The sequence below is a fragment of the Labrus bergylta genome, chromosome 7 (assembly GCF_963930695.1).
Source record: "Labrus bergylta chromosome 7, fLabBer1.1, whole genome shotgun sequence".
Classification (NCBI taxonomy): Eukaryota; Metazoa; Chordata; class Actinopteri; order Labriformes; family Labridae; genus Labrus; species Labrus bergylta.
The window spans coordinates 3,383,406-3,488,228 of NC_089201.1; the positions used below are offsets into that span (position 1 = coordinate 3,383,406).

At 40.2% G+C, this 104,823-nt stretch overlaps 5 protein-coding genes and 1 non-coding gene across 15 annotated transcripts in view; all 6 read right to left on the reverse strand.

Annotated features, from left to right (window-relative positions):
• Positions 1-3,070, reverse strand: part of pllp (plasmolipin) — an 11,298-nt gene extending 8,228 nt beyond the window's left edge. The window contains exon 1 of the mRNA XM_020639109.3: positions 2,532-3,070. Within this exon, the coding sequence (XP_020494765.1) occupies positions 2,532-2,696 (165 nt within the window). The 5' untranslated portion in view covers positions 2,697-3,070. The remainder of the gene's footprint in view (positions 1-2,531) is intronic.
• A 726-nt stretch (positions 3,071-3,796) lies between these two features.
• trnal-cag (transfer RNA leucine (anticodon CAG)) lies at positions 3,797-3,879 on the reverse strand. The gene has a single exon. It is a non-coding gene; the product is annotated as a tRNA-Leu (tRNA).
• Positions 3,880-6,165: 2,286 nt separating this feature from the next.
• Positions 6,166-15,815, reverse strand: LOC109987864 (probable polypeptide N-acetylgalactosaminyltransferase 8). 2 transcript variants are annotated; one of them, XM_020639113.3, is made up of 11 exons: positions 15,334-15,811; positions 13,483-13,732; positions 11,797-11,963; positions 11,428-11,611; positions 10,484-10,681; positions 10,057-10,171; positions 9,777-9,962; positions 9,091-9,228; positions 8,193-8,288; positions 7,934-8,101; positions 6,166-7,740 (listed from the first exon to the last, which is right to left on the reverse strand). In XM_020639113.3, exons 1-11 carry the CDS (start codon positions 15,509-15,511, stop codon positions 7,606-7,608), a joined length of 1,815 nt encoding a protein of 604 aa, XP_020494769.3. In that variant the 5' UTR covers positions 15,512-15,811; the 3' UTR covers positions 6,166-7,605. The 2 variants fall into 2 exon arrangements, 1 of the variants encoding a protein (XP_020494769.3); XR_010666673.1 differs by having other exon boundaries at positions 7,602-7,740; positions 7,934-8,082; positions 15,334-15,815.
• A 1,452-nt stretch (positions 15,816-17,267) lies between these two features.
• Positions 17,268-25,833, reverse strand: ndufa9a (NADH:ubiquinone oxidoreductase subunit A9a). The gene is made up of 11 exons (XM_020639110.3): positions 25,698-25,833; positions 24,017-24,190; positions 22,196-22,293; positions 21,963-22,054; positions 21,667-21,808; positions 21,035-21,137; positions 20,869-20,939; positions 19,965-20,041; positions 19,448-19,543; positions 17,648-17,714; positions 17,268-17,537 (listed from the first exon to the last, which is right to left on the reverse strand). Exons 1-11 carry the CDS (start codon positions 25,750-25,752, stop codon positions 17,367-17,369), a joined length of 1,146 nt encoding a protein of 381 aa, XP_020494766.1. The 5' UTR covers positions 25,753-25,833; the 3' UTR covers positions 17,268-17,366.
• Positions 25,834-33,755: 7,922 nt separating this feature from the next.
• dyrk4 (dual-specificity tyrosine-(Y)-phosphorylation regulated kinase 4) lies at positions 33,756-74,930 on the reverse strand. Of its 8 annotated transcripts, XM_020639144.3 has the most exons (15): positions 74,793-74,926; positions 74,165-74,234; positions 45,161-45,244; positions 43,088-43,240; positions 42,681-42,831; positions 42,291-42,454; positions 41,016-41,152; positions 39,817-39,957; positions 38,280-38,418; positions 38,045-38,126; positions 37,198-37,370; positions 36,636-36,696; positions 36,333-36,462; positions 35,981-36,162; positions 33,756-35,590 (listed from the first exon to the last, which is right to left on the reverse strand). In XM_020639144.3, the coding sequence occupies exons 1-15, from the start codon at positions 74,822-74,824 to the stop codon at positions 35,310-35,312; spliced, it is 1,980 nt and encodes a 659-aa protein (XP_020494800.1). In that variant the 5' UTR covers positions 74,825-74,926; the 3' UTR covers positions 33,756-35,309. The 8 variants fall into 8 exon arrangements, with proteins under 8 accessions (XP_020494800.1, XP_020494803.1, XP_065812912.1 ...); XM_020639147.3 differs by lacking the exon at positions 43,088-43,240 and having other exon boundaries at positions 74,793-74,930; XM_065956840.1 differs by lacking the exons at positions 74,165-74,234; positions 74,793-74,926 and adding an exon at positions 64,144-64,299.
• A 3,135-nt stretch (positions 74,931-78,065) lies between these two features.
• On the reverse strand, positions 78,066-94,850 carry wfdc1 (WAP four-disulfide core domain 1). Of its 2 annotated transcripts, none has more exons than XR_002278130.3 (7): positions 94,341-94,850; positions 82,400-82,595; positions 82,150-82,233; positions 80,962-81,102; positions 80,429-80,488; positions 80,274-80,336; positions 78,066-80,188 (listed from the first exon to the last, which is right to left on the reverse strand). XR_002278130.3 is itself a non-coding variant. In XM_020639112.3 (7 exons), exons 1-6 carry the CDS (start codon positions 94,434-94,436, stop codon positions 80,275-80,277), a joined length of 630 nt encoding a protein of 209 aa, XP_020494768.1. In that variant the 5' UTR covers positions 94,437-94,850; the 3' UTR covers positions 78,066-80,188; position 80,274. The 2 variants fall into 2 exon arrangements, 1 of the variants encoding a protein (XP_020494768.1); XM_020639112.3 differs by having other exon boundaries at positions 80,438-80,488.
• Positions 94,851-104,823: the final 9,973 nt, after the last annotated feature.

Here is a 104,823-nt window from a genome sequence, read left to right on the forward strand (position 1 = left end):
ACATTTTGGGCAGCTGCTGTGGTTTAAGGTTATGTGAGCCCTCAGTTGCCTGCCTTACCTGTTGACAAGCAGCGCCTCTGACTATTACTTTGTACTTTTACTAAAGTATTTTTCTTACACCTCTTTTGCCAAATGGAGTATGAATAAAGTTTGTCCTTTCTTAATTATAAAGTTGAGAGTCTTATTTCACAACAAAGAGGAAATACTTATAATCGCAAGAAAACTAAGTTTGAAAACTAAGATTAAAAACGCCTCATTCTGCTGTTTAAACCATTTTGTATTTGGGGCGTAGCCAAACACATTTTGATTGGCATCTGTCTTTGTCCGCTAACGACTGCAAGAAACAACAAGCGTGGTTCAGCTCGAGGGTTGAGTCGGCTTATTCGTTACCATGACAGGGGAGGAAAAACAAGCTCTGCTCTCTGATAATATTTGTTTCACACACTCATTGAAGGGTGAGTCAAGAGGGTGTGTGCATCATAATTAGTTATTAGCACATGCAAAACAATTCAGGTTTTATTGTGGGGTTATTGCTTTTATTTTGTGCGTAATTAAACTATTAAGTTTCAACAGCCGATCGACCTACCTATTTGCGTAGGCCTTTTGCATGAGTAATTGCCTCACCTCACCTGTGACTGTAAAATGTAACGGTAGCTTACATCAGCCAACAACACCATCAGTCTGTAACAAAAGGGCTCGTTGGATCTAAGATCGTAAGGTAAGGTATACTAGGACTGATGTGAGAAAGGACTGTTTAACTGTAAGCAAACAAACACTGCAAGATAATCTTATCACAGAACAAGAAGAGAACAATTGTTGGTTTTCTTGAATACATGGGCTGAAAAGGTACCATCTTGAGGCTTTGCAAGGGAAATGTTGAACTAAGCTAAACAAAGAAGTTAATTATTACAGAGTTAGAAATAGGTGGGTCTAGCTTGAAGCTTTAAGTCATGGGTTACCTGGCACACCTCACAAACCAACTCTACTTCTGTCCACTGCCATACATGGGCTTATTACTACAATACTGTCAAATGGTAGTAAGGCAACTCGTAAAGTGTGCAAATGTTTGACAAAAATCATTTCCAGAAAGAATGTTAACAGAGGTCGGCTGTCCTTGAAAACTGAGCTAAAGGTGGAGTAGTGGGACAGTGAGAGGAGTGTGATAGGAGGGGTGAGTCTTCAGGGGACAAAGGTCGCCTGTCAGTCATTCAGCCCCTCACATGACTTTTGTGTGGACAGAGCTCAGTGCAAATAAATCAGTGGAAGGGGGAAACTCCATTTAATCTTACAATCAAAAATCAAAACAAACCAGACCGGTCTTGTTGGCTCTAAACCAACATTTTTATCAACACAAGTATATAAAAAAAACTTCTTCCTGATTGCATTTTCAGATCTCAACACTGAGCCAGTTTGTCGTTGACTGGACTTGAGAGTGTAACTAACCCGGAGCACACTGCCAGATGAAGTGTGCTGGTCATGGGCAGTGGTGACATACTGTAAAATGGTGCCAAAGAAGGAAACTTCTTTAAATGCATGCAAATTCATGAGTGGCCTACACACAAATAACTTTATCAGAATCTGCTGCAGTGTTGACTGCACAGTTATTGTGGTTTGGATTACCCATACTTGGGCGCTGGTATAGCCTAGTGATTAGTGGGCGCACCCCATGTACGAGGGTTATATTCCTCCAAGCAGTCAAGCCTGTGTTTAAAACTGACATGTGTCTATGACATTCCTTGCGGTCTCTCTCTCACCTCAACTTCTGACTCTATCCACTTTCCTATCTCTAAATAAAGGCATAAATAGCCCCAATTTAAAAAAAAAAAAAACTATTACCCAGACTCTATCCACACATAGTTTTTTCAACTCTTATGAGAGTTAAACATGACAGGCAGATTTTAGATTTTTGTTCAGTCTTTTAAAACAACCAAATGATGTGTAAAAACATTAGATTGTCTAGGGTTTAAAGTCCTGTAATGGTGATATTTCACATTATTTTACGGTCAATAAAGACTTAAAAAGACAAAGACAGCATTGTGTGTATGCAAAAAAGGTTGATACATCCAATTCCTCTGCACAAAATCTCAAAACTTGCCTTTAAACTTTATATATTGCAAACATATTAATGAGCCACACAGGTGCACTGAGCGATATGTGGCTTTAAGATGAACATGGATTCAACATTTTTGATCCTGCATACATTCAGTTGTTGTTAATATGCATATTAATCCACATTAACTACACCCAAGCAAGCAAACATTATTTTTGGGTAAGAATTGCTAAAAGCTAAACAGTGCTTTAAGAAAGTTATTTAGCCTTTAAGCAGAACTTGAAATTTTGTATGTGTGAACATTTTAAAGTAAGACTTATGTGAGGAGCCGTGGATGAGGGTGAGAGAGTCAGACAGTAGCCTCATGGTGGACGGAGGTTGTTGACTAAGAAAACTAAAGAATTATTAAGAATCACTTGAATAACTTATAATTTCAGTCAGAAAAAGAAGAGAATTAAACAAAACAGAAGAGTTTACATACTATTTCCACCATCATGAGGATGGATGGGATGCTTTGGATGAAGGTCATGTCCATCCTTACGGTGACGTTAGAGGCCAGTCCTCGGAGGCTGTTGCCCCCCTGCTGAGAGGTCTGGGCATTGGAAGAGCCGGTCTCTGTGTTAACCTTGGATGGGAATTCTGCCATGACTACGCAGCTTACACTAAATGATGGTATTCAGTCAACTGGTTAAACAGCTGAAAAGTCCCTCCAACAGTTTTTATATTCCTCAAAATATTCCTCAGTGTTGAGATTTAAACACCATTGACTACGTCCACTGGTGGTGTAAAAATAAAAGGTAAACTAGTACAAAGTACAAAACACAAAAAAATAATTTAAAACAAATGTAAAAGGTCCAGAAAGTAAAAAAAAAAACGAAAAACAGTTAAAGAGGAGTCCTCCAGGGAAACCTGCAAGTTCAGATATCCAATGTTCACTGTCTCCACCTGTACAGTCAGGCGACAGGTGTCTAATGTGTTTGTGTGTCTCTTCACCTTCTCTCCCTCCCTCTCTCTCTCTCTTTCTCTCTCTCACACACACACACACACACACACACACACACACACACACACACACACACACTCGTCATCACCTCCCTAGTGACTCTGGTCTCTCCCTCTTTTTACCATCTCTATTTCTCCAAAGCATCTCCGTAGAGGCCTCTCACCTGAGTGACTTATTAACATGTTTTAATCCAGGGAGGAGGTGGAGGGAGAACAAATAGGCTGACCCAGTGACGTCCTGCTGGTATGTGTGTGTATCCATGTTAATGAATGTGTGTATATGCACTGAGCTTCAGCAAAAACACATACTAGACTGATATGAAGCTGTGAAACATTAACTAAAGCTGGACTAAATGAGGGAGGATTGTGTGTGTTTATAAACTCAGCAGAAACCTGTTTAAACCCTGTGTAAACTGAGCAGTAAATGCCTCTTGGCTGTTTTCTGTGGCTGGAAACTTTTCATTTTTAATCTAATTTTAAGAATTCAATGTCCAAAATATCTAGAAGAAAAGGGTAAAATTGATCAATTCAAGCAACTACCATTAACCACAACGCTTCAAACATGAAAAATAAGTCATAAATATTGTCACTAAACATATGCCAATAGCCTGCAGTGGTCAAAATATTAACATCAAAACAAAACAGGCCTATAGATTCAACCCATGAGGTAAATGTCAAGCAACTGAGAATTAACAAAAATACCGCATACGGAAATAAGCATTTCATCGGCACGAAAAAATATATTGTCAGAAGTGGGATTCGAACCCACGCCTCCAGGGGAGACTGCGACCTGAACGCAGCGCCTTAGACCGCTCGGCCATCCTGACATAGAAATCATGAGGAGCAGATTATATAAAATGAATCTAATATACACTATTTGTTTTGTTTTTCACATCGTTGCATGTCAATCCCGCTTTATTGGGGTCAAACTGAACGCATTGTTTGGTAAGGAACACAAATAACAGGTTAAACTATACACGACTCTCCTGCTCCCTCTGCTGGTGTTTTGGTAGCATCAAACATCAAACCTGATATAGCCTTGTTCCGAAGCCATAAACGCCTTCTTACATTATTATTATTTTTAGCTAAAGTTATATACCTTTTTTTCTATCTAAGTTTATGTTGTTAAAAGAGACCTGTAGAAATGACTAAAAAAAAGTCCCTGCCCGGAACCGAACCACGACGTTTGGGTTGTGTTGAGACTCTCGAAGATCTTTTGCGCCATCTACTGGTGGTTAAAACAAAAATGACTGCGTAGAGCTGAAATCAGATGAGGAGATAATACACTCTTGGCTTTATGAGCAATGAAATATAGAGAGGCCTATGGCTTCATTAGGTAAGACTTAATAGTCTATATTGTTATCTCTGTTATATTTGTTTGAATATAAACATAGTTTCTTTGTGCAATACCAGTTCTCAGGAGTTTTGCAGAGACTCTATAGCCTACATGTTGACCCTATCTACACTTATAACTGATAAAACTGAATGTAGGCCCAAAGTTTCCCCTTGGAAATATCCTATTTTTTATGTCATAAAGACAATGCAAAGACCAAATATGAAGTCATTATTTTTCTGTTTTCTCTGACTGTTTTTTTTTAAATAAATTTGAGCAAAAGCCTTACTACAGCATTTACAGTCTGTGGTTTAGACTCTAGACTTAAATAATGAGAACTAAGAAGATCAACTCTGGTTCTAGTTATTGTGAAACTGGACATTTTGCGTTATTCCCAGTGAGGTGCTGTTCCTGAATGTAATTCTTCCTGCAGGTTCCCATTAAGTATGAGGCTACTTACATCATCAGGAAACAGGAAAGTGTTGAAACTGAAAACTTGATTTGTAAACCAAATTTGAAACCAAAGTCTGTGCCAAGAAAAGCAAGCAAACAATTTAAAGTTATTTAATTTTTTTGAAAGCCCTATTACAGCTATGTTTGGTTAACGCTCCATGAGGATTGTAGCTTATTATTGAGTGAAATTACATGTTTTTACCAGGTTAACTGATTTGAATAAGAAGCGGACATACACCAATCAGCCATATAATTGAGACCACCTGCCTAATATAAGAGGCCCAGCTCATCAGGTCCATGCCAAATAGCAGCTGTCCTGACGAGACATGGACTCCATAAGACCTCTGAAAATTTTATGTGGTATCTATCTAGCTGTTAGAAGCAGACCCTTAAGTCCTGTAAGTTGCAAGGTTTAATTCAATTGATGATGTTGGTTTCTTTAACTGATAGTGTAAAACCTTCCTTTAAAAAAAAACCTACCAATATTTGCAAAATAAATATAGAAATGATATCAAGGGTTAGAAATGAGGTTGGAATAATGAGGAATATGCTCCATGATTCTTTTAGCCTATAAGATGTTTCCTCTTGGCTGCCATATCATAAACTCAGCAGGTAAAGTCTGGGTATATACGGGGAAAATGTGGTGTTAAAGGTAATCCATTATTGAAATATTAAGTTATTCAATGTGATGAGATAAATGAATCAACTCTCCTCATAATGTCCTCACTTTGAAAGTAAGAGAGTATAGCCATGCTGAGTAATTATGTGTAAATGTTTAAAACACGAATGCTAATGTCCTGATGTTCAACATTTAGTTATTCATTTTATTAAGTAAACCTTTTTGATATTAAAAATCTCATTTTTAAAAGTGTCCTGGTCAAGACAGGCAGTAACACAGATAACAAAGTGTCAGACCAACAATGAGCAGCCATTCAAACATAATACAAGAGACATGATTAGAATATATTTAAAGACACAATAACAAATGAAAATGGAAAAAGTATGTCCACAACCATAAATATATCAGACGGGACATCAGCAGCCAGATCTTCCTGCCTCCATGTAACTTCCTCTGAAATGCATCCAATGAGACCAACTCGTTAAGTTTCAGGTCTTTTTGTGATTCGTTCCAAGGAAACATATAAACACCCCTTTTCTCCAGTTCAGTTCTGACCTTTGCAACAGACAGTGAAATAAGACCCTGGGATCAAATTGTAAGTTCCTGTAGCATACTCTTCTGACTTACATGAGAGCAGTGTCAATGTTGGATCAATTGAAACTCTATTAATCAAATCTTTAAAAAGCTTTAATCAAAAAGAAGGCAAAATTACCGGTAATGTAGTTTTTTATTTTTTGAGAGAATAATGTAGATAAAAACATAAAATGCAGTGCTGGTTGTTTTAATGTTGTAAAGATTTCAGGACAAACCGGAGCATCCCGGAGTAAACCCTGTGAACATGTCGGGGGATGAGGTGGAGAGAAGGGGTGAAAGGTGAGGTCTTACAGATGATGGCCCTGAGGTGTTTTAATTCAGGACAGCCGTTTGAGGAGTTCTCCTGCTCAGCTTTCTCTTTTGCAAAAAACATCTCTTTAAACTCTCGGCACTTCTTCTCGAGCGCAGTATTTTGCTGACTAAAGGTTTTGTTCTCATTTCTTGTCGTCTCATATTCCTCTTCCAGTTGTTTGCTGTCCTTCAGTTTACTCTGCATTTCTGTAATTTCTTGATGCAAAGCAGTATTATTATTCTTAAGGAGTTCCTTTTCTTTCCAAGCAGCCCTGCATTTTTCCTCCAAGTCGTTTTGAGCCTGGAGTTGACGGCTCAGGCTCTTTACTCTGCTTTCGAGGAACTTGTTCAAATTGAGGGCTGCTTTTCTATCGGCGTGGAGTATACTATAATATACTCTATATTAAAACTGATTTAATAATTTTAACTCAACTTGATTGTAATTAATTATAATATATTAGTAGTATCAAATAAACCCACAACTAATATATGAAACTGAATAATTACAGACGAACCTGCAGTGTATATGATGACCCTTCCTCATCAACATGATTTATTTATATTCCTTTGTGAACTGGATGACATTCCTTCTTTGCTTCAGATCTTCACTCAGTTTGTTCCACAGTTTCACACCACATCTTGACAAACTCAAACTTTTCAGTGTCGGGCAGAGACTAAATTTGAATGCCCCCTTAACTTGAATCCCTTTTCTCTTTCACATGGGAGTGACTGTGAAGATTGCAGCTCGTCTGTGAACTCAGTGCAGCCTGCCTGAACTCCCAGGTGTCCCTCCATTAACCAGAAGCCTAGCAGTTCACACTTTGACTGTCTGTTAGCCAGCACCAAAAGTTTATTTCCATTCATCCATCCATCCATAATCTTCACCGCTTTTCCCGTTTGAAACACCGGGGGCTGGAGCCGATCCCAGATGTCATTGGGTGAGAGGTGGGGTACACCCTGGACTATTCACCAGTCAATCTGAAGTATAGAGACAGACAACCAGCCACACTCACATTCACACCTATACGGGCAATTTAGAGTCACCAATTACGAGCATGTCTTTGGACTGTGGGAGGAAGCCGGAGTATCTGAAGAGAACCCACGCCTGCACGGGGAGAACATGCAAACTCCACACAGAGAGGCTCCTGTCAGATGGGAATTCAAACCAGGAACCTCCTCGTTGTGAGGCAACAGAACTGATCACTGTTCCACCAAAAGTTTCTATTTCATCATGTTGTCAATACCTTGTTCAGTTTACTTGAGCTAAAAACTTGTGAAGAGATGCTGGATCCTCCAGCTCTGTCCGCTGCACTGCTGAATTATGAGAGCATAAAAAAGGTTTTCTCCCTGAGCGACCTCAAGACATCTCTGGGTCACTTTGTTTCTGATGGCTTCACCCTGCAAATGTTTCATCAAGAGAGAGCAGCTTTCAGATGGATACAGAAGAGGGTCTATAACACTTGAGCCTGTGTATGGGTTTAACTTTCATTTTCTTCTTTTTTTAACTTATAAGCACTTGTACCTGCAAAGATGCAGCAAAAAAAACCCAAAACTTAAATAACAACTTAATTGGTGCCAGCTGACATCTTACCTGTTTGAAGTCCCAATGCATGTGAAGCTGGTTTTGTTTGGCCACCTGGCAGTCCTGCAGGGTGGGATAGCTTCCTGAGCCTGGATCCACCAGGCAACGGTTGTTGTTATATTTGTGAGATTTCAGTCCACCGATGATGATTTCACTTTCTGTGTTGTAGTAACAGAACTGGTGAGAATCAAAAGTTAGAATTCAATCATCTGATTTACTGTTATCATAATTTGAAGGCTCACTTATTCTGCTCATCTTCATGAGTTACCTGTGGCTGTATGAAGTTGCATTCAAACAGGATGGGGATGTTTCCTGGAACAGCTCCCTGGTCCACACAATACTTCTTAAGAAGGTTGTTCTGCAGCTGTACAGATCAGGACGGTGTTAAGACAGGGATTGAATGATGCACCTGATCTTTATTGAGGACTCAGGACGTTGTTGTCACAGTTCTGGCTGTGATCCTGTTTCTGTGTATCCTTTGTGTCCCCTCCTCCTCTGTCTGTCTGTGTGTGTGTGTCCCTAGAGGGCGGGGCTTCAATCAACACCGGGTGACTACTCACACCTGCAACTCATCTGCTCATCTGCCTCAAGCTAAAACCCTTGGGTTCAGCTCGACTCATTGCCAGATTATTGAGTCTACTGAAGTGGTAGCTATGATCGGCTGCTCTTGACATTTTGTTAGAGTTTGTTCCTAGTGTTTTACAAGTGGATCCTAACAGATTTTCTCTCCTGTTGTCCAGATTCTCACTGGTGTCATCTCCTCCAGTCTGCTCTCCTCTCAGACAACTCAACCAATCACCTGCCTGCCAACAGAACCAGCTAACTCCATAAGTCTCCTCCACGCTCCATGCCGTCACTACCAGCCAGCCAGTCAGCCATCCACCTTTCGCAAACCCTGCAATAAAACCTCAAACCCTTCAACTTTGCTGCTGTGTCTGCTTTTGGGTCAAGATACAAACTGTAACACGTTGTATTGCTATATGTATTATACTCATGAAACATAGAACTCATTTATTATTGTAGGTCTTTGAAACTTGATTCCTGAAATTACTGCACAAATAAGTCAGGTTCACTTATCTAATACTTTAAAATACATACATATTCAAAGTTTTTTTATTTATTCAAGTATTGCATCAGCAAATTAGTGATGTGAAAATGGCCCTTACCATACCATACCCTAAGATGTTATCCCATTTTTCCAGACTTGGATAAACATTGTCCCGGTACCACTGGAAGGGTTTACATTTCATCTTCTTGTTGAGCTCCTTCCTCTCCGACACGTCTCCGATGTCAATGCCATGATTCTGCGTGTCATAAACCAGAAGGTGGAATGAACAGTACAACATTTGAGTTAATACGTTTGGTAATGCTCGCTCTCTAATGGCAGCTTTTCATGTTAAACTTGCTGATGTTTCATTTGCTGATTTGCCACACATCGGATTGAGAGGAGTGAACTGCAGGGCTGAATATAAATATCAATAGTGTATTTGTGGGTTGTTATTTGTACATTTTATTTAAGTGTGCTGTTTAATCATGTTTCTGCTGTCTGGCTTTTGCATCTGAACAAATCTTTCAATTACTTTATTTAGCTGTATTTATTTTTGCCACAAAAAAACATTCAAAAAAACGATTAGGTGGGGCCCCAGATAGGCTAGCCGATTTGTAGTGCTCCACATGTACAGAGGCTTAAGTCTTCATCACAGAGGCCGTGCGTTGGAATCCAACCACGGCCCTTTGCTGCATTACGTCCCCCACTCTGTGCACCTGACGCTCTTCAGCTGTCCTATCCAAGGGAGGCAAAAAGGCCCAAAAGAAAATTAAATTCATTCAGGAAATAAATCATTATGCCAACCTTGAGAGGAAGGTTCCAGGCAATGACCACATTCTTCTTGTAATCATCCATCCAGATTTCTGCAGCCCTTAAGGCATTTCTCCTCATTGCGGAGTCCAGATCAGGTGCGTACGGTTTATATGCCCTCTCAACGTGAGCGACCCTGGAGCAAGGCACGACCTCGACACTTCCTCCACACAGCCACACCTGTGCAGTCAAAGCAGAGGTCAGGGGATTGTTAGTGAAGAAGCAGATCTTTAACCTTTTACATCCTCAAAATGTGTTTTTAACAACTACTCACACGAATCCCAAGTTCAACATTTTCTCCCCCGTAAACTGTCATCCCTCCATCAAGCCCGCCAATTTCTCCAAGGAAGACTCTGTCTGCGGCAAAAATGCCCATAACAGAGGGGCTCCTGAGAAAGAAGGTTTTAGTTTGGGATAAGATCAGGTGACGGTCTTTTTTTAAATATTATGAAGCAACTAAATGATTTAGTGCCATGAAACTACCAAAATACAATAAAATCAAGATTAAGATAAATCTCAATAGTAAAGTTAAACCAAATTGATGAACATAACATCACTGCAAAAACTCAAATCTTAACAACTATATTTGTCTAATTTTCAGAACAAAACAATGCTTTCTTCCTCCCTCACAAATCTAAAATACCTTTTGTCAAAGTTTATTTTTTTAGGACCAAATTCTTATGAGAATATATTCGACATACTTCCCAGGCTGAGATTCGTCGTCCATTTTATACCACTCTTTGCCAAAGCTCTCATACATGCACCACAAAGCCCAGTCAAAGCCATGAGACGCTGGGATGTATCTTTCCACATGAAGGTCATCAAAATGGACCTTGTCAAACACAGGGGACACCACCACTGTCCTGTCCGCTTTGATCCTGGCCAGCAAAGGTTCTGCCCTGGAGAGGACGCCAGAGAGTAAACAAGAGTTATAACCTTCGGGGGACGTGCTGAAATTAATCTGTTAGAGAATTGTTTTAGTATTTAACCCATGTAAGAAGTACACAACATTTTCAGTAGCAGTAACCAGGGAATATAATGAGGAAAGAGCTACTTGTAAACCATTAGTTAACAGCTAGATCATGAGTGTGATAGTCTGTGAATAATGAGCTCACCAGTACTTGACAGTCACTATTAATATTTTTTTTTACTTGCCCACTTTCTAGTCTTGTTTGTCCTTAAATAAAGTGATGCATCATACTCGTACTACTTATTTGCAACCTATTTGGTGCAACTTCTCCAGACGACTTAAAAAAAAACAAACATCCATGCATTTTTTTCTTCCTGACTCGACTATTCTAATGCAATAAGTTCAGGCATCGAAAGGCTTACAGGAGCAAAGGTAAATGGACTTGAGCTTATATAGTGCTTTTCTAGTCTTCTGACTACTCAAAGTGCTTTTACACCACATGTCACACCTACACATTCACACACTGATGGTAGAGGTTGTTATGTAGTATCATCCATCAGAAGTAACTAATCCCATTCATACACCACCACCGAAGCAGTGGGAACAATTTGGGCACATTGGACATGTTGCCCAGCTGGGGATCAAACCCTCAACTTTCCAGTTGAGAGGTGACAACTCTACCAACTGAGCCACAGCCGCCCCCATTATAAAGTCATTGTATTATTTGACCCATACCATCCCTCTGCGACTTCAATATGGGCATCCAAGATAGCAACAACATCCCCTGAAGCGTGCTCACAACCCGTGAGCCTGGACTGGGACAGGCCCATTTGACGGTTATGTCGGACTTTCTTAATGAGGCCAGGCTGCTCCTTGTGAATCTCGCCTATGTAGTTTTCTAATCGTTCTCCAAGGTCATCTGAAAGAATAGATCACAGTCAAATCTGTAAATTAAGGTCTACAGATGACTTCTTAGATAACATTTACAAACATCTACAAATGCAAAGCAGCAGAGTGATTAACTGAACAGAAGTGATCGGTGCTGATCAAAATTATTCTGACATTTTAAATCATGCTTAATTAAAAGTTCTTTATCATACTTACTGTAAGTGCTGTAGTCATCCACCAGGATGATTTCCTTCAGCAGGTGATTTGGAGTGCGGTTGATAATACTTCTTATAGCTCTTTGAATGACAGAGAGAGCCTCGTTTACGTAGATCAGCACCACGCTGACATTCGGCAGGTTCTTCGGGTATTTCTTTGTCCAACATCTAAAATGGTGTGAAACGTTTAAAAAAGAATCACTCTTCTACGGTGATGGACAAGCACAAACACGTTGCAACGGTCCAAAAGTTTTGCATTTGAAGAGATGGGGTGCAAATTCAGAAGTTATGCAAATTCAAAAACACATAAATTACAGGTTTGAAGATGCTCTGAGAGCTTTCTTTCCTCTGTTTTGTCACATGTTCTAGTCTTTAGCCTCCTTTTGAAGCAAGCTTTAAACAATTGCTTGAAAACAGCCTCCATACATGCGCACGCACCAACCACCGCGCCACCAGCGCCCCCTACACCATACTTTTAATCAATAACACCCCAGAAGTTTTCTGTTTGAGAGTTGGTCTGTGGTCGACACCTGCAAACACACTGGAACTATCCAAAAGATGTGAGTGAGGAGAAATGGGCTGCACATTCATAAACATTGCCAAATTAAAAGCATGATCATTAGTCCAACACTTAGGCAATCATGCTGCAACTGAAACAAATCCAGATAACACATGCAACAGCAAAACGCTGCATATCCCGTCATCACAATGGAAAAGCTGACGGCCTGCAGAGATTCTACTTGGAACTGTATTTTAAACATAAATTACTGAGAAAATAATGGATCACAGGGGACGTAGTATTGAGGTGATTAACTTGCTAGGTTTGGCTCCAGAGATCCAAGGGATCTTGAACTCCCACTCAAGGAGAACATCTATTCTAATTCTACCGTCACTGTAATCCCAGGTACGCCCACCTTTGCCCTGATCGGGAAAACATGGAACTCCCTTCCGTCTAAACAGAACGTCTAGTTAGAGGAGTAAACACACCACTATTTGGGTTACCTGAGTTCCCACACAGGCAGAAACAGTTTTTAGTTTTGCTAGTTGTGCAGCTAACTGAGTAACAGCATCCACACTGAGCATGGGTGTTTAATTTCCATCAGAAAACAGTTCTCCATAAAATATGAGCTGGTTTTAACAAAGTCAGGAACATAAGTTGTGTATCTTTTTGTGCATGTTGTGTTTTTGCACAGCAGTCAGAGAAATTCTGCTCTGGTGGTGTTTCTGACCTTAATGTCTGATAATCAATAACCACTTAGTGATCCCATCAGGCCCTGAGTTCTTGTGTGGTCATGCAGTTTTGCTGTTGCACACACTGTTTGCTTATTTACAGTGTTTGCTGGTAATGCATTTGTTTGGGCTTTTTTTTTGCTGCAGGTTTTAAAAATTTGCAGCCCGATTCTAACGATACACTTGTTTTGGATGGAGGTGGCACTTCTGCATGTGCAACATTTCTTAATATGCAACTTGTTTCTCTTGAAGAATATATTTTTTACAGTTTGGTGAGTTTGCAGCCATCGTACAATTCTTAAGCAGCGAACAACCAGGGTTGTATAAAGTGGTTAAAAGTAGGAATCTTGAGCAAATTGTAATGTTTGTTTAAAGAGGGTTTTAAAGAGACCTAAAATGTGCCAAAAAGCAAATGAAGCCACGAAGAGCATTTTTTAACCCATGTGAAAAAACTTACCTGCTATCCCTTGTCTCTGGAAGCTTCCTGTCGAGTGGCAGCTGATTACTCAGGAAGACGTTGTATCCATAGAGATGAAACAGAGCTTCAGCCTCTTTCTGCTCCTGCTCTGACAGGCCGTCACCCCACTTTTCAAACAGGATGGAGTCAGGATATAACTTCGGAATCACAATCTTCTGTTTTTCTTGGCCCACACTTTTAACAAGTTCTTTGGTGGAGCTCTTTTTATCAGATTCTTCTATCAGCTTTGCTTTGGTGGCAATGTTCATAAAAAGAGAGAGAAATGAAATGATTTAATGGATGTATGGATGAATGGATGTGCTCGCTCTCTCTATCCATGACAGATTATAAATGTTGTTCGCTTTATGTTTTTCTATTTAAATCACTGAATTGTTTCATTCTACAAATGCTGGACTCAATACACCAAATATTTAGGACATCGATATCGGCTCGATATGCCAGATATCCAACTAACAAAATAACTCAACAAACGTATTTGACAGTTTGACCAGGCAGTTTGTGGAAATTAAAATAGATTACTCAGAGATACTTTTAGTGTACCTCCTTTCACTAAAGGTGCATAAATTGTAGCTGCGCTGAACTTGTTTGCCAACAACATGACAGAATATGTCAGCTATAGTATTGTTAGAAGTATGTAGAGTTGGAGGAAAACTGTGATTACACAGAGTTCTGGTTCAAAGGAAACATTTTTTAAAGCTGAATTAATGAAATAAAGCACTGCAGCGATGTCCGGTTTAATCCCTTTATCGGTTAAATGAGGACAGTCAATCTGACAGTTGTAAATGGACTTTTCTAGAGTCTTTTCTAGTCTTCAGTCTACTCAAAGCGCTTTTACTCCGCATGTCACACCTACCCTTTCATATCCATTCACACACTGATGGTTGCTATGTTGTGAGACCATCAGAAGTAACTAATCCCATTCATACGTCGCAGACGAAGCAGCAAGAGCAATTCAGGGTTAAAGAGGTCATATTATGCCCTTTTTGGGGTTCATATATTTAATCTACGACCTTCCGGTTGAGAGACGGCGACTCTACCAACTAAGCCACAGCCGCCCCTTGTTGTTAAATGTTCTTTGAGATAAAAATGTTCCTTGTGAATGTATCATTTATTTAAATTTTCCAGCTTTGTATACAGTATGTATGCAACTGAACTTACAATGTGGAGCTCATTTATTTCAACTTGGATATTTTAGGACAAAAGAGGTCCGACACCTGTATCTATTTCGCTAGGATGTGCGCACACTCTTTTAGCCAAGTGACTCTTGCTTGTAGACGTAGCCCCAAACTGCAGGGGCCCCATAAAATGCCCTAAAAAATTCAAGTTTAATAATTGTTAATCTTTTATTATTTAACTTTGTGGTAAGTTATTATGTTTTCTGAAAAAAACACTTAAGCAAAAAATATAATCATAAGAAAGGCTAATTCATCTATAACTCATGTCTCGGGGCCCCCTCCCCCCTCCGGCTGCACTACATGAGCTATTCCATGATGCACAGCGTGTTTAAGGAAATGATTGACACGACATCAAAGGTGACAGAGAGAAAAGAGACGAGAGCGAGAGAGGAAGATAGTGACTTAAAAACAACAGTATACATTCAGTACCCACTGAAAAAGGCTCCCCGACCCACTTTTGGGTCCTGACCCATCAGTTGAGAACCACTACATCAGTCCAACAAATGCAGGAGGGCCACCAAATGACTGAATGTGAGTGTTCAGTACTTTCTGTTTAAGGTTCAATCAATCAAATTCATGTTGAAAACATCACTGAGTCAGAACTTTGAAGAACACCCTCGACTCTTACTGAGGTTACTTCTGAACATGTACTCACCCAGCTTCTTCAGGGTGCGTTCAACCCTGTCCAGTTTCCTCTCCAAAACGTCATGACGGCTGGAGTCCGCTTCTGGAGAGGAGCTGCCTGATTTCAAACTTGAAGTGGTGAAGATGATGATGTATACAACAATTAGAAGGGATCCAACAATTCCACCTTTTAGCAAATACGTCTTCATCGTGAATCACTTCACTGTCATTCTGTCTTTTATGGCGACAACTTTACCTTTCCACACTTTACAACTCAAGCTGCATGAGAGGGTTCGTCGTCTTATCTGAAAGATAACACTTTCTACGTCTACCTAATGCTGCTTTAGTAATTATTTCAGTTTTCATCTGCTTAATGCCTGAGCACAGTTCAATGAGGCTTAAATAGAACCAGCATCAATACCTCTTTTTTCTTTAAATTGCACTACATTACTGAGATATAACCAGTTACTGTACCTCACTGACTTAAGGGTAAAGAGGTGGACTACACAGACACCAGGTTTCAAAGTACACATCTGTATTTGCAGTGCCTCCAAACCACCCTTTGAGCATGTTTTATTGTTTTATGACCTTTGATATTATTAGCCCATTTATCTTCAATGGCAGGTATTTTTAAAAAGTATCTGTACCATTACTGCCACTGCCCTTGGACACGTTTAATGCAGGTTAAAGTCAAGACTCTTACCTCTGTTTATCTACACATAGTCATAGTTATTTACTTCTTACTTCAATCGTAAAAGGGCTTTATGTTTATCAGCTGCAGTTTTCTGTTGGGAATACCCGAGGAGCTTTTCACAACTGGAAACCGAGTTTTGCTCATTTTTCCATGCAACACTTATCCATGCTCTTTCAGCCTTTTGTTTTATTTCTACATCTTTTTTTTAAGTTTGGAATAGTTTTAATGGAGAATAAATATTCCCAAGCAGCAGCATGACACACCAACTCCACACTTCTTGATGGGTTTCTTTTTCCTACTTAAAACTCTGATTTAAAACTTTAACTTTAAGAAAGTGACAATGCACGCGGTAAAGGAAGTGTGAAGGTAACATTTTATCTAAAGGAGTGCAGCGTGAGTCCACGCAGGGAAAATGTTTCATACTCCTCCATTCATGTCACTCCCTCCCTCTGTCTCTCGCTCAGGTGTTGAGCAGGAGCGTTTCGTCTTTAAGAACTTAAAGGTTTTATGTGTGATTTTTTGATCCAGCAGATGTCGCCCTTGAGCACCAGCATGAAACCAAAACAACTTGCGCTGCATTGTTGTGTTAGCATGCTAATGCTAGCGATCTTTATTATGCTCGTATCTTCACACTGCATGTAAATTTACCTGAAATGAGCGTGATCTAGAAACACAGTTAAGCAGTGAGTACAGTATGTTATTCTTCTTTTCTCTAGTCCCTCAATTAAACAACTTTTATACACGAGGGGAGGAGTCAGCCGGCCGTCCCGCCGATGTAAACAAAGTGAAGATAGGACTCTGAAAACTCTGAAAGCATCACAGACAGTGGGACTCGGGTGTTACACCCATTGTAGACAGTCATGACTCACAGAGTTATTTTCAGAGGATATACTTGATTTATATTATATTTAAGAGTGAAAAATCACATATTAAACATTTACCCAACCAGATTCTGCCACGACCGACCTCTATCGACTAATCATCCTGCTACTGACATAAAAATCTGTTCTCCTTTCGCTGTCAGTTTGATCGCTGTGAACCTCCATTCCATCTCTGCAATGCTGTGGTCCAGCTCCTCAGAAACCCACTCCTCATTGCATCCTGCATACTTCCATCACACCCACCACTAGTGTCTAGACTACATCAGGGGGGTCCCCTATCCTGCAGTGAAGACATATTGATGGAGTCTAATCGACAAAGACATTTCTTTTTTATTGTTTTTTAATTGTTCTCTCATAATTAGGTCTCTCATAAAAAGAAAACTCTTAGAGGATATTTTTTTCATTTATTTACAGAATATAGTTTAAGAGGAGTTGGACATACTGACATCCTCTGGCTGCCAATGTGATTTTGGGAGGTTGTTACAGGGTTTAATAACTGACGGTCTTGGCTGGCTTTGTCTCGTCCAGGTCAGCCTCCAGGTAACGGAATCTGCGGTGGCGGCGCAGAATCTCAATGGCTCTTTGTTCTACAGTGGTGGGAGTGATGCCAAGATCCTCCAGACCAGGAAGTCCAGGGTACTTCATGTCTGTAAGGTGAAACTGGAAAACAAAAACACAATACAGAACAATGATCTACTGGTATTTTGGGAAAAAGGTTAGATCACGTGATCGTGTTTTTTATTGTTGTACTAAAGTCTTGTTTTTATTACCCTTTCGATTTTGTCGGGGGTCGTCCACGGCTCAAACGGGTTCATTGCGAAAAATTGAGCGGCAATGCTGGGGAAGAAAAACCAGATCACATTAATTCATAAATTATTGTAATGGACCAATTTTGTATTTTATTTTTTGGATCAATGCTGATGTTGATCACTCTCTGTCCTTATTTGTGTCAGGTTCAAGTACCGTATTTTCCGCACTATAAGGCGCACCGGATTATAAGGCGCATAGAATAGAACGTGTTTACAACTGAACAAGGCTGGGAGATATTGTGAATATATAAATACGTATAAAACGTAACGTATAAAACTACAAAAAAAAAAGTGCATAAGACGATTTCCCCAAATAATAAATTATTTCTTTGACGTTTCTCTTAACTCTCAAAACGTAGTTTTATACGTAATGCATTCACAATAACTCAACGTTGTTCAAATGTTAATGTGCATATTCACAATATCTCCCAGCCTTGTTCAGTTGTAAACACGTAAAAGAAACACAGTCTGATACCGCTAATTCAAACGTTAGTGCAGGGGTGCCCAAACAGTCGATCGCGATCGACAGGTAGATCGCTGACTGATTCTCAGTTGATCGCGAGATGTTTTGTCAATATAAAATACAATTGTAAAATAGAAAAGTGATTTCAATTTCATCTCATTGCACTGTTTCCCACACACGATACCTGTGTTGGGAGCCCAAGTATACTTCCGACCTGTGTGCATTTAATTTTTCATTTATTCATGAAATTGCTGCGTGCATGAGAGAGCGAGCGGCGGAGATAGAGAGAGAGAGAGAGAGAGAGAGAGCGAGAGAGAGCGCGCAAGAGAGAGAGTGCAGGCATGCGCAATGACGTGCAGGTAAAACCGGGGGGGTAAATGTTTTACCAAAAAGTCATATATAGAAACTATGCTACGAGTATTAAGCGCATTTGATGAAGCTGCAGCTACTTTTCTCTGCTCCTCTCTGCTGTCATGACTGTGAGCATAGCGGGGGACGAGACACACCAACATACAGCGCAAACGCACACACACACACACACACACACACTTGCACTGGAGCGCCAGCCACCACGCAAACCTTTTTACTTTTTACTTTTGGTGCTACAGCACACAGTTGATCCGTGATCCGTACGGACCGAGGTGGGAACACACGTGTACAACCAGTATGGATCAACCAATTAACCAATTGATCCATATATAAGGCGCTCCGGATTATAAGGCGCAACGTCGTTTTTTGAGAAAATTAAAGTGCGCCTTATAGTGCGGAAAATACGGTACATCCCTGAATTCTGTGTTTTATATGTTCCATCAGCACATAAACAACAAACATGAGGTGACAAGATAAACATTTCTGCAGAACATGAAAAAGTATCAACTAAGCAGACCCTGCGTGTTTCTCTTAAAGGAACAATCCATAAAATGTCTAATGGATTAAATCAGAAAATGACCTACTATATCATCAGACATTAAGGAAACATGCTGGCTTCTCTGACAACAATGCAGCAGCCATTATGTCCTCCTTCTAAGTTTAGATTCTGGTCTGGATTTGTTTTGACCAGAGAAGGTAGGTGGTTTAAGGCACCCTCACAAGGCCGATTTGGAGGAGAAGGGACGGGGGGAGACAGCTCTCTCCAATATTTGAAATGTGGACTGCAGTACCCATTTCAAACACTAGTTGTCAGAGTTAGCTATTGCTCCTTTAGCCATTTTTGTAGTTCAGAGCTTGAGAGAGTGATCAATTCAAGTCAGTTTAACTAAAAGCTGTAACTAAAATAACAAACATGTAAATGCACTTACTGATAGAGTGGGCGGGGCAGGGGGTAGGGCAGAAAAGACCTGTGTGCCACAGCATAGATGTACTCTACCAGGTCATAGAGGAGGTAACGGTTGGGACTAGAAAACAAGAGGAAAAGTTAGAACTTACCATAATGAATGCATCTAATGGAAAATACAAGTTTTATTCAATTGACATTTTATCACAGATAAACATACAGTGCCCATTAACCTAAGACATAACAGTAGTTATTCATGTAACTTAGAGAGTAAAGGACCCTGATGCCTGATTCTACTGCATTTTTGTAAATACAGTCATTTAAATAAAAGTTAAATTTAAATTTACTTTTAGTGTGGATGGTTTTCTAACTGATAAACCTGTAAAAGCAAAACTATTTAAATCACATCATCTTTATCCTGAGGGTCATCCCGACCTCGACAATATTTGCTCTAACTCTGAATAACTTAGTTATCTATGCTTTTGCAATGTCAATGTTTACTGAACTTTATGGCATACATTAATGATATGCTAACCACCTACCCAACTAATGCGTATGTCTTTCCATTAGCATCAGGATCTCTGACGGCGTTGATAATGGCCTTGGCCACATCCACCACCTGTGGGAGAAAAGAGACAGCTCAGTTGATTTCATGTTGTTCTCTAGAAACGTGTTGTTTTCTTGAGATAAAATGGGACTGGTGTAAACACAGATTATTTCAAAGAACACTGTGGCCACTTTAAAAGTTTTAAAACTTACAATGGAACTCTAAACTTTGAATCGGACACAAGTAAACATGTTTGAGGCTTGTTATCTTGCAACACTACAACTACTGAGAGTAGTAGTTTTTTTGTCTTTGCAATCAGTTTCTCTTCTGCAGGCAAGGATGGCTTCATTATAGAATCAAAACAAATAACCTCTGTGATTTTACAACCAGCAAACCTCTAATTGTGTTGAGTTATTTCTAGAAGTTTACACTTCTTTAAAGGAGATTTATCATGCTCACTTTCACCATCAATCATGTCAGAATGGGACATAATTGGTTGAGTAGTGTTGGGAGATGTGCAGCCCAAAAATCTCTTCAGTTATCTGATACTGGCATCGGTAAAATCCCTAAATTCATCCTCCGCCTGAAGCGGTTCATTTCAGCTGCCGTCTCTTTAAGGCCCCCCTCTCCAACTCCCCACTTCCCTCCAATATGCCAGCTCTGTTTGCAGTTGCAGGGAAATTTGAGTGAGCTTCCAGGTGAGTGTGTCCAATAACTTTGCTCTATGCTTTGCTCTGATACGTCGGCAGAACCTGACGTCAGTTTCTGGCCAAGTCTCGCAAAGTTCATAACATCTCGCTCAGAGCAGCAGGAGACCACAGCAAGGGATTTCGCCAACAACTGTGGCCGGGGTTTAGTTTGGACATGCAACATCATCATCTTCCTCCCAGAAAACTTACATAAACAGGCTGCTTCACAGTCTTCTTCCCCATGCCCATGAGTGGAACAGCATTCCCAAACCAGCGCATGTCTGAAAAAGATTTGAAGTTAAATATTAGCATTAGTGTACCAGGCATGTGATTGCCAAAGGATGACAAAAAAACAAACACACACAAACTGTCTTACTTGCGTAATAGTTGAAGAATCGGTCCTCCCTCCCAAAGACCTCAGAGGGCTTCATGATGATGGCATCAGGAAACTCATCCCGCACTGCTTGCTCTCCTACAGCCTACGGTTAAAGGAGCATTATACACAATGCTGAGCTGAGTTCTTTAAGATGAACCTTCCTTACCCTTTAAGATACACTGGAGCACAGTGACGACAATGACAAACCAATGAAACTCTGGACAGATACTTGTGGTAAAAATTATAAATATATGGTGATAACGATATAAATTTACAGTCCCACATCACACGATCTAACATCACAGGCAGCAGAAAACGTATGAGGAAAACAATGTGAAATTGGGAGCTTATCTGCAAAGTGATGGCATGGTAACTATAATCTGTCCCATAGACACACAGTTCTGAAGACTGGCACACTGCGGTCAGCACACTGACCCACTTCGGAGCAGCAGCTGAAGATTCAAGGCTTGTTGGAGCTGCTTTTGTACTTAGGTAACCTTTAATATTCAAATGCCAGTGCTCAATGTGAAAACTACTTAAAATAGCCAACCTTAGTATGCTTATAACAAACTAACACCTAATTGTTTCTGTGTGTAAGAAAGATCTGCATTGCATCCTAAAAACAGCCATACCTTATTCCTCAGGTATTTGGATGTGCTGCGGATATCAGCATTGAGGTGAGACATGTGAATTAACTTAGTGACGCCGGCCCCTCTGGCTGCCTTGGCGATCTGCTGTGGGATGTTCACAAAGACATCCTCAAAGCTGTAGTTCCTACAAACAAAGAGAAACATATTTGCATGTCATCGTACAAAGCTGTTCAGCAACATCTGCAAAAACCAAGCCACCTTGAACTTATATTATATGCAAAAGACAAAATATAAATGTCTAAGATGCTTTCAGACATTTTTCCAGCCTTCAGGTTTACCTCGTCTCCCACTCTCTGCCCACAAGATTGATGACAACATTGGAGTTCTCCAGCGCCTGCTTGATGGAGTCTTTGTTCCTGGCATCCCACTCCTGCGGCAATGAGGGAACACCAACAGAACATTTTAACTCCATTAAAGGCTCTTAATGTGTATTTACATGTCGACTGGCGATCTATCATCAACAATTGTTGAAACATTTCTGCAAGATGCTTTGTGCCTGTCTGGAGCTTACCATGAAAATGATTTGCCCCAGATCACCCATGGGCCTGAAGTACATGATGTCATACTGATCATTGCGGTGAGGGATTATGATCTGAGAGCCCATACGACCTGAAAATTAAGTAAAGAAACAACTTTAAACCACATCTTTTAACCACAAGGAAAAGGCTACACAAGGCTGGCTTTCAATAGCAGTGATCAAACTACTGATGTCAGTCATTGAGTTCTATAACCAATATCTTCACCTATGTATACCATCTTCCACTTTAACTACTATATTTATCGACATACATATAAATGAACATCATTAACTGAATACAAATGAAGGTACGACAGTGGCAATGCCATCTAACATGCTTGCTTGCTTCACTTGTTAAACTGTGTGGATAAATCGAGTTTCTAATAATTTTGTGAAAAAGGTTCCATAAGTCCTGGCTGGGCTGCTGACTACCCTTTGAACATGATTTATTAACATCCTTTATGTATGAAAGTAAGTAAGTAAAGTTTATTTATGAAGCCCTTTTTACAGACAAAGGTCTCAAAGTGCTTTACATCAACAAAATACTACATACATATAATTAAAAAAGGAACAAACGAGGAGTTCATGGACCGACAGAATAAAATCTGGCTATGACCAGGAATGATATTTGGCAAAGTAATACATAGATTAATGGGTTGACTGGGTGGACATGATTACCAATATGCCTGTCTAAACATTGACGTTTTTAGCGGCTTTTTGAAGGACTCAAAAGAGTCAGTAAAAACATAACTAGATAGGCAGGGAATTCCAGAGAACTGGTGCTATGATCACCACGAGTCATAAAATGTGTCTATGGGACAGACAGCAGGTGTAAGGTGTTGGACCTTAGCGAACAGTTTGGTGAATACAGGTGAATGAGTTCTGAAAAATCTTCTAGGGCTTGACTATGAAGAGCTCTGAAAGTGAGGGTGAGATTTTAAAACTTTATCCTACAAGCAGCAGGGAGCCAGTGCAGAGATTTCAGTATGGGAGTGATGTGTGACCGTTTGTTTGACATGGTGAGTCCTCGAGAAGCAGCATTCTGGATTAACTGGAGACCATGTTGGGATATCATGTTGACATCATCCGAGACCACACTTATTAAAGGAAGAATGTGCAACATTTTACGCATAAATATCCATATATATCCTCTGTAACAGTCTCTCTGAGTCATGACTGTCTACAATGAGTGAGAAGCGTGAGTCGCTCCAGCTGTTCTGTTGTCACTGCACTGTTTACATCATGTTTACATGTCTGGCTCCTCCCCTTGTGTTAGTCAAGAGGAAAGAAGAATTAGATAGCCTACTCACAGCTTATTTGGATGTCACATAGGTGTGTTTAGATCACGGTCAATTTATGTGAAGTATGAGTTAACCAAAGTGTGCTAACATTAGCCTGCTAACACAACAATGCAGGACACAGGCAGGTGCAGGTCGAGCAAAGGACGATTTTGTCCGCCCCTTGCGCTTAATGGTCAGTGTAATTCATAACTTCTTCGTGCGAATGCGAGTGGAGAGGGGTTGGAGGTGTGCCACTGGAAGAGAGCGGAGGCTTCAGAATAGTTATGGTAAATTTGGTTTCATGCTGGTGCTCAAGGGCGAGTCGACATCTACTGGATCAAAAAGTTGCACATTCTTCCTTTAATCAATAAACATAACATAATGAAATGTTTAATTCGTAAGATAACCTTTTCATGGAAATTGGAAACAGGATGTGATTTTAGCCAACTGTAGCTTGTAAGAAAAATACACACATTGACTGAAAAATATTAAATAAAAAATAGCATAGATGTATAGGATAGATCTATTTCCCCACCCAGCCTGTTGACGACATATCGACCCAGAAATCCTGTGGCACCAAACACTGTTGCTGCTATTCCACTGGAGGAGGAGCGTCCTCCTTTCCCTTTGGGGACGACAGCATGGTGCAGTTTCCTCTGCTGGACTGTGGAGACAGAGGCCGCTGACAGAACAGCAGGGCAGCAGCTACCTGTAGAGAAGAGAGGAACCCAAGCAGCATTTGATCAGCGCCATGCAAGAAGTGCTAATTTGCTGCATGCTGAAACTTATAAAGCAATATATCCCCCCTTTAGTATTGTTAACACTGTATTTTTTTATAGAGGTATTTCTTGCTATAGAACAGGGAACAACCTTCTGATTAGTGTGGCATCAGTGTATGAATGAATGTGCAAGATGAATGATATGCAGCATAAAAACTCTTCAATACAACATTTTTAAAGGGCTACAATCTCTGAAATGTTAAAGATCAATAGTACTGAAAAGTAACAAAGTTTGAAAAATTACATTTGCACTGTTTAGGTATCAGTTATTTGTACAATTGAGTCAGTGTACAGGAGTTTAACAATTAAAAGCAAAAGACATTAGGCAATGATGTGCATACAAAATGATGAGAATGGAGGGAAAGCTCCTGTTATTTCCATTTCCATCTCTATAAAAAGGAAATAATCAGAAAACGTAAAGGGGTAGTAATGGTTTTAAAGCGTCTAAAAATGTAAATTCTGGTTGGTGTTTTTTGATTTGGATTTTGAAAATTTCAGAAAAATCAGAGAATCAAAAAACACAAAGTACTTTCTGTTGTATCTTTCATCACTAGAAGTAAACTGATTTACACATTTTATGGGCTAAAAATGTTCTGGGGGAGACCTCCCAGAACAAATTGTAAATTGTTATCACTTCCTGATAAAATTGTGATTGTGATATTTTTCCTCATCACCCACCACTATATCAAAGATTGAATTTCTGGTATCATGACAGAGAGTAAAGTATTTCCACTTGTCAGAGGACTGAGAGGCAGCTGGCTGTGGGCTTTTCTTCTACTATTGACTGGTGGATAGAAATATAAAACAAAACAACAGGAGCATGAGGGCATGTGAAGGATGAATGCATCTTAATAAATGTTGAAAGGAGACCTCGGGCTGTGAGAGTGGATAAACTCTGCATGATGTCAGATTTTAAAATCAGTAAGGTTAATGTTATTGAGTAAAATAAAGGACATAACGTTATTTGAATGGTAACAGATCAGTCAGTGACACAACTAAGAGACTGTTCTTTTATCAGTTCACAGTGACAACCTTTCAAAAGTGTATTTACATTTCTTTTAAAGCAGAAAGTGTTGAAAGCTAAGACTGTCAAAGACGAGAACTGGAGAAATGACAGCCAAAGCTCAGCTCAGCTCCCATATTTCACTATACTTTAATTATTAACGCATACACTAACAACTATATTCAGGTGTTTGGATGTCCAGGTAACATATTTAGAAGAATTCATTAACACACATTTGAGCTACAACTCGCTAAAGCCCTTGCTAGCAGTGACTAGCTAGCCGAGCCTGTTAGCAAGGTCACTGGAGCAAAGTGTGCGGTCTAACTTTGCGCCTGCGCATAAATTACACGCATGTTAAGATTAATAACATATAAACAGTTTGCACTAAGACGTTTTTGTTATTATGAAATGTCCGCTGTGTTGACGGTACTCACTTGAAATCCTTGGAAGGGCACTCACAGGACGGCTAACCAGCGCCAGGGCCGCCATCTTTCCAACTACGGCATTACGTGATGGCCAAAATACTTGTCTGTCAAATCACCGCGCTTTGCTTGTGGCGCACACATCAAAGCGAAAAAAATAAGAAAAAAGGTCAAATTAATACAATTAGCCGATACAACACCTAACTTACGTGAAAGACTTTCGAATTAAATAAAATGTATTTTATTTTCCTATCTCTTTTATTAGGCAATTTATTGAACATGTTAAGATAATACAAACACAAAATAAAAAGTATAAGCAATAAAAAAGGAAAAAAAAACCTTAGCAACAAATAAATAACTAAAATAACACGTTCATGTTCAAAAGGGATAGGAAGAAGTTAAACACGTTTCTGGTCCTACCCCCTCTTATTTTATGCATTATTCACAGAAAAATAAAAATTGATTTTTTCATCCATCAGTGTATGTTGCTGACAAAATAATAAGAAAATAATGGGAATAAATGAGCCAAAACCGCCAGACAAGATATAACAAAACAGAAAAACAGAGAATCACTGCTCCAGTTCATATTCAATATCTTATTCCTGAAGAGTTTTTTTTTGTTCGAATATAGTGTTGCATTTTTTCAGCTAATCATCACAGTTGTTCCACAGACTAACACCCGATGTTGTTATACAGTGAAGTTTTGCATTGGTTCTTATTGGTTATTTATGGAATATACAGGTTCCTCTCAACTTATGTTTGCTTTCTCTCGGTTGGAACAACTCCTGGATACCACGAGGCAATTGGTGATAATTTGCTTTGTACATAATTTGAATAGCTTTATAGTCAATCAAATCTGGAAATTTAAGTGTTCTTAGTTTAATAAATAATGGCTTTGTTGGTTCTCTGTAAGTGGTTTTATGTATAATTCGTATCGCTCTTTTTTGCAGGATAAAGATTAGATGCGTATTTGTTTTGTATGTGTTCCTCCATACCTCAGTAGGTCATGTAAGGAAGTATGAAGCAGCAGTACAACGTATACAGGGAGATTTGATTCAGGTCTTTGGCTTTATTCAGTATTGCTATTGATTTGGTATCAGGCAGCAACATAAGGGTAACATTCATGTTTTAGTACACGTGTGTATAAGAATAGAGATTATTTCATATTTCATTTCATATTTCATTTATTTGCTCATTTCAGTATATGGTTCCGACACAATAACACACAACATGAAATATTTTCTCATAATACTAATACACTGTCCATGAGGTCCGTGTAAGAAGACCCCATAAACTTGAAATTTTAATTATACAACATGAACGACTGCAAATGAATTTTCACACTGACTCCATGAGCAAACAGGAGCATGAAGAAGACAACTTACCTGTCCCTTTCTTAATAACACAAAATAGGCTACTGTTGAAACAGAATAACCTGCTAACCTGTTGTTGTTGTTTTTTTTTGTTTTTTTTCCTTCACAAATCAAAAATAAATCAACAATACCAAAGAAAACAGTCAAATACAATCATCACAGTGTTAGAGTAACTCAATAAATTAATAATTTCCCATAACTTTTTCTTTATACATCCTTTTAAATTTAATAACAGTTGAGCAGCATTTTAAGTGAATATCTAGAGAATTAAATAACTCCATTTACTGAAAAACCCATTTGTTTTAATGAAGTGCGTGCAAATGGACTATCAATTATTATGAGGCTATATCCAGTGGCGATTCTAGAGTCTGTTGGGGCCCTATAGGAAAAATAATATTGGGGCCCCCTCAAACCATTATTATGTCTGCCAATGTCCCGACACTCTTCCTCTTTCTTTTTTCACTCCCAGACAGATCATTCCTTTTATTTCCCTTCGTTGGGAAACTTTGGTTTGAATTTATGCATGAGATGCTAAGCAAGGCAAGACAGTCAGTGCTGTCAGATGGGGCCCCTTAGGGAGGTTTCCTACTGTCATTCCAAACTTGCACATTTTGAACCACTGCTGTGGTTTAAAGTTTGTCAGCCCTTGGGGGCCACCTACTGGCCTGGTGTCCCAAGCAGTTACCCATCCTGTTTGTTGACAAGCAGCCCCTCTTCACATATTTGTGCTCACAGTTAAGGTATTTTATTCATGGCGGTAGCACATCTTGGGTAATTGTGTTTGTATTTTATTATTTATTTATTGAGTAATACAGGAAATAACAAAAGACAGTAACGACATTATCATGCTATTAGAAAAAAAGACATCAAAAAGAAAAACAACAACAACAAATGCTGTAAGTACCTTGAAAAAAAAATACATAGAGTCTACTCAATAAACCCATAATTTAAACAAAATTACCAGAAAACAAAATACTTTTAAGGGTTATTTAATCACACTTTAAAAAAAAAAAAAATCCATTCTGTATCATCTCGTGCTACTTTATTTGAGCTTGTGGCGATAATTTTTTCCCAAAGGTAATGACTTAGCACTTTATTTTTCAACAAAGACTGGATATCTATTTATTCTTGATTGTGCTTTAAGTATAACCATTTTAAGATGCAGAATGATGGTATTTGGCTTCATTTGTCACCCAATTTCTGGATGAATAAGAACATCAATGGATTTTTTGGTGATGTGGAAAGGGTTACAATTCGCGTATAGGGCCTACTTTGTTCCTTTTGAATTTATTTAAACTAATCATATTTTATTTGTAATACAACTCACTAGCCTATTTGTTGTTTTGTTTGGGCTGTTTCACTGCACCTTTAACGAGACAAACGTCTCATTCCTTGATTACTTGGACAAGTGGCTTTATGCCAGCGATCATAATAGGGATGAGCCCAACTATTGAGCTATACATATCTGGCTCACAGTTTTTCAGCTGACTTTGAATGATAAGTCTGTGGTTCTCAACTGGTGTAGCCTATAGGACCCAACTTCTTCATGTTAAACGCCCCACAAAGTTCTGACATTTTTTAACCAATTACATTTATTTAATGTGTGAGTGCAATGTGTACGTCAGATGGTACACAGCAATGTGACAAAAAAAAAACTAACTTGTTTAAAAGCTCATCCAAAAGTGAAAGCCCTGTCTGTCAGTAGTATTTCATGGTGCAGGTGATGGCTGAAAACATAATCTTGACAGCAAATGAGAAAATTCATAATGTGATGATATTTAGAATAAAAAACATAATATAGTGTGAAATGTAATGTTTGATGATTTCTAGTTGTATACAAGATGTTACGACTTCGCACAAAAGTAAGGACCCAAAAGCAAGACTCTGAACACAGAAGCACAATTTAAACAGTTATTTAATTGTGCAACAAAACTAATAGTGCAAAAAAGGAGCAAGGGGAAGGAGTGTCCAAATCCTCTAGGAGAGACGGTGAGTGAGCAGGCAGGCAGGCTAGCGATCAGGCAGACAGACACGAGCATGTAACAGAATCACTCAGGAAGAGAACACAGAGGTTAGTGTTTGGGCAAACAAGCACCACACAAGCATGAGTTCACACAAAACTATAAGTTATACGGAGAGATGTACTCAGGAGACGAGTGGTGAAAGACCAGAGTAGATAAAGCTTGATGATGAGGAGTAGATTGTCTGCACCTGGGCTGCCTGTAGAGATAACCACGCCCACCTGCACTCACTCACACACAGCCCTCCAGACACACAGGGCAGGAGAACACAAGAACTTCTGGCATTGAGGCATGATGAAGCAATGTGGGAAAAACACGTTCTTTGTTTGAGTATGTAATTTAATAAAAAGGTAATCAGCACTCTTGTGTGCGGTAAATCTTCTCATTTGCTGTCAATATGTTTAAAAAGGTATTCACTGACTCTTTGACAGTTTTTTTTCCAGCACAAATTCGCGACCCAATGAAAACAGCTCCGTGACAAACTTTTGGGTCCCCACCCATATGTTCAGAACCACTGGTCAAGAGATGTCTCAACAGGTGCTTTATGGTCTGTCACTCTTTTATCAGGATTCTTTATTATTTATTTTACTTTATTATTATTATTATTTATTTTTTAAATAATTTGTATTTGGAAATATTAATGTACAATAACAATGATTGATATACATATGTGTATTTTACATTTCGATTTTTTTTAGTGCAACAAACTCACACCTCCTTCTCTCCCACTTCACCTACCAGGAACAAAGGACCCATCTATTGAGGAAGTACGAGGATAAAACAGAAGACAAACACGAATGAGGTTCTACTGAGGCTAGAGCCTCCACCACCAGTCTCTGCTACACAATCACAGGGTGCAGGCAGTAGCAGTAAACACCACAAGCAATCACTTGCGGCCCTAGCCAAGGAAGTACTGCTCCTGCTTCAACTTGGACTTTCTGGCAGCATGGTGTAGTACCAGCCTATACATCCAGCCACTCACAGTCACTCCAAGCATCAGCTCTCCCGCAGACGATTTGTGGATGTAGCAGTGTGTCCATTTACAGCCTCTGTAAACAACTTTCTGCTACCACCTTTACAGACGGCTATAGACTTTGGAAAAAAAGCTGCTGTCAAATCCCCCTTTTGAAGCCTCAGTGACGCATGTGCAGTCTGCACACTTCCTCTTCTAACCTGCACACTTACCTTCAATTTGTGCCAGAGACACCATCTGTTTGTTTGTGTCAAGCTGGACATGAGCAGCAGCTGTCGTTGCGATTCTGCAGTTTAAAGCAGAAGCTGTAGGTGTCTTGCGGAGGATAAAGTTGAACGTTTTGGCCACAATTCCCAGGAGAATCCAGGTTTGTTGCAAGCACAGCCTGAACCTCCATCTTTAAATGGCCAAAATCTCTGGTTGCAGGCAGTAGCAGTCTATTGCTGGCAGGGGCTGGAGGTGGATTTCTTGACACTGTTATCCACAATCTATGAGTGGCGGTGGTTTGCTGTACTTTGGAGGCAGGGAATGGAGGTGTGGATTCTGGCTAGAGCTGTCAGGCAACAACTTGTAGCCCCTTTCATTCAAAGGTTGTGGCCCACAGCTTTAGCTAGAGCCTCCACCACCAGTCTCTGCTAAACACCACAAGCAATCACTTGCTGCCCTAGCCAAGGAAGTACTGCTCCTGCTTCAACTTGGACTTTCTTGGAAAAATCTGCTATATCCCGCATTTCAAGCTTCACACTTGCCTGTCATATTTTCCCCAGCAGGAATCTCCACTTAAAACCTTGCCAGAAAACTGTAGCAACCATTTTAGTCCACAGATTGTAGACAACAGCTGCTGCCCTATCATCTGTTCAGAGTCCATCTTAACAACCAGAAGCTTCCAACTCCACCTGTAACTGGCAGGTGCAATTGCTTTCACCAAACAACGGATGTTGATGACAGCTACAACCAAAAACTACACCAATATCCTCTTCCAATTTTCAATGCAGACTTCTACTGATAAGTTTGGATTAAAGTTTAATCCACGCCAGACAACAAGCAATCTACACACGTCATTTTCCAACATGCACACTTACCTGAAATTATTTCCTGAGGTATGTCTAACATCATTTCAAAATATCATTTAGTTCATTTTTTCTTCTGGGTCCTGGCTCATTCACAGTTATTAATAACAACCAGCTCACAAATATAATATCGACTGTCGTTCCATGAAGTGGAACACAAATATGCAACTGAGGCAGATTCTGCATTGACTAAGATTGGTTAGTCTAAACAATCAGAGATCAGACCCTTGTGCTTTAAACATCCTTCCTGGAATGTGTTTTCCTCCACACTTTGCACATTACTTTTTCAAATTAGTAATACAAATCAACTTGTTCTTTGCGGTTTACTTTATCTATCTATCTGTCTATCTATCTAACTATCTATCTATCTACCAACAGGAAGAGTCAAGATCAAACGGTACCTACCTTCAGTGGATTCAAAATATCTGCAAGGTGGGCTGTTACATTTTCCAGGTAAAAATATCCGGAATATAGTGTCCGTTCTCACGGGTAGCTCTCTATCAGAGCTCAAGTGAAACTTTTACTTAAACAGGATCTCAACATATTTTTATTATATGTTAAATGTGGAATGTGTTTTTAAGAAATATAAAGCCAACCAGCAAAACAATGTAAACAAGGTCCAATGGGTTGTTGACATGACATGGCCTTTTCATTATCACGAGATAACAATTCATATAAATAGAGCTTTTATTTTTTTAAATGCAATAAATGGTTGAACATTACCTTGTTACGTGAAGATGCTGTTATTAAAGCTGCTGTGTTTTTAGATTTTTTTATGCTTTTGAGCCAAACTTCAAAATTGTCCTCTGGTGTGACTGTCACCATCATGCTTCCATATTTACAACTTATATAATTTAAATAAAAAGGATACATCTTTAGATAAATACCCTTGGCATGATTCTACAATTGTCTAGTAGTTGGTAATTACGTTTTTTTCCATTTATTTTTGTAACTGTAAGACATCAAAATCCATGTCCACTAGTGTTACAGCACATCCTGATTTTAAATCAGGAAATTCTACTCTTAATTTATTGAAAGGACCCAATTTAAAGGCATGTTTCTGAAGTTCTCTGTGGAGCTCATGATGTGCTCATTGTTTGGATCAATCTAAAAATCATTGAAATATTGAACTCCATTCCTTATCACTATAAAGTGTCCAGTGTTTTTGTCCTTTGGTGTGACAGCCCTAAATTAACATTTTAAGTTAAAAAAAAAGTTTATGAACTACAAAATCATGGGAAGTTATATAAATGTGTCTTGCTTTCTGGGCTTGACTTATCTAAGAATAACACACTCACAAACTGACACTCAAGGCCAGAACATCCTTTAGGGTGAAGTTAAATGTCTTCTGGTGTGACACCTTTTTTTTCCAGGGGACAAAAATGCCACACAAGAGGACAAAGCTTCTATAAAAAATATTTTAAATAATAAATTAAGATTTCTTTAAAACGGTTTTAATCTCTTTTGAGTCTTGTAGTGAGTTTGGAACAACATGGTAATATTTGTTCAAGTATCTCCTGCGTTTTTTTCAAAATAACTGCGGCATCAAGCTTCAACTCAGTTGTTTATTTTTTACACAATACATTTAAAAAAAGAAGGCTAAAGACAACCACCAATCGAGGAAAACAGCATTAAAGCTGTACAACATATAAACGAAATGTATTTAAAATGAGGAAAATTAGTGCTTGAATCTGATTATTGCCAAAAGCGATTATTGATACAGTAGCCTAATATGTAGAATTGAACATTATCCAAATATAGAATATTTTCAAGGAATTAAAGATCCAAATGGTAGATTTCGACTGTTATTTAACTTTTGTCTTTTAAGTTATGATTTGAATAAAAAAAGGTCTCCTATTATTTCAAACAGATGTCATTTGATTCACTTAAAAAAACAGAGTTCTGATGGTTAGCTCTCAGATATGAGATGCAGATGAATGAGTTTTAATGCACTGACTTGATGATTGAAGCACTTCATTCAGGCATTGAAGCCCTCCAATCAAAGTAAAGAATAAAAGGTAAAACATCAAACTTCTGTACAAAAGTATAAAAAAAAGGGCCATTGATGCTGTAACTTGAGTAATTGTTCTTACATTGTCACATTTTATTATAGACAATATTCCAGAAGTGAAAAAAATCAGCTTTGTTTTTCATGTTTTAACATGATAACACTTGTTTCTACTTTTTCAAGTTAATAATTGACCCAACACTGTTTGAAATATTGGCTTTAAGAAGTATTTAGTTTATTACTCCACAAGGTGGTGCTATAACTTTAAAAACGATGAGTGAACAATTTAGAAGACAGAAAAAGTAGTCCGCACATCAGAAGACGCTCCAATTAAATTCAATCTAATGGGAACATTATCACCTTTAACGAGGGCCCGAAACGTTACAGTTGGTGTTTTTCCCATTTAATTAAATTAAAAAAAAGTTTCTTTTAAAGTGGTCTTAACACTCTGTCATATATAGATGCAAAGTGAAGACTGCAGATGTTCATGAGGGGGATGAATTTAATCTGAGATGTCATGATTAATTTGTAAATGTAATAAAACACTTTAGATTTAATTGTCTTTTTAATGATTACAGATTCCAGTTTACATAGTTATACCTGTTTTAAAAAAAATTACAGGATATCATTATCACACTTTATTTCAACTTAGATACCTTCAATTTAGATACCTCCATGATCCTTTACATCAGATGACAACATTACATGATGAATAATATACCACACCATTGAAGATAAAATGATGGAATATGAAAACGTTTGATTTCTTTGAAACAACTTTTTATTTAATTAAAAGAAACATAAAAATACATTTGTACTTTTCTCATGACAGCTACAATCCGCCCTCTCTGCGTCTCTGGAAGCTACGCTAACAGATAGCGAGGGGCCGCGGTCTATCTTCTGTTGGCGACTATACAGACATTAATCAACAGTAAAAAGAGGATCGATAATAAAACATTTGATTTTGTTTCATAACATCAGAGGATTCTGTACAATAAATGGATTCTGTGGTAGGAAAGTCTGAACCATGGGAATCCAACAGTTTCTAATCCGAGTGTATGCACGTGATAGTAAAGTGCAACTTTTCTAATACTGCAAGGCACAAACTATCAATATCAGGATTTTCTTGTTGTTTCTAATACAAAAATAATATGAATAACACAGACATACAAAATGTTGTCATAGAGAAACATCACAACAAGTAAAACCTTGTCTAACCTCTCCACAAAGATCTGAAATGTTTTCTTAAAGTATGTTTTGAATTACACAAACATTGGAAAACAGAGCAGGAATATGTACAACCGAAGGTATTACAAACTCACATGTGACGTGTGGTGAATTAAATTAATCAACGGATATGAAACACATTTCATAATAAACAAGTGAAATCACTTATAATCAACATCTCACCAACTACGCTCTACGCTTAAAAACAACGACAATCAATTTGTTAACTTAAAAAAAATATTTTTTGGCTCAGCCTTTATTGCACACGATTGTTCTTATCATCATCACCATGATTTAAATAACGCTAAAATGTCTAAAAGAAAAAAAGGTGTTAAAGCAAAAACTACGAGTTTATCAGCACATGCACTTTTTTAAATATGGAGACTGAAAAAAAGGTTAAAGTGTTCAAACTCAAACCTGTTTTAAAGATGTCAATGCACAGCAAAGATTGGGTTCCATACATAACACAGGAGACACTGAAAGCTAAAAGCCTGAGTTTTTTTTTTAAGCTGTTTGATCTCCACTCAAAATGTGCATTCTCCTGATGAAGATGGTGTGATGTCTCCAAGTCTGACACGTTTAATCAAATACCTGCCTGCAAATGAGTCTTCACATTTCTACTAAACATGTAATAACTGCTTGATTTACTTCTCTGTCATATACAAATCACTTAAAACAATAAACAGGAGATTTCCTCCTCAGCGTGGAGAAAACATTCACTGGAGCCGATTTATAACATGAAAGCTCAAGACTCAGGCCTGACATCTCTAACATGTTTTTCTGTGATTTTGTGACGCCACAGAGCCGCCATGTTTGTGGCAAAGAAATTAGAGTGTGAGCAGGCCCAAACTAAATGTTCTCAACTCAGTTGCTCACAGGTGAGAAGAGGATAACTGAGTCTGAGTAACTCCATTTCCCATTTGTCATGAATGCAGCATGGTCTCTGTCCCTGTTAGATGATAGTTGGTAAACACTGAGACGGTTCCTGACTCTCTTTTCCCTCCGGGCCTGATTCCTCCTGAGGTTTGATGATGATGTGAACCGGCCTCTCTCCTCCTCCCTCTTGTGGCTCGCTTCCTGTGGAGAGTTTACCCTCACTCTCACAAACTTCCTCTTCCGCCGAGGCCCCGATGGGCCGAAGACGCTCGGCGGGGGCCATCTTTGTTCCACTCGATGAACTGTCTCTCTTGATGAGCTTTTCATTAGTGCTGCTGTCGGAGCTGATCTTCTCTCCTGTACCACGGAAACAAAGACATGAAACATCAACTCAAGGTGAGCACAAAGGTAATCTAAAGGTTTGTCTGCAGCTTCCTTCTTTCCTATTTTCATTCTGTTTTTTTACTTTAATTGTTATTCCCTGCATCCCAAAGTAATTTGGGGAATGCAAGGCAGAGAGAAAATAACTATTTACTTGATGTACGACTTCATTAGCCTGTGTGGAGGTGAGTCATTTGTTTTAGTTGTGGTTTCAGGGAAGAATGTACGCATGCCCGTCATTTTGTAGGTCATATAGCTGTATGGAGAGTCTTCTGTTTGCTCTATTTCAGCTGCTGTATGTACAACTTTTGCTTGTGTGATTATTATCAGTATGTCGTGGGTATGAGAAGTGATGAGTCCTCTTACCGGGCTTGCTGTTAGACTGTCTGCGTAAACTGTGCTCGCTGCTGTTTTCTGTGTTGGTCGAACTGTCTGAAGACTTCTTCACCAACGGCCTCGTTCTCGGCCGGACTTTGTTGAAATTTCCCTCCAGGATCCACTCGTGCTGCAGCCCCTCGTCAGGAGTCATGCGCTTGGTTGGATCCCAGCTGAAAGGAACAGACGACTTTGGGTTGCATTTGATGATCGATCTTTAATAAATCCCCAATAAAGCCACATTCAACTGAAAGGTCAGATCTTGTTTTTATGCAGTTCATTGTAAAAGTAAGACAGTTGAAAGCGAAGCCTGTTCTTGATGTTTAGTTTATAGTAAACATACCTGAGGCAGCGTTCGATGAAGTCTAAGAACAGAGCATCATTGGTTTTTAACACAGCTGACAGCTCCTTCGAGTTGGGTCTCCTCTTCTTCCCTTTGCTGTTTGTGATGTTCCGGGGGTTTCCTTTAGAGTCTGCAGATCATCAAACAATACTGATTTATCATTACAGCAGATTATCTCTGTAGCACAGTAATAGTCCAGTTATTTATTTAACTATAGATGACTTTAATAACTGTATATATTGGTAACACTAAACAATAGTAATTCATAATCTCTAAAACACATCTAAATACATTATGTCTCACCAAAGAACAGCCTCCTCCTCGATGCAGACTGGACAAAATCATTTGGAGGCATCCCAAGAACCTGAAAGTTAAAACATCAGGGCATGTTAACACATGTAAAAAAAAAATAACAACAAGAAGTACGTTCAAATAGGAAGCCTGAAAAAGAGGTGAAAATTATGCCTTATTTTGAAATTCCACAATGAGCGGTGGACTTCCTGTTTGGATTTCAACTTGACAGTAAGAGGCTTTTTGGTAGGTCTTGGCTTGGTTAATATGCAAAAAAAGATTCATGCAACGAAAATAACCTCAATGGGGAGGCCTTTTTGAAAATTTCAAGGGGGCGCTGTTGAGCCATTTGGCGCAATTCGTTTACAAAAACGCCAAAATATATTTTTTTCCACCAGACCTGATGACCACCCTAATTTTGCTGAGTTTTCGGGTACGTTCAGGCCTTAAAAAATGTGATTCATTGGGGAGAAAGAATAATAATAGTAATTCCTTGCATTTCAAGAGGGTCCTCACACCCGTTTGGTGATTGGGCCCTTACTAATGTGAACACATAATCTCTTCCACGCATTACCTCCATTATGCAAGCTATCTGCTCCACTTCGCTCTCTCCGGGGAAGAGAGGATAGCCCGTATAGAGCTCAGCAAGGATGCACCCCAGACTCCACATGTCAATGGCCATGCTGTAGTTGTGACCCAGGATGACCTCTGGAGAGCGGTAGAAGCGACTCTGGATGTAGGTGTACACTGAAGAAAAACAACAGAGCCCCATTGTGTTATTAGTGGACAAATGCGCAACAGAAGATCATCTTGATCCTTCTCTTGAAAGGAGGATGGTTGGAAGAATTCACACGCCACTGAAAAAGCAGCAACTTGGGGTTAAGTGTCATGCCCAAGAACACATCGTACATGTGGCTGTAGGAGCTGGGGATCAAACCCCCAACCTTCCATTGAGAGACACTCTATCGACTTTAAAAAATATATATTGGGAAAAATCTAATTGATTCAATATATTTCACAGTTGAGATCTGTTTTCTCTATTTAAAAACGTTTTCTCTATTTAAAAACATTGCTACAAATTAAAGGTTGTTATTTACCTTTTAATAGTCATTTCTCTTTGCTTTCATTTAACTTTTACTTTGTTTAAAAAAAGAGAAACCGTTGAAAATATGGGCAGCAAGGGATGTTAAGGTGAATTTATTACCTTGGAGACATAATAAAAATGATATGTACATGTTTTATTCAATATATCACCAGGGCAGGATGTATGATCTCTATTCATGTATTTTTATTTAATTCTCTTGTAACTGCAGGAACCCGGGCTGCCTGCTTGAGACGACAGCCTCCATACATGGGGGGCGTGCACTAACCACTGCACCACCAGCGCCCCAATCTTATCATATCTTATCTTATTCTCTGACCTCTTTGTTGTTCATAGCAGCTGGATCCAAAGTCGACCACCTTGATGTTCCCCGGGCCTCTCTGAGACAGAAGGATGTTCTCCTGTTTGAAAAAGCAAAAAACATTCAAACACTCTAAATGTAAAGCTGCTGCAGTTTTTTACTGCTCCACAAGATGGAGCTAAGTTCACAGTGTACTTCTTAGTAGTGAGTCTAATGTGTAAAATGTGTATTGCAGAAAAGCCGTTTTCCGTACCGGTTTGAGGTCACAGTGGATGATCTTCTCCCTGTGCAGCATCTGCAGGCACCTCAGGAGGGCATGAGTGAACCGACGGATGAGAGCCAGACTGAAGCCCTGGAAGTTGTTTTTTTTAATGAGCTCGTACAGGTTCACCCTGCAGAAAGAGGAAATGATGTTTGTTATTTTTCCTTTTCTTAAAGATTCTGTGAGGTACCAAGCTAACGACCCCTGTAGACAAAGTGCAACAACCCTAGACAGTCTAAAACACGGACAGAGTCTCAGTGAAGTCATCCCTTGGGTTCTTAAGTGGTGTTCAGAAGCGCAATGATGGCAGTCACCATGTTATGTTATCTCCACCTAACTTGCCTTTCAATTAGCCCAGAAACTGGAGAGAGGTGGAGCTGAGGCGGGGGAGCCTTTAGCCTCCTTGCACACAGCTCTCTCTCAGTTAGCTCAGCCATGCACTTAGTTATGCAAATGTAAACATACATTGTAGCCTTAATATGACATATTCAACCCTGGTACAGTTTTTACATTTGAAAAATTTGTTTGATGTAAACATGTTTGTTTCTGCTGTAAAAATGGGCATTACAGGAGATCTAATGGGGATTCCTTGGCTTTTGCAGTGGTCACTCAAGGAACTGCAATTTTTTTTTTGCACTTTTGCATGGTTGCCGCTCTGATACATCTTAACTTTGATGATTTTGTCCTGTACATATGTAAGGAGTAAAATCCTCCTGCTGTCGTTTAACTGTCTAATGTTCCACTCAATCTGAATCTCTCCGTAGATGTGTTAAACTTCCGTCTACTCACTCCATCTAACCCCTGACCTGGTGGCAGTAGTAACAGACATTAAAAAGAAAACACTGAATCTTGTCGCTGATGGTCATGTTTGGTTTTGCAGGTCATACTGAGGCATGGTTATTATAGACAAATTGGATTCACCTCGTCTTTTCCTCTATATATACTTGTTATGCTCAGGCTCTTCTAGGAAGCCGGAGAGCGCTCAGTACAGATTGACTTATATAAAGACAGCACCACATTAAGAGCGTCTCCATATCCCTCAAATAAACGTTCTGAAAAAAGAAGGCTGCTCAGTTTGACACCTCACACTACCCCTAATACAACACCTGCTGAGTGCCAGGGTTCACACTTATAATCTATATGATGCTCACAGTCAGAGGGAGAGACTCAGGGTGTGTCCTCCTGCTTCTTGCTACATGTGATGAGCATTAACTTCTTTAAATTGTGTAACCAGAGCCTTCACACCATGAAGCAAGAAAGGGTAAGAGATAGGGCCCCAATCAAGGCCTTAACTAAAGGATTCGGTGACAGTAATGTTAGACAAGATGGCAGAGCAAGACGTCCTCTAAAGGTCATTCAGCCAGGGTGACACACAAACCTATCCCCACTTAAATAGATATCAGTTGCAATACATGTTAAAACACAGACGCCTTAAGGTACACAGGGATCATTTAACTCCTGATTGACCAAAGCATAGAGATGAGTAAGAAGCTCCTTAACCATGCAGCATGTGAGCGAGCGCACTGACCCGAGGAGCTCGAAGGAGATGCAAAGATGATTCCTGAAGTAGAAGTACTCCTTCATGTGGATGACGTTGTGGAGGTTGTCTTTGTCTTTCCTCTTTATCACGTCCAGGATCTTCAGCTCGACCAGAGCCTGGTGATGAAACCTGAAACAGATTCACAGGAAGTGTTAACACACACTGAAATACAACATTATACCCATAGTTTAAACATCATGAACAGCATTTATACATTTTAAGATAAAAGGGGGGCCAGAGTAAATTAATATGTTCCTGACAAATCAGCCTGAAGCGGACATACATCCATACATTTATTTCACTCTGTTTTCCTGTGATGAAGGGTCATTTCCATTGGTTTTCTCGAGGTCCAGACTTATTTATGTTGTTATCTTGAAATAACGATGCTTGTTTTAAACAAGTTGATTTGTGGAGAGATCAAGCAAATGACAGAAAAGTGTTCGTTTTCACAGGACAACCTGCCAGTTACTGAGAAATAAGAAGAGTTCTTGAAAAAACAACCCTAATTTACTCGTTATCAGAGGGAAACGTAGTCACATAAAATGTATGGATTGCATGTCTGCTAAGGGGTTCGGGGACTAAATAAAAAGATGATGAGGAATTTTTTTAAATATATAAATATCACTGCAGTTTGTTTTCTCTGACATAGCTTTTTGCACCACTTAAATCCCCGGACACTGGTGAAATGTGACCATTTACAATCCTCCTTAAGGTAAGATAAAATCGCCCTGCACAGTTCTATCAAGGTGCTGCTTTGGCAGTTTGTTCCCTTTTTGTTTCCTGCATTATTGAAGAAGGCAGAGGTGACTCCTGCTTTAAACCTGCACGACTCAGAGAGTCACTGCCAGCATGATCTGCGGTGTAAAGACAGGTATGAAAACAGCATGATGTGCTATCTTCTGCCATGCTGAATCAGGAACTCAATCATTTTAACATGCAAACTGATCCTGTGCTGCAGACATGATGTGGGATAAACTCATGATACAGTATCAGATGTCAATGAATAGAAAAAAATCCTCTTTTATTGTGAAAATATTCTATATTCTTCAAAGCACCTTGTGATGTACAGGGTCATTTTAATCCAGGCATAGTAAAGGATGTATTATTATGTGATGATTTCCACAAATGACACAACTGAAAGTCAAACTGCTCCAAGTAAATGATGAGATTGATCAGTGATTCATTACCTTTTCTTGTTGCGTATCATCTTAATGGCTACAAGTTCATTGGTCTTGTGGTCGAGACATTTCAGGACCTGCCCAAAGGAGCCTTTCCCGATCACTTCCAGCACTTCAAACCTATAGGCAATGTGGTCATGCAGCACCTGGAGAAGCAAGAGGAACTGTTGTTAATAAATGCATCAAGAACATTTTATTGATGTACAACTCTGACCTACAATCTCAACTGGACTAATACTTCACTGTCACTGCAGAACAGAAATATGAGTCTAACCCTTGGTCAGTCACTCCGCCTTTGATGGCTCATTACATATTGTCTATGAAAAAAAACTGCCTGTCAGTCACCTGATTTACACAGGTCAGTTCAGCCAGGTGTCACAGGGTCTGCTGACCTCAGATCAGTTTATTGTTTACAGTGTTTAACAAAGGATGATGGGGAAAATGTCTGCAGCTGATGGATTAAGGTCAGGTAGAGACATGTGGTCACACACAGTTCCGGTTAGACAGATGGAATGCCGGCCTGAGCATGTGTGTGTGTTTTGTTCACGTGTTTGTGTGTGTGTGTTAGTGAGTACAGGAACAGTTATGATCGTGTGTTCCTGTTTTTCTTTCTGCTGTCAAAGGATTTCAGTTGCATGTATCTGCAAAGTTGTTTTCTTTTTGCAGTTTTTGTGCTTTGTGCGTTTTACATGGACAATCATGAGGCCTTTATAGAAACATAATACTGTTCTTAAATACACCAGTATATTGACAAATCTCTGAGTATACTCGTAGTACTTATTTCATATATTTCTATGGAATGTTTTTCATCATTGTACTTTTATTGGATTCATAACTGTGTTATTGTTTTTAATTGAATTCTTCATTTGTTTCATTATTAAATATCATCCTTCTCCTGATGTGATTCAGAAACTGCGTTTAATTCATAATTTTTAACATATACATATACATATATATTTTAAACTGTGCCCTTTAAGAGAGGTATTGGGTTCTTTTGGGACCAATAAATAATTTTCTTGGGATGCAGGATTTTTGATTATATCTATTTCATGACTTTTTGGAAAGTTGTAAGACTTGTTTATACTCAAAAAGCTTGTGAATGTTTTACTTTTTGTCATCATGACAGAGTTTAATAGCGCAATAAACAAACAGTCCCTGCTTGAAACTTTTTAACTACACAACAATTTTTTTATTGTCCCTGCAATGATTTATTACAGTTGAATGGAGTAAATCTCAGGATAAACACAGAAATGGTTTTCTTTAATTCTCCATCTAACACTTTACCCTGATGTAGCTCCCATGCTCGTCATCATATCCTGAGTTCTGCCCTGAACCCTGGGAGCCCTCAATCTTCTGAGAGCCCAGACCCAGGAACCAGATCTCAGAGTAGTCCATGATTTCCTCCTGCTCAAACTCCGTCAGCCGATCTTGGAAGTTCTTCAGTGCCTCTGCAACAGGAAGTAAGAGGAGGAGGACGAGATGAGTCACTTTCATATTGATCGCACCTTTTGCCAAGAGCAGAGGACTGTGAGCAACAGACTTGAATGCCAGCAGGCTATTTTTACTGCATCAGAATAATTAAACTTGTTATTTAGTTACATAAAAGTGTTGGATATCTTTAATAGATTCAACATGTAGAATGATGCCTCTCTTTTTTAATGTGATCGAACTTACCCGTGGGGGACATCGGTAGCCTTTGGCCCTCGTATGACCTCTCCTTCTCCAGCTTGTTGCTGATTATCTTGCTGTTGCGAGGGACTGAAACTTTGTCCATCGTTGAACCAAAGCGCATGCTGAACGGCTGGGTGGGCTTCGGCCTCTCATCCTGTAACAACAAGCACACAGGAAGAGGTGACCCCTACTGTCTGATGAGCAAACTATGGGTGTGGCTTTAATAATGTCTTAACAGTGAACGCTGTGCTTTAATCACTCTGCTAGTTCTCAGTTTTATGTTTTAAAAGCTGCTCTTGAGAAATTCAGATGCTTCAGTCTTTGGCCTTCCATCAGAAGCATAGAAAGAACAAAGCAGGGAAAGTTCCTGCAGTAGGATGATACAGGCTGCTAATGTGTGAGAGTCTCACCGAGTGTGTCTGAAAGTTGTTCTGACCCCCTTTAATGGCAATCTGGGGCAGGATGTTGTCTGACTGCTGGTGTTGGTTTTTAGCATTGCTGACCACCACCTGCACCACCGGTGGTTCTAGCTGAGGTAAGGTCCCGACACCAGGTACAAACTTCTGCAAAGCACAAGGGACTGTTTTAAAGTGATTGCCTTAAGTGAAGAAAAAAAAACTCACACTGGAGACGTCACTTAAAAAAAAGCAGCATAAAAAGATAAAGATGAATAAAAATGGGTCACACAACAGAAGAAACAAGGTCACTCTGTTTTTTTTAACTTTTAAAGACAAACTTTGTTTCTTTAGTAGGGTGACTGAGATGAAGGAAAAGTGGAGTCTCATTTAGAATATTTAGGAAAATAAAGAAAAGTTTGCCAGCTTCCACAGCTTGAAGGCTTTGAAGAAAAGTTTCTGTCGGGAATATCTCGCTCTGCCTTTCAGCACAGAACAACAAACACAGAACAACAAAACCAAAGCAGCTACAGAGAGACTGGGTCAGCAAGTGTCAAGTCTGAATGTATTATTCTTTTTACACTATAGCTACAAGCGTGTTACAGACCTCTTTCTTTTTTTCACCAGTGTGTGTTTGTGTCAGTTTTGGTTTGTATTCTCTACATCCCTTTCACATGCATTCTGTCTGTGCAGGCTCAGGTGACCGGGACCTCCAGCAGCTGGCGGCTGGAATTACTGATCAGGGTTAACGTGAAATGGGGACAAAGCCTGTGAGGCTGGGCCCTGACAGAGTCTGTCTGTGGAGGCTCGGTGGGGGAGGACAAGAGCAGCAACCTGCTTTTCTCCCACTGCCACACTGCTTGCTCTGAGAGCACGATTACATGTGTCACAGGCTTGGCAGACTCATGTTGATGGCGGTGATGGGCAAAATTAGACCTCTGTCCCCGGCCAAACTCTTTAGGGAAATATGAGATATCCTACAGACTCAAATCTCTGTCAAGAGGGGCATCATAGAGATAGGTTGTCAAATTGTTCAATACTCTGATACTTTTCAAGTCTTACTGTTTTTAAAATTGTTTTAATGAAAAATACAATCTAAAAGTACTGAAGCTGGAAAAAAACACCAGATCTTAATTCATATTTTCATCCAGAGAGAGAGAGAGCGAGAGAGAGAGAGAAAGAGAGCAGCACTTTCAAATTAAAAAAAAAGCAAACACTGGCATTTCTCAAGTCATTTTTGCATATCATAAAGATGCAAAAGTTGTGTTATGTCTCTTGACAACAGGCAGACAGTAGAGGAGACATTGTCTACATTGCACAAATAAATCGGTAACATTTTAGAACCCAAACATTGCAAAAATATTTTTTGCGATTTTAGAAAGTGTGCAGGAGTTTACCTTCAAGTTCTGGTGATTAAAATAAAAACATTTCCTAACATTGGATGCCTAAAGCTTCTTTTTTTGCTGCTATGGTTTTGAAACTGGCACCAAAAGCATCTTTACTAGCATTGTATCAAAGCTTAAAACTCTGGTTGTCATAACAACCCTATTATGGAGTATATTTAATATTTATTTAGCTGCAATAGTCGACTTTTCAGCTGGAAATATTCAACGCAGAGGTGTCCCACATCGAGCATGCTGCACTGCAGCCTTGAGCATTGTAACGGATAAGAGACATAATTGATTCCTTCACTTTAATTATTAATAACATTCCAGGATTAAAAAGGTTTGCCGATTATACAGTAGATAATTCGATTTGCTCTCACATGTTATGAGCTGCTGCAGGATATTCCAACTTGGTTATGACGCATAGAGATAGCGCTAAATATAGCAACAAGCACCTGCCACAACGGGCGAAGGAAGTAAACACAGAAACGTGGTGCTACATAACTGGGGGGGTTGTGCTGCTTCAGTAAGGTGAACATGTATCTGTGATGGTTACACAACATGACCACTTATGTGCATACAGATGTTAACAACTGGTTAATGTGTATAAAAAAAGGGAACAACACAGGAAAAGGTGGCTTTGTTCCTATTTACAGTCTATGGTTTGTTCCTACAGCTGCTTGTTAATCTTGGCGGCGCTAACCTGTGAGCAGGGTCGGTTCGTTCCAAGACGGTTGCCTTCTGATTGGAGTCTGTGAGGGTGAGGGAAAGCCTCTGGTCGTGATGTCTGTGGGAGGAATCAGAGCATTTCATAAGATTAGAAAAATGAGCTACTGTCATGTATGCACATTTTTCTATTTCTGTCATCATATTTCTGTGCAGTGCTCAAGCAAATAAAATGCATTAAATAAATCCTCTCCAAAGTCAGATTTAGTCCTCCTTTTACACTTCATGAGAGCAGTCCTGTTAAATAATAATCATGAAACTGCTTCTCGTGTTCATGCTGCTTGGAGAAACACAGCCTGTGGGCAGCTCAGCAACATTGCAGCCAGACGAGCAAAAATAATGCACTGTGATCCTAAAATAGATTGCTTCTGTAAAAAAAAAACAAAAAAAACAGCAACAACGACCCTCTATAGTGCCTCTGCCAGTTTGAGCAGGTGGGTGAACATGTGCACACATCCATGTGTACACCAGCAACTGCACACGTGCCTCAGAAGCCTGTGAAGATCCCCTTTCCTCAATGTGTAAAAGGGAAGCGATGAATGTGGAGATAAAACAAACAGAGTTCCAGATATTCATGAAAAGGGACCACAAGTATTTTGGATGATTGTGCCTGCTTCTCTCTGTCCCCAAGCCAGCTTACATGTGCCGTACTAATCCCCCCGGGTGAGCGTGCGGCTTTGTTAAGCGCTAACATATGGGTGAAAAAAAAAAGCTTAGCCCCGTATGGGGATCTGTGCCACACTAACCCAGCCAGTCTGGCACACAGAGAGAGAGAGGAGGAGAGAGGGGTGAAACAGGCTGCATGAGGAGGTGTTTCCACAGGTGTTAGATGGAAACATCTCTAATCATAATCTCTAACATTTCATGTGATTAGTGATCAGATCAGTGAGACAGCAGTGATGTACAGAAGGGAGGAGGTGCTGAACTGGTTCAGCTTAAGTTGGGGAAGAGACACTGAACTGGCTTCTTCTCACTGGTCTTACTGGTGACATGTTTAAAGTTGCCTCATCCTGCAAACACTACTTAGCTTTTCTTTTTTTTAAATATTGATATTGAAAAGACAAGAAACCAACACATAACCAAAGAATGGTGTGGTTCAATAAAGCCAGTGTTTCCCCTACCATTATATTAGGGGTAGATTCCTTCAAGTGTTTGTGTCGGCCTGTCGGCGCCCCCCCCCACCCCCACCCCCCCAACGCTGTAAACCTAGGGGAAACACTGAAAGCAGTCATGTTGCATCCCCGGAGTGTGACGAGTAACAGCAGGAGTCATGTAGGTCAATGTGAGCGACAGGTTGTCTTCTAAAACATCACCTGTGAAGTCTGCTGTTAGCCTGCCTAATGAGCTTTGAGCCAGTGAAAGCCAGTGAAATTGTAACACATGCCACAGAGACAAAGCAAAAGAAAGACTTTGACCTTTAAATCCACCTTAATGATTGAATGTCAGGATGTGAATAGAAACAATAGCTGGGTTCAGTTGTTCAGGCCGTGAGTGGATGTGAACATTTCTGTATTTGACACCTCGGTTGGTTCAAGTTGACATAATGCATTAACCATTTAGGAGGGCCCTGCTGATTAAAATCCAAAGCAGCAGGGTAATTGTATATCACTGTTGTTAACGCTGCCTAACATATGAGTTTGCACAGGACTCAAACACACATGAATTTTTATTCTTTGATACTGTCTTCCTTTGCGCACATCAATGCAGAACATTCACTCTTTGCACAAATGAAACAAACATGAAAGAGGGTGTTGTGCAATGCACTCGGAAATGAAATCAAGTTTCATGAATAATTAAACTGAGTGTGCATGGGGAATCATAAGTCAGGAGCGCTGTATGTGTGTGAGCTTGTGGGTCTCTCGAAGAGGTCAGAGCATCCAGGCAGCTTTGGCTCCTTACGGCCCCCCCGCAGAGTCATTTGGCCGGCGGGTCAGCAGAGCAATAAAACCGTGGGTAAACATCAACAAATTGTAAAAGCTGTGTACACTTACACTATCAACTGTCAGACATGAATGTTTCCAAAGTGTAATCACACTGCACTGTAATTTTCATAGAACCAATCAAGCTGTTTCTGCTGGTTACTGAATGTGACCACATGGGAGGGATGCATGTTCAGTCAGTATGATCACTGATTAATATGTGATTTAATGGTATCCAATAGTCCTGTCTTAAAAACAGTTGAAGAAGCGTGAAATTATGATCGAGATCCAAAAACAGCAAGGGTTAAATTTATATCGCTTTCCATGTAAGGTGTGAGAAATACAGCAGAACACATATAGACTTACAGAATCTGTCAGCGCAACAAACACTGGAATAAGTAGGCGAAAGAACGACTGAAATAGAAATGGATCCGATTTTTCATCACAACTTGGCATGTGGTCAGGAGAAAGGGGGCGGAATGCAAAGTAGGAGTTTGAGTGGGATAACTCAAAATGTTTCAAACGTGAGAATCAACTGTACATTGTTTTGATTGATCAGTATATTTAAAATAAATAAATAAATAAAAAAGATATAGAATTGGGTTCCCTGCGGTTCATCCTTGTAAAATGATACCTGTGGAGCTTTTCACCTAAAATGGAATAAGCCTGGAGTGAAGCCCTGTATCTGGGCAAAATAAATTCCTATTCCATGGAAAAGCCAACCTGTCATCTCACTTCAGAAGGATTATACAGTGCTAGAGTAAGAGTGTGATAAAACTACATAAAAACCCTCTCAATAATAAGAACACCAGAGCAGCCCTGTAGGAAAACCATGAACAAACACAGAAAACAATTAAATGCAGAAAAGTGTTTTAACCAACAAACAAAACAACTTGCAAATCAAAGTCTCTCACCTTGTTATTTATTTCTGGCAACATTTTGTGTTTTCAGTGTGAGTCTTTGCAGCTGTTTGACAATCCAAACACAACGGAGAGATTATAAAATCCAACAAAGAGTCATAGTATCCAACTCTGACAGTCGAGCCTGAAAATACCGGTGAACACTTTCCAAGAGTCCAACCTCGTAAAAGCAGACTGAAACAACACTGATGAGTAAAATCCCGATGACTGATCATATCCACACACCCAAACCTGCCATACTCCCTGTTTTACGCGCACGAGCTGATAGCGCTGTCGTCAGAGAGGAGATTAACGAGCGAAGCAAGCTGTTGAGGGTCTCTGCGCCTTGACGCGCACGCCGCTAAGACTCTGTAGGAGCCACCTGTTCAGGTTTCTGCCGCTGACAGCTGGGGCTTTCCTGATATAGATCTGTTTTTACCCGTTTGCTTTCGTCCACGTACACCACGCTGTGTGACTGATGCGCTCTCCAACACCGACGCTGCAGCTACAGAGAGGTTCACACCGACGCACGCACGTCGTGGCCACACTCTTCAATACATGTTATGTAGGCTGCTGCCTCTCCTCTAGTGAGAATATCCAGTCCTAAATCGGTGCCATGAAGTGTCCTTTTCTTCAGAAACAAATCATTCTATTTTAAACAGCTGAATGTAAGATGTACGGTGACCTACAGTTGCAACGAAATACACGCAGCAAATTCAGAAACTCTAGAAATTGAAAAGCAATTGCAAACGTCCAAAATAAATGCAACGGCTAAACCGTGCTGCAAACTATACATACCTGCTGCAAAGAGCAGAAACAGCTGTAATAGAATCAAATAGGCTATCTAAACGACACAAGTCAAAATCACACATTCAGAAAACAACTGTAAATAAACACATGCTGCAAATCTAGTTCCTGTCCTGAAGGGGTGCTTATTAAGACTTGATTTGCAGCATGTGTCTGTTTCCTGAATATGTGTGTTTTTTACTTGTATCATTTGGGTCAAATCCCTATACGCAGCACGTTTGATGTTCATGCAGTTGTTTCGGCTTTTTGCAGCATGTTTGTTTCATTTGTATCAAGGTTCAGGCGTAGCATTTATTTTGGACGTTTGCAATTGCTTTTCAATTTCCAGCTTTTCTGAATTTGTTGCAGATTTTCCTTAACATAAGTAATTTCAGCCTTTGCTGAGCGCTTGCACCTGTCGGCCACCATCAAGATGGATCATCCGAACATCGGGCTCCAATTTTAAAAAATGATGCAATATCGCATACAAACACGTTGTCTAAAAAGATGAAATAAAAAATTAAAAAATTCAGACAATTCTTTTAAAATATGGTGCCTTTCTCAGAGTGTTCCTTTTAGCTCACTAAGATATAATGTGCACAGTGTCAGGAGATGAAATTGACTCGTTATCATGGGAAAAACCAGTGTTGTTAGCACAATACAACAAGACGTCAAGATCTCAAGAAAAACAACTGGAATTTACAAGTTATCATGGGAAAATAGAGTAAAATAAAATGTATGTATGTGTTTTGGATAAATTGTAAATTAAAATGTATGTGTGTAAGTCCATTAAGGGCTTCCATACAGCACAATTTTGTCTTCAAGACATTACAGGCAGAAGGTGCAACTTTCTGATCAAGTAGATATCTCCCTTGAGCATACAAACATCTGTTTGGCCACACCTCCGTCATACTGAAGCCTCCGCTCTCCTCCAGCAACACACCTCCAATGCTCCTCCACTTGTGTTTGCACGAAGGAGTCATCAAATGGGACACACCATAATTAAGCACCATTAAGCGCTAAATTGTCCTCAGCTCGAGCTGCCAATGTCTGTGTCCTGCATTGTTGTGTTAGCAGGCTAATGTTAGCACACTTTGGTTAACTCATAGCTTCATCTTGCATGTCAATTTACATGGAGTAACAGTGATCTAAAGACACTTATGTAACATCCAAATAAGCAGTGAGTATATTATTTTTCTTTCTAGTCATTGACTGAAACAGCTTTATAGACAAGGGGAGGAGCCGGCCATCCCGTCCACATAAACCTGATGTCAACACGACCTTGACAACAACACAGCCAGTGGGACTCGCACTTCTCACTCATTGTAGACAGTCATGACTCAGTTAAATATTCAAAGAGATTGTACTGGATTCCTGCTCTATGAGTAAAATGTGGCACATTCTTCCTTGAATGATGCATTATGTGCACCACATAGCTTGAGTCCTACAAAACTTTAGAAAATGCTAAATCAGTCAGTGACAGAATATCTTGCCAAATAATGTCATTTGGTATGGAAACACAAGCTCTGATCTGACCATGTGGGTCTCTGAAGATTTGAATGTCTGACTTAAAAGGTCAAAGGAGAGTCAAAGGTTGAGTGAAAAAAAACATGTAACAGTTACATGTTGCTCAAGAGTCAGAGACAAATGAAAACCCTTCTGTTCTTATAAAAGTTGACGCCCATGTCTTACAGAGTTGAGTACAGATTTTAGTCGATGAAAAGCAGGCAGTTTTTTCAATCCAGGAGCAGGAAATATTGTGAAACACAGACCAATGACAAGATATTTTCAAGGTTGCCCGATGCTATGCAATATCAAATCTTAAAACAAGAAGCCAGATATAACAGCTTTACCAACGTGTTGCTATCCTGATGTAAATGTAACATGAAGACATTTTGTTTTCCTTTCAGTAATCATCACCACAGGGAGGAAACAACATGGCTGCCTCCTGTGATCGAGAGCAAATCAAATGAGAGTAATATGATTAGTTGATAGCTGTTATGCAACAGTGGTTTCCACTTCAGTAATCAGCCTCAGCTTTGGGACAGCATGAGATAAGCTTTGGAGGAAGCTGCTCCTTGTTCCCCGACCTGTATTTGCACTTGAGAGCTAAATCATTTAATGAAAACACTCACAAATTATGGAGTTTAAATCACAGAAGGAAGAGCAGACTGCGCTGCCAATAAGCGTGATTGGCCCCTGCTGGTGGAGTGGCCCTTCAGGAAATTGGAGGGTCAGAGAGACAACAAGAGGGAAAAGGGCAACACTCTTAGAGGTGGGAGGCTCCTTTAAATTTGAACTGATTAATAATGACGAGGGCAGCAGCGGGAGGCGTTTATGTTATACAACCTGGATTACAGCCAGGCTTTATCAGCAAGCTGCACCTCTGTGGTAAAAAAAATAAGAAGAATGTTTTTGTCTCTATTCATTACAATTGTAAAGGGGTTCAATTTTTAAACAATTTAGCCATTTTTAATTTAGCCTAATAAAACATTTATATGAATACAGTATTATTAAAATGAATAAATCCTTGGATTTTTGCATATTTAGGGGCATAGCTGTGACCTCCAGGCTTGCTTAGCTGTCTGCTATATTTCACCTTACCATTCACTGAATTTGACATTTCATGTTTTTTTGTAATCTTGGTGTCTTTTACATTTTTTAATGGGCAGACATGCAAACTTCAGGCACAAGGCTTACTGTGAAGTAAATTGTACTAACAAACCGTTTTGAGTTTTGACAAGTGAACGTTAACGTGTGCTGTGTCCGAAATCCCATACTCATTCAATTCTCTATGAGGTCTTTGTAGAGGATGATACAGCACAGTGAGCTAATAAGCATATAAAAAAGCACTGTCCGACACTACTCGCGGTCTTGCCAGAACTGATGATGACATCATTGGCGACGCACGCTTACAACCTTTAAATCAATTTTAAACATGGATGTTAAATCTAAAACATAACTATCAGACCCTGTTATTCTCCTTTTTCTTCAACTGATACATCTGCATCATGTGTTATGCGGGACATGAAAGGGAGAGAAATTAAAAAGTTCTGTTTCTACTTGGGCTCTCAATGGCTATAGTAGCCATAGCAATAGTGAATGGATGGTCCTGATTGGTCCAACAAGTGTCAATCTAAAGGTCAGAGAAGTAGCACAGAGAATACAGTTAAAAATTGTGAACAGCGGTGGAAATTCTGAAGCAATCCGTGGATCTTTATGGATGTAAATTAAATCTTTCACTGGTTTTGGATCATTGGGACCCTTGCAGATGCAGCAGGACGGTTCAATCAAAAAGACGTGTTTGTTTGCTGGTGGTCTGACAGATGTGAAAATTCTGGATGCTGTGTTGGTTGGACCTCTAAACGATTAACAAGGTTAGAATCACAAGAATGGCTTTCTGGGAATGTAAAGCATGAGTGATTAACACCGAACAGCAGTTGTGTAAATGACGATGATAATGAGAAAACACATTTACGGCCCACAGGCGAGCTGTCACAGGAGGTGATATAAGAACAAAAGTCTCTATTATTTGTAGATTTAACAGATGTGTGTAATTTTGAGTTTTCCAAGTCATCAAGGCCTCTGAAGAACAGAAATCTGTTGACAAAGTAAGAAGCTGATGTGTCTGTTGTTTTATGACAACATCATTGACATTTATTTCAACTTCAGGTAATTGATAAAGGACTGCTTTTCTAGTCTTCTGACTACTCAAAGCACTTTTACACCGCGGGTCACACCTACACATTCACACACTGATGGTAGAGACTGCTATGTAAAGCGACCATCAGAAGTAACTAATCCCATTCATACACACGTATACACTGCCGACGAAGCAGTTGGAGCAATTCCGGTTTAAGTGTCTTGCCCAAGGACACATCGGACATGTGGCTGCAGGATTGAACCCACAACCTTCCAGTTAAGCCACAGCAGCCCCTATAGAGGGTTTAATAATAATACTTCTCACTTATTATTTGTACAGCACAACAAAATAACATACACCCTTTTTAGTGTGCTACAGAGTGAGTAATGGGGGTTTTCAGACACAGCCAATCATTGGAGGGTATCAATGTGTCAGTCATATTACCTGGCTTGCTAGCACTTCCTGTGTTTCTTGTAACAGTTGTTACGTATTTTTTGTTAGTGGCAGCGAGTACATGTGAGTCAGGCTTGTTGACGGGGGCTTTAGTGACGAGAAGACCAGTTATTTCAGGGAACATGGATCTGTTTTCTTTTACAGTTCTGCTCTCCCTTCCAACTTGAGATGTTCTTGAACGAGAAGCGAGTTTGCTACAATCCAAAAACTCTCTAAGCTTTGAGAAAATATACCAAATCTCCAGCCTGCTGTGGTAGAACTGGGCCTGCAGAAAATCAGCAGAAAGAGAAAACCCTCCGAACCTTGGGACGAGAGTAAATAAAAGAGACTTTCAGAAACTGTTGAGTTGCTAAGTCACCCAGTTTATTACATGCAGCATGGAGAGAAGTTCAGCTATGCGTACAGGATACACAAAGTAAGTTCTCTGCCCGCTCTTGGGGCGTACAATCTTTATATACTTGAGCATATAGTGTGATCGAAACTTACAGAGGAGGATCAAAGAAACAGGTGCAGCTTTATCTGTGTCAGCACCTTGTGGTCAGTGTATAAATATGTGAATGTAGCAGTAACTTGTCCTTGAGAGTTTAAAAAATAGTCCTTATAAGGAGCTGTTGTTGAGTCTGTGTACGTGAGATAAAACACCTGTGGTGAGGTGAGTATCGTGCAAGGTTCGTGTGTTGCAGTGGTCATATAAGGACACGGTGCATGTATATGTGATATGTGTAATGCTATGTGTAATGCATTGGATCAGTTAATGAGCAAACATAAAAGTATAAAGAATATAAGATTCCACACTGCTTTGACCTTAATTTAATTCCATTTTCCTGGAAACAATTTTCCATTGTTGAAACCTACCAAAAACTTTTTTGCCAACCCCTAGTTCCCGTCCAGCTCCATCCATTCCTAATATGTTCATTTCTGGTGACCATAAAACCATCATCGCCATAATCATAATCCCAAACTTGAGGCTTTAAAAATGCCAGCTCAAACCACGGGGTGACGGACACTGGCTAAGTCCAAAACTTATGTACAGTATTTACTGCATACCAGGTTGTTATAATGCTGCGGTTACAACATGCTGCTGCTGTAATTCCACTTTTTCACTGCAGTATTTAGGGGAAAAGGTAAAGAGAGAATTTGATCAGTAAGATTGTTTGTAAAAAAGATAGTATAAAGATTCCTGAGATTTGGGGAAATACATTTTTGCTGCTTGCAAAGACTTACACCGTGTCCTAACAGCACATATTATGTTGAGTTAGATATCGCGTCTCATCGCACATGATAGCATGCTGGCTGTCCACACTGCATCTGTTAAATATATAGTTATTCTCTCTGTGAATTTCAGTTTCCTCTTGCATACAATTTGACATCTAGTGCTTTTTAGGAGCTGTTGACTTATGTTTTTGTTGACACAAGTCAAAGCACAACATTTTTATCACGGATGTGGATCCTGTTTATGCACTGTTATCTCCACTTTGTACAACAAGCTAACAAGCTTTGATGAGTGAGAAAAGCGTGTGTATGTGCCGTGTAGAGCCCCCGCCTTCCTCGTTCTCCATCTGTCTACGCAAGCGACTGAGAGGAAAATAGAAACAGGGCGTCAGGAAAAAAGGCACGCCGTTGCTTCTTGCTGTGTCGCTCACCGGCAGTTAGGACACTCAACTAGGAAGCAATAGATTAGGGCTGATTTTGTCGCTGACGCTTGCTCGCAGTCAGAGGTGTCAAGTAACAAAGTACAAATACTTTGTAACCTTACTTAAGTAGAAATTTTGGGTATCTATACTTTACTGGAGTAATTATTTTTCAGCCGACTTTTTACTTCTACTTCTAACATTTTCACACACAAAAAAAAAAAACTATCCAGATAAATCGCGCCATCCGGATAAAGTGAATTTGATTGTGGTTGGATGAGAAGTGTAAACATATACCATTCCGACACCCTATTGGTTTGTATGCGATCCATCGCACCTGCACATGACACAAATCACGTCACACTCCAGCAAGGAAACAGCAGACGTATGTAGCCTAGTACGAAGATGTCCGCGGCAGAGACAACCATACAAGGGTAATTGTTACTAAGCCTGCCCTGGGTACACCAATTTTCTTTACCAGTTTTGTTATCTTACATCTGTTGCCCTCACAGATTCCTGCAGCTAAGCTTGGATGTACATTTACATTCCAATAAAGGCTATTGATAACATGCCTCTAAAGACTTTTTGCACCATTACAATACTTAGAGACAACTAGTCATCATATCTTCCTCTCCATGAAACACATGTTAATGCTCAGTAGTACACAAATATGGTTCTTTAATGTGTTTGCATTGTACTAAAATGCGTTCATTTTCAATGGGTATAAATGTGGCTGAAACAGGTGCATCCCAAATTTTTCAACATTAACATTTTAATATAACATTATATTCATTATGGCCTTAAAAAAATGTTTTTGGGGGGAGGTGGGGTAGAGCACTATAGGCCCCTGTGGCGCGGCCTAAGCTTTCGTCTTTAATGGCATTTTTTTCCCCCTTACATTACTTTTACTTTTATACTTGAAGTACTTTTGAAACCACTACTTTTACACTTTTACTTGAGTAAAAAGCTTGAGTTGATACTTCAATTTCGACAGAAGTCTTTTTAAATCCTAGTATCTATACTTCTACCTGAGTAATGAATGTCAATACTTTTGACAACTCTGCCCGCAGTTATAGGTATTAGGACAGACTGTAAGACGACATCATGTCAAATTGTAAAGCAAATAAACTGGTAGTAGGACATCTTCGCTTAGCATGAAGACAGGAAACAGAGGAAAACAACTATCCTAGCTCTGGCAAACCTTTACAAGGTTTTAACGAAACCTCTAAAACTAAAAATAGTGCATACTTTATCGTTTATATTTTATAAAGACACTTAAGTGTGCATAACGTGTTTTTACAAGTGGTACTTCAATGCTCGGAGCGTTACTTTGAGTAAGCTGCACTGGTTTCAGTGGTGCTGTCAGGATTAAATTTCATACTATACACAAAAACCATTCCAGTGTGTGTAAAACAGCTTAATCCTTGAGGTTCCCACACGCACTGACACGATCATCAGTGTTTGGGCAAGCCAGAGAAAGAGAAAAACAGTGCACTAACGCCCATACAGCACCAAAATTCAGGTTAGCTGTTATAGTAGCAAGAAAACTGGCCTTTAAAACAACTACCAGCTTAATATCAGGAGCACTGACTGTAGCATTATATACCCTTCGAGCTATTCCAGAGGAACATGAAGTAAAAGTCAGCATTAAGCTTGAATCTATAGACTGCAACATGTTCACTTTGACAGAGTCAGCCTTTTCAAGCCATTAACCTTAAGAAAGCCGATGAGTTAACACACTGTGGATGGATGCTGTGGTGTGAGGAGAGTGTTCTGGGCTTTGAAAACACTAACTGTGGATATATGCGGTCTTAGATTACTCCATTATGGACAAGCTGGCTGCTGCCTTCTGTCGTACAACTAATAGTTAGCAAAATCAGCAGACTATGTGCAAGTATTACACTCAGCACAAGCTTCAATGCAAAGTTGCTCTTTATTTCCAAAAGCCTGCAAAATGTTTAATTGTTTGCATTTGCTCCTTTCTATACTGTATGCTACTGAAATTCTCTGAATCCCAACACACACAATAAACATAATTCTGCATAGCTAGCTTCACAGTTTGGTAACAGAAAGGTACAGACGACCGTTACGATACTATTTATGTTATAACAATCATATGCTTCCAAATGTATTTGCGTCATGATGTTGATATGGTGAGTGGACGCAGCCAAAGGCCACAACTCAAGAACAGAAAAGAGGAAAAATAAAAATTGTTCTTATTGTTCAATATTACTGCTAAGCTAAGATAAGCTAACTCACTGTCTGTATCTCATAAGGATGTATGTACGAGTGTGATATCAGTCTACTCATTTTAAAGTAAGACTAAATCAAAAATGCATTTCAAAAAGTGACAGACTTTCCTTCCATGTTGAAGCATGCAGAGAAAAACAAAAAGGTCAAGTCACACTTTAGCTTTAAACTACACTGTACAGGAGTGTGTTGTAGAGGTCAAATACATAATTAAAGTGTGAGCGAGTCAGCAACTGTAAACCATGCCACAGTTCATGTGGGAGAGTCATTATGCTGTGCATTTTGTCACCCCGGTGAGAAGCCGCTTAAGCAAAACAATGCAGATACAGTATACATCACCATGACAACCAAGTATCAATGAAACAAAGCGTCACCGTTTCTGTATAGCCATAACAAGGAGGGATGTGTTTTCAGTGAGTAACGCTCAAAGTTCAGAGTGATCTGAAGAGGAAATAAAAACATAAAGAGAGAGAGAGAGAGAAAAGGGATATGTGGAACCTGTTTTGCCTTTTTTGCTTCCAAACATACCTCGGGTTGGACCCTCCTGTTCCGACCCCAGCAGCAGCAGCCCTGAAGGAGGCTAAAAGCACAACAGGCAGGTGAAGTCCCGTCTTCCCACATAGCACACCTCCCCCATGCTGCCAGGACAACACCTGAAGTCCAACTCAGCCTCTAGACATCATTTCCAATCAGAGCCAGGCAGTTTACCAGCAAGTCAGAGATCAGATGGACACGCTCTAGATCGAAGTTAAGGATGGTGACGACGATAGCAGGGCTGCATTTCCTCCAAGTTATTGATTAGGATCTGTATCAGGATGTTGCTCCTCGACTCCATTGTGCCAAAAGACGATTCTTGAAGTTAACAGAACTTTGGTGTCATGAAGTTTACGTACAGAGACTTCATTGTCATCTTCAGATGTGTACAAATTAAAAATTCTTATTGCAGATCTTCACAAAGTTTGTCACCTCTCTCCCCTACACTCTGCACTCGTCTGCATCATATTCTCACATCTTTGCTTGAGATCTCAGTGCGTCTTTGTCACTCTTTATCTTCAGGTTCCTCCTAACTCTTTTTCTCTGCTCCAGGACACAGACAGCGTAGAAAGGCAGCTGCAGACAGACAGAGAGGATGCAGTTGCTTTGTGAGGTTGCTATAATCGGTGAGGGGAGTGCTCTCTGTCTTTGCTGCAACCGATGACGTACAGATGGGACTCAACAAGGGACTCATCTTGAGCCGGAGACAGCAGCAGGGGCCTGGCACTTAGCTTCCTGTTAAAGGGGGCCTCTGGGAGTGCAAGTTGGGAGAGGGTTAGGGTGGTGATGGGACTATAGCGAGGGAGACTGGTACAGTAAAAAAAACAGATCCTATGATCCTCCCAGGAGAGCTCATCATGTGGCTGAGGAAGTCAGACAGCAGGGAGGAGGAGCAGCTCCAATGAGCATCTCATGAGCTTCTATAGACAACTTTCCTCTGCCTTCTCACTTGCCACTGTATCTTAGAGACAAAGCCAGCAGGGCTGTCAGGTTCTTATCCCCCCCTCCATCTCGTCTACCGTTCTGCACCTGCTCTGTCGCTGCCTCAAACCCCTGCGGGATGCTACAGTCATGCTGACAAACAGCGCGTATAGCTGAAAGCTTATCCCACCACGCCCCGGCTGCTCCTGGCCTCCTGCCTGCTGCACACAGCAGCAGGGAGCTGCAGAGTCCACAGCAGGGTCGGCGATATAAATGGAGTATTAGATTTATACTGCTAGTAGTCAAAGGAGAATAAAGTAATTACCTCTCTGCACCTCTTCATCAATGATTTAATAATTGACCTATCAAAAAGATAAAACTCTGTTTACAGTTGCCAGGTAGGTTAGAGTGCAGCATTTCATTTTAGATGTTTGCATTCCAAAGCACATGTCCTCTTAGAGACTACAAGTATCCTTTCTTACATTAGTTCTGCCCTGCGACCAAAAATAAAACCAGTAAATCACCCTGATTTGGTGACAGGGAAAATGTTGCTATTTCTGTAGCATCGAGCGACAGGCTGCTGTATTTCATTACTGCCCTGTCAGCCCGACTTGACACATTTATGACAGTGTGAGCTGCCGCCGCTCTTGTTTCCGTGTCAGAGGAAGTAACTCTCTCCCTCTTCAGAAGTTAAAGTACTTCTGAACTGTATTTAATGGAAGATCTCAGGCATCTTGTTTATTCCTTTATACATTTGAACAATTATTCACTCCACCCTTTGAAGCAAATGTAATTTCCAATTCTTACATCTTTAGAAAAAACAGGCTCATTACTCCATCTTTTACACATTTTGAAAAGATGTATGGATTATTGCAGATTGCATCACTGCACACATTTTTACCAACATCTGACTTCGACCTAAATAGAGAGAACAATTAAACCTTACCAATGACTCTGTGTGCATCCAGGGAATGGCTAAGCCCTTCCTTTCTTAAACAATAAAGATGTGAAAACGACGGAGTGCTTTAACTGCAGGAACCTAGAGCAGCAAACACCTAACAGTCACAAGAAAACAACACAGTATCTCTAAATGGGATTCTTATTTAAGGCCCAAGCACTGTAGCAGTCCCTGCTATTCTTTGGTGTAAATGAGTGACAGGTGTAATGTCCCGCCCCCTTGATCATTTGGGCTACACATTCAGCCCACAGATCTGTGGCGCTACAGATTGAAGAGATGCTAAGAAACTAACTTGGTATCTCTATCTCTCTCTTGTGAGAAGTGTTAACAGCTCTACTTAATGAGTAGAACGTAGTAGTAACAACCTTCAGCTAAAAAGTCAGTTAGTCTCAATACTGTTCGGTAAAATGGCTGAGGCTTAGAGACGGTGGAGGACGATTGCAGATGAAGCTAAGAAGAGATAAAGAGTTACTGAACAAGAAGCTGGACTAGAGGAAATATTGGATCATGTCAGTCGATATTGGTGCTTAGGCTTCTCGTGTCTTTGTCTGTGTTCTGTCGTGATGTGCTGACGGCAACAATAGCTTGAAACGAAGCTGTGCGTATCCCCTTTCAAATAATGCTCTCAGTGCAGAAACATTTTAAAACACCACTACTCACTGCATTTCCACTGTAAGAGATGGGAAGCATGTTAAGATTTTAGAGGAAGCATTTCTTCAAGTCCCTCTTCACCATCCTCTGCTAGTCAATAAATGCATTTTGTCTATCGGGGGCAGAGGCAGAACAGCAATGTGTGTGTTTTATGTGTTGGTTGGCGCCAACTTGCATCAAACTGAAGTTTAAGTTTAAATTATGGTGATTTGGGATGCTAATTCTGTTAGCTAAATATGTGTACACATTCAGTAGATTCAATACATAGATGTGTGTACCTTAATAAGCCTTTTTTTAAAAGTACATGTACTTTTATTGAATGCATTTTTTTTTTTTGCTTTTTTCCCTACCTCCTGCATACGTTTTTTTTTTTAAACAGTTTTAAATCAATGCCTCTGAAACCAGCTATAACTAAGTCATTTGAGCTGCTGTTGGCCTCCAAAGGCCACACCTTCCCCACGAGTGTAAACCATCAGGCCGTGTCCAGAGAGCGAGCAGCAGGTGGTTGGGCAGGCTACACTAGGTCAAATGAATTAAGGAGCAAATTAGCTCCTCTCAGAGGCCATAGCCTGGTGCCTTACATTCTGATGGGGCTCTGGCTAATTGCTGCCAGCTGCCAAACAAGGCACACGAAGCGATTTGAGCTGCCAGCCAAAACAGACAGTATCAGAGTTTCCCTCCATTTGGCAGAGAGGACTGTGGGTCGTTTGACCTGGCTGGCAGGTGGACTGCAGCATCTGCACTTTTTAGCTTCTCAGTGACAACGTGACAGCATGTGAGATGTGGGTCAAGTTCACGAGTTGACACAAGCGAATACATTAACAGACATGGAGGCAATTATAGGCTTAACTATGACTTACACGTGATAATTTATGGTGCTTAGCGGGCGGTCAGTTAAGAAGTACAGATAAAAAGTGTTTGAGGTTTCGATGCGTCGCTCTTTAATCTTTCTAAGCTCAGAGGAGTTCTCTGCCTGTTTATTCATCTGTTGTAAAGAATATTTCTCAGAAATTGAAACCTCTGCTATAAATAGTTTCTTGTCTGAGCAGTTTCTGTCCCACAGAGGGTTCATATTTGCACAGAGGCAACTGACTCAGCTAAAGTACTGTAACAATAGCAGCTGACAAAAACCGGCTGTCAGACAGTGTCTTAAAGGAACATCCAATAAGCTGTAAATGTAGAGTGATTATAATAAAGTCAAACTGTCAGTATTTGTATGATTACTCTTATTCTAGGTCAAAATTACTGCAGGATTGTGTGTGTGTCTTTGTTGCCCTTAATTTTGAGGGCACGTGAGTGTAGGTTGGAGACAAGGCTGAAAGTAAAGCGGGGCTGGGGCCAGACCAAATCCCATTAGCCAGGTGGAGAGGCTCATCCCCCCTGCGGTGAAGAGACAACCTCCTTCATTCATCCTGTGACCAACAACTGTGACGGTTTGATTGTAGTGAGGTCTGAAGGGGCTGATGCATCAGTCACAGTCCTGCTTTGAACTGTATACAGTATGTTTACAGCATAGCTTCAGTTACAGGACATGCAGTACTGTTGCCACATATAAATCCACAGGGTGGTATGATATGACATGTCGCTGCTGGGTGAAAGCAGAAATACAAGGCAAGACTCTCGCTCACTCTGCATAAATAGCTTTTTTTAAACAGTACAAAATAAGCATGACAAACACTCCAACTACCATTTTATACGACAACATAGTTAAAAAATCATTACTCTTATAGTTATCTAAACCCTTGGCTACAACAGTCAACAGGACTTGACTATAAGCTGAAGTCAGAAGAACGAGTTGATTGGCTGATGCTGAAATGAATCTTGAGCTGCAGTTCTTGTGGTTATAATTTTCTCAGTGACATAGGCTCAAGATTAAAAATCTTTATTTGTCACTCTTCACATAGACTGAACTGTATATTAATAACGGACCAAGCAAAAGCCTGCTGGGAAGCCAAATTATTTAGAGCTCCCCCCTACTGACACGCTCACAGTATAGGTTATAAACTCCGCCTTCTCTATACCCGTTTTCACATATGCACTCCTGCAAATAGCTAGATAACTTCAGGAGGACTGCTCTGGAGATTCTCCTGACCTGGCTGTTCACATATTCACCTCACAGTGGGAGACTCCCTGTCAGAAGGCGGGGGTCTCCTGAGACCCCCTACAATCAAAAAAAAAGATGTGGGAGTAGCGGACGAAGCAACAGAGTCCGCCTCACGATGCTATAATGAGAATATTTGACTTTATATTAATGCTACATGTAGTTCAACGGAATCATATCATACAAAAGAGCGGATGCACACTCTCTGCACTGTGCAGGAGTCATAGTATATAAACCTCACTCTCCCCTCCCATTGGCTCGAGGTGAATTCTCCTGATTATATCCCACTGTGTTCTCCCATCAGCTCACTCGGACTTGCTGCGGAAAAAGTTTTTCAGGAGTTTTCTTCAAGTGTGAAAGCCCTAATACATAATAGTTGACACATGGGTCAAACTTTAAAATAAAAGTGCACTTCAGATAAATGTTGCTCTGTTAACGAAAGCGGCTCCTGCAGCGCTGTGTGCAGCAGGTTGGCAGAGTCCAGCAGAAACGGCTGGAAATGTAAACAACCCTGCTCCGTGAGTCATTGTTTTTTTTTAACCTAGAGTATCTGCTTCAAACCGGCACAACGATCGGTTCTGCTGTGGACTGTAACCAACGGTGGGATTTTTGCCTTTTTGACAGGAAGTGAAAAGTTTGTTTTTGTTAGGGGCTCTTTAACCCCTACGGCACAGACTCTGCAATATATCTGCAATGTTTTTGCACATGTCTCTAAGATATTCCTACTTAGTGTGGTCCAACTGAAGGAGGCTGAGGAACACGGTCCATTAATAAATACAGTCTATATCATATAGACAGGCAGAGAAATACAATGGCAGTACTGCAGGACCATGCAATAAAACACTCAAGCATTATATCTGCAAGACACGTTAAAAAAATGATTATTTTACAAAAATGTACTCCTCTACAAAACAAAAGTGCACATATAATAAAACTGATGCTTAAAGCCTTCCACTGCTATGCACAACACACAAACATGATGATTCATTTTCAGAGTATGATTCATCTGAAGGTGATGCAAAACAAAACAATTGTTCAGTAATTGTTGTTCAGTATGTGTTTGTTTCTCATGGAGAACCTCTGTATGCAATGTCATTGTTTCAGTGTGTGTGCTACTGCAGGTGTGTTTGCGTGGGGGCTGTTGATGGAGGTGAAGGTGGAGGTGGAGGTGGAGGCTGACCTAGAACCGCGTATTTGTGTCAACTGTGGCGGCCCAACAATACCACCTACACACAGACAACACATAATCCTCCCTCGCTCTGTGCTACGTGACAAATCATTTCATTTCCTGTGATAAACCACCATCAGACACACACAAGATCATCCTGTCTGTTTTTTTTTTATCACAGACCCAGACTGTCACCAAAATGACCGGAATTAGACTGAAAGGTCACGTTCACTTTATTGCTTGTGATGACTAAGACATGTTATTACAAAAAGCCCATTTCCCCGACAGTGTGTTGGATAAATAATCCCTGTCCTTTGAGGAGAAGTAAAAACTGTTTTTTTGAGTAATCCTGTGAATCTATGAGGTGCTACGAAAATCACAACACTCAGTCACAGATGAATAATCATAGTTATTTGTTCGACTTGGTCTGTACTGGTATGGTCTGCATACTCTATTCCTGCCTGATGCCTTCTCACCAACACTCCACTCCACTCATCTTTGGTTTCTTTGCATTGCAGCCATAAACAGAGGCAGCCTTTAAAGAAACATAACCTGGGAGAACATCACTCACACAACTGGAATGGGTTTTTTTGCAAAGTAATTCCTTTCCCCACATTCAGTAGAAAACCTCCCTTCATGATTATCCGAGTGATCAAAAACAAAATCCTTTTTCAAAAAAATTTGTCTGTAAGAATTCAATGCAGACACCCATGTATTTAAACATTTGGTCAAAAATGAGCCGATTACTTTTAACGACTAAAATACAAAACAAAGCTGAGAATATTGAACGTTTTCATGCAGATATCACGAGGATTTAACTGATAGCTTCAACAGTGATGGGATCAGGTTTGGAACCCCAGTTTTTGCATCTGTTCAGTTCAGTTAATATTTCAGGAGAACATATTTAAAAAAATATTCAGAATTCAAAACTGGAACACAAAGGAGGCATCTTCATCTGCTTCATAAACAAGCCGCCCTCAAAACTGTTCACAGCGGCACAACCAGCTGGTTTTCTCTGCAAACTGCTGCAGCGTCGGAAGGCTTACCTCATTTAAGTTAGAAGTTTTTCCGTCCCTGGAGTGAGATCCAACCCAAGGTCCCATGTCCAAATGTTTCTGTTATTTTAATGAAGCTGAACACATGAAATAAATGGTGTGCACTTGCAGCCGAGGCGGGTGTGTAGCTAATGAATTGCACAGAGTGTGTATGGGATTTTTCAAGCCTGTGTATTTATCTCCATAATCAAAATGTGTGTGTCATGGGTTTTGGTGCTAAATATGCTTGCAACACTGCAGGCATTAGCCCGTATCATGTACAGGTCAGGTGTTGACCTGAATGCCCCACACTCTGCCCTGCCAGGTCTGAGAACCCGAGGACCCGAGGATGGAGGGGACACACATGAGCAGCCGGGCCGGTGAGTGATGAAGGGCTGGTATCTGTGGCAGCTTCGGGGTCACACACCTTGTCCTCAAATGGCTCTGATGTTGCCCCCGTATAATGAATCATATCAACTAGGCAACACTGTGCAAATCATCCCAACGCATTACCCATTTTTAATTTCCCAGAATTCCCCCCTCTCCGTCTACCTTTAGTAAATCTTCCCGCCGCTGCTAAACACGGCTTAGTTACAGCTAGTGCATGACTGACTTGTTCCGTCACTGCCTGTATCCCCTCAGCCCTCTGAAACCTCTGGGTGCGTTCGAATTGTCCCTCCTATCTCCTTTCACTGTCCACTTTACCTTAACCCTGGAGAAAACGTCATGAGGTTAAGGAAAGATGTTAGGAGAATTCATAACGGACTTAGGGAAAGGTGATCTCATTGCTCTGACAATCCGACCACATTTTCCACTAGGCCACGTCATTAAATGTGACGGGCCGGCGGAGGTTAATGATGAGGGTCTGCCGTGTTGAAACTACAATGTTCAGAAAATAGACTACAAAAAGATCATCTAAAAAGCTTTCCTTAAGAGCCATGCAATACTTTTAAATCCACTTTCCACTTATTTCTGCATCCGTGTCTGTGAGTTCACATGTGTTGTCGTGTGCAGCTCAAGTTGTATCCATATTTATATGTTCTTGCGATCATCATGTGTGCAAACAGATACGCCTCTGGCTTGTTGTCACATGGCCCTTTTCTTACCAGTGAAATAATCCTGATTACCACAAGGTTGGGATTGAAATAAAATAAATATAGACCACCAGGCTACAAGCAAGAAAAGTGAAACCATCAGCTTCCTGTCCAATCAGAAATCAACATCAACATAAATATGATTGTATGAAATTAATTGTTACATTTATATAAGATATAACCTACACATAATGTTTTAAACATACAAATGTACAACTGCACAAATCATTCTTAAGTGAATGAAATATGTTGAATAAAACATCATCTGATAAAAATGTCTCTTATCTTTTATCTCTTACATGATCTGTGTCACTTTACGATCATCGTTAATTCTCGTGAACGGTCGGATGCGCAACTCGCTTTAAATGTAGCGGCTGCAAGGAATTGTGGGGCGATATAGCTCATCTCCTTTCATAAAGGATGGTGTATCCTATGCTAGAGGAGGTTATAAAGGAAGCATTGACCCACCTTTCCTTAACTTTTAGAGAATTCGAACGGCTCTTATCATGGCCGCCACTTCAATGCTTCCGGGGTTAAGGTAAAGTGGATAGTGAAAGGAGATAGGAGGGACAATTCGAACGCACCCTCTGTCTGTCGCCTCGGTCCTACAGGGGTGGCGGGCAGAGGTGAGCTTTGTCACCCAGGTAAGATGAGCGTCGTCCGCCCTTCTTTTGACCCCATAAACACTAACTCTCCTGTCACCTTCCACAACAACCTTGCAAGGTGATCCACTTTTGTCGCCACCTGGACACAAAAGCCCTGATGTCCGTGCTAGATTGACACAGACAATGCGCTGCCTTCAAATCGTAACAATTAGTGCAAATTAGAGCTAATCTGATGACATGTGCAGCAGATGTAGACAATGAGGACTGGAACGCTTGCTGTCTTTGGGTGCCAATTACAAGCTGTTCCACACAGTGTCAGATGCTTCAGGGTTATACTGACACACTCTGGTCTGAGAGGCCAACACAGGTTAATCCTGATTATTCTGATCATATGATGTAACACAATTATCAGCATTAATGTGAACTTAACTTCATGTGTTCATTTACATTTAACAGTGATTAAAAACAATCCTTTATATTGCCGTGTTTTTCATTTTCATCTAACTTTCTTTGAAGATTTAGTAGCAGTTTGAAAATGTAAATGTAAATTACCTGAGCCCAGTATTATGAGATGTTTTAAACTTAATTTTGCAATCAAAGCAAAAAGTGTTATAAAACATCTTGCTGATGATCGGACTGATCTAAAATCAAACATTAATTAACAGGGGTAGGAATCACCACAGGCCCCACAATATGATATTGTCAGGATATTTGAGTCACGTTTAGATATTATTGAGATTTTAAACATTTTGCGATACGCTGAGAATTGCGATACAGTATATTGCGATTTAACATTTTTAACTGCAAATTATGTCGAAAAAAATAAACTAAATCAAGATCAATGTTTTGTCAAATAAGAAAAGATTCTAAGTCTATTCATCTCACTTCAGTGTTTTATTTTTACACAAGGGGAGTCGAGCTCACAGATTGACCGAAACTGTGATCAAAGTTAAACTCTGTAAAAGGCTTCATGCTCCTCACAATCTGAACTGTTATTTCAATCTAATCAAACATATTTTTAACAATGCAACTCGTTCAAAATTAATTTGCAACCCCTTCAGTGAATTAGAATTAGAAAAGCATATATGCTATTAATATAATAAAAATATTGGAAGCAATGAGACAATATATAATATCACCACACAATTTTTTTTTACCCCACCTCTAGTAATTTAGACCTTTATCAACACTTTCTGACCTAGACAGCGTTACATTCCTATCTTTTTTGTATTGTGTTTTCATCTTCAGTTTTTATGACATTTTTATGACATTTTCAATTAATAAATGAATTAATTTATCCATCACTTTATTTGTTACGGACAATACATGTAGGCATCGTAATCTAATTAAAGTGTGACTGATGCAATGTAAACAGGACTTCAAGCCATGCCTAACTTGCCATCCTTGTCCCTGATTAGGATTTTAGGAAATAACACACATGATTCAACAACACTGTAAAGTAGACATAAAAACTGACAATTAGAGAAGACATAAGATAATCAGCGACTTAGATGCATTTTTTATCACAGGATCACAGGTTGTAAGTCATGGCTGAAACAACATTATTCCCACACGTAAACTTACCTAAGATCACAAATGTCTGTCGTATATTTCTACTTCCTTCTCTTTGTAATTTTATTTTATCCTTGTTGCATTCTCTATTAATAACTGAACTGTTTTTATTTTCTTCCTTTGCTTTTGATTTTTTTTCCTTTCTATCTGTCTCTCCCGTGGAGACTGTTGGCAGATTTAATGCTTCAAATTAGCATTTAGCAACTGGACTTGTACACAGTTAAACGTTACAGCACCAATGTTACTGTATGTCCATGTCAAACAAATAAATAAATAAATAAAACAAGCAGTAAGAGGACACAGGCGGCAGATTGATAATGACTAAGAATAAGCATAAGGAACAATAACTGTAATAAGAACTATGAACAAACAAAAAGAAAAGAGGAGTAAAATATATTGTGCTATAATTTAGTGTTCACAGATTTGCCTTTTCTTAAGACATTGTTTCACCTTGTTATTAAAGCTGTGGACAGCTAATTTTTTTTCTGATAGGAGGTTGTTCCAAATCTATAAGTAAGTTATATTTCTAACTCGATTTCAAACATGGCTGTTTTTCTTTTTCATTTTGTCTAGTTTCATCCAAAGCTCAGGCAGGTCATTTTCTTATTTCAAAGCATGTTTAGCTCAATATCTTAAAAAGATGATAAACACATGTTTGTACATATTTTAAAGCTTCAAAGGTACATTGATTGTATCTGCTTTAAAAACATCCTAAAACAAAGTAATGCATTATACTAATCTCATACGATCATTGTTGTTAGTAATTCGGCTACTTCACGACCATACACATGCACTCTATGGAGTGTGTGGAGTAAATATTTGCAAATTGACTAAACTTACAGGATCATTGAAATCTTATGAGCATCAGTGAGTCTTACAAGGTAACAGCAGCCGGATCCTCTTATATAAGTTTATTTTAGATAAGACCTCACACATTACACAACACAGCTCCTGAGCCTGTATGGTGATGGAAGGAGCGGGTGCGACGGGGGAGGACGTTGGCTTCCCTGTTTAGCAGCTTGTTACTGCATGACTCACTGTTAAAGGAAAACAGACACCTACAGCAAGCAAGCCAGGCACTCATTAACAAAAACTCCCTGGGTGGCTGTTCACACAGCATTCTTTGTAAATCCAATTAATGTTTATCAGACTCAGGGAGTGTCTCCGCCCGGCTGTCCTCTCTGAGTGTCAACACGACCGTGAGGCTCCTCAGCATTGAAAACCTGCAGCATGAGAAAGCTCAGCATCAGCAGTATAAAGCTAAACGCTGCCCAGGCTTTCACAGCCCTGTGTGGACCAGTGGGAGGGATACTAGTCATCCACAGCAGAGAGGATGCTGCATGCATGTGGAGATTCACATGTCGAGAAGCACGGGCCATGTGACAACAAGCCAGAGGCGTATCTGTTTGCACACATGATGATCGCAAGAACATATAAATATGGATACAACTTGAGCTGCACACGACAACACATGTGAACTCACAGACACGGATGGAGAAATAAGTGGAAAGTGGATTTAAAAGTATTGCATGGCTGGTGTTTTGAATTTCCTGCAACATTACATAAATGCATGTCGGGATGTTTGTGCAGCTGTGACGGCATGTCTCCGTGGCAACACTAATGTAACATTCAGTTCAACAAGTTTCTAATTAATCCATGATCTGACTGACTATCGCTCATAAAGAATATGGCATGACAAAGCTTAGTGAAATGCGAGCGCTTGAAGCTAAAACTCTGAAAATAACTTCACCATGGTGATCAACCTTTATGCTGAAATGGTAATTAATGGTATTCAAAACACCTGAGGCAGTGATGAATAAGACATAAAGTAGAGTGAGTAGGCTGTCATAGATGTAAATAAACTGGAACCATGGCAGGGTGAGCAGGAGGCATCCTGTCTCAACCTGGAGGTGTTCCTCTTCTATAAAAACATCAGCTCATTACACAACACTCTGCTTATTTAGTTAAGAACCAATAATCTGACACAAAAAATACAATCTGAAACCATTTTATTGATTAACAAATGACTTTCTTTCATCCGGTAAAACAGCCCGCTACATTGTACAGACGGAGCTTTGTCCATATCTTTGATTAACGCAACAGTTTTCATAAAATCGGCTAGGCCCGTGTCCACCTAGCATTTCTTTTTCTGAGTGCCAGTGTCTTTTTTCAATTGTTTTCAATGAGTAGAGAGCATTCACAGCAGCAGGCACGCCGTCAGAGGAAAAGTGCAGCACCCAGCGTCTTTTATCTGAGCGCTCCGCCTTTTATGCGGCTCAAGTTGAAAATCTTTCAACTTTTCAGGAGGGCGCTGTTGACTGTTCACTGGCGCTCTTTTCCAAATCTATGATATTCCCTGTAGTTTTGCCGCCTACGGATCGTGTCTTGTACTCATATCCTCTTCGCTCCGTGTCTGATCGGGAAATAAACTATCTAAAATAAAAAAAACATACAGTCGGTCATAAAGTGGCCATTGTCAACAGGCTGTTGTCATAGAGACAGGAGGGACATGCAGCACTTCATGCACGTACTCCTGAGCGCACAGCCAGCACATTTCTGCCCAGAAGATGGACACGGGGCCTAAACTTGCTGTTATTATTTCGCCTGATGGTGCAGTGAGACAAGGTGTAGAGGTTTGCATCGAACAGCGCAGCACCTGTTCAAGGTTTTCTACCTCCTTGCTATCAGAGTCTGGTTTCTTTGCTGCTTTTCTCTCTTTTCAGACAAATGTGCAGTTTTTAAAAAGACATTGTCTGTGTTGCAGTAGTTAGCACTGTTTCCTCACAGCGTGGAGGTTCCTACTCCGGCTTCCTCCCACAGTCCAAAGACAGGCTCGGTAGGATAATTGGTGACTCTAAATTGCCCGTAGGTGTGAATGTGAATGTGGCTGGCTGTCCGTCTCTATGTCATCCCTGTGATATAGGTGTACTCCACCTCCTGCCCAATAATACCTGGGATTGGCTCCAACCCCTCATGACCCCAAACGGGAAAAGTGGTACAGATAATGGATAGATTGATGGTCTCTAGAGAAACAACAGTCCTCAATGCTGCTGCTTGGGAGACATCAGAGTGCAGAGGCTGCAGGTGAAAGAGTTGGGTTTGTTTGTGTTTGTTTGTGCATCATGTGTGTGTTAAGTCCCACTTCCACCGTGTGTCATGTGATGCCATCTGACCTGAGGCAGCTGTATTTAACACATCATAAATATAGTTAAGGTTCCAGCGATGTTGTTCTCTATATCAGCGCATGTGAAATGTCTCCTGTCCAATCAGATTACTCGGGTGAATATAACTGTTACGTAATGTAATTTATAAACAGTGACTAACTCACAGTGAAAGGGCAGTGTGAACCCTGTGCTCTGTGACACTGATATCAGCCTCTCTCTCTCTCCCTCTCTCTCTCCCCCCCTCTCTCTTTAAATGACAGGCTTTAATTCAGGGATCCGATGACAACAGGGGACAAAGCTGTAAAGAGAAACCCTATCAGGGGCAGGGTTCATCTGAATAAAGGGGCAGCCAATCCTTGTTCCTCTGTCTGAAGGGGTGAAGGCTCGGCCTGCAGGTGCAACGGACCGCCCACATGAACAACACTCGGTACTGATCATAAAGAGTCCAAAGAATAATCACCGTCATGAGCTAACAGTGTGTGGTAACATGGGTTTTATTCCCCACTGAGGAAAAAGGGACCTTTTTGTTGGAAGATCCAAATATTTACAAGTTTATGGATCAGTCAAGTATCCAAAAACATTTACTTCAAACAATACAACAACATCCTCATGCTTAAAATAATACTGTCCTCACATGATTTCTTAACTGATTTATTATTATCGCCAATGTATTTGTGCAACTTAGACATTGTTCTCTCTGTTGAAGGCAGCTTTTGGTTAAAAAAAATATGAATGAAGATAAGAGATGGGGCAGATCTGATCTAATATCGGGTATGATGTTGATGTAATTTAAATATCGGATGTCAGACTGACGGGGCCAATTAAGAAAATTTGGGCACTTTAAGCATTCTCAGCTCGCTCAATTTCACTTTGAAGACATTCAGACTGAGCTGTAAGAAATGTCCACAAATCGTCTCATTGACAACGTTGAGACCAGATGGAACAGCTCAAAATCCAACATGTGGCTCCTTTCCCGCATGTCATTTCCCATTCTCTGACTCTACCCACTGCCCTATCTCTCCAATAAAGGCACAAAAAGCCCAAAAAGTAAATCTTTAAAAAAAGTAAAATTCTTATACTTCAGATTCAAAGATTTATTTTGAAAACCTGACGGTTACTGCTGCTTCCTGTTTGTCTGTGAACCCAGCACAATGCAATGTCGGATTTACCACAGCTTTGTGTAACCTCACACATAATACCAACAACAACAATAACACAATTAATTATGATTCAAAAATATCCAAATTAGTATCGTTATCGGTGCATCTGTACTGAAGATCTGTAATTTATTTTTAAAGCTTTGAAACTTGTCTACACTATCAATCTTTAAAATAACAGAGATTGTATCGGTTTAAAACACATCATATTGAAAAGTATCTAAGCATTGAAAATGTTAACAACCTCAGTTGAAACCTGAGATGTAATCCTGTTTCCTGCCAGTTTGATACAAGAAAAAAAAGTCTATAGTTACAGAAAACATGAATTGAACGAAAATCAAACATGCCCATGCAGCATAACATACCACAAATCTACCGTTTGGAGGATCTGTTAAAAAAAGACGCTGAAATGTCAAAGGTGGACTTCCGAGGTGAGTCATCCAATATTACGCAAGAGCTGGAAACATGAAAACACTCTGCCTGCTTCGGTCTCCAGGCATTTCACATCCTGAAGGTTTGCGATGCTTCTGCTGAGAGCAGCTGCTTGCGTCTGTATTTCCTTATGACGCAAATGCTCTTCATTGATATCCCAACTTAGTAAGAGAGAAAATCTTTTGAACCGACACCCTGAGCGAGGGGTCCTCTCACAGTAACATCCTCAGATGTGAGGCTTTTCTATTATTCCCTGATAAATTGAAGATGTTTTTGTCATCATAGCCTGCACTGTTATAGCTAATTAGTGAGAATATACAAGTGATGGTTCCTTTTTTAGATGCTGACATTAAAGGAAATAAAGGGAGCATGCTGGTAAAAGATTGACCGACTCCGACCCTGAATGAAGCTTTATTTTGCATTTTAGTCTGTGTAAATATGGCTTTCCCTGCCTCCATTTAATTCCTGCAACCGCTTTGCACAACCCTCCACCTCCCCATCACTGCCAAGATTTCACATTTTCATCAGCTTAATCATCTACTCAGCCTGAGAAGACATCACCAGGCAACATGTCCAACACCAGTGTCCTGACTACACAGGGGGAATTAAATCTGCAGCTGCTCATCTACATCTCCCTGCAGAGTCCAAGTGCAAAACACCTTTTGGCAACAATAAATTCCAGCCTATAATCTGTTTATTATTAAGTTTTCATTTGCACTTCATTTGCTTGTCTCTAATTACTGCAATGCAATTCCACGTGTTGGTGCTTTACCAACACGTGCAAAGAAACACAGAAAAGACGCCCTCATTACATCCCGTACTCACATGATCTACTCTGTATATCCTCTCCATTCAGCTACTTCCTAATGAAAGCTTCTCTTTTTTGTGGAGCCTGAATAAAGCCTGAGATCAGATAACTTTAGAGTTAGACAGACAGCAGTGTCCTTTGTAACTTTTCATATTAAAGAAACATAAAAAAAATAATCTTCATTCCAAACGTTTTCCCTCTGGAGAACTCTTTTTTTGTCCACAGAGAAACTGACTGTATTGAAAGGGAAATGTCCTATAGTGGCTCAGTGAGCGAGATCCAAGCAGCTTTAAAACTCTCTAATCCCTGCACACAGGAAGTGATAGTGACCTCTGTGTTAACGTGTCATTGTAGTGCACACTTATAAGTGTTGGAACTTTCCAAGAAGAGGACATCATGGCAGGGTTAACCCAGGCGGCATCAACACCAGATTCAGATATAGTATAAGGCCCTCTGAAGACGCAGGCTTGGTAGATCTATCTCCTGAATTTTTCCAATAGTAAAGATGGTTCAGAGTGACCAGCCAAGAACATCACCAGGCAGAATATGTTCCCCCGTATATCACTTCTGCTGAGTGTACACAATAAATGAAATAACATTAATTTAATGACCTGCAGATAAACACCAGGTGTAGGGTTGCTTACAGGAACACAGGGACATGGTTGCTGCTGTAACTTAGAACGATAAGATAGAAAATGATATGATGTACAAAAAGATGTGATGTGTGTTTGGATAGGCCAGGCACAGCACAGCAGGACACAGCATGAAATGGCATGATACGAAACCATACAATACCGTACAATGCAACATGATATGATATAGAAAAGGATGTGCTTGGATAGGATACGATATGATAGACTTTATTTTCCCCTTGAAAAAAATGGTGCACACATTTAGCAAACTGTACAATAGAATCCAAAAAAAAAAAACAATAGCAACCGAGATCTAATGTAAACCGAGAGGAACATACCAATGAAAAACAAAAACAATATATATTACGCATTACCCAGTTTGCACAAAATCTGCATAAAGAACCCACCATAAATATAGCTAAAGATAAGAAAAAAATAGAATATCATGACACTATTGCGCAATGATAATATTGAGCTGTAAGGCAGACCAAAAAAAGACTTTACAATCCTTTTCTTTTTTTTCAAAACTACTGACAGATTAAATGAGCAATGAATCGCTTTTATCCTACCTTAATCAGCAGTGGAAATGTGCCTTTTCTCTCCTTTAATAGCGTATCCAGCTTATTTCTGGAGAAGTTTCTGTGCAAAAGGAAAATCTGAGTTAATTATAACTGCACATGATGCATAATAGAAACTATTTTTTGATGATATTTTTTCCTTCACAGTTCAGTAATAAACATCTTTGCCCTTGACCTTGACTCAAATAGGAAGTATAGAGCTAGGCTATAAGCAAGAGGCTGTTTAGTTTATAGAAAGTGAGTCCGGGAACCTTTTTTATTTGCATTGCATAAACTACACTGACACCTTCTGGGCAATATTTAGTTTGTCTTAAAAACACACACAAACACCAAGCTCTGTTTGCTTTATAGAGGTGTGAAGTCATTCTAACTGTTTTCATCTGTGCAAAACTACCAACCGGGTTGATCTTAAAATTCGGTAAGCTTATTATTTAAAGATTGATAATTTGTTTTAGGTGCCTAAAATAATAAACACAAGTCTAATCGATATTTACTGAACTATTGAACTATTTTAATCAACAGGTTATCCGATTACATTGACTCGTCTTTAACAGATCTTAACGCAAAGCTGCGTTGTGACACATTTATTCCACACAGACACATAAGAGACTAAACTTACCTTCTCTCTGATGATTTGTTTGGCGCGCTCATGATGATTAAATCAACAGGGTGGCAGTGAGGAGGCGGTCAAGTGCGACATGTCCAACAGATAGACAACATGTCCAACTCACAGCTGACAGCCGGCGTGAAGCGCGTCACAACCTCCGTTTCATCCCAAACACAGTGTCTGTTTCACTCACTGCAGGGGCTCCCTGTTTCTCTAACGCAGCTTTCATGCAGGTGCATGCCCGCTTATCTGTGCGCGTGTGTGTATGCGAGAGAGGGGGGGGGAGGCACAAAGCGCGAGATAAAGGAAGAGAAAGACACCCACTGTGCTATACATTTCTCACAAAGCCTGGTACAGGTAAACATCACCGCAACAAAATATTCCTCAATTAAGCTGTATTGTGATCATAACTTTAAAATGCCTTAAAAAGGCTGGTTTAAAAGTGAAAGCATACAGAGGGGAGTCAGAAGTGTGAAGTGCACACACAACTCAATGACCAGCATTTTTTTTACACTTTATATGTCCACTAACTATGATCTACTTTACTAACAATAAATTATAAAATAACAGTGATATTTAATCCTCTTAGATAAATCTGAGGGCAAACTCTTAGTAAACGGCCTATTAGCTATAGTCATGTAGAATAAGGTAATAATAAGCGCTCAATAATGACCAATAAGCAGCCAGTATGCTACTATTTAGCATGCTAATGAGCGACTATTAACAGTGAATATTGACCTAAGTACAAAAGCACTTAGGCCTTTATGAAATAAGAAGTTTTTTCCATCGTTCTCAGTCTGCCTGTGATTTAAAGCTGAACAGCTGAGGAAGACACGAGTGAGCACTCAGTGTATAACCTGTAATGGATATATCATGAATCTTTTATGAGGGATTTGTCTCCCTAATGTGAAATTAAACTCTCCTGTAACCCCCTTAAAGAAAACAAACAGAGCTCCCCTGATGCCTTGAGGGTACTGAATACTGAGAATGATGCTGTGCAGTCATATTACTAAACTAAGATGTTGAAGATGAATAACTGGCTGAAATGTCATTGTTGAAGTTAAAGCCTGCAGGCTTTCATTTTTATGAATTTATGCCATAGACTGTAAATATTAATGGAAGAAGCCTGAGTGACGTCAGCCATCTGTTCCTGCAAGGGGCTTTCAGTCAACCTAACGACAGACTATATATGCTGTAAAAACAGGTTTTTTGCCGTCATATGTATGTGACTTCCAGTGTTCCTGGAGCCAGCCTCAAGCGGACACTCGACGATCTGCGAGAGTTTGATTCATGCAAAATCTTTACAAACGCTTTAATTCATTACCGCCTCTCAGCCAAAAGCCTTTTTTTGCACTCACAGCAGACTTTTTGATTTGTAAAAATTCAAAATTCAGTTTATTTTTTTAAGAGCTCGGTTCAATTCCATATACTCTAAGCTGTGTCAGCTTGTGAAAGATAGAAAATAAAGTCATTAAACTTGACATTTTGCACTGTGACAAAGTGAAGTGCAGAGGTCATGTAGGAGCTATAGAAGGTGAGAACATGGCAGGGTTAACCGAGGTGGCATCAACAACACCTCATATGTATGTGACCGTCTAATGACCCAGGGCTGACTTCTGCCTCTTTACATTCACAAACAGTAACAGGGCACCTCTCTCAGACGCTTCAGTTGTGCCAGCCAAGAACATCACTAGGCAAAGTATGTTGCCCTGTAAATCACTTGTGCTGAGTACGAGAAATCAACAAAATAACGTTAATTAATGAGCTGCAGATAAACACAGGGTGTAGGGTTGCTTACAGCCACACAGAAACATATGCTGAAGTGGCTTAAGCCTGGCACACACTGGAAGGTTTTTAAACAATTTAAACATGTGAATGACCCCACACATGACGACAAAGAATGGCAGATTTGGGCATTGATTCTTTTTTTGCATTTGTTACATTAAGGGGCTTTGATCTGAGACTCCTTTTTCTCATGATACCCATAGGTGGAAAAAAAATATTCTTTACCTAAAATTCCTCATGCTGTAGGCTACAATTAATGGTCACATATTATCCTCCTTTTCAAGAAGTTTAAATAAGTCTCAGAGGTCCCCAAATCATGTCTGTGAAGTTTCTTCATATTAGTAGGATCATAATATGCTTTTTCCTAGCACTGCCCTTATAAGGTAGAATTAAGAACCAAATGAAGGTCATAATTCATGCTTAACAAGTCAGTAAAGCAGCTGTCTTTACTGACTGTTCTCTGTGTTGTTTTCCAGTATAGACGCGGACCCTTTAATTTTTTATTTTATTTTATGAGTCTGTCTGTATTGTAAACTAAGCATGCTTCAAGATCATGTAAAGCCATGCATGTGTTGTATTACGACGTTATGTACAAGAGGTAACTGTGCTCAGGCCCGGTTAGTCCTGGAGCAGTGTGAGTACAGGCCAGCAGGGGAATGAGGAGGGGGGCAATAGTGCTTGAGTACAGTACAGTACAGGACAGGACAACTGGGCCTAGTCTGAGAGCGCCCTTAATGAATGGCCTTTTAGCTGTAGACTATTGTCATATAGAATAGGGCACTAATAAGTGCTTAATGATGACTAACAAGCAGCCAGTATGCTACTTATTAGCATGCTAATACATAACAAGTTAATGGTGAATATTGTGAAGTGTGTTACCAGCCTTAAAGAGCCCATATTATGAACTTTTTGGGATTCATATATTTAATCTATGTACCTACTTTTGTACGTTCACAATACCTAAAGTTTGAAAAAAGTGTCTGTTTTCATGTACTGCTCCTCCTTGCTCCCTCTCCGCTCTGAGTCTGTCAGCTACGATCTGCTGAGCCCACACTGTTAGACCCCACGTGGGCCAAGTCTGCTCTGATTGGTCTGCCGATCCGCTCTGTCGTTATTGGTCAGTTGCTCAGCACGCTTCTCAGAAGTTTTAACATGAGCTGCAGGGCTTGCCACAACGAGTCAATGGACTTAGATCAGTGATCTCACACTGACAAATTTTTATCGAGGGGGGCTAGAACCGAGCGTTACATGCAGCTAATGCTACAGCTAACAGGAGGACGTAGGAGAAGCCGCGTTTCCGCGGACTTTGAATTTTTGCACATAGATGTGCTTAAACATGCACAGGACACTTGGAAAACACACTAAAGAGCATATAAAACCAGAAAAGGCATAATATGGGACATTTAATAAACTTTTCAGCTGTTTGACATTGTTAAAATATGTCCTAAATCCCGTATATGTTGCAGACAAGAGACAAAAAAAACATCACACTTTGCAGGCTAAGATTTCCAAAATGTGTTTTATTTATAACAAGATTACAGCACCAGTCAGAAGGCAACATTCAGACATCACTTTATATCTGCACACAGAGAATGGTAACAGTTTCTCACCTTCAGCTTATCATGTGACCAGCTTATTGTTCTGAGAGTATCGGCAGCAATGAAACGTAGCACCATTTGAACAGAGACAACTTGAGGAACAGCAGAAGCAAAGTAAGCTGGAGGATAAAAACAGAGTAACTTTGACCAATTTTAAATATCTGCATTTTGCGTATGAGCCTTTTTTTGTTGTTTGATATGAAGTCAAAAAGAAAGTATTCAGTGATAAATAATAAACTGCATGGGTATTTTAGTTGTATTACTTGTTCCATTAAAAATAATTAACTTCTATAAAAAATGAATAACCCAAATCATCAATTTCAGTATCAAACACCTGCACATAGCCTTATGTGTTTAATGGTAGTTTAATGTTTTCTTTATTAAAGGTAAGGTACATATCCTTCAATCTGTCTCAATTAAATTACCTATTTTATCATATTTAAAGCTCCTGTGGGGAGTTTTTAACTGGTTATGAAACAGATTGAAATTGTTAATGACACCTCTTCATAACCTCCAAAAGGAAACAAAACCCTTCAGTCTAAAGATTGACGATTTATAAATTGTAATTTTTCAATGCCTGTAACTATTGCCGGGGAAGAGGAGAAGATTTTCAGCATCCTGAAGAAACGTCCTTTCTTTAACATTTTACACAGCAATTATTCACAATAAGTAATACGTTTGATTGCTAAAGAAAGAAGAATGAGATTTTTGGACTAACTTCCCATTTACAGGACAAGATCAGTGAAGAGAGAAATGCACTGCTTTGTCAACATGGAGCACCAAAATCGTCACAAACTGAAAGTTCCTCACACAAGTTTTGAAGGTCACATATTACAGTCCTTTTCAAAAAGTCTCAAAGGTTCTCAAAACATGTCTCTGATGTTTCATGTTAGAAATCCACTCTGATCCTGTATTTGATCATGCCTATAAACCCCTCTAGTTCAGCCCTGCTCAGAACAGGCTGTTTCTGTGTCTGTACCTTTAAATGCAGGTGAGCCACGCCCCTCTAGAAGGGCTCGATCTTTCATGCACCATGTCCTATTGTTTACGGTGAGAAGGCAGACTCAGAAGGCAGAACAAACACCTAGATGTGGGAGTGTTACCCAACCGGGGGGAGGGGTTACTGCCCTCTGTGATGTCACAAAGGGAAAATCTCCAAACGGCCTGTTTGAGCACACATTTTCTGAAAAGTGGAGCAGGAAAAGATGGAGAGGATGAACTTTTCTCATAATTGGGGGGTTTGTAGACAGACTTAGGACACTAGTGTTAGAGAAACATGTTATGCACAATATTTGACCTTTAAGTAGCACCTATATGATGATCCAAATATTTAAAAACATCAAAACACTAATATGGCAGTTATGTTTAAATCAGGTCTATGAATTGTTATTCTACAGATTATAAAACTACATTTGGATTTGATGAAAGAAGTGGAGAAATTTGGCTGGAATTTGACCTATTTTTCAATGAAACCTTCCAGAGTAAAGATCAGGAAATTCAAACTGTTTCCTTTTGACAATAAGATAGACAGATGAGTGAGAGGCCATATGGTTCTGATTTCCTGTGTTGACTGGCCTTAGAAATACCCAGTGTGTTTGTGTGTGAGAATAAGAATGCAGTGAAGAGCGGGAGATGGCTGCAAAGTGAAAACACGACATGACTTAAAAAGGCTTGAGTTTCCTTTTTCCTTCTGAGACATTTGGAAAATAATCTTTGGTGCAAACTCTGCTCACCTCTCGTCTGCTCTACCATCATCATCCTTTCACAAACACCAGACAGAGAAGGGAAATAAAAGGAGCACTCATTTCTTTGGTTGTTTACTGTACGTTTGATTGTCCTTTGAAGGATTTTGTGATGGCACTGACTGCAAGAGAGGCTTTTACGAAGAGGAGGTAGCCGCTGTAAGAGTTAAAACAAAGGTCAGGTGTGGTCCTGGTTCAGGTGTGATGAGAGCAGATGGATGAGGAGTGTGCTGATGTCTGAGGTTGTGTTACGGTCGTCGATGAAGCTGAGGTCAGGGTGGATCTGAGCGCAAAGAGATGAAATAAAAAACATAAGGCTTGTCCTAAATGGAGGTTTGAATGAAAGTTCAAAGTGGCTTAAAACGTACTTTATCCCTGCAGGTGCTTGTGATGATGTTTTTCATAGCCGACTGCATTGTTAGAACTGGTACCTGTGAGTGGAAAAAAAAACATCTTAATGTCAGGCAGATTGATGCTATTTGTAGGTGAATAATAGTGCAGATTTTCTAGCTGTCCACATTACCTCACTTACCCAAGTAGTCCTTGTAGTCCTTGAAGTATTTGTGCCTCAGACCCCGTCCATCTGAGGACAAAAAGGACAAAATAAATGACATCTGCTCTTTAAATCATGAAAATTGCTCTTTTAACTCTTGCTAACATTACACTGAATAGAAACATAAAATAGAAAACAGTCTCTTCTCTTTAGTTTTTTATATATCTGCCAACAGCTTGAGGCGCACATCATAGATTGAGTTTGTCTTCTGTGCTGCCAGGTCATTCCAATTTGTCTATTATTTATGGGCCTATTAACAGGAGAGACTTGGCATCTAACAGCACGTAATCTGCCAAAAGAGACCCAGCCAGACTGAAGGACAGCTGCTGGCACTGCCTCACATCCCGGCTCCATCCCCTGGTGCTGTTTAAGAGCACACTCTTTTGGGGGGGGGGAGTTCCATTAACAGCAGATGAAACAGGGAGTAAGTTAGGAGAATTACACATCTTTTAAGATCTGGATTCAAAGCCAAATCACAATCAAAAGGCTTTACTCATACATACCAGAGTTGGCACGTTGCTTGATGCACTGTCCTCTGTTAGGGATTCCAGCAGCAGGGTTTCCTTGGTTGATTATGTGGCACTCGTAGCCTGTGGGACAGTGAAGAGGCTCATCTCCATCCTCTGTTGTGCTGCAGGCCTCAGCTAGAAAATAAACACACTGTTCAACACAAAGCATGTGCATGAAGATGGGTTTATGTGAGGTTTATTATTATTCATTCTTTGGTTTTGTCTACATCCCTTTCTTCAACCTCCCATGTCTGTTTCTCACTAGTACTTATTGATTTGATTTTCTTTATTTTCTGATATGAATATCAATACTACAAACCTTGTAAAAATCTGCAGAAACCTTTATTCACGGAAGAATTTTGGCTGTTTTCCAGTCAAGGCAAAGACAAGATGCTCTGCCCTTCAGTACATCTTTGGGATCTGTTTTATGTAAGTCTATACTGAGAAAGTGGCAGGAAAGAAAAATGCTTGGTGATGTGCTAATGATATATTAATGTTGGGTCTTTGTATATACAGACAAAATAACAAATAAAGATTGATTGTTTGGTCGATTGACTGATCATTCTATTTTTCCAGGTTTTTCTCCCTAGGTATGTCTGTTAAATGTAGAAAAAGTGAAAATGTACTGTGTTAATCTTAAAGATGGATGCCTAAATGTGACTTTAAAGGAAGAATGAGTAACTTTTTGATCCAGTAGATGTCGCCCTTCAGCACCAGCATGAAACCAAAACAAACTGCTGTTTGGCACTTCAGCTATACTGAATCCTCCGCTCTCCTCCAGCAACACACCTCCAACCCCTCTCCACTTGCGTTCACACGAAGGAGTTATGAATTACTTAATGCACAAGTGGCGGACAAAATTGTCCTTTGATAGAGCTGCAATTGCCTGTGGCCTTGTATTGTTATGTTAGCAGGCTAATGTTAGCATACTTTGTCGCACATTCTTCCTTTAACTGCTATTGTTTTAAACTTATGAAAGCTTTTCATTGAATTATAAAACATCCATGATTTATCTTCTGCAATACCAAAAATAATGACCAAGATATTCACTAATTCTGCAATAAGCAGTGCACTCAGTTTAATAGAACCTGTACTGTTTTGGTTTACAGACATGCTAGAAATCTGGAGTTTTGAGTGTTTGTTTGGGACTGCAGCGACTGGTTAAGTGTGTTTTAAACTCACCCTGCAGAACCTCCTCGGGACCGTCCAACAGCCAGCCGTTTCCCCCCAACCACCGAGGTTTGGGCTGCACCAGCCAATCCAACACTGTTCACAACACATACACAACGCAATGAAATACCAATAAACAATGTTTAAAAGAGGGGAAGAAACACTTTCACAGAATGAAAAAGCTAGCACTGTTAAGTAAGAGTTAAAAACACAAGGTTTTGTCCAAGGTCTCTGATAAGTAACCAAACCCTCCTGCTCTGACCTGGTGGTGGCTGGACTGACTCCAGGCAAGCGTAGATGCAGCCATTGTAGCAGCAGCGTTTATGGCGCTCACACTCGGAGTCTGAGCGGCAGCCCGGCACCTCGCATGCTCTCTCTGGCAGCATCTGTGGTGGTGGTGGACACCGATCATTCTTCTGGTGCTGTGTGGACTGGGGGTGGTTTTGGTACTCATAGTCCTGAGAGACAGAATTAGAAACAAATGTCAAATACATGAATGGAGGATTGCAGATGTGTTGTGTTTATATCCTCCCTCCTTCTCCTTAAGGATGGTGTCCATGCCCTACCAACTGTGAGCCGAAGCTCTGGGATTATCAAAAGCTGCAAGACAATCCAGCAATCCAGTTGAAGTATAAAGAAGCTGAAAAAGTGAACAGCTGCAGGGATCACTGTAAACTCAATGGGTGATTATACAGAAATGGCAAGAAAAAAGAAAGGTCACATAAGTCAACATGGAGCGACATTAAACAAATTGTAAATGGACTGATGTCAGAGGCTGCTAGGTTAAGTGACCAAGTGATGAATCCCATTCATACACATTCAAACACAGAGAACTTAGCAGCAGGAGCAACTTGGGGTCCAGTGTCTTGCCCAAGGACATGTTGCTGCAAGAGCTGGGGAATCAAACCCTGACCTTCTGGTTGAGAAACAACCGACTCTACCAAATGAGCCACAGCAGCCAAGATACAACCACATGTTAAATTTGGCTGGTGATGGGCTATTTGGACTATTGAAGAGAGTTTTCAGTTTTGCTATTAGATGCAATAATAAGTGTTGTATTGACATTGCTGTGACCTTATAACAAAAAATGATGTATCATATAGCCTAAAATGCACATGGCTTACCCCAAGGTAACTGAATGCTGTTCTTGGTTTTCTTCCAAAAAACATTAAAACATGCGTTCTACTGTTCTACACGCTGTAGAACATGATCGACTGATCCATTGTAGATCGTAGTCTGTTTGGTGTTAAAGGCTTTCAGGATGAAGGTTTTTGATTGAAGCAGCATATCATGTTAAGAATTTGATTGGCTACAAAAATGTGAGTCATGGGCACAGTCATGTGCAATTGGCCAGAAATACAAAGATTACAAAAAGACAGGTGCCTCCTTTCAACTCAGGCTCTCATTGGCTATCATAATCTGGGAACAGTGAAGAGAAGGCCTTAATAAGCCAAATGAGGGGTCCATCACAAGGTCAGAGTGCAGCCGCCATTTTGATGTATCGCAATCAAAAAAAATCATTCATAAATATCGATTGTGAAAGAAAATACAGTGGGATATCAGGCAAAGCCTTGGCAAATTGGAAGCAACTTGTGGATCTTTATGGATGTAATGTGTGTGGATTAAATCTTTCAAGGAAGTTGGATCATGGGGACCCTTGCGGATGAAGCAGGGAATACTGTGATTGGGAGAGTACAGTAAATCTTCAAATGGTAAGTCAAAAGACAGTAACAATCACTGTTTTCAAGTTGAGCAAGAATTTTTTATGCAGTTTGTGTTGCTAAAAGGCACACTTAAGATTCTGATCCGGATGTCCTTGCACAAACAAGTCAATCACAACTAAATGCAAATATAGCATTATGTTAAACTCCATTAACACTTTTTATAAATCTTTTGCGATCCAAACTGAAAAAAACAAACCCTTAGTGAAATAATGTACTTAAAAAGCAGCAAACAGATTGCGTTTGTCAAACACTAGAGGGCAGCAAAGGATAGACATGATCTCTGTCCTGCACAGCAGAGCCACAGCAAAGACATGAAGGCTTGAGTATGCATGCCTGCCTGCTAACGTCTTGATCTGGATTGAGAAGCTGGTTCTCAGTGGGAACAAACACTTCCCACTGAGATGTAGAAGAGGGGAAGAAAGTAGGCCACAGGACACACTTCACACACTTTGGCAGCTTTGGCAACTTTAAGTGTGGACCTGCATGCACATTTGCACAGCACAGCACATGTTTTACAGTGTTGCTGAGAGGATGTCTTTTTGCTTTCAAAGTATAACGTAACAGGATCTGTATGACAGCCATGGTCCCTGTGGTTTAATAGCTTTTACCAAGCTGAAAGTCTTCTCTGACTCTTGCTGATTGCTTTGGACATGTGCGAGTTTATACTCTTTCACAATGTTAGTATCAAGTTGCACAAGGTTTGTGGCGCAGAATAAGCAGTCGTTCATTGTTCTGGGTTATTTACACATGGGAAATATTACCAACCAAATCCCAAGAAGTATATCATCAGCCTTTGACTAAACAATCCCTCGTATTTTCTCATGCTCTCTGGATTTTCTTTTGTTTAACAAGCTGATGTGTGATCAAGTTTCATGATAATTTCACTGCTTACTTCTTACTGCTATAAACACTAATTAACAAAACCGACACACTGGTCTCCCATCACTTACAGAAACCCAGAAAGAATATAGCAAAGACCTCTAAAGGATGTTTTGTCATGCAGGGTCGATCCTCTTGAGCCTCCTGCACAGAAGGTTATATGTAGCTGTTTGACTATTCCCACAATTATTTCCCTTCCCAGTGAAGGACAAATGTGTCTTTTAATTTTTTTGACTTAACTTAAAGATCATAAGTCCTCTGTTGAGAAGTTGCATTTATGGTATTTTGTCATACTGTATGAAGTAAGTTACACAAGCTGCATCACTGAAGAGCAAGCACAAGCACATATTCTTTGTTTCTGAATGTTTACGTTTTAAGTCGTGTGTGGGTGACTTTCTCTGACCTTCCAGTCCCAGCCATTCATTTTGAGGGGGGGTGCATACACAAACACACACACACACACACACACACACACACAGAGGCACTGGTGTTACTTGTAGGTGACTAATTAGAGCCTGTGGGTTGCACAGGGTCATTAAAGCTGTGCTGTTTGTTTGGCAGGCTCGCTGAGAGCTCTTACAAACCAACCAGAAAAATGAAAGCAAATGTTTGGCACTGTGTTGGTATCGCTAACTCTACGTGGGTTCACTTTAAATACCCAATAACTTCTTCTGGCAGCTGATATCTTGGAGACTCCTTTAGGGTATCGTCGAACATAGATCCAAGCTAAGAAATATAGATCGCTACTACAAGGGCATGTGTGTAAGCTCGCTGTCTGGCTGAATCTTATAGTGTGGGTTTTCGGAGGATCGGTTGAAAGTGTCCTTATGTCTGTGGTTTCCCACTTTTTAAAAATCGGTTAAGATTTAAAATCGTCTACTGTATAGCCAGCCTAAGTCACATTTTAGCTTCCTCAGCTGGTTGTGTTGGTCGCATTAGAAGATCCACAGCCGGCGATAGTTTTTTGGTGCAACGGTCAGGAAAAACTATAACGACAGATAATAGTTACTTTTGCATACATGCCTCTATACACATCGACTGCAGACCTTTACTCTTCAGTCAGGTCTCTCACAGAGGAAATATTGGTCCACCAGATACAGTTACATCTGTGAATGAGGCCTACAAAGCCTGCTGTGATTGGATTATGACATAATGACTACAACCGTCTCCTCTTATCTCACATCCGCTCCTCAAGCCTCCTGCAAACGTCTGAAGGTCAAGTGTGCCCTTCCTGTTTACAACTGTGTCTTCATTGTGAGTTTTTTTATCCACCTGAATGTATAGTAATAGCTTATATGTGTTTACATTGGATCAGAGTGATCGCTACTACTATCATTTAGCTCGTACTGTAACAGCATCATTCTCAACGCTCCTCTTGTTCCTTCTTCCTGTGCCTTCATGTCTTTGTACGCCAGCAGCACCACCATGCCTCACATCCTGAGCTTTATCACACTATCCTGCTCACATCTCTCTGATGTCCCTCATTGTTTATTTACGCTCCTCTCTGCTGTGCCACTCTCCTGTAGAGACACTGCCAGCGGGCCTGTGTGTGATGTTCCTGTCTATCTGTGGGCATGTTTTTAACCCTAACCCTCTCTCTGTCTGACACACACTCTTACTGTCTCTCTTCCTCCTGCTGCTCCCCTTTCTGCCCCTCTCTTTAGTGTTGAAAGAAGTGGCACGAGGGTGGCTTTAACTAATGACCCTCAACTGCTATTTTATTCCTTCAATTTGTTTTCCTTGTCGCTCCTTTTAGTGCCTTTTGCTCTCTATTTTTATGGGTTTTTTAACTGCACTGAGACCGGGCTGTTTATGGTTCAACGCAGAGATCTCAGCCAGATACTGAGGTATTTTGCAGCCTTTGTACATGCGCACAGACAAAGGCAAAAAAAAATCCATGAAACACACTCAGTAGCTGTTTTCACATACACACTCCGGATAATGTCTAGATAATTATGGGAGTCCTCCAGATATTCTCCTGACCTGGCTGTTCACATATGCTCCTCACATCTGGAGACTATCCCTGTCAGACAGGAGGGGGGGCGCGGGGGTCTCCTGAGGTAAGACGTGTATAAAAACAACGCAGAAGTAGCGGATGAAGTAACAGAGTCCGCTACATGAAGCTACAGTATGATGAGAAAATCTGATTTTGTGTAGTCCAACCGTATGACAACATCGACAAAAGAGTGGAGAACGTCATACTGGAGAAAAGAAAACATAATGCAGTCGTTTAATTACGGGCATGGAGATCGTAGTGGTCGCGTGCACACTCTATGCACCGTGCATCAGTAACAGTATATAAACGTCACTCCCCCTCCTATTGGTTCAAGCTGAATTCTCCTGAGAATATCCTGCTGCGTTCTCACATCAGCCAACTGGGACTTTCTGCGGAAAAAAATACTAGGGGTCTGGCAGGAGAAACTCCTGGTGATGTCCCAGTGAACAATTTGTCTGTTTGCGTTCACACATACAGCCCCCTCCAGGAAATATCCTCAGGAGATTTCTGCAAGTGTGAAAATGTTGGATCTCAGATAGAGGCACACACTGCGGGGTCAAGGTTGTGCACGGGTTTACATAAACAAGGAAAAAATGTATACTTTAAGTGTCATCTCAAATGCATCATCTCTTCCATGACTACAGAATGAGGTAGCACACAGCTCACATCTGATTAGCTTTGGAGTTGTCAGGACTCATTTCCTGTCTCAGAAGCAGCATTCAGTTTGACAGCAAGACAGACAGACGTGCAGGGAGATGGAAACTCAGCGGGCTAACTGTGAGACAAACCCACAGCCTGTAAATCAGTCTGAGAGGAGAGTTTCAGTGAGTGATGAGAGGACATGCTGACAGACAAACAGGTAGATGCACAGCTGGGAGAGAGGAAAGAGTTCTTGTACACCGGGCAACAGAGTAGCGTCTGACCTTGAAAAGGAAACGAACAGACTGTACATATGCGAAATGTGGTTTGTGACACAACAGGACAGATGTAAACTGATGTGAAAGCAGCTAATAAGTATGAGGACACAGTCAGAAAGCTGACTGCTGCCTGTCAGTCATAATCTGAGGAAGCAGGGAAGTCCATGATAAAGGTCCCTGGCTTGCACTCAGCTTGAACTGCATCTCTGAATTGATCGATTATAGATTGAAAAATGCCTGCGTTCTTGCACGCATTATTCCTCCTGATGCAACTCCAAAAACATCTCTGCTGCAAAATCCAATGTCTTAAACCACAGAGAACCCAGAAAGGCAACAGAAAGGCAGAATTGAATGTGGAAACAAATTTATCTCTCTTGATAGTGTGCATGTTTTTGTTTTGTTCAGAACAGCCATCTCCTGCCATGTAAGTCCAGTACTCAACCTTTTATTTTTTGGTTCGTTCAGTATTGTGCTTCAGACCAGCAAGCTCACATCATCTGACTGGGATTAGCCCTGCTTAGAGCTGCACACAGTTCACAGGACTACTGGTAAACTGGATGACTGACTGACTACAATTACATGTGTGAAAAAATATAGTTAAAGTTCATACTAAAAGTATGGACACCCTAAACAATCATGCATCCATATGTTTTATAGGCTACTATACTGTTGGATGCATTCTGTTTATTCATTATGTGATAATGAAACATTTCTATTTGTTAAATCTTGAAATCTTGAAAATGTACTTTTCTCAGTATCTCAGGGTACCAAAATCAGCTTTTTTTAAATATCATTAAAAACACCATATGTAAATTATGCTGCCATGGGGCTCCCAATCAAAACAATAACAAAAGATGACGTGACGTGGGAGCTGACGGGGAATCATGGGAGTTCTCTCTGCCCCTCCCGATGAAAACGAACTCCGACAAGACCGTAGTCAAGACGAAGAGGTGAAACAGGCCCGAGGAACAGTTTACCGGCGACAAGCTGATGTATCTAAGTATAATTTACATGATGTTTTTATCACAGCAGCACATACAGCAATAGTACAGCAGCTTTCAGTATCCCACAAATTCTCACAAATTAAATTAATTTAGATATTTTTATGTAAACATTCTAATAAAATTCTACATATTATACCTTTAATTTATCATTTTAACTTTTATTTTAGCTTTCTAAAAGTAGTGTTTACAGCAGTTGTGGCAGGTGCATTGTTTTACAGAGTGGGTACTATTTCTTAATGGACCAGGATGTATTATCTTAGTTTGTTAGCTTGATACTATCTCATGCTGTAAAGTACCTTAAACTAGCTTACAGAATTAGCATCCCGATTACTTTAACTTAGGAAACACCATGAACTTGTTCTTACAGGCATATGTTTCTTAAACTCTGTGGAGGCAAACTTAATAAACTGCTGACGCATCCCTCTGCTGCCTACTCTTGGGTGGTAGAGTGTGATGCGTTCAGGGACACGGAGCTCCTATCTCTTGTTTTGAGGAGCAAATTTGCATGTTTACATTATAATGCAAGTTGATAGAGGCCCAGAGCGCTGGAGTAGACGACTTAAAAAAACAAAACTGTTGTTGTCAGAGCTCGACAAACTTTTCGTCTCTTTCATAGATCCATATGCCATTTTGTTTGCTTACGCTTGTGACTTTTGTGCGAACAGGCCGCTCTGTTCTCTCATTGGTAAATGTTGCTGATGTGACAGAACACATTGTAGAAGGCAGAAAAAAAACATGCTAGACCTTCATCAGGAGGTTGTGAGGAGTACCAGATGTCGCCTTGAGTTTCATTCAATCTGGCACACAACACAGGCTAAAACAACCTGGTCCCAAACTCTACGTCTGACTGATTGTGTTATAATCATGCTTATAACGTGTAGTCTGACCTCGCATTGGGTGTCACCTAACCAAAACTAAGCTCATCTGCTGCATGGCTTCAAAATAACACATTTCCCTCACTGAACAGGCAGTAAATACAGCTCTGTTGTGTCTTCAGTAGTAACCACAGGAAGTCAAACACTAGGCCAGCCTTTGAGCAGGAAGTAAATCTGTTTGTGATCATCTGCAAGGTCCAAGTCTTAACACCACCTGCAGTTCAAACAAACAGCCCCCATCACATCAAATCAATGAAACTGTAAAGATTTCTGCTGGCAGCCTCAGACACTGTTCAAGCTCACTGACAAGCCCAGGCAGGTGTGTGACCCAGACTGTGTTATGACTGTGAGAGTCAAAATAATCAGTTCTCTGTGTGTGTGTGTGTGTGTGTGTGTGTGTGTGTGTGTGTGTGTGTGTGTGTGTGTGTGTGTGTGTTTGTGTGTGTGTGTGTGTGTGTGTGTGTGTGTGTGTGTGATCTGTGCATCTGGAGCAGTGATTTCTTGTAGGACAGATGTGCTTGAGGCCTTCAGTCTAGAAATATGTTTTGCAGCTGTTGGGTGAAATATTGGACTCTAAATTTGTCAGTTTCACTTCCGCTCACAGATCTTTGGATCTTATCACCCAAACTTCAATCAAAACTTTATGATCATCAGTTGTGCCTGTAAAATGTTATTATATTTTTTCCCAGGCACACCTTTTTAATTGCTTTGCTGTTCCTCGATATTCTTGAATGAAATGATTGCCATTTTGGCCAAATCAATATCTGCCAGAAAACAACGACATAAAGCCCCTGTTGTTATCATTACTGTCACACCCCTCCTCTATTTTTTCTTCTACCTCCGACAAACACATTTTCTCATTGATCCATGAAACATATTTGTCTTAAAGGCTGTAAACGCAAAATCTGAAATTGTTCTTGAAACACACTATGTTGTAAAAGGGTTTCTGTAAACAAGTGGAAAGACAGAGAACTTTTTTTAGACTGAATAATGATTTAGGCTTTGGATTTAAGTTTTTCATAATTTTAAGGCTCAGGTTTTTGTTGGGGGGGGGGGGGGGGCAAACCCCTATAGCAATAGAAGTATATAAAAGCAATAGGCTGCTATTACACATTGTTAAGTTATTTTGCATGAATAAAGAATAAGCATTATGTGGCAGACTGAGAGGAACTTGGTAGACTCTTTGAGGTTAGTGTCCTCAGGTTCAGAATCTGATCCTGACTCTGGAGGTTCAGACATGAAGGCCCGGACAGATCTGATAGAGCAGCCAGAGTAACCCTCCAGGTCAGAGTCAGGTCATAGCTGATTTTGACAGACCGGGTGGGCGTGGTGTCGTCACAGCATCCCAGAGTAGAGATTACTGCAGAATTTTTCATGATTTTTAATTTTATATACAGAGTACGAGTTAATTCCCCCTGGTGTGTATCCCTGTGTCTATGAGGCTTCTTCATAGTGGCAAATAAGATTGGATACATACTGGACTATAATTTATTTTTGTGTTTTTGCACTGGTATGTTAAGAACTTGATGTTATTTATATTCTTCATTTCTTTTCTGGACATCATTTATTGTGATTGTTGTATTTTTATGACTGCAGCGTGGGTGAAGACAACTGTGTCACTTTGTGAGACAATAAATTAATCCTGAATCTTGGACTTTACACTTTGTGATTTATTTTCATCACTGCAAGTTTTCCTCTCATGCACATTTTCTACCTCTATACAAGCCTCTCCCACAGCATGACATGTACTATTCAGTGGGCAGTTTGGCTGTCAAAGCCCAGGAGGAAATAAGTAGAGTGCTACTGCTGATCCCATAACCCGTCTGACCCAGAGGTCAAACTGAAACCTTCATGAGAGATTCAGAAAAAGGACGTTTAGGGGAAGCCTGCAAAGACTGCATGTCTACAGTGAGGAATGTGATTACATCTCACTTAAAAAGTAATACTCTAATCGACAAAGCTTGATTCAAAGATAGAAGGAAAACAGACTCGTCAATTTACACTTTTTTTCCATAGCTTTCACCTGTTCAACAGTTTGTTCAGCAACAAAACAAAAAATCAAGTACAGGAAAATGCTACCTGTCATTCACTTGTCCATGTATTTATTTAGGCGATTAGTTATCATCCGATGATTCTCTAAGATTCAACAGATTACATTTCTATTCAAGCATTGTTTTTATCTTATTGAAAGTATTACCGGATAGCAGGCTCATCTTAATTTGGAATTTCCAAATTCAAGGTTTATTTTGATATATTTGTCGTTTATTTTCCTAATTTATTAATCCCTGAGGGTGCCTTTTCTTTTCTGTTTTTGTCATTCTTATAGGCCCAGATTACACATCTGCAAGGACAGGACCTGTGCTATAATGTAGACATGTGGGGCTGCTACACAGGGAGCGCACCAGAGCTGTTGGGCGTTCGGTGCCTTGCTCGAGGGCATGCTCTGCAGTACTTGGGAAGTGACCTGGCACCTCTCCAGCAACCAGACCAACTTCCTCTTTTGGTCCCCACAGGGACTTGAACTTGCGACCCTCCGGTTCCCAACCCAAGTCCCTAGAGACTGAACTACCTATTTCTGAATATGAAGAGAAAAAGGAAAAAAAGACAGAGAGAGCATAAATTTGAGACAGGCACTGAGCCCGCTGGTTCCCCTGAGTTTGTTTTCACACACACTATTCCAGTGCCAATAGTCAGTCAGACTATAATTTGTCTCTCTGCACAACCCTAGTGTTATGGATAAAGTTGAGGGTGTGTGTATTTATGTGTTTGTGGAGGAGGTGGTTAAAAAAATTAACGATTGAAAGATGCAGAGATGAAAAGGTTCAGAGGGAAAGACACAAACTCCATCTGCACAGCAGTCTCAGCATGTTCCAATTACAGCAGCTTTGAAGCCCAGTCCAGCAGGACGTTTCTGTTGGAGAGCAGAGAAGAGATTTGAAGGAGGAGAAATCTGGGGCGCCGTGATGGGCTAGTGGATATAAAAAGCAGGCCAGGGAGAAGGTGAAAGGGTTGCTGTTTTCTATGAGAGAGGGGAAGAGAGTTGAAGGCTGCAAACAGACGAGGGAGAAGGGCCAACGAGGGCATTAACAGGTCGGAAAGTGAGAACATTGGAGCACGAGAGGTCGCAGGGTGATAAAGAAAGAGACGGCAGCACGCTACAGTGAACCCTTGTTAGAGATGATCAATCAGCCAAACTGAGCGGAGTTAACAAGCAGGGGCCCAGTCTGCAAGTTCAGTTCCTGCCCTAATAATCCTCAGTAAACACACACACATTCACAACACACACACACACACACACACACACACACACACACACACCCACACACACACACACACACACACACACACACACACACACCCACACACACTCCCAAGTGAAAAATCCAGTGTGCTTTTAATTTACTCATACGGAAACTTGAAAATCAGCAACTCATTCCAACTTGTTGCACTCAAGTTTCTGCTGCTCATCAAAACTGAAAAACTCTCATGATGACTGTGTACATTTAAAAAAAAAAAAAAATCAAAGATCACCTAAACGGTTTTTTTCTTACTGGTGACAAAGTCTCCAGATCCACTTTGAGGCCAAAGGCTTAATCATGACCAAACATATGATAAACATAAAATTATAGTCATTATAAAAGACACAGACACCTCCTGTCATTATAGTGAAATAATTAATCAGTCTTAAAAAGTAGAAACAGAAAAAACAGTACAACATATTCTTAAAGCTCCTGCGAGGAACTTTCTGTTTGTGTTGATTTTGGCGCCTCCTGTGGACAAAGTCATATCAAATCTCTTTACAGATATTATGCATAGATATAGTGTACCTTTTGTAAGAATGCAATATTTTGTTTCATTCAAACAAATGACATAAAAGCTGTTTTTACACATACACAAAACTTCTGAAAATGTCCTGAAATGTTTGGATTGATTCTGAAAATGTTTGCCCTGAATTTTTCCTGAACTTTTCTCTGCCAGCACCAAAAGTAAAATATCCACTTGTATGAATGCAGCAGGTTATGCTCTGGAGGGATCGAGCGTGAGGGAGTGATGACATACTGTGTCATGAAGTGAACAACAGGTGCAATTGTCATGTGGGTAGGAAAGCTGCTTTATGCTCTTTTCTGCTTGCCGGTACGTTCTTTGCTCCGCACTCCTACCATGGTTGTGTCTGGTAACACATGGCATTAATTTAAAGGCACTACTGTCATCATAGTGTTGGACTTTGCTTTTACCTGCCATCTTGGATATCTTGTAGACATTATGACTGAGACATATTTTTAACGTCATGTCCAGCCTCCTGAGAACATTCTACACTCTGAAGGACAGCTGTGAATAAAAACTTTACACAGTTTCTGTCCTGGTGTTTGTGTGAAAACAACTCATGAGTGTGCTTTCGAAGCTAGCCCATTGCAAGAAGTTTTGCAGCCAGCATTTATGCCAATCTTAGCTACTCATCTTTTGTCTGCATTATATTTAAAAGGAGGAGGCTGATCCAGAAACCCAGCAAGACATAGGCTACTTTCAAAAATATTGCACTGATTTTGGAAGCACAATACTCTGATAATTTGACTGGTCTTTCATATCTGGACCAAAGTGCTCACACCAGGTCACCCACCTCTCACCACAGCCACAAAACTGCTCTCCCTGTGTGAAACCAGCTCTCTGAAACAGAGCCGGTATTGTACTGTTAAGCTGTGAGCTTTCACCTACTTCCACTTTTGCAGGATACATCCAAAACTGCCATGAAACAGAGACAGGACCAGAATTTACACATAAAAGTCAAAGAGGGAGCTTTGCAGTCTCACCTTGTGGTTGAGTCCTCTTTTCCTTATTCTTCTGGCATCACTTCCTGTGGACAGGACCAACAGGGACAGAAGCAGCAGCAGCACAGAGCCCGGCATGGTCTCTGTCCTGCACCCAAAACTCCAAACTGTTCCTCTCGTCTCTTCCTGTCACAACAAGTGTTCCTTACTCCTCTCCTTATTCCAAAGTTTGTCCTTTAAGTGTTAGCGGGTCCTCTGCTGTGTTGCTTTTCCAGCTGAAGCAATAACTCTCCGGTGCTCATGTGCAGCCAGAGATTACACAAGCCCTCTCCCTGCACCAGGACCTGCCTTTTTTATCCGCCTGAGGAAAAGTACAGATCAAAATGACAAAGTAGAGGGAAGGAAGGGGAAAGTACAGAGGGGATGAATGGAGGCAGTGTAGGTAAGAAATTGAAAGAAAAAGGAGAATGGTTAGGGGAGCAGGAGGTGGGGAAGGGAGAAAACAGCAGCTGTCTGTGCATCAGTTGCTGAGAGCTGAACTGTGTGCTGGCAGTGAACGCACATGTCTCTGGGATGGGGGGGGGGGGGGGGTGAAAGGAGGGAGGGGAGAGTGTTAGAGAGGGCAGTGTGTGATACCTCCCCTTTGCCCTCTCCTTGCATCTACCAGCACATCTGGTGATCCTTATGTGAATTTGACAGAGCTCTGTCAGTGTGCAGCGGGGACATATTTTATTTTCTGGGGTTTTTACTTTGCATGTTTTCATTGCGTGCGGTTTTGTAGGAGGGAAAACAAATGGCTAATTGTTGGGTTTGAAAGTAGTTGTTGACTGCTAGCTTAAGAGTTGAAGCGTGCATGTAGACCATATTATTAACTGTTCAAGGTCCGTGTTTACATTCCTGATTTCTCTCAGTGATTTACACACCTGAATGTGTGTGCATGTGTGTGTCCGTGTGTGTACAATGTGTTTGCAGAGGATGCAGCGTTATTTCAGTGCTACTGACCCTGAAAGAATGAGAGTATGTGGCGTTTCAGGGAAAGGGGCCTCTCTATCTCTTTCTCCATCTTGTGCTTCACTTCTCTTCCTTTTTACAGGATTCCCCTCTCAAACTAGGACATTTTCTCCCCCTCCTCACCCCTCCCACCTTACCCCTAGACCCCCCCCCCCCACTCCCTCCAGTCTCAGTGTCTTGCACTGAAAGGGAGAAAGAATGCTAAGCCTGCACAAATCTCGGTCATTATTAGTTTTACAGGAGCAGGGCTCATGTCACTGGGAGGCCCTGGCTTCACTTACACAAAAGGCAGAGTAAAGAGTTAGAGCGGGAGAAAGGAGAGAGAACAGAAAGGGGGTGTGTGTGTAGAGATGGGGGGGGGGTAGTGGAATAGATTGCATGAATGAATATGTGGGAAAGCACAAGAGTGCAACTAATTAATGTTTTCTGGTATCATTATAACGATGCTGATGTTCTTAAAAGGACCTTAGGAGCAACATTGTCAACTTTAGCCCTTCAGACTGCATTTTCGCAAAAGTGCCATAACGAGGCTCAGGGGTCATTACGTCTTTGTACATTCATATTCACAGTGTGACATTAGTGTCCCAGACAATTATCTCACATTCCGTTTTTAACATTTCATTAGACCAAAACAGCGAGATCTCCAAAAACACACAAAGTCAAACAAGAACAAACACAGCGCTACGCTCCCCGGTTGGCTCAGCTGATCCTGTCTCACCCCTGTAACATCTCTGTTACCTATGAAGACGGTACAGAGGGGGGGGATCATCCCACCGTGACATTCAGATTGAAGGCGAAACATTACAGGGATGTAAAAAAACGTGCCTTGAAACGACAGTCTGAATAGGGCTTTTGTTAACTTTGCAAGAGAAAAGGCTTCAGGATGAGTGGTTTTAGGGAATTTGGCGCTTACAGCCTGCCGTTTTAAGGCAGAATACTTACATCCCTATTACGCCTCACGTGAAATGTGCTGCTAATGTGGTGGCGGCGTCGTTCTTCCCCTGATCTGCCATCACAAGTAGTGACAGAGGCATGATGAGGGGAACAAGCTGGCTTTGTGAAACGTAAAGGAGCTGGCGGGGCAAAACAGCAATGTGTGTGTGTGTGTGCGCATGCCTGAGTGTGTGTGTATGTGAAGCTCCCACTGTGTGCTCACACGCCATGCCCCTTGTGCTCGTCTCTGCATTCTACAATGCGATGTGAATTCACAAACTGGGACAACATTCAGATGCTGTTTGGGATGCAAAGTGTAAGAACAAAGGTGTAATGATGGCAGAACTTTGTTATGGTGCTGTTGCAGAAACACAATCTGTAAGCAGCTATTATCTTAGCTAACATGTAACTCAACAAAATAATACTAAGTTCTTAAATAACTGCTCCCCATAGAAGAAGCACATGATTGGTTTGACATAGCCAGACATGCTCAAATTTGTAGTCTGAGTTTGAGCAGACAAATCTATCCCTTCAAGTTTTGTGTCAGTCTTCACATAGTTAGGAGGAGAAAACACTAGACATGGAAACTATCAACTTATCAAGTATCACTCATACATTTACATTTACACAGAATTAGGAAAACTATAGCTTCACAGTCCTGTCGTTTCTATGAGGTTGCTAGACTAAGATTTAATTATTGTTTACTCAAAGTTCAAGATTATTTCTACTTAAAGCTTTCTAAAACAAAACTAACACACAAAAAACTAACTGCTGGTTCAAACATTTCTTGCTCAAACTTACTTGATGTTAGGTTGAGATATTAGATTACCAAGAAAATATTGAAACAAGTTGTCCAATACCACTTTGCTATAATCTTTCATAATCATCATGCTGTGGAGTTAAAGATTATCTGAGCTTTTGCAAACCAACAAAAGAGAACACAACACAAAAAAGTAAAAAATCATGTTCACAATAAAGGCAAACAATGTGTGTAAGATAAAAGATTAGCCTGGTATCATCAGTTGAAATAAGAGAGAAGCAAAACAAAATCTGGACTCAGCCTTGTGTTGTGTCATTATACCACACCCTGATCTTTTCCTCAGTCTTCCAACAATTAATGGTCTAATGGGGAAAATGTCCAGCTGCAAGATTTCTCATCGTAGACAGTGCGCTAATATTCCCAGACATGTTCTCAAATACATCATCCATATCCTGTCTCCTCTCTAAATCTGGAATGTATACATGAATATTAAATACAGCACACAGCTGTATTCATGAACGGGGTGAGGGGGGGAAACATTCACACATTCTTCAGCCTCATGCACACTCGTATACTGTACATGCAACGCACACATAAATCCAAAGCAAAACCAAACAGCTGCATTTAGCCTGGACCAAACATCTAGCTTAATTTATGCATAAGAGAGAGAACAGGAAAAAAAAGAGAGAAAAAAGTCTGCCAAAAGACAATCAGTCTTTATTAGAGACAGAGATTCTTTTCATCTTTATTGGGCGTTCTCTGTAGGCAGAGACACATTGGAGCTGTTTCTGCAGGGTGGAGTTTCAGAGAGTCTCAGAGGGCCTCATATGACACGCTTATACTCTGCGATGGTCCAGATTAATTCCAGTCTGATTCATGACAAAATAGTTGATAGCTGTCCAGGGATGGATGTGGCTCAGTGATCAGGCAGCTCCCCAGCCACATACGACAATTACACATTTTGTACAACTGGATGGGAATTTATGCGCCGCATGTGTTACATAATAAAATCCAGCTCCAGCATCTGGACAGAATATGAGATCTTTGTAGACTGACAGAGGTTTATGCAAATCTGTTTAAGGTATTTGGCTTCAGTGTCTGCGTACTCAAAACATTAATAATGTGTTGTATGTTTAAATTGATGCATTTATTGTATCGCTGAGTAGAACAACTGTAGTAGTTGCTTCTGTTAATTACAATAGATCTAGAAGAAGTAGAAGCTGGAAAACTAAAAAAAATCATCATACAAGCAGCTTTCTAAAACTTTGTACATAAGCATGGACGAAGTCTTAGTGCAGTCACCAAGTGGTTTCAGAAAGGCTCTTTGAAAGCTCATCCAAAGCGGTTGAAATATCGGAAATGCTGACTCTATCAAACTTTCTGTCAATCTTAACAATGACCAAGGGGGTGGAGCTAAGGTGGGCTTAGAGCCTCCTGACAAACTACAACAACTACAATATGTCCGCCTGCAGTCAGACCAATCATTCCTCTAATTAAGCATAATTCAAATCTGTCTTAAAGTTATGAAGAAATAATGTTAGCATTAAAGATTATTTTTGCTCATAGAATGTTTTTTATGTTGCTTCCTCTGGGGACCTTGAATTAATGAAATTCATTTTACAGTTGTTGATTTCAATCCCAAGGTGGTGCTAGAGGTAAAGTCAAGTGATTTCCTTTCTTTCCTTGTAACAAAAGGTTTGTTGTTTCTTAGGGGACTGACTTGAGAGTTTCACAGGGTGCCTACACAATCTGATAGTAGACAGTCCCTTCTATCCGTGTTGTATACTGTTAGGACCTACTCTTCAGTATGCCACTATTTGTTCCTACTTCTTCTAATTCATTCAGTGTGGAAGAAGAGTCATTACCGCGCCTCATGTTACTGACACTCCAACTCAGACGTGATAGCACGATGGCTCAATAAATAATACAAAACTTCACATTGCATGTAAACAATTTAACGAGGTACGTTACCCGAACCGGCCGCATCCATCGTTGTTTCTGTTTTTTGCACATGAAAAAATTAATTTCGCGCAGCATTGCGGGTGTCAAAAGACAATTAAATTCCCGAAAGGATGCATCCAAACCATACTGCACAAAACCCGAGAGTTAGTATCCATGCTGAAATGTTCAGTCTACTGAGGTGGATGCAAAAAAATGCCTACTGAATAACCTTGAGGGTTGAGGCCCCCTACTGAACAGTCTGCACTCCATACTGAACTTTGGCTTCTCAGAAAGGGCAACAGTCTGTGAGAAATGTTGCCTGGAGCACAGTGTGTTAGTGTGTTGACTTTAATAAATAAACCTGTAAGCAAGGTGAAATTCCTCAGCTGTGCTGTAAAATAAAGACAAAGAACATTTGTCATAAAACGTTGGATCAACACCTGACCAACAGATGGTCACCATCTTAAGAGACACATTAGCAGTTCAGGTAAAAATACATAATAAAAGTATGGTTTATAGATTTATAAATGAGACTGCAGCAAAATAAACTACCAAGGTGAGCAGGACAATAACCATTTACTGATACTTATTAGCACACTTCTCTGGGGAAACGCTGCCATGTCAGTGTGCTGAACCATGAAGCAGACGCCTGTCAAAGACATGCTTTCAAATTAGAGCTGTCAGCTGGGGTCAGAGGTCAGCCTGGAGAGTCAGAGGTTAGCTGTGATTGGTTAGTGAACCACGCTGCTGGATTTGGAGAGGTATAAAAAGTGTGCTTACTGGCTGTAACTTCTAAACACTTTAATTCTGCTTTTCCAGGAAGTAGAATCAATAACTGTAGAAATGACTTGTTCATACTACGTCTGTGTTTCTCTTTCTGGGAATCCATTCTGCAGTGTTTTGCCAAGAGAGAAAGGACTCCCATCTCCATAGTTTATAATGAACTTGTATGGTCTTGAAAAAGCGACTCTACAGTACTTTTCTCCATTTGATGTTCTATAGCTATAAAAGTCTAATTGGCTCATTTTATTGCCTCTCCTGTCTCTCGTTTAAAAAGGTCAGAGAGGGATAAAATACGTCCCAGAAATCACTTTTAATGAGCGTCTGATAGAAAATAAACCCCAAGCAACAAATCTCCAGAGAAATAGGCAGATCAATCTCTGACTTAATGGCTGTTTAAGTCCGTGACAGGGTGTGTGTTTGTCTTGTTTATCCAGTGTGGGGCACACACACACACACACACACACACACACACACACACACACACACACACACACACACACACACACACACACACACACACACACACACACACACACACACACACACACACACACAAACACACATACACACATATAGCATGGAGTCACAGACAGTATGAGATTGCCCTGTGGATTTATTTAACTATAAAAACACAAGGAGAGTTTTATGGCAACTGATACATTCATTCAGAAAATTTAAAAGTTTCCAAATTTGTAAAGCAATCCAATTATGTTCCTCCACATCTTTACTCTTTGTAGACATTTTTGTGAGATGTCCAAAATGTTGTGATGTAGCTTCTAAATGCCTTAATAAATACTTTTTTTTAGCATGACAAGCTGGCTCTAGTGGATGAAAAGGTACAAGTAGATATGAAAGATCAAGGGAGAAAACAAAGAAACACGGAGCTAACGACAGAGAAAAAGATTTGTAGTCCAAGTCTAAAAGAGGGTTGTTAGAAATGATTGACAGCAGACAAGGAGGGATAAACGCAGTCCAAACATCTGCCTTCCTTCTGTGTCCTTTCTCTGCCTCCAAAATCTAAACTCTAGTGTACTTTAAGGAAATCTGTTTGTTTACATGAACAGCCGTTGCTCAAATGTTTGAACTAAAAAGAAAGCCACTAAAAGTTTCAGCAACTTCTGGCCGCAGATCGCTTTCCACAAATGTTTTCCACAATTTTTTTTTAATAGATTTATTTTTGGGCGTTTGTGCCTTTTATTGGAGAGATAGGACAGTCGGTAGAGTTGGAAATCAGGGAGAGAGAGTGTGGCCAATGACATGCAGGAAAGGAGCCACAAGTCGGATTCGAACCTGGGCCGCCCGCCTGAAGGAGCACAGCCTCCACACATGGGGCGCACACCAACCACTGCACCATCAGCGCCATGTGGCTCCTTTCCTGCATGTCATTCCCTTCTCTCTCCCCATTTTCTACTCTCTCCACTGTCCAATCTAAAATCAAGGCAAAAGCCCAAAAATGAATCTTAAAAAAAGTTGTGTTTTCTACTGTTACTGCCAAATGTTCACTCACAGTGTATTAACATTCAGTCTTTCTATGTTATAACAAAGAGTATGCCAAAGACATTCCCCTTTTATGTGCAAACTTTTTTTTATGATTTTGCACTATAATAATGATTGAAAATAAAAAAAACACCATGACATTGCCAACAAACCAATTAATCAGACATTTTCCCGTCACATAATGGAATCTCAGATTCGCAGGCCATCTACACGAGTCCTGTCCTTATGTAACGCTGTAACCGGTTTCAGTGTGCATTACTGCGTTGGAGAAGGTGTGTGTGTGTGTGTGTGTGTGTGTGTGTGTGTGTGTGTGTGTGTGTGGTCACACCCATTAAGCTGAACCCCCTGACGCTACTCATTACGACCATGTCTATCACTTTTCACATCAGTGAGGAGGTTGGAGCCACGTCTGATTCTAACTGCTTTCCCTTCAGGACTTTTTTATTTATTTCTATATCATTATCCTTTTATCCTTTTAAGGCCTTAAACATCACAAAGTCACTTCACATTTCTCTGCCCTCTCATTCATTATTTATCATTCTAGTTTCCTTTTTTCTCTTTTTACTGCTCTTTCCTCCCCCCCAATGCTCCTCCTCTGTTTGAAGTTACCGCCTTGTGCTATCCCATTCCAACTTTCTCCCAGCTGGTTTCTCCTCTTTCGCCGTGCACTTATCTCTTTCCCCCCTCTCTCTTGCCCCTCATTTCTGTGTTTCCCTCCTCCCACCTCCCACCTCCCTCCCCTCTCCTCTTCTTCGTCCTGCTACTGAACACTTTGAACTCAGGTAGCTGTGCGACATTCCTCAATATGACCCTCGGGAGCAAGACTGGCTGAGAAAAAGTTAGAAAAAAAAAAGAACATTAAAAAAAACTATTTCACCGGGGGGGTCAAAGCGGGCGGTAGGCGCTTCAATAAGCACTGTTGACTTCAAAGCTCTTCCTGTGTTTGCTGCTTTATTGGAGTTGATGTATAAAAGGTCAAACGTATGCCATATCCTCCTGCTCCTCCCTCTGTCTCCAAACACAAAAGCACAGCAGATGTTGTACTGTTCAAATAAAAGATGAAGGTAGCCTACTGGTCGGAAAAGTGAAGCCGTAAACCTGCAATCTTTATTCTTGCTAATAGGGGGCATTTCTGGACAGGTTGCTGCTCATGAGAGTCCCTATCTTTGTTTTAGATGCGACAGCCTTCAAGATAAAAATGAAGCTAACGCAGAAGTGCAAAAACCTGCAGTTTCCTGAGAGTCTGATTGAGGTCCACTGCAAAAAGTCCAGTTCTTAAAAATGCTTTTTTTTGACAGCAAAATAAAACATTCTTACAGCATATTCAAAAATCAAGTTTGGTCTGAAAAGCTCATGTCTTCATCAGCACTCTCTGTACTGGGTAATTTCTTGTTTGTAACTCTTCCATTTTGGTTTTTGTGAAGAATAATAGACATGCATAAATCGAGGTGTGGCTGATCTGACTGACATTTTGTTTTTTGATCCAGCAGATGTCGCCCTTGAGCACCAGCATGAAACCAAAACAACTCGCGGTGCATTGTTGTGTTAGCATGCTAATGCTAGCGATCTTTATTATGCTCGTATCTTCACACTGCATGTAAATTTACCTGAAATGAGCGTGATCTAGAAACACAGTTAAGCAGTGAGTACAGTATGTTATTCTTCTTTTCTCTAGTCCCTCAATTAAACAACTTTTATACACGAGGGGAGGAGTCAGCTGGCTGTCCCGGCGATGTAAACAAACTGAAGATAGGACTCTGAAAACATCACAGACAGTGGGACTCGGGTGTTACACCCATTGTAGACAGTCATGACTCACAGAGTTATTTTCAGAGGATATACTTGATTTATATTATATTTAAGTATGAAAAATCACATAAAGCCTTTAAAACATGTGCAAGCATTGGCCTAACTTTCCCATAATGCAACTTTGTGGTGAGTTTTATTTTACCCATGGCCCTTTTAGAAAGCTCTACACCTTTGCTTATTCATGCATATTATTAAAACTGAACAAAAAATTGTATTCTTAAGAAATATTTTTTGTTCTTAAAGAGGGAATGTGCGGCTTTTTGATCCAGTAGATGTCGCCCTTGAGCACCAGCATTGAACCAAAACAAACTGCTGTTTGGCCACACCTCTTGAAGCCTCCGCTCTCCTCCAGTGACACACCTCCAACCCCTCTCCACTCACGTTCACACAAAGGTGGTATCAATTAGATCGCACCATAATTAAGCAACATTAAGTGCAAGCAGCGGATCGAATTGTCCTTTGCTCGAGCTGCAGTCGCCTGTGTTTTTCATTGTTGTGTTAGCAGGCTAATGTTAGCACACTTTGGTTAGCTCATAGCTTCATATTACACATTAATTGACACGCATGTGACATCCAAATAAGCAGTGAGTATGTTCTTCTTTTTTCTAGTCTTTGACTAAAACAACTTTATATCCCGTCCATGTAAACTTGATGTAAACATAAACTTGATTTCTGCTGTATTTTTGTGTAAAATATTGCACATTCTCCCTTTCATATTTCCCAGTAAAGCTCTTGATCACTATTTTGACATCATCATGACGGTATTGCCGATGTTTTGAAAACTCTCTCCAGAGCCACCGTGGACATCATAAACACTTTTTGTAAAGAGATATTCCTCATGTAAGTTTTTGTCTTTAATGGTGTAACTCAATATCTTCATGTTTTGTTTCTTGCTAAGTCATTTATTTGATGTGCAGCAGAGTAAATAGAGGTTAAGAGATTTCAGACAGGTCGATCTGCAATTATACGATCAAACGTCGTCCTGTATCAAGAAACAGAAGATTTCAGGTTCATTTGAAGGATTTCAAACCTGTCATTATTTTTTGCCCCCCGTCTTTGATAATAGGTGGTCTCTTCTCTCTGCGTTGCTCTCAATGTGTGTGTGCATCTGTGTGTGTTTGTGTGACTGTGGTTTTAATGTTGAACCTCAATGAAAGGTGGATTATGTCTTCTATATCAAAGCTTTTAAGTAGTTTTGAGACCATCTCTCATGTTGTGCCAGGTTTTCTTTTCCACTGTCTCTCTCCTTTGGTGTGTGTGTATAAGATCTGTGTTAGTGTGTGTGTGTATAAGATCTGTGTTAGTGTGTGTGTGTGTGTGTAAGATCTGTGTTAGTGTGTGTTGACGCCATGGTGGGCCACTGTTTGTAAACCTCGTGTTGGAGTTTGTTATTGCAGATTTATGCAGAGTGACATGATTGTTTGTTCATGTTATAAGCACAGCACACCAGACGAGGGATGTTTATCTGCTGCTTGTCGTTGGTTCGGGTTATAAAAGCTTGTTTTCTCGATGGTTGCACATACCAAACATTCTGCAGCAGAGCAGAGGGGGAAAAGGAAGAAAAAGCTTTTTAACTGGCTCTCAGGCTGCATTGGGATTGAAAATCACTGAACCATTTAGACGCTCTGATGTTGGTTCAGCTACTTAATTCAACATTTCAGACTTTTTACTCAACACGCCTGCACATAAATGATCACACATCATATTTTATTCTGTATATTTCACTTGCAGCATCAAAAGGTAATGCATTCAGTCTGAAGACTGAACCAAAAACTTATGCAACTTACGTTT

What these genes read in the sequence shown, in the direction of transcription:
- LOC109987864 (XM_020639113.3), bottom strand. Translation starts at nt 15,511, where the DNA reads ATGAAGACGTATTTGCTAAAAGGTGGAATTGTTGGATCCCTTCTAATT. An exon ending in CCTGGAACCTTCCTCTCAAG is followed by an intron (nt 9,229 to 9,776) that starts GTTGGCATAATG and finishes TATGACACGCAG; the next exon opens with AATCATGGCATTGACATCGG. An exon ending in GCAACTTCATACAGCCACAG is followed by an intron (nt 8,102 to 8,192) that starts GTAACTCATGAA and finishes GATTCTCACCAG; the next exon opens with TTCTGTTACTACAACACAGA.
- ndufa9a (XM_020639110.3), bottom strand. Translation starts at nt 25,752, where the DNA reads ATGGCGGCCCTGGCGCTGGTTAGCCGTCCTGTGAGTGCCCTTCCAAGG. An exon ending in CTGTGAAGCAGCCTGTTTAT is followed by an intron (nt 20,042 to 20,868) that starts GTAAGTTTTCTG and finishes TTTCTCCCACAG; the next exon opens with GTGGTGGATGTGGCCAAGGC. An exon ending in AAGACATACGCATTAGTTGG is followed by an intron (nt 19,544 to 19,964) that starts GTAGGTGGTTAG and finishes CTTGTTTTCTAG; the next exon opens with TCCCAACCGTTACCTCCTCT.
- dyrk4 (XM_020639144.3), bottom strand. Translation starts at nt 74,824, where the DNA reads ATGAGCGCGCCAAACAAATCATCAGAGAGAAG. An exon ending in AGATAGCTTGCATAATGGAG is followed by an intron (nt 36,697 to 37,197) that starts GTAATGCGTGGA and finishes TTTAACTTTCAG; the next exon opens with GTTCTTGGGATGCCTCCAAA. An exon ending in GAGGAGGAGGCTGTTCTTTG is followed by an intron (nt 36,463 to 36,635) that starts GTGAGACATAAT and finishes GATGATCTGCAG; the next exon opens with ACTCTAAAGGAAACCCCCGG.
- wfdc1 (XM_020639112.3), bottom strand. Translation starts at nt 94,436, where the DNA reads ATGCCGGGCTCTGTGCTGCTGCTGCTTCTGTCCCTGTTGGTCCTGTCC. An exon ending in GTCAGTCCAGCCACCACCAG is followed by an intron (nt 82,234 to 82,399) that starts GTCAGAGCAGGA and finishes TGTTGTGAACAG; the next exon opens with TGTTGGATTGGCTGGTGCAG. An exon ending in TCCCGAGGAGGTTCTGCAGG is followed by an intron (nt 81,103 to 82,149) that starts GTGAGTTTAAAA and finishes TTTATTTTCTAG; the next exon opens with CTGAGGCCTGCAGCACAACA.